The sequence below is a fragment of the Arvicola amphibius genome, chromosome 3 (assembly GCF_903992535.2).
Source record: "Arvicola amphibius chromosome 3, mArvAmp1.2, whole genome shotgun sequence".
In the NCBI taxonomy this organism is placed as follows: Eukaryota; Metazoa; Chordata; class Mammalia; order Rodentia; family Cricetidae; genus Arvicola; species Arvicola amphibius.
In genome coordinates, this window is record NC_052049.1 from 48,359,690 (window position 1) to 48,503,868 (window position 144,179).

A 144,179-nucleotide genomic window follows, 5' to 3' on the forward strand; every position below is an offset into this window, starting at 1 on the left:
AACCAGACCCGATTAAATGTCTTCATTTGTAATGTAAGCGTTTCCTTGGACATGGTATCTCTTCGCAGCTAAAGAATACTAACCAAGACAGCCATAGTATTATGACACAGAAATAAGAAAAGTAACTAATACAGAAAACTTATGTTAAGAAGTGGGGCTGGCGAGGCAGTGGTGACACACGCCTTTAATCCCAGCACTTGAGCAGCAGAGGCAGACGGATCTCTGTGAGTTCGAGGCCAGCCTGGTCTACAGAGCGAGTTCAGAAAAGAAAAAGTGGGACTATTGCTGCAACTACATGGTTCTCAGGCCTTTGGCACAAGTTTGGAGGAAGAATGAGAAACAGTTTGAGACTTCGGGTTAGAAAAGCCATCAGACGCTCTGAGCAGAGATTCACCATTCCTGTAGGAGTTAGGATTACAAGAATTCTTGGAGAAATGTGGAAACTGGAGGCCCAGTTCATGAAGTTTAAGAGGGTGTACGTGAAGATTCTATCCAGAACTGAGCTACAGGCTATTCCTTCCACATTCTGGGAAAACAAAACAATAATGCATTAGTATTCATTATCCTCCATCTAGGAGAGCTATGTGGATATGTGTATGGAGATGAATAAAAATATGAAAATCTTTGCATAACATGTTATACTCACCATGGAAGAAACATTCAATAACATGGCAGATAAAATGGCCTTGCCAGTGGGCATCAGCCTCTGCTGATAGCCACTATAGTGCTGGAACAAATAACACATTGTGTGAAGTAGCCACCGCAGCAGAGGTGTGTGTGGGGGGTGGTCTATAGGCGTGGCCATCTGAACTGCACTGACCAAGATCTAACCAGTTGCTCCCACTGAGCTTTCCATACGACCACACTGCTTAAGAAGAACAATCATTTGATGACAGATTTACCTTTTATCCCGCAGGGCCAGCAGGAACAGACACAGATTCCTTGTGTAAGTTGCTTTTTGCTGCATGTAAGAACTTAGCTTGTACTACTGTGCAAGTCAGCCATGGGATGTTGGTTCTACCAGCACAGAACCTTACACACCATCGCATCTGACCATGAACTTGGCTCTATAATAAAGCTGAGAAATGGGCCCACTGGCTGTACCACATACATGATCCTCAGGAGCGAATGTTCCTGGAGCGCTTCTCAGAGAAAACAGTCTGTGAAGACAGGGTCCCATCCTCCAGTATATTCATGGATCAAGGACTTTTAAGGGTGTTACTTTTAAGTAGGAAGGTTGAACGTGTCTAGGGACCAGGAGTGGAAACAAGAAAATCCCCACACTTTGGACCCTGATGCATTGCAGGTCTAAGGGCCGGAATTTGTTTCCACCTTCCTCTTTTAAGATTCCAACATGACGAAAAGCCTACCAGAACCTGCCAGAGAAGATCCATGAAGAAGCCTGGCGTGATGCCGAGGGGGCATCACTCGGAAACAGAGACAAGCCCCTTCCTCAGTTTCCCTTCAAGGAAAGGCATGCAGCTGCCTTGAGAGTGCAGCCTCCATGCCTCCGGCTGCTTACCCTGCTAGGATCAGTCAAATGCTGGGCTCTGCTCATCTCAGGGTAGCCACCTCTGCTGCTGAGTGCAGAGTGGGGCTGGCTGGAGAGCTGGGGGTAGGAAAGGCCTGCCTGCTAAGTCCTGCATCTCTGTCACTCCTATCTGTCTTAGCATCTGCTTCCAGGGGGCCAGCCCCGCACCGATATGTGCTTTGAGGCACATAAGAAAAACTTAGTAGTTAGGTGTTTGTGGGGCAAATTGTTTTGCTCCCCTAAATGTCCACTTCCTCCTTAGTAACATTAGTTTTAAAAGGGTAGTGTTTGCCTCCTGGGGTTGTTAGCCTGAGATGAAACCTCTTGTGTGAACCACCAGGCACAGCACCTGACGTGGAATAGCGTGCCGCACATTTACCTGTTCTTTTAAAGGGCAGCTCCTTGAAACAGATGCTAACCTGTGCTAATGTGGCTTTGTGGGTTCCCTGGAGAGGAGGAAGAAATGGCCTCTTGGTTTTCTGGCCGTGCTGTTGGCCATTATCGTGCATAATTCTTTCACAGCATAACCTGTGAGCCCAGGATGGTATAAGTCCTTCAACCCACACACTAGTAACCCAGGTAAGAAGGTGTAACTCCCAGTCCTGAGCTACAGATGAAGAAACTAACACACACTGAGGTTCATGGTTTTGTCTAGGTTGCAGAGGTTTGAAGCTGAAAGTCCAAACCAAGCAGCCTGGACGAGAACTAGAGGCCTGGTCTGAGTACTCTGATTCTAGAGTCTTCTGCCTCTTGTCTTGATTTTATTTTATAAAGCACTGGATTCAGATTGAGATAATCTCACCTCTTAACTCCATGAACCTGGAATGGGACAAAACAATGAAAGCAGTCATCTGTCTGCACATGGGCTGACGTTCACTCTTCTTTTCCAAAGGCTTGGGGCAAGAGACTCCCAAGCCCTTCCTCCAGACAGTAGGCATAATGACGGGAGTCAACTCATGACAGTAGCAGCTTCCTTCCCAATTTTCAAGTAGTTGCAAATAAGTAACACAGTTCTTTTCAACAGTTTTTTTATTTGCTTAAATTAACAAAATATAGGTTACATGCCGTTTCCAGGTAGACTGCCTGGAAACAGGAAGCAATATTCACAACTTGGGGCGCTAGACCCTTGGAGGCTTAGTTTTTAACTGGCAAGCCAAAATTCTGTATAAAAAGCAACATTTGGTGTAATGTCGTCCAAATAAATGAAGGATTTCAAATGTTAGCCTGGTTACATTTTGTTTCAGCAAAGTAGACAAAGGTCATAATTCAAAACACAATGTGAATATTTTATTGAATGTCTTTGGGACTCAATAAATACAGTATGCACATTGAGCTTTCTCCTGCAGCTACATATATCCAGATAGACCTGTTAACTCCTTTTGGCTTAGGAAAAGTTGATTCCAGTGTCAGGGCCAAAGGGATATCCAAGGTTTTTTTTTTTTTTTTAAAGAATGAAAGAGAAATACAAAAGCAATACAGAGGACCATCATAAACCTGAATAAAAAGGATAAGAGGCAAATATGCCACTTGTCTGGATTGCTAGTTGGTTCAAAGTGGCAATGGTCAAAAGCCTGGAAAGTATTCCGCTCTGATCCATTTCCAGAATTCTACAATGCGACAAAGAGCATGGCTTTGGAGTGCTGGTGACCTTGGATGATATTATTCTTTGGTTCTCTGAGGTGGGCCCCATGAGCTCTACTTCAGATTTCTATCTGATTAATTAGATCATGGATCAAGGTTGGCAATACCTCTTCCAAAGTCAGGAAACTGATCAAACATACTGGGGTGCATCTGAGAAGGGACCGAAGCTGGTGGCTACCTTGGGCTAACAGTTGTAAAGGGGGGCTACTACCTCTTCCACACACGAAACCTGGGGCTGGCTTCACTTTTGCGTCAGGGTTGTGTTGGTTAAAGCTCTCTCTCTCTCTCTCTCTCTCTCTCTCTCTCTCTCTCTCTCTCTCTCTCTCTCTCTTCCCTCCCTCACTCCCTCCCTCCCTTCCTCCCTCCTTCCCTCTCTGACACACTGATTCCTCAAACAGTTCCACAGGGTTTGTTTGGGATGGACTAGATTCTGCTCCTCCAGATTCTCCTGGCTCCTTCTGTTCCAACAGGACATCCCCAGAAAGCACTTGGAAGTATGTGGAATTGTGAGAAGGCACAGCACCTAGTAGGTCCTCAACTCTTGGTTCCTGAATGAAGCTTCCTTGGCACTTTTACCAAAGGCACCTAAAAGTTTCATTCATAGTACGGGGAAGGAATCTGGCCAATCTGAAGACCTGCAACAGCTCTGTGTCCAGAGTTGTGCTTGTGGCCATAGAAGCCCAGGCCATTCTCCCCATCTTCTGTCCTTTTGCAGGTGTTGTGACCTTGGCATATGCACAGGTGAGTAGGAAATGCATAAAGCTTTTGTGTTTCACAGCGGCAGCCATGACAGAGGGAGGAATTTTAGGATGTTGGCAGGCGACATGGGTGAGAGGTTCTCTGAGCACAGGGCTGAAAGGATGAGGGTCATGGAGAAGCAGCTTCTCTGATGGGGAAAGCGGCATCTGGTTGGAGCTGGGCTGGATCTTCTAAAGGGATGTGCTGGGCACTTTGGGAGGAGAGACAGCAATGCAGTCACTAGAACCTGGCTTTACCAAGAATGTTGACACTCTCAAGCAAGAGGCAGGCTTTACACGAGCACAGTCTGGTACCTACCGTGACTCAGAGACATGAATGCAATGTCCTGCCAGTGCTGCTTCCCACGGTGGCAGGGTCTAAGAAGGCCCAGCTGGTAGGCCAACACAGCCATCATACAGGTCCTGCAACAGCAGTTCAAGCCCCTGGGCAAGACCAAGAGTCAACATGTATCTTTCGCCATGCTGGGGGCCACAAACATCACAGGCCTTGTCTTCAGATGCACACACGCAAAGTGTATGTCCATAGTGTGTGCGTGTGCATGCGTGTGTCCTTGGGAGAACGACAGAATAAGAACAAAGGCAAAAGTCAGCATTGTGTTTACAGGTCTCCTATTCTCTTCAGAGAGTCTGAAGTCAAGATCAGAAATAGGTAAGGGCAGTGGGAAGGTGTCCCAGCAGACACAGAACTGGGCGATGTGAGAACTGTGTGCTTCTTTTTTAAGAGGCACCTAGAGGTGATCTGGAAACTCCCAGTGCTGGGGGGTGGCACTCCAGATGTGTTAAAGCTAGAACCTCACAGGGTAAGGCCCCACCATGGGTGGATTTGCTTCTTTCTTTTTTCTTTTCTTTTTTCTTTCTTTCTTTCTTTCCTTTCTTTCTTTCATTTCTCTTCTTTTCTTTTCTTTTTTTTTTTAAAGAGAAGGTTTTCCTTTGTAGCCTAGTCAGATTTCAAACATGAGGCAACCCTCCTGCCTCAGTCTCCCATGTTCTGGGATTACAGCTGTGAGCTACCATGCCTAGCTACATCAGTGTTTTCTAGAGGTTCTTGTGGATGAGTCTCACATGTAGCCAGCTCTGAGATCATAGCTCAGGTCCTGCTTATAGCATTAGTGGGTCCATAAATAAGTCGAGCTTGTTTTAGGGAGAAGTCCTGAACCCCATTTCATAGCCCAAGCCCCACCGCTCACTGTGGCAACTCGCCTTTCAGTTGCTTCTTGGAACATGAGGCCTCAGAACGAGGTGGCAATGGTCTCTGTGAGGAAGCTCTTCTTGAGAAAGGGATTTGGTCTGAAGATTTGGGACCACCACGCACTGTCCAGACATTTATGGGGGTGCTCCAAATCTCCCACTGACCAGTGAAGCTGAGGCAGAACAGAGTAACTAACCAGGCATCAAAGAGCTCAGTAGAAATGATTTACCTTCTCCTGAAGCCCTAGCTCACATCTGCAGGAACTCCTTGAGAACAGCCTTCCCTAAGGCCCATCTCTTGCATCATTGCCTGTGTTTCTACTATTTGATAGAGGCTATTATTATATACAACTGCTAATATTTTTGTCTCTGATATTGTAACCTTCAAATATGCGACTAAAGAGTTACTGCTAAGGTAGTAACATGAGCACCACAGTTTTGCAACTAGAAAGACATTTTACCCTATTGCATGTTAGAAGAAAACAGTTTCTAAAAGCACCTTGAGGTTCAGCTTGCAGTTAGGTATCTAGAGGAGAGCTCCGTTCATCATGTGGGTGATGTGTAAAATAACACTGAGGGGCCCCTGAACCTGTATGAAATTGCCAAGTGCCCAAGGAACGACCTGAGAAGCTTTTGTGTCACCCGCACGTTTAGTCTGAACCATTTGTAAAGACTGGCGCCACTCGCCTGTCCCCAGCAAATGACAATTCGTGCAGAAAGCTATATTTGAACTGCCTAGATCTCATTTTCCAAATGTAATTTCAAAGCCGTCCACTTAGACACCCAAAAGGACTGCTTGTTTTTCCATTTTCCTCTCCAGTAATTCTTTTAAACCCTCATCTCTGTGCTTGAAGTATAAGTAATCGGAAAAAGGGGGGCCCTGCCCACCGCTTTGCAACAGCCTGCTGCCCAGGGGCTCGTCTGTGATGGCGCAGTCTGTGTCCCTGCCTTCGTGGTCCTCGCCACTCTCCTCCCGCTGCTCTTCCAGAGCATCCTCGTCTCTGCATCCTTCCCCGGTGCCCCGGAAGGTCTGCTCCTGCTTGGTGGACAGATCCTCAGGCGCACAGGGTTGCTGGCTCTCCTGTGCCAGGCTGGGGCTGTAGGACTCTGCCTCATAGCTGTTGCTCTCGTCCCCATCCTCTTCCTCTTCCTCCTCCTGGCAGAGGCAGCTCCGTGTGCTGTCCACATCGGACTGGAACACTGGCCCCTTTGCGTTGCGCTTTTGGGAAAGGTCAAATGGCTCCTCCTGCTCCAGGTTCCTCAGGACAGCAGTGGACTGCGCCAGGACGAGTCGTCCCCTGCCCAGACCTGCAGGACCAAAGCAGAATTTACGTGCCTGAGTAAAGCAGTGCCCAAGGCTCTTTAAGCATCCTGGTTGTCCATTTTATAAACAGGGCAAGGCGGGGGGGGGGGGGGGGGGGGGGGGGAGCTTGATTCCTATTAAGCACATGGTAGAGGAAGATCATAATCCGTGCAACCCTTTAAGGCAAACCTAGCAACGTATGCCCTGACTTAGCAATGCCTCTACTACGAATTTAAAATATTAAAAAGTGAAGGGGAGGGCAGGAGCACCATGTATGTGTGGATTTTTTCATTATACTGAATATGTAAAAAATAAACTGAGTATCTAAATTTTGGTTAAGCACATAAACCATACAATGAGTTATGTCTGTGTGATACAGAAGTCTACTAAGGATCATACATGTATTCTCTAGATATTTTAAGTCTTGTGGCATTCTCTTCCCTTTTTTCCTTATCAAAAATGTCTAGAAGGATGTAGGCTCAGATCTCAAAACTGGATGAACTCTGAAGTGGTCACTGCATTTCCTCTTCACTCCTTACTCATTTCTCATTTTATTTTCATAGATAGCATTAAGTTGACAGCAAATAAACAAAGCAACAACAAAGAGACTTCATCCTCAAACAAAGACAAACAAACCCAAGCTCTTCCACATGGTACCAAAAAGGCTGCTCCAAGCCTGTGGTCCCTATGCACAGAATAGAGGTTCTCTGAGGAGCTCACAAAGTCCCTGTTTGGGATCACAGATGTCCCTTTACTGGGTAGGATGACGTCTGGGTACCTAGAAAGATGGGCTTCCTGATCAACAGAGGGCATAATGGCTCATGTCTTCTTAGACTGTGGTGACCCAAACCAGACTGTGAGACGCAGCAGGGACACTAAGGGTTTGAGAAATAGGAAGGGAGGTTTCTAGGATGCAGCAGGTGGCAGGCTGGGGTTGGAGTGAAGAAGGAGGAATAGGGACTTTGAGGGACAATGACGTCGGCTGTCTATAACTTTAATCTTGTCAGGGGACAAGAGGGATCTTTTCCAGCTTCCTAATGATTTCTTTTGACACACACACACACACACACACACGGAGAGAGAGACACAGACAGACAGACAGACAGGCAGACAGACAAATTTACCATTTATAGATGAAGCTGCAAAAATTGTTTAAAATCTGTTAGTTTTTTCAAAGCAATCACATAGTGTCCCACAAAGTGACAGAGCCACTAGGTTCCTGTTAAGATGTGACTTTCACTATGGGGCAAATTCATAGTGACCACATCAGATTTCTAGATAGCAGACTGGCTTCTTCCTGCTATGGTTATTTCTTCTACTTAGAAAAATCCAGGGCTGGAGAGATGGCACAGCGGGTAAGAGCACTGACTGCTCTTCTCAAGGACCCGGGTTCAATTCCCAGCACCCACATGGAAGCTCACAACTGTCTGAAAATCCAGTTCCAGGGGATCTGACACCTTCACACCAATACACATAAAATAAAGTTAAATAAACCATAAAAAAAAATTAAAAAAAAAGAAAAAAGAAAAATCCATACCTCACTTTAGAGTTGACTTGACCAACCAGAGATTCAGGAAATGATTAAAGAGGAAGGCCATCTCAATAAATAAAAATATTAAAAACAAACAAACAAAACAGCTCCTTTTAACCAGTACTTTTCAAAGTTTTTGCATAAACTCCAGCCCTTGTTTGTGATGACCACAGCTGCCTGAGTGTGTGTGTGTGTGGGGGGGGGGGTCACCATGAACTCAGGGGTGTTGTGAAAAAACCCAAGTTACGCTTATCTTGTTTTTTGTTGTGTGTTCAAGTATGCATCTTACACATGTGTGCACCTGTCCGCTTCACTTTGTAAGTACAAACAGGTCACCTGGCTCTGCGTGGCATGGTAAACAGATGCACGGTTGACCCAGAAAACCTAGAGCTAGGATCCCAGCTTTGCCTTCAAACTACACTGGGGAGACCTGGTCTCCTCCGACGCAAAATGGGGAGTGTCGTGGACTCTTTCACGGGCTTGGGAGAAGTGACTGAGGATGCTCCTGATGTCCTTATCCTGAGCTCTGTGTGACCATCTTCTCCACACACACACACACACACACACACACACACACCCCAGACACACCTAGAAGGCCTGGGTGGCCTCATTCCCTCTGCTCTGTCACTGCCCTGGCTGGGGTGCATTTGCTGTCTGTTTATTTTAAGATTGGTTGACTGGGTGACGAAGTGGCCCTGATGCACTCAAGGGACCGGGAACGTAAAGTCTTCATTGACAAGGGCCTGGGACCGAGGAGTTAAAATAAGCAAGAACTTTCCATTAGTTCAGTGAAGACTCAGCAGGAGAGACACAAGGCCCTGCTCATGTGGAGCTGGGGCAATAGAAAAACCGACCTTGAGTGGACAGAAGGGAAACATGGCCCACGGCAAATGTACCTCTGCGGGGGCAGAGTGTGAGGACCCATTGTTTTCATCCTTGTTTGTTTTTTAAAAAATGGAAGAAAAATCCTATGTCATTTAGCAGTATGAGGAGTAGATCTAATAGAGACTGAGTGGGAAAGGTCGAGGTTCAAATCCTGACTCTGGTTCTTTTTCCTTGAGCAACTTTGGAAGTCTCAGATTCCCAACGTGCAAAATGGAAATAACAGATGTCCTGCAGCTGGGAGTGACTCAGAGGATTTAAAGAGATAAAGCACTCCATGGAGTCTGCGAGACAAAGGGACCAATAACCGTACCTCTGGCATCATTACTGTGTTCCCGAGTTGTCTCTGTGACCCTTACTCACGCCGGCTCTGCTGTGGCCATTAAAACACATCCACTGTTTAGGGCAAGAATCATCCCAGTGCCCCCCCACCACCACCAAAGTGCCCCCATAAAAGCACATCCCTCTTCCATGTGGGCAGGGCTTCCAACCAGGGTGGAGGGAGTACCTTGGGCATGAAGGCCTCGCTCCATCACTCCATGCTTGACCTTCATGTGGCGCGTCAGGTTCCCCTTCAGAGTGAACTTGCTCGGGCAGTAGAGGCACTTGAAGGGCTTGCTGTCGGAGTGCAGGTGCATGTGGCCCATCAGGTTGTGCATGCGGTTGAATTCCTTCCCACACAGCTGTTGGGGACAGAGACCAGGACACAGTGATCTTTCCAGGGAGAGCCTGTGTTCTTGTTGGGGGTGGGGAGGGAGCCTGGAGAGCAGCGGCCACACCTGCTTGGTGCTGTAACTACTGCTAAAGGCAATGCCCCTTGGCCGTCAGGGAGGAGCCAGGTGCTGCCCAGGCTCCAAAGTGGAGCAGGTGGACTGGGTTTCTGAGACACAGGTGTCCAGTATCTCTAAACTCAAGGACCAGAGCTCAAAGCTCCTAAATTAAAGCTTGTTTTGTGAAGGTGTGTCATGTAGTCCAGGCTGACCCCAAACTCACTGTATGGCTAATTAAAAGAAACAGAAATCCAAGAAAGGAGTTATCTTTTCTCTGGGTAGAGATTTAAGAAAGTGAGGTGTTCTTTTTCCCCGAGATACTAAAAAAAGCAAGCATTAAAAATCATGTATCTGTGTGTATGCCTCAGTCTATGTAAATGTACCTGGTGCACCTATATCCAAAGAAGGTGACCAGGCAGCTGTGAGCTACCCAGCATGGGTCCATACATGATGGGTCTCAAGAGGTAATCTGACAGTCTCAGCAGAAAGAAGGGCACATCAGTGACTCTGGGGCACCTGATGTTCCTTTGCTTCAGAAGAACAATGTTTGGGAGTTCCAGCCCTTCCTTGGTTGTGCTATGCGGAAGACAAAGAAGGGTTCTGTGTCTGTGTTTAAACTGGTGTGTTGACTAACAGCAGAACAGTCCCCTCTGTCCTCAGCCTCTGACGGGCAGTGGAGTGATAACAGAAGTATGTGTTGAGAGACGCCACAAGGAAGATGTGCGGTCCGGCCACCCCTGGGGCTCACATAAGCTTTCTCTTCTCGTTGAGAGAGACCTTCAAGACTAATGTGGAAGATTCTAGACTGATTTTCCATGACCAACAACACTATTTTCTTTAGGGAAGGGCAGTGGAGCTAACCTTGGAAGAATGGGCAGAGCTGACGAGACTGACCTTGGGAGGCTAGGCAAAAGAATGCTGGGTATAAGAGGACCCAGCTTGGGGGTGCACAGCAGGCCCAAATAATCCACATACAGATTATAAGACCATTTCTCGCTCTTTTCTATCTTCCTCTCTGAGAGGCAGCTTCGCTTCTGCCTCTCTCCCCACTTCTCTGCTTACCCCCTTCTCTCCCCCCTCCCTTCCCCCTTCATAACCCCCTTGAATAAATATTCAACCTCAAAAAAAAAAAAAAAAGACCATTTCTCCCCTTTGATTCCTTGCCTGCAAGAATGAATTTGGTGTCCTAGGCAGACCTCTAAACTCAGAGGAACTGTAAACCACACACATTAGAAAACGGGGACCCCCAAAGTCTGGGACACAGCTTGGCGGTGCAGTGCTGGCATAGCATGTGGACCCCAGCATGGAGCGAGGGGGCGAGAACAAAAAGTGACACCCCAAGAAGAGGAAAGGATGGGAAAACAGATCTAACGCCAGCTTCCACTAGAGAAGCCATGTGAGGGGTCGATTCCTTCGTTATCCCTACTAGACCGAATCCATGAAGACACTGAGATGTAGTACTCAGCTTTGCATGTCTCAGTTTTTTTTTAATTTATACTTGTTCGCTTATTTAACCCACTTCTCTATATAGCCAAGGAATAAAACTTCATATCTAAAAACCCACGTTACATTTTAAGGAAAAGAAACACCTCTTATGTTTCATGGGACGATTCCTGAGTGCTTGGAGGTGTGTCGCTGGTGCAATTGCTGGGACCAGTACTTAGTCAATACTGAAAGTATGCTTCCCAGGGTTTTCAGAGGCTCTGCTGCCATTGCCTTGGGTGTGTTTGACACGCGACAGGTCCTCAGTTAGGAAGTGGGACATGTTGCAGGAGAAGAACTTAATAAGAAAAATCCTCTAGTGGGAGAGAGAAGCAGAAAGCTGGAAGATCAGCTCAAACACTGGGCAAGTCCAGACATAGACAGGTCAGATGCCCTGCTCAAAAGCAGACAGACATCATTGAGAGGATAGGATGAAGACCTTCCGAACTGGCTTCTGTGGTTGAAATATTCCTCTTCTGGTTATTATCTCTCTGCTCAGGTATTAGTTAGACTCTGGACTGGCCTGAAAATGCTTCATCAGAGAGATGGATCTGGGGCAACAGCTTAGCTGGTAAAGTGCTTGCTGTCCAAGCCTGAGAACCTGAGCCAAGCGCTGAGTGTGGGGCGGTAAGCCTCTGTAACACTAGTGTGGAGGAGGTAGAGATGGGCAGGTCCCTGGGGGCTCACTGGACAGCCAACCTAGGCTGACTAGTGATCCTCAGGTCCCAGATGGGAGAGAGAGAGAGAGAGAGAGACTGATGACTCCTGGAAATGACATTTGAGGTTGATCTATGGCCTACACATGGACACACACACACACACACACACGAGTAGTTTAGGCCTTTCTTGAAGGATGTGTGGTGAGTTCAGCCTTGGCACAAGTATCAGGCATCTTTGCGAATATTTGTAGACACTTCAGCCTACATTACAGCACGGGTGAAGGACCTGCTGCTGCTGGGGTGAGGACCAACTGCTTATGGCTGTCATACCCATCATACCTGGAACATGGGGCCAGAAAAGGCCCTGCAATCTGTCTGCCCCTAGGTCCCACCCGTCAATCCTCAAAGGACCCACTTATCAATTTCCCTTGCCACAAGTCTACCCTCAGAGGTGTGTGTTCATCATAATGGCCACCTCTGGGGGTTCTGCAGGTTCTTCTTTATGTCCACTTGGCACAAGCTAGAGTTATCTGAAAGGAGGGAGCCTCAGTTGAGAAAATGCCTCCATAAGATCTGACCGTAGGGCGATGTCATGATTAGTGGTTGATGGGGGGGGGGGGAACCAGCCCATTGTGGGTGGTGGTCCTGGATTCTATAAGAAAGCAGGATGAGCAAGCCAGGGGGAGAAAGCCAGTAAGCAGCTTTCCATGAGCTCGGCATCAGCTCCAGCCTCTAGGTTCCTGCCCTGATTTCCCTCTGTGATGGGCTGTTATTTAGAAGTATAAACTGAAAAAGAACCCCTTTTCCTCCAAGTTGCTTTGGTCATGGTGTTCTGTCACAGCAATAGTGACCCTAACTAAGACAGATAAGCTGCCCTTTGATCCTTTCTGGAAACCTAGTGAATTATTCTGCTGCAGACTTTCTGCCTCAGTTCATTTAATATGAAACTTCTTGGGACACTTGAGTGGAATATGGGGACATGATATTTATTTTTAAATTTATATTGGACTTTAAAATTATATTGTCAGAGCTCTGTGAGTTCAAGTCCAGCCTTGTCTACATAATGAGCTCCAGGACAGCCAGGACCACAAAGAGAGACCCTGTCTCAAAACACAAAACAAAACAAGACATTATATTATCCTCCAAAGTAATCCCAGTGGTCTAAAGGAAATTACACCATGGGGCATGACCAGTCAGCTCTATTCTGTCTGACTGGTAAAGGAAACTAGTTTTTGTCCTGTTGGCAAGCTTAATTTTTTATAATCAAGTTACCCCTGCATGACTTGATGGTAGCTATTGGGTGTCACAATAGAGATAAGTGGAAGCAAGTCAACTCTGAAGTCCCAAATGTGGCCCAGGCAGTTTTCAATTCAAAGGTCACTTCAATTTCCTTTGTAATCAAGCTCGTTATCAGGCACAGAGCTATAAACATAATACCCTTAATGAGTAGCTAAGCATTAGGCTGGGCGAATATATAAACAAGTCAGGAAATATCAGCACCCCATACGAAATCTTAAAATACAGCCACTACTGCTCCTCTTCATCTCCCCACGAGCCGACGCACACATTGGTTTGTAAACTGCAACCCTCAGCGTCAGACAGGTGGAATCGGGTCACGAAGGACCTGAATGAAGCACCTGGCCTCCATTCACAACTCACTAGGCTTCTTCCTCCACCTCTGACCCCCACCAAGCCCTGCGGTCCTCATCCGGAACACTTGCTCCTCCATTGTTCCCAGAAGAGTGTCCTCACATGACTATGCACAAGTGTAGAGAGCCACACCTCTCAGACAGTGAAGAGGGGGTAGAGAAAGAGCCCTGAGGTCTGCTACTGATGGAGTCCTGGGATGTCCTGGCTGCTGGGGAGGGGCATTAGATTGGAAGGAGGAAGAGTGCAGAGGGAACGGCAAAACTCATTTTGTTTTTCCCTCTGAGAAAAATCAGTAGCTGAAGTGAAGGCTTCCCTTAATCTTGAATTGAAAATAAAAGTGCCTTCCCAAGCTGGGGCTGGGTGAATGATCTAACAAGGTCTGCTCAAAGTGAGAGAGCCCTTGGTGCAGGTGCTGCTGGAGGGTTGGAGATTCAACTTCCATCTCTCCAGATGTGAGCCACCCAGCAAGGGTGCTGTCCTTTTCAAACATCAAAGGAACAGAAAGGGAATCTTCTGGCCAAATCCCTGCCAGGTGACCTGGGACTGAATAGAAGCTCAGCCCAGGATCCATGGGTGGAAAGCAAAGACTCACGATAGACCAGAGGCTTTTGGAGAGTCCACCAGATGGCTCTCTGATGTCCAGGATGCCCTTGAAACAGCTGTCACATGCCCTCTTTGCTTCAGCCTCCTTGCTCTGGCCTCCTGGTGCTCTTCCCATCTGCCCACCCCGCGGTACAGGACCTCGAGTTACTTGCTTCCCATGAGCCCCTGAGGCAGCAGCTGCCACCCAGGTCAGCTGTGGGCAGAGATGGAACAATGGCAGTAGTAGCCACTTGGCTGAGTCCAGAGGCCCAGAAGGCCAAGCAGCACTTGGACCTGGCTCCAGCTGCCTGAGGTGAGCTTCAGAGACAAGATGCCCCAGGAAGCTTTTTGCTATCCTGAGAGGAAAGGTCAAAGAGCTCCAGCCGATCCAAGAGAATGGCCTCGGCTCCGCTGCCCTTCCTGTACATTCTTCTCCCTCTCCCTCTTTAATGAGAAGGGTGTTCCTTTCCTCAAAGGGAGAGGGAGGGAGGGAGGGAGGGAGAGAGAGACTGTAAACTGTCCAAAAGGACCGTGAGAAAACAGGAAACTCCGAAAAGTACAAGAGAAAGCAAGATGAAATCTATTTGTAGACGGGCCTCTGGGGACATGCTAGGCATTGTTAAGAAGGCAGTTCATACAGCTATATCCTTCCTTCTGCCTAGGAGGAGGGCTGTGCTGCCAAAAGGCCGCTATCTGGTCACTGCCTTAACCCCCTCCATGCCAGCCTGAAAATCCTGACCCCATGGGCACTGAGTCCCTGCAAACTGCCCAGCCCGGTCTCTCTCCTTCCGGTGCATCGAACAGCCTGCAGTCTGTTTGGGAGAGGAAAAACAGAGACCCTTTCGGAGGCGACTTCATCCTTCTGCTCCACTCCCAGGCCTCTGGCCTTCAGGCCTCTGCTGTAGAAAAAGGCTGTAGACGACCCAGTGATTCATAACTTAGGCAGCTCCGGGCTTCACCCATCTCAAAAGAGAATTTGTCCCGGAAATTCTGGATGGAAGCTTTTCCTGGACAGGCTTCCCAAAGACGGCAGCTGGTTCTTTGCTATTATGGAGTGCAGCCACCACAAGGATAGTATCCAAATCAAGGCCTGTGTGCTTACGCAGAATGTGGGAAGCATATTCGTGAAACATAGCTTAAGTCTACGGGCTGGCTCTCTGGACTAACTCCAGCTGGCTCCCAGGAGCAAGGAGTCTAGAAGTCGAGCCAATAGCAAGAGTCCAGAAGGGCAGTCATAAATAAATAGATGACATATGTGTGTGTATGTGTGTGTGTGTGTGTGTGTGTGTGTGTGTCTATGTGTGTGAAAGAAACACAGAATGGAAAACTTCCCTTTCCACTAATTTTCCCTCCTGTTGTTAATGCTTAATTCTACAGCCAGCAAACATTTCTGCTCACGGGGGACAGCTGTTTCCAGTAAGAACGCGTCTGTGCTACAACAGGAGGAAGGATTTATGTTGAGGAGGGTGTTTTAATGGTGAAGATCCCAAGAAATTAGACTCTATTATTAAAAGGATCTTCCTCATTGTGAATTTGGGGGGAGCGGCAGTAGAGCCAGCTCCCTGCTGATGTGAAGCAAGCCTTCAGATCATTTTTTTTCCCCCAGCATGTCAATCATTGGAAGAGACTAACTATCCTCTGTTATGACTATCCTACTTGGGTGTAACTGCCTCGGCTCGTTCCCCATCATCGCTCTGTGGCTGGCCAGACATTTGTCTCAGCTCCTTGAGAAGTGCATAGCAACGAACAAGTGGCCTCCGTCTCGTATCTAACTCTTCCGGCCCCCTTCACAGCCTTCACCCAGGGCCAGATTTCCATCCCGCTCAAAGCAGATAGGAAGCAAAGTCCACAGGACATCTCAAGACCACCCTGCCCTTCCGAGATGTGAACCAACCGGGACCTTGGACTTTACAGATCTCTCTACCCTGTGGATTTCATGCACACGGAGGAACCTGCATGACATGTAACCCATACATGCCAGGAAAGTCTGTTGAAATAACAAAGAGTGGTGGTACCAAAGGCTAGCTCAAAGGATGCCACTGTAAGGAAGTGGGAACGAGAAGAAAAAGAACCTGGCAGCCTGTTTCTGGAGCTTCCAGGAAGAAAGGGCTTGGTCAAGGTGACCTACAGGGCTTGCTATTTCAGAAATGTCTAAGCATTGGAGCGGGGCCAGCTAAGTTTAATGAGAATGCCTTTTATCTTCCAAATTGTTTTGCCTAATAACAGACAACACTCTCTAGGTGAGGAGCTGTATTCCGGCCTTCTGAGAGAACCTAAACACCACGTAGAAGGGCCTGTTCTCCCTGTACTGGGTAAACTGTATCTCATGTCAAAGCTGGGAGTTCACTTTGCTACGGGATCTGGTGACGTGGGCCAGACATCAAGAGCCTAAGCAACCCGAAAGATGAGGTAAAAGGGAGTTCCTGAACTACACAGCTGACTATTCATGCTCTTGGGACCATGTATGATGTGTCATTGTTGGGGAGGAGAAGGGCGTAGTTGTCTGTGAACGGAGGCCCAGAACATGTAGCGAGGATGGCTCACTGCAGCACTAGGCCTGGAGGGCACTGCTCTGGGTACTTTCTGCACCCTGGTTCCACAGAGAACTTTCTAGATGCTCGTGTACTTCAGGTCCAAGAGATCTTGCAGATCTTCAAGAGTAGCAAAGCAGAACTGGCCCAGGAATGTCCCTAGATCCCACACAGCTTAGACTGGCTCTGCCCTGACTTCCACTCCAGGCTCTCCCCTAGACTGTATGTCTGCCACTGACTTACCCTTCCATCTCAGGGGCTACCACCCTCCCAGACAGATTTTCTCCGTGATCTATCTCTCCATCTCAGGGGCTTCCCCCAAGACTGTATCTCTGCTCTGACCTACTCCTCCATCTCGGGGGTTCCCCCAGACAATATCTGTGCCCCGACCTACACCTCTATCTCAAGGGCTTCCCCCAATTATATCTCTGTCCCAGTCTGTCCCTCCATCCCAGGAGGAATATCTCACTGAGGGATCAGAAGAGATACAGTATAGATGGGGGCATGGCCGAACTGAGTGGGTGTGTATTTCTTTAGGGAAGAAACAAAGAGGTAGCTCCCTTTATAAAATAACAATTGTACTCCAACCATCAGTAAGGATAATTAACGCAGTTCATGCTTGACGTCCAAGCAGAAGAGAACCTGCCTGCTCCTCCACTATAGGAGACAGAAAATGTCTGCAGGGAGAGCAACTGTCAAGGGTGAAGCCCTGAGGAGGTCGATGGAGTGGGAAGGAAAGTGGGGGAGTATCAGAGGTGAGAAGGAAGAGGTCCCTGTGGAGTTCCGTGACTAGGAGCTGCTCATGGGCTTTTTCGTCAGGAGGGTCCTCAGTGTGAGTTAATGCTTTACTTGCTCTTAAAATCACTCGTCCTCTGCAAAGAAGGCTTTCCTTCCATTCCCCACTGGGCCCTGAAAGCGATGCCCCCCCCATCCGACACTCTACTTTCTCCCCCTTTAGCTCACACGCTCAAGATGGACATAATGTGACTTTCGAACAACAAGAAAGCTTGGAGAAAAGAAGGGGAAACAGAAGCGGGTGGCAGGAAAGGGAGTGGGGGAGAAGGCCCCTCTCTAGACAATGTCCACAAGGCCTAGGGAAGCTCTGGTTCCTGACCCCTCACCCTGCCGAGAAGCTGCCAACACAGGAAAGAAGCCAGCTTCACAGGGGGTTCCTTCAAGTGGGGGCCACACTACCGAGGGATGAAAGCAGCCACCCCTCCTGGAAGGAGGGAATCCAATTGCAGGGATACGGGTTTGCAAAATGAGTCACCCACACTCCAGACAACACACAGTAACAGAAAAGGAAAGCTTAGATTTTACACAGACACACTCAACTGTCTGAAGGCAGGAGTCCTTCTTTCCCGCTGCTCTCTCTTCCTGAGTGGGAAGGTACCCACCCCTCAAGTCCCCCAACTACCTAGGCCTAAGAAATCCTCTTGAAACAGCCCTCGGAAGCCACGGTCTTGTAAGATCTCAAGCATCCTCTCAGCTGATATAATAAGAATGAACCAAAGTAGTCTGATACAGCTGTTCTACAAAGGAACTTAGACCCTGGGTCACGTGGTACTTAGGGACAAAGGAAAAATACTGCAGAGGCTGAGGTCACAGTCACTCCTCAGTCCACACAAGTATTTCTCGGGTCCTCTGAAGGACTAGCCTTGGATCCTTTTCTACTTTCTCAGAATAATTGAAATTGGCACATGGTAACTACACATAAAGGCTGGGTATAGTATGATATTTAGATTCATATGTCAAACATGTGGTGAGCAGATCAAGATCACCGGTCTTAATATTGGGGTTGCTCAAAATTTTTCTTTTGGAGAAACACTCAGTAAAGTCTTGATAGCTAATCACCTTGCTGTGCTGTGGAACAGCAGACCACACTCCTCCTGCTTTACTGTATTTCTGCACCCCTACTAACATCTGTGTCCTTCCCTTCCTTCCTGGCCTCCAGCAACCACTGTCTCAGCTCTGTTTCTACAATACCAACTTAGCTCTTACCTATGAGCAAGGACACACAATATTTGGCTCTCTGTGCCTGGCTTATTGCACTTCACACCGTGTCCTCCATTTCAGCCTCCATTCATGCTTGACACAGATCAGGGGTTTGTACCCCTTCTCTTCACCTCATCCTTCGATGTGCCCATAGGTTGGTTCCCCGTTTTAGCTGTTGCGGATAGTGCTATAGCTATCTTCAGAACTAGTAATGTAACCACTGAGTATATCCAGAGAGAAGAAAGTCAGCACTCCAGAGTCCTCTTTGGGATGTCTGCTTTCACATTATAAGGGTTTAGCCCAAGTGTAAAGACAAGAGAGGGGGGAGGCAAGAAAGGGATGGGATGGGGACGGGGTGGGGATGTTAGATTTTCAGATTTCTTTCTGTGCCTACTCATTGGCTTATAATGGAAACAGTGCCTGCCTGATTTTTCTACTCTAGACCAGTAGTGTCCCCCATCACCTTCCTCCTCTTCCAAGTCATTCTATAATGAGCTTTCTATACTCAGACTTTTCATGACTGTCTGCCTACTCCATCCCCAGCCCAAGCACTAATGCACAGTCACATAAACAGGGACCAGCTAGCAACGGCTGTGATCACATGTGGCAGAAACAGGGCCAACATGATAGATGAACTTAGACTTGGCCTCAGACCTGCTCTGAGCCTCAGTCACACCACTGAAGAAACGGAGCAGAAGGCTCGCCAGGGGCTCGCCAGGGGCTTGCCTGTCCGATATTTGCATAGCCCCGCCTCCGAGCCCCTCCCTTCTTCCCACCTTGCATTTGAAAGGCTTCACGTCGGAGTGGACTATCATGTGCGCCTTGAGCGTCTGCTTCTGCACGAAGCTCTTGTAGCAGAGGTGGCACTGGTAGGCGCGGATGTTGGTGTGGATCAGCACGTGTCTCTTCATGTTGGCCAGCAGGGTGAACTCGCGCCCACAGATCCCACATTTGTGCTCTTTCACGCCCTGTGGGGAGGCGAGATTCAGAACAGTGAGTGCTGAGTGCGTGCCAGGCTTTCATGAGTGCTATCGACTGTTCCTCTTCGACACATAGATCCACAGGAAACTTGGAGACAGACTTTAGCCATGTTAAGTTGTGATTTCCTGGGAAAGTGTTGATGATGTAATCTACCTTTTTTTTTTCCTGAACATCATAAATTAGTCAGCACTAGAAGAAAAGAAAGCTACTGTTGTTTTCACTGTTGATAGAGCCAATTCTACAGCATCAGGTTGGAGGATTAATGTGATTTTGGTAAGAGCACTGTAGAATGATATGTGAAATGAGTCTATAATCTGGCTTTCATGATGATGAAAAAAATCTAAACTGATATTATCATTTCCCAGAAGGAAGCCAGTGTCTCTCACCAGTTCTCAGTAATGGACTCAAAAATTCCCAAAGAGCCATTCATCCTTGCTTCAATCAATTACAACGAGATAATCGCCCTCTCCAGTGGGTCCCCTGGGTTCCCATAGGCCATGCTGACCCGTGGGGGCCGTAGCTCTGGAACCTCCTGTATGTAATCCAGCTGCTTCTGGTGGAGCATTTTTGGCATGAGACTACCTTCTAAATTAGAAAATGGAAAGAAGGTCGTCTGGTTTCCTCACTATCTATATAGAACAGTGTTTCAAGGCATGCGTGCTGATGCCATCCACTCAGAGCCTTCCCAGGGGCTCCCAGATAGAATGTTAGCTTTCTCGGCAACCTTCACTTCCCAGAAAGTCCAGGGCCAAAGGTGGCCATCCACAGTGCCTTAAAAACAATGTTAGATTTGTTTTATGTGTATGAATGCTTGCATGCATGCATGTATGTATGTATGCATGTATGTATACATGTATGTATTATGTATTCCGCCTGCATGCCTATTACTCGAGGAGGTCAGAATAGGGAATCAAATGTCCCCTGGAACTGGAGTTGCAGATGGTTATGAACCACCACGTGGGTGCTGAGAAGCATGCTCAAGTCTTCCACAAAAGCAACAAATGCTCTTAACTGAGCCATCTCTCCAGGCTCCATAGTGACTTTTTGATATAGGGCTTCACTATGCTGCTGAAACTAGTGTTGAACGGCTGGGTTCCTGTTCCAGGCTCCTGGGTAGCTGGGACTACAGGTGTGTGCTGTTGTTCCAGGCAAGAGACTTTTAAAAAAGAATAATCAAAGAACCTTGGCACTAAAATGAGGATTAGAACAAGTTACCAAATTAACAACTTAAAAATTCATACTGCCTGCTATCCATAAGTGGCCTAGGGAAGGAGATATTCTAAGGAAGCGCTGACCCTCACTATATTCTCACTTATTGAAAATGGAGTGTGGTAAGAGATTAACACTTTTTAGTTTTGGTGAGCCTGGAGCACTAAAGGGTGGGTTCATATCTGTCCAACCATTTAGTTACTATAAAACCTTGAAGTAAGTTCCATGGTCTTTCATGGTGAAGATATGTCTTCTTGGGATGAAGTGGTGGGGGCTGGGCCCATAACTCCATTGGGAAAGCACTTGCCTTGTATGCATGAAGCCCCGAGTTGGAGCCTCAGCTATGCATAGACCGGGTAGAGGGGTACACGATGTCCAAGCATTCACAGTGCTCACAGAAAAAGCCAAGCCTAGCAAGGCATGTCTGTAGTCCTAGCACTAGGAGACAGAGAACGGGGAAGCCCGGAGGCTCCCTGTTCAGACTCTAGTCAGTTGATGAACTCCAGCTCGGTGAGAGGACCTATTTCAAAAAGATAAAGTGGAGAGCCACAGTAGGCACCTGACATTGACCTCCGGCCTTTCCGTGGGCATTTGCAGACGATTGCACATAAAAACAAAATAAAAAAGTAAATGAATAAATAAAGACTTGTGTGCTGCTGCTGGGGTTCCTGAAAGACCTCATCACATCCCGGTGTGTTCACTTTTCAGTCGGAAGCAGACCCCAGTGTCCCTGAGAATCATCAGCACGAATAAGTTGAGAACCACTACGCAAGCATTCAGTAAACTTTACCGCTCACTGTTTGCGTATGTCGCTACTGAAAACACATTGTGTTTACTGATTCATAGGAAACACATGTCAGACAATAGGTTGTTTTTCCCATTTGAGCTTCATTTTCTGTTGCCTTGCAGAATTCATATAGTGAAAAATCAATAACCTTTGATTCCTTATCCACATACACAGGCACCCCTGAGCTAAGCCTACGGTGGCCAAATCGAAGTCCAGGCCCTCTGCCGACAGTTCATGCACTTGGCAGGCAGCTCCCCTCCGATGGTGTCTATAGGTGTCCTTTGTCCAGCAGGACATATATATCTCTGCAACAGAGCCGGGAAACACTGTGTGTTTTGCCCTAACCTAATGAATGAAACCCAGGAGACCAAAGTGGCAGCATTATCACCTCAGCTGAGCAGTCTGCTCATGACCTTTTGGAAATAAAGGATGGCTTAGAGAACCTGGCTTCCTAGAAGCTTTTCTTGCCAAGAAAACCACTGAGGTCAAAGGTGAGACTAGAGGTCAGTGGGGGCAAAAGTCACCTTTTGGCATCTCAAAATAGACCCAAGTCAGCCCAGCTGGAGTACGATTCCAAGACACAACTGGGACTTTGCCTATTTTGGCTTGACGACCTCCAAAGCAATGGTTCCAAATGAGAAACTGGATGCTTGGGTCTGTATTTCTCCATGAAGATCTGAGCACAGAGAAATTAAAAGCAGACAGAGAAGGAAGCTTTCAGCTGCTTCCTTACAAGAACACCATAAACTAGTAAACCCAAGCGACAGGGAGGATCTGGCCCTGAGTTTATAGCCACCTGAAGGAAGCAGAGCCAGCCAACAAACCAGAAGTAGCCCCTACTTCAGATGGAAAGAACTCTCGGGAATTCTCCAGAAGGTGGCAATTAGCATAACCCAGGCTGGTGGTGATCCCTAACCCTGGAAACAAAATGGCAGGGCTTCTTGGGGGCTAAGCAGAGATATCACAGCAGCCAGCCGCTTCCTTCATCCTTCCTCACTGTCCTCTCCCCATGGCTGTATTGGTAATTTCCAGTCCCACCTTAGATTCTAAGGCTATTCTGGGAAAGGGCTTAATTGATTGTTTACTGTCATGTCGCTCACTGTTGCCTATGCGAAGCCGAAGCCGGGATGGCTCCCAGCGCCCAAGTAAGGCGAGTATCTTATGCAGGGTCACACAGGTTCTCAGCATTTTAGGCAGGAGCAGCGAGTGTCTCCCCCACCCACAGGTCCCCAGCTCTGTTCCTTTCCTGGCTGGTGGCCCTAGCAGCCTAACCTCCATCCCCACTGGTGCTTCTCCCCCATACCTTGTGAGTGAGCGAGTGCTGCTTGAGGTGATGGGGCTGCACGAACTCCATGCCGCACTCGGAGCAGATGTAGGGACGGATGTCCTTGTGTTTCATCATGTGGTTCTGCAGCTGGCTCGGGTACTGGAAGGTCTTGTCGCACTCGGAGCAGTTGTACTGAATGGGGCCACGATGCGTGGTGAGATGCCTCTTCAGCTGAGCCAGGGTAGGGAAGTCGAGGCCGCACTCCACGCAAATGTTCTCACGCCCGCTGGCGTGCTTGGCCTCGTGGGCCTTGAGCTCGCTGGGGTAGGCAAAGCCCCGACTGCACACGCGACAGTTGTGCGGTTTCACCTCGCTGTGCTGCATCATGTGGCGCTTCAGGTGGCTGGTCTGGGTGAAGGCCTTGTGGCACACCTGGCATTTGTGGGGCCGCGTACCCTGGTGGGTCAGCATGTGGGTGTGCAGATGGCTGAGCTGCTTGAAGAGCTTCCCACAGCGGGTGCAGGCGTGCGGCTTGATCCCACTGTGGCCCAGGATGTGGGTCACCAGGTTGTACTTGGAGGTGTAGGACTTGTCACAGGTGGGGCACTGCCAGCGCTTCTGAGCCCCTCCCACGTCCACATAGTAGCTGTCATCGATCTGGACGTTCACATCCACTCTTTCCACCTTCTGCTTGGTCTCCTCGCTTTCCAGAGGCTCGACTTTCCGGGGTAACGCTGGCTCGGGGGGCTGCTTGGGCAGGAAGGCATGCCTGCTGAAAGGAAAGGGTGAGGACGAGGGCATGAAGAAGGGGAACATGAGTCCCGGGTGGACTTTGGGGTAGTAAGGGAAAGGCGGAGGCAGGAAGGCAGGAGGTGTCGGCTGGGGCCACACGGCGCTGGGCTTCACCGGCTCCTGCTTGACGGGTTTGCCCCCCAAGTGCTCCAGGGTGCGGTAGAACTGCAAGCCCACATTGCACAGGTCGATCATCTGAGAGTCGCACTTAGGGCGCTGTGGCTGCGGGAAAAGCAGAGGCAGGTTTGGAGGACCCAGGCTCTTGCTCTCCTCAGCAATGGCTGCTTCTTCCGCCGGATGGTTGTAAGGCATCTTTGTGGGCATGCTCTTCCGTTTCCGGGACCCTCCTCCCTCGAAGACCTCGGGGAATCCATCAAGGTCTCCTGGAGGAGGTTCATAGCGAAACTGCGAAAAGGGGCCCTGGAGAGCTTCAGGGAAGAGGTGTCTTTGGGGAACCTTCCCTCGGGGAGCCTCCAGCTGTAGGCAATGAGGAAAGGAGGGGACATTATTCGCAGCTGCGTTGAAGGGCCCATCCTCATCCTTGACAATCTTCATTGCCTTCTGCATCCCTGGCAGGGTCCCTTTAAAGAGAAAGAAACTGTTGTGTGGTTTTGCTTTACTTTGTTTTCAACCTTCTTGTCGGAATTAGGGTTTGGGTTACGGATCAATACTAACTTATAAAGAAGGGTTTATTTTGACCCTCTGAGTTCTTCTAAACTCGGCTGCTAATGTGGAAAGTACTGTCCAAGGAGAGTGAGATCCGAGGGCCTATTGTAAACTACAGAACCATAGACCTTCGGGACCATAGAGGCTGGGAGTGGATCTGTTCTGGAAGAAACCTGTCCCTTGTGTTGCCCCCTTCTCCTCCCTTCTATTTACGGTGAAGGTCCCAAGGCCGCTGGAGATGGAAGGATGTGTTTAAGCCACACATCTACTCGGAAAAGGAGGAGGAGGAGGAGGAGGAGGAGGAGGAGGAGGAGTCAGAACTGGACGCATTCTCTTGCAGCTGTCAATCTGAGTTGTGGCTGTATCTGTCCAAGATGTCGTTAATGTTCCTCATCCGTCAGTTTCCACCGCTTGTGCTAGGTTGAGTCTGTGTTGCACGGACTAGGCTGTCCAAAGACTGAAAGGGGCTAGACTGCCTGCCATGCTGAGCTCAGACATCCTGTGGATGAGCATCCACCCTGAGCAAGGGAAGCTGCTGAGTAGAGGAGACCGACATGAAGAGGAAAAGTATGAGCATTTCCACGTTCTGAAGTCATTCTGACAGCCGTACATTCTAAATCTTCAATCAGAAGTAATTTCAAGTGGGGGGATTCCAATGTTACAAATTTCTAAACCCACACGTGTTTTTCCCTTCATGCAAGTTAAGTCAAGGCAGCTTATGGAGCCTGCCATGTCTCCCACTAAGCCAGATACCACTCCATGTTGGCCCTCTTGGGCACTGCTGAAAGAACCAGTGGACCAAAGTCTGGACCAAGGACACATTTCTTTTCATGGACCTCCTTGCCATTTCCCTTCCTTTTCCGTAAGGACACTGGTAGAATAAACCAGTGGCTGCTTCTGTCTTTTCAGTGAGGCTTTTTGTTGCACAAACCCTCTGAGTTTTGGTGGCCATCCCTGCTTACTAGAGGCTCTCAAGGAGACAGTAGGCCTACATATAATGGCTGAACCAGAGCCGCTGAATAAGGGGCTGGAATCGGGACCTAAAGTGGCTGAGGCTGTGGCTCAGAGTGTAGGATGAGACGGCTGGAAACATCTGCTCACTTCCTAGAACCTTTGGTAAGACAATGAGTTTTTTACAGCTATACAGACATTCTCAAATTATGTGTGGGATGTTGTTGAGACATTTGAGAGGTATAGTGCAATTGAAATAAAAATGGGTTTTTAATATTTGATTACCAAGTCCCTATACAATCAATCAGTTGAGGGAGAAAATACTCTTATTATATAAATATTTAAACACTGTTTAAAGCTCTTCAGTGAATTGGCCCGAGAACTGAAATAATAATAACACTGGTGAAGATGATGGTGCTGCCTACTACACTTATTTTGCATATAGGAAGTAGGAGGATGGCCCTGTTTTGTTGTCCTTTCTTTGGGCTTGGGCCTTAGTAATTAAAAAAGAAAGCTTGTGTGTCCAACAAATGCGAGTCCTACTTCCTCGCAAAGTTCTTATTTACAAAGTGCAAGATCTCTAAGCACCCCCAGGCAACTGTAGGAAGTGATAGGGTTAGAGGAGGGGAGATGCTTTGCTTTGTGTCTCCAAGAACATGTAGGTGGGCATTAAAATGAAAGCTGGGCCGTGCTGCTGTCAAGTAACACAGACCAGAGGTGGGGACAGAAGGGACTCCTTGGTGTCTCCCCAAGGAGTAGGTAGGCTCTGACCTCTAGATTCACAGAGCTATAAGAGTGTGATCTAGACCAAGAGTTTTCTAGATTAGCCTTCAGGAAAGACTATAGCATCGGAAAACGCAATAGTGATTCTCTGGAGTTTCGTGTTAATCAGAGCTGCTTTCAGAGTCCTTTTAGGGAGAGATTCTCTTTGGCGAAGAGGCCAGTGAGACCGAACAGGAGTCTTGAGGAGGTAAGTGCCTGTCACTGTCTGAAGAGCCTACCCCAAAGCAAAGTGGTTTTCTGTTTTACTCCAATGTGGTTAAAATAAGCAGTTATTCCTAGTTTATACTAGGGAGCTTGGTTTGAGAATCTGTAGCTAATGGACAAGTTAGAACATAATGGCTTTTTTTGGTGTGCTTTGTTATGTTATTAAGAAAGTATTTGAAAAGTTGTGGCTGGGGATACGTGGCCCCTCTGTTTTTATCACGTGCTCCCTCTTCTATGGGGAATCTACTGGGAAAGGAAGGCCATCACTGATTTTGAAACCGAAGATGTTTAATTTATTCCCACTGTTATTGTCTTGTTTAATATTTAGTTTGACATTATGAATTGGTCAGCTCCTTTTTATATATCAACAGTGACACTCTTAACATAAAGCTAACCTCAGAAGCACACACTTGCACTTTTATGTTGCCTCCATTAACCTGGTAAGTCAAAGAAATACTTTGAGCAAAGATGCCACTATTATGAACAAAAATGCCACTGTTACGTTGCCAAAGGCAGAAATTTTATATATATTTATCCTGATATCATACTTGCTTTAATGCCTTAGAATGAATTGCCTCCAGCTTTGCCTCTCTAGTCTCTCATTCCTGAAAGAGTATTTTATGTGCCCTAGAATAAAGTCAGTGACCCCAGGAAGTTTTAAAAGGCAGGGGATCCACCCATGGATGTTTGTTCAAATCTTTAAAACAGCAGGCCCCTTCTGCCGAAGAATCTCAGGGAAGCCTGCCAATCCCTACAGAGGTCAAGGAGAATTAGCCCTGCTTCCCCCTTGGCCTTCTTGGAGTGCAATCAACTGCAGGCTGCTGCTAGGCTTCTAATGCCCCTGGCTTTGAGTACCAGGTGCTGGAAGAAGCCCTGGGGAGTAGGAGAACAACAGCACAGCTCAGGAGAGAAGGATGCTGGGAAGGGGCCGTGCTGATGGGCAAGCTCACCTCCAGAGACCATTCATCTTGAACTTAGTCAGGTTACAATTCTAGGTGTCCTCAGGAAAAAAAATTAATAGACCCTACAACACCTCAAATGCGTTCCACCCACATGCCCGCCTCTATTTCTAAAAAAAGATCCTCAGGCATCCAGGCAGCTGCAGGATTCCTGTTCAGGAGGCAAGGGAGACTTGAGATCAGGCCACCGACTGTGAGACCTGAGTCTGGGAACAGCAGAAATCCTCTACTTGGTGGCCATCGCAAGCTGCGTCCAGAACGCTGGAGAAAACCAGCAGGCCGTGAGGCAGTTTCCCACCTGTTTCGCATGTGTTGAAACAACACGCAGAAAGAAAGAACTGAAATTTTCAAGCGAACACTTGTGGGATCACGAAAGGAGCATCGGTTTGGAGCCTGAGGCGTCTGGGCTTGAATGCTGGGTTCATCAGTGGCTGTGGAAGATTGAGCAAGTTAGCTTTGAGGTCTGCTGTTCCCATCTGTCAAATGGGAGCTTGGATATCCCCATATGGTTACAGGCTTAAAATAGAGTGTGAGAAAGTCTATTAAACAGTATGCCCTTGAGAGGTAAGAGAGTAGACAGAATGGGAGAAGCAGGGTCCATGATCAGTGGATTGATATTGGCTGAAACTTCTGTTTTCCAGACACTGTCAGTCACCACCGGCTGGCATCTTAGCCTCTACTCTACAAGTTCAAAACCAAGGCTTCACTCTTTCTGCCCGTGATGGTCTCGTCACAGAGGTGAAGATGTACACACTCAAAGGTTCAAGGAGCTTGCTAATTGCATGTAGTGACAGCTTTAGAGTTTAGGATACTTTCCCATGTCTCTTTTCCTGTGCTAAAGATGCCCTCCTGCCTACATTAATACCAGACTGCGTAGGCAAGCAGAGTTAAACTGGAGGACTGGGAGCTACCTTAGCTTGTGTTAGAAAAGGAAGGATTGTCCTTATCCAACACTGGAGGTCACTTGTCTGGGAAGTCCAAAGCTACAGTTGCTAGGACAGTGCTGGATCAACCCTGACAGACCAGCTTACAGGGCCTTGTAGACTAGTGGTTCTCAACCTGTGGATCGCAACCCCTTTGGGGTTGAATAACCCTTTCACAGGGCTTACCTAAGACCATTGGAAAATGGCAGGTGTTTAAATCACATTCCTAACAATAGCAAAATTATAAAAAAAAAAGTAGCAACAGAAATAATTTTGTGGTTGGGGTCACCACAACATGAGGAACTGTATTAAAGGGTCACAGTGTCAGGAAGGTTGAAAATCACTGTTCTAGGCAGTAGGGAGTAGGGACCCTATCTGTTTTGTCTGATGCTATGTCTCTAGACTCCACCATGTGCCTGACTCAGAAGAGCTGCTCAGTAAGATGCTTTGAGAGAAGTTATTAGTTAGTGCTTGTATGTAAAGCCCCTACATGAAGCCTAAATGTGTGCAATTTTATATGACATGATTCAGGTTATGGTGTCTTGATACGTGATGAACATGACTGGCAGCACCCTCAGGAGTTCTAGGGTCAATCCAGCCCTCCTATGCTGCCTGTTCTCTTACACCCCAGAGGGCACACTGCAGTTACTGAAGGAGATACTGCACACAGTCTCTTGGTGAGCGGTTGGTCCCTGGCTAACTCTCAGATACAGCATTAGCTACATTGATGCTATTCTCCAAGTGCCACAAATTTCTGCAGCCTAGCCAGGGAACAGATTCCTGAAAAGCCCAGAGGTTATCAGCCATAGGATCCTGCATGGAGAACAGTCTGTGTGCCTTCTCTGTACTCCTTCACCCTTAGGAAGTTAGTCTGCTCTTCGTATCGACGGGAGAGATGACTGTAGAATGCCAGTGGCTCAGTTCGTTGAGCACAGTTTGCTCTTAATGCTGTGCACTCAGCCACCAGACTCAGTGGGCACTGAACCAGGGAGGGAGGGGTGGGGCTGACTTGTCCTAAAGCAGTTTGGAACTTACAGTGTCTTCTTTGAGAGGCTGTATTCATGGGAGTCAGTTATGAGGAAATAGGGAATGGGCAAATTAAATAATAATAATAATAAATTTTTTTCCATCATGTGGATCAATTAGAAGTGCAAAGCTTAAAATGAAACCATGTGGGATTTGGAGGGAAATGCTTCTAATAATGCCCTTTCATTAGGAATTCACCTACCTTACCAAAATATAAATATTCCCCCAAATAAAATTACTGGTATTTTGTGGTTCTCATCTGAACTGAAGGTCATTCTAGAAAGTTGTATTAGAGGAGTCACAGTGAGTCAGCATGCCAGGGACAGCCGTAGCCCCGCTCTTCCACACCGGCTTCTGTACATCCTGAAACAGACCAAAGAGTATTCACGCTCGCATGAAAGGGAGGAACTGCGCTCTTCATCCCGTGAAGCTTGCCAATGTTCTGTGGCAAGGGGCTGCATGTTAGCAAGCCCTGCGGTTTGCCTCTGTAGTTGATCTTTGAGCTCCGCTCTCAGCAGGGGTGAAGCAGAGAGGAGATGGGGAGCAGGCAAAGTGTGAGTATGAGAAGCAGTGCCAAGGGGGAGAAGGAGGGCGTGCGTGTAGAGCAACAGAGGACAGGGTGGGATAGCACATCCTGCCTGTCCTCTCCTGGCTCACACAAGGGACCTCCTTACAGATCCCTCTGGAAAGAAGCTCTAAGGGATTTCCCATTCTTTCTGAATCTAGCTGGAGACTTTGAGACTTAAGACTCAGTTTCTAATGAAGCGGGAGTTTGCTGAGTTTCTTGGTGCAGTTAATGGGAGGCAGTGTTTCAATCTCGTGTCCCGGGAGGGCAGGAAGTGAGGGGTCGCACGTACATCCTACTGGTAGAGCAGTCTGTCCACAGAGCAAAGGTTCTTCTGCCTTGTCATCCTCTATGTCTGTAGTAAGAAAGGTCCAGATGCCTAGTAGCCAGACCCCAGCAACCTTCCGGACGCCTTTCTAGCTCCCATTTGTCTTACAAAGCTCATTTCTCCTACTTGTCTAAAGGAAATGGTTTGTCCCTGAAGGTCACCAAAATACATTATTGGGTTGTAAAATTTGGTCACATATGAAACAGTTCATTGAATGTGCATCAGAATTCTTCAGTATGGGGCTGGCAAAATGATTCTGTGATTGAGACGACTGGCTGCTCTACCAGACGACCTGGGTTCAATTCCCAGCACCCACACAGAGGCTCACAACTGTCTGTAACTCCAGTTCCAAGGAGTCTCAGGCACCAGGCACACATGCATTCCCTTTCTGGCCTCTGTGGGCACCAGTCCAGGCATGCTCATGGTGCACAGATGTATACGCAGGTAAAACACTCAAGCACATAAAATAAAATAAAAATTTATTCAGGTGCTGTGGCACACTCCTTTAATCCCAGCCCTTGGGAAGTAGAGGCAGGCAGATCTCTGAATTTGAAGCCAGCCTGGTCTATAGAATGAGGATAGCCAGGGCTTTGTAGAGAGCTCTTGTCTGGAAGAAAAACAAAATCAAACTAAAACAATTCTTTAGTACAACCAAGAGACAATGCAAAGCCAACTGGAGTTTTGTGTTGTTTAAAATCTCCAGAACCCACATGGATCATGGATATATATATATATATATATATATATATATATATACTATTTTATAAATATCTAAGAAAGCCCTAAAAATGTTTTACATTAGTTATTGTGTGCGTGTGTTGTACAAGCACACACGTGCGTGTGTGCGTGTGCATGTGTGGATGTGTGTCACCTTGCACACATGGAGGGAAGAGTAGATATCTGTGGATTCGATTCTCTGCTTGTACCACGAGGGCTTCAGGGGTCCAATTTAGATTCTAGGCTGAGCAGCAGGTGCCTTTACCCTGGAAGCCATTATGCCAGGCCTCATTTCAAAGAACGCCATCATAAAATAAATCCTCACGGTGAATTCAGACACTAACTTGCACAGGCCAAAATGGATGTGGGTTTTATGTAGTGCTTTCTGAAAAGCAGGGTGACTCTGGTGACTATAGAGGCTTGGGTGCTTGGGCATGAGAGAGTTTGGGGTTATCTGGGAAGAAATGTCCTTAGAACAGCTGTCAACTTTTTGTTTTCCTCTCTGCTCATAGATGAAAGGCACCGAACGGCTTCACGGGCAGCTAAGCAAACCTGCGCATGCGTGTTAGGAAGCGTCACTGTGTCCATCTTCAGGTATGGCAGTGTGTTACAGAAAAGCTTGGAAAATGCGACCCTTAGAGCGGCATTCAACTGTTGTGGGCTCTGTGCAGAAGAAACTTATTTTGAAAATGTCATCCAAGGCAGTATTTCTCTGAGACAAGCAGACAATGCAATGTTTTACATTTTGATTGTGGAGTTATACAAGTCTGTTATTTGTCAAAGTTTGTATAGCTCATATAAGAAATTATCCTCATGTATTTAGGAATATATATGTATATATATAATAACAATTAAAGAATGAATTAATACAACAACTAATTAAAGTAAAAGAGCGCATTAATTTGAGAGGGAGCAAGGGGGTTGTATAAGATCGGTTGGCGGGAGGAAATATAAAGAAGGAAATGATGTAATTATAATTTCAAAAATAAAAAGAAATTATGCTGAATACAAATTTCAAATAAGTTTTAAAATGTAAAATAAATGCTATTTTGTGTATTATTATTAAATGAATAACTAGGGATATTTGTCAGATGTCCAAACAGTAACCATGATGACAAAGACCCCCTCTAATAAATTCTCAGTTATGAAATGTGCCCAATAATTTGCATATGGTTTGTAGAAATGAGCATGGACCGGGTCATAAGAATTCAATGATTCCTACTCTGCCCAAAAGGAGAACTTTAAATATGACATAGACTAGCAATGTGTATACTCGTGTGTGGTGTGTGTGTATCCAATTCAACAAGAATATTGCAAGGCAGAGATGGTGTACTTGGCTTGAAGGTCCTCTAATCTCATTGCATGCTCAGTAAGCAATCTTCTCCAATGGCGTCAGTGGTGTTTTAGATGTAAAGTAGTCTGCCATGAGCTGACAAGCTCACTTTGGTCGTTAGAAACATACTTGTGCCCCTTGTAAATCAATGGACTGATAACAATAGATGGCCACCAATCACCCTTCTTCGTTATTCTCTGAATCTGATCAATTGAGTTCTGTCATAGGAGTGGAACTCACTTATACATCTCCACACCCAGAGGCCACATGCTGAGTCCCACAGCCCTCACCAGGCCCTTCTCTCCCAGGCAGCTTATCTGAGCAGCCATCTGCCCTGGTGTCATAACACACGGCATGGGGTATATCTGGGTTTCTGCAACATTCGGGGGCGGTGGGGTGGGCGTAAGAGAGAAACTGCTGTGCTGGAAATTTCATGGGAACGTAGAGGAAAACCTTTCTTGCCACAATCCTGCTCATCTTTGAATTTTATCACTGGCAGTCCTTAATCTTTTTCATGTGTGTGGTGTGTGTGTGTGTGTGTGTGTGTGTGTGTGTGTGTGTGTGTGTGTGTAAAACGTAATTTACTCAGAAAGTCAAACTGGGTGGTCTATAAATGTGTGGAACCAGCAATTGCTTAGGAATTTACTCAGTAATGCCACATTCCAGCTCCCTTTTCTCCTTGATCCCAAGCAAATTCAGGCATTCTCTAAAGAAAGGATTAACTGTTCAATTTGTGCTCCTCCAGTCCATCCGCGCTAACCCATCCGAGCTAATCTCATCCAAATTCACTGCCAAGAACATCTCTAATGAGGATGAAATATTGACCAAAGTGTATCTGGGACTATGGTAGCTGTTCAGAAGCTCCCAAGAGCCTCTGCTTCATCTTGGCTTGAGTTTCTTGGTGAATGTGTGCCTTATTTTTTTGGCTTGAAAGAATATTCTGTCTTGTTAAGTTCTATAAATTGATGTGGATGGTGTCTGGAAATACTCAGGGTGTTGAGCCTCTAAGAGTGTGTGTCACCGCAGAGGTTCCCTGGAGGGCTGGCCATGGTACTTTGTCACCTGTGAGCAACAGCTACAGCTTCCTGTGGTATTGTGTAAGTGCCTGTCAGCTCTGTGAAATGGACACACAGACTTGAGACCCTGCTCTTTCCTTTCATTTACGTGGACTGAACCCCCCACTCTGTTGCTTTTTGGCGATGAGCCATTTGCATGCCTTTGCTCCCTCCACCAACTTTTTACTTCAGTATCTTCTCACTTCCTAGTGACTTCTTCCTAATGATTCTGCTCAACAAGCTCATTAAAGAAAATATATACACACAAAACATATATGCACATCTTCTCAGGTATATGTATACATGGCCTTTCCCCAGAAGCAAATACAAAAACTTGATGTCTCTGAAGAGGACTGAGTGGCTAGGAAGGGGTAGGCTTGGGAGCTAAGCAGCAGAGTTACTGATATTAGAAAGAGCTGTTCCTATCAGGGCCCATGGGAAGGTGGCTCTGCAGCTGGGCCCTTCTCCAACCAATACTTTCATACACCAGCCATGGCATAGCTGTTCAAACACATATGCATAAAATGCAAATCCATGTTGTACTGTCAAGGATCAAACATTGAGACACAGTAAGGTAGCATCCATCCCCTTAGTAGCTCGGGAGAATCACCTTAGAGGACTTTTTCAGGTGGTTTGATTTATCTCTGATTTTTTTCCCCGGTGTCTTTGGTTGGCATGATAGAGTCCATCATGGCTTATTTCTTGAGTTTATAGTATTGTGATTCAGGCTCAACCCATCAGAGAAATAAGTATAAATTACAGCTAATAACCTCTCCATAGACATCTGTTGAGCAAGCAACTCTGCGCCTGCCATAGGGTGGGTGCCAGGAACACAAGGCCCTATTGGCTAACCATGTTTGGAGAACTCCACGTCGGGGGGAAGAACAGTGACGACCAGATGTGGAGAAAAATGTAGGAGCTACCGTGGAGGAATCTTGACCTGGAAGCTTGATTTTTTGAATACAACAGAACCGGAAGCAGAACTCTGTCCCCTTGACTGGCTCAATGAACTGTGTCTTTCTAAGTGTTCCCTTCTTTAATCTTAAACTATTAGGACACCCGGCAGAGGATGAAGGATCTGTGCAGACGTGAGGGGAAAGAGGAAAAACCTCTTCTTCCCCAGCCAATGCCTCAGCCTCACTGCCTGTGTGCGCTGGGCAACAGAGGAAGACCTGAGAAGTAGGGTTCCCTCAGGAAGCCATGTTTGTATAAGGAAAAGGACGACCTGTGCTCAATCCCAAGCGTTCAGACAGATGAGCGCAGCGAGAAGATTCTGTCATGGCAGAACTGCACACTAACCCAGTTCCCCATCACTCTCCTCATCCTGGAGCTTCTCCTCACCAGACAGAACTCTGGGAGGCTACGGTGACACTCGGGTCTCTCACCATGCCGGGTCCTCTCCCGGGGTCCTAAGGCCCCCAAGATGCTTTGGAATGTCTTTCAGGCTAACATAAAATTCCCAACTGTTTGTGCTAACTGCTGAAACATTAAAGAATGAAGTTTGCTTCAGCCCTCAGCTGGGTTAGTTCCTCCTGTCAGCTTCCACAGTCTGTTCTCACTGGCCTGACTGAGCTTCTGCATCGGATACTGTGATATGCTGCCTCCTCATAACCCTGGGTCTCCCAAGGCCAGAAGCGCCTCTCAGCCTGTCTACCCTCTCTAGTGGTATGGTTGATACTTTTAAGGGACATATTTTTCCAGTCCAAAACTGTCTAGCCTTTGATTTGTATTCTGTTCTTTTATAATTAACAAGTAAATAAAACTAAAAAAAAAAAAAAAAAAAAAAAACAACAACAACAAAAACCCAGTCTGTGGGATCCCTGTGGGATCCCTTCCTTTTCCATCTTCCCTTTGCTCTGATTCCTGCAGGCAGACCTAGGGCTTTCTTTGTGGAGGGTTAGTCACAAAAAGGAATGTGGGCTGTTTTCAGGTCCGATTCTTAAGCACCTGTGTATTCTAGGGGTTTGGCCTGCTGTGTGATATGCAGATATCCCTGGAAAGAGAGCTCAGCCTCCAAGAGGGAGGATTCCTGTAGAATCCCTCCTTGGACCCCCTCATCCTTTTCCTGCCCCTCAGATGTTTTCTGTGTTAAAACACAGTAGCACCCCAGGGTTTGTTAATGTTGCAATCTTTCTGATTGCGACAGTTTTCTTTACTGACCTCTTCCTTCTAGTAAATCTTCTCCATCTATCTCCACATGTTAGCTTTGTGCAGAGCAAGAAAATAGCGAACCAGTAAGTCGGCTTATCAACACGTTCCATCTTGCCCACTGCGGGGCAGTTATCACACAATCGTGTGATTGTTCCTGGGGAATGGCCGATACCTTGCCTCTCTTTCCGTCATCGTACCCAGAACTCTAGTTCAAATGTCCACTTCACGCCCAACTCCCTCCCAACGACTTCCAACTGTCCTCCTGGGTATTTCTTCCCTTCCCTCCCATGTATGTCCATTTCATATAATGTCCAATCCACCCATAAATATGTTGTTAGTTTTTCTAAGACAATTCTACTCAGGAACCTAGGTAGTAGCATATAGCGGCAGCTAGACATACTGTGTGGAGATGCTAATTGCGCTCAGAATATCTGTTTTTCCCTTTCCTTAAGAAACAGGACCCCATTTTGCTTATGGTGATGATGCATCTGGGAGAAACACCAGCCTTCCCAATCAGCCAAGGTTGCCTGGTAGCCAGTCATGTAGAGGACTACACGCGAATGCTCTTGTGCCTCTCATGGAGGAGGCGTTCCCCTTTTCTGTTTTTCTCCTGTCTGGAATGTGGAGGAGATGAGGCTGGAGGCAGAACAGCCATGTTGCAATCATGAAGCAAAGGGCTGAAGAGCCCAGCTTCCTGACAGCTAAACTAAAGGAGGGGGGGAAAGAGTTCTCGCGGAGCTCCGTGCCCGTGTGATGCTCGCCATCCTGCTCTTTAAGCAATGAGTCCTCTGCTGTGTTGAGCAAAAGCATTCAGCAAGAGAACCTCTACATGAGCAAGTGCAAACTCCTCTTGCTGCTTCCCAAGGGAGGAGATCCCTGCTCTCTGAATTCCTTTCTGCTGCTCTCTGTCATTACCTTCGGCTGACCAAGCCAATCACCAATCTACCCCTTCCCCTTTGCATAAGCTGGATGGCCATTCAGAATTTTGTTTTTAATTGATTCACTACATTCTCTCAAGATGACCTGAAGCCTTTTCTATGCTCATGCCTAGTTACGGCTCCTCTCTTCCAAATCCTGTGCCCTGTGCCCTGTGACTGAGCCCAATATTAAATACAAGCTTCCCTCATAGTTTACTTGGATTATTTCATGGGTAATTCTGTTTTCCCAATGGTTGCCTAAGCTCCCAGCAGCCTGACATTCATGGATTGTGATCCCCGCCTACACCCTTCCTTGTGATGGTCACGGTACTGCTGCTTGACTCTGGTTGTCTCATTATGTGCTGTTCGTAAAGCAGTTCTCCTGTGGCTTTAAGAGCCTGTATGAATTGCAAGTTTTATCTCCATCTGATAAGTTAATATTTGCATTGATTGACAGTTCAGAGTCAGAATGAATTAATTGGCCATGTGGAGAAATTTGCGACAGCCAACATTATCGCTGTGTGTCAGTTCTTGCAGTGAGACGCATGTTTGGATTTGCATGTTGTTTATAGAGCAGATCTTGATGTTGACAATAAACCTCTAACTCCTTAAATCTGGGTGTTTAGCACAAAGAGGAAGTGAGATCAAGACTATGGCATTCTGACATTAAAACAAAAAAAACCCACAAAACCATTTTACAAATTCTCAGTTACCTGGCTCCTGGGTGGGCCTGCAGCAAGACCACATTGTTGAGCCATCGGTTTCAAGAGCTAGGTTTTGTCATCTGTGCAAAGGGGCGGAGAAGAGGAGAGGGGACAAGACTCGATGATTGAACCTGTCAGCTGAATCCCTCCGTAAGCTGATGGAAATCATCACAATCTTGACGTCTTAGAGAATGTTCTTTTGTCCTCGGGTTATCAGGTTATTGCAACTTCTTAGTTTTCTGCTTTGCTTTCTTTTCAATGAAATACCACCATAATCACACCCTCACTTTTTTCTTCTCTGTCTCAGATTTGTATGCACACTCGTGCGCACACACGCACAAACACATACAAGCCTTAGGAAAAAACACATTTTACACAACCTGCCACATTGTTTGTGTTAAACTAACAGATTTTTTTAATTCCCTTTGAAGAGCAAGAACCTTCCCTGAACTTCTTTATGTGTGGAATCCTCTGCCACCTTAAGTATAGAACATACTTAATTGAAATTCTCAATCTACCTTATTGAATAATGATTCCTAACCTGAAGATTACAATGACACTATTTTGTGTTTTAATCTCATCTTTAAAAAAGAAAAGAAAGCCGGGCGGTGGTGGCGCACGCCTTTAATCCCAGCACTCGGGAGGCAGAGGCAGGCGGATCTCTGAGTTCGAGGCCAGCCTGGTCTACAAGAGCTAGTTCCAGGACAGGCTCTAGAAACTACAGAGAAACCCTGTCTCGAAAAACCAAAAAAAAAAAAAATAAAAAAGAAAAGAAAAAAAAATGTTAGAGAAAGAAAGGTTGCAAGAAAGAATGTTTCTTTTGAAATTTTCTTTCCAGGGAACAAATGCCCACATGAGTCCTTTCTAAACACCTGTGAGGTGCTCTAGGACAAGGGTCCTCTGTGGAATCTCAATGTCTGCTGAGGGCTCCCCTGGGAATCTTGCCATCTTTGTTCCAACACAGAGGATCCTGTGAGGGACACCAGGGCCTAGGCAGAAAACCTTCCTGGGGCTTCAGGGACTCGAGAGCAACTATCAGAATTGGGTGACCTTTATCACCACAAGCAAGACTCCTGACGGGTAGGAGAGAAGGGCGTCTAGAGGAAGTGCGTGAGACAGGTGCCTTTCCTGGGGGCGTCCTTCTAGCTGGGGAGATTGACGAGAGACCAAAGGACCACAGGTTCTCTGAGTTGGAAGGAACCCGAAAGGTTTGAAAAGCTAAGCTGAGTCCCAAATTCCTGAGTGAGTTCAGTTTCCAAACTGACCAAAGCTGGCTCTTTACACCCATCTTAGTGGTGGCTGAGTTGAGTGAATTGTCACGCAATGTGCCCACACGTGATAAATAACCCTTTGACAGTTACAAGACAGAAAATTGTGTTCAATAAATGTTGTCAATAGGACATTTCTTCAGAGGGTCATCAAAGACCCTTGCATTAAGTGGAAGAAACAAGTGGTACTCACTTTTAAAAAAAAAGCAGACTAGTTCAAGATGTGTCCTATTGGATGAAAGATGTGGCCACTGGGCAGAAAGGTAAAGGGCAGAGGCATCCTTGAGCCAAGGTCTGCCTTGTAAAAGCGCTCTTGCTGCCATCCGTCAAGCTGCGAAACCTAGGCTCAGCGAAGGCAAGGAGGCTAGCCATGCTGGACTAGAAACATGACCTGGTAGCTGATCCTGAACTCTAAGAGAGCTTACCAAGCAAAGAAGCAAATTCTGAACCAAGGACAGTCCAAGTAAAATTACAAGATACCCTTACCCCAGCCTTATTCTTTTATAGCCTCGTGTATGTGTTGCACTATCAGAAAAGAGTATATTGACTATTCACACATTTATTATCTGACTTGCCCCACTAGATCAGACAGCTGGCCAGTGTTCTTGTATTTTTCCTCTAGAAGAGGGACCAGCACACAGTAGGGCTCGATGCATTAGAACCATTTGGAGAGTTTTAAAGATACATTACTCCTTTTCTCCATAGACTCCATGACCTGAGGGTCTTTGGGCAGAGGCTTAGGCATCCACGTCTTTAAAGAGCTCAGTAGGTGACCCTCGTTGTCACCCACGGCTGGGAACTGCGGAAGGGAAGCACTCACTGGATGGACATGACAGAGTTCAGGCAAACGGAAAGCAAGCGCGACAAGATGTGCCAGTGGGCAATGGGGGCAGAAGAAGCGTTCGGAGGGGAAAGCCCTGTACCAGCCCACAGCCCCTGTTTTCCCACTGCCAACCCAGAACACTGGAGACTGGGAGTGGGGAGAGGAGGTCATGGCTGTGTACCAAGTCCGAGTTAATGAAGTATATGCTTTGGCAATGGTCTCTGTGGACTGTATGATCCACAGATGGACCTGTCCTGGCCCAGCCTTGCTCTACCCCGGCGGTGGTAGAGGGTGCCACAAGTGTGTTGCTTCTGTGTGCGGGTGTCTTCCCCTAGAGACGGTTCCTCACCCACACATTGCTTTCCCTCCAGGTGTCCCTTCCTCGAGGTCTGGCCCTGCACATGCTAGGCAGCGAGCCTGCTTCAGGTTGGTCGGTTGTTTTTTTTTCCTGATCTGCAAAGGTTGACAATGAGGAAGGGCTACAGAAGCCTTCTCTCTGCATGACTGTGATACTTCTGAAAGGTTGGGCTGCGGGGTTTTGTTTTCTTTTCAGTTCTCTCTTGGAAATCACCCCCATCTGTGGCAGCAGTTCAGGATGGAGCATGTTTTCTACACGGAGCAAGCGTTTCCCACTGTGCAGAGGAGGCCAAGGGAGGCTGCTGGGTTTTTCGGCTTTCGGTACCATTTGTCGAGAGGTTGATTTTTCCTCTAAAAATTTTTTACTTTTTCCCCCCTAACAACAGCAAGTAAATTCAAAATATTCTCTGATACTTTGATTGATGGTTCACACTTTTTGGAATATTTAGCTCATGTTTGGAGAAGGAAGCAGCTGGCAGTCTTGACATTTAATTCTAGCAGAATGTCTCCCTCAATTCCCCTTCTTTCAGATAGGATGCACAGACTACTGGGGAATATTCAATGACACTCATCCAAATGTCTCCACGGCGTGTAGAGGAACGGGACAGTGTGCCGAGCTGATAGCGTTGAAACGGTTGATCTTAAGAAAGCACACTGGTGGCAGGGGAAGGAGACGAATTTAGCTGCAATGATATCTATGCACGCTGCGCTGGCTGGGGGTGGGGGGTGGTACTTGAAAACCTGCCCAGGGTATTTTACCCAAAAAGATTAGCTGACAATCAGTGGCACTACTAATAATTGTGATAGTAATTATCAGCTGAGGATTATCACATGCAAGACTCTTTCATGAACTATCGAGTTTAATAGTATACAGCTGCTATTATCCATTCCTTTATTTATTTATTGAGAAAAAATCTTGCCATGTAACTCAGTTTGGCCTCCAACTCAGTAAGAAGCCAAGGGTGGCTTGAATTTGTTCTGCCTCTTGAGAGCTTGGATTATAGGTGTGAGCTGCCACCTTAACCCATCCTTTTTGAATACATTGGGAATCTGAGGCACTGTGGGTATAAATAATTTGTGTAAGGTGGCATAGCCTGGAAATACATGGTCTTCACCACAGGCTGGCGAATAGTTGCCGCAGGAGGACAGATGGTAAATATTGCTGGCTTTATGAGACACACAATCTCCTGTTGCAGATAATCAACATTGCCATTGAAAAGAAAGCAGCGATCAGGTAACTCAATGGGCATGTCTGTGTTCTAATAAAACTTTATTTTAAAAAACAGGTAGTGGGCTGGATTTGTCCTGAGGGCTGTAACTTGCTGACTTCTTTCTGCTTTTAATCTTGACCTCAAGTTCTCTTTGGATACGTATTCCTAGAATCTTTCCTCTCAGCGGGGATCTTGTGCATCTACTTGTGGACTCTTGTGAGCAGTGACAGAGCTCAGGACACAGTGTCTCCTACTCCGGTAAATAACTCAGCTCTTTCAAGCATGTCTTATTTCCCAGTGGGTCAGGCCACAAGGTCTGAGTACAAAACTACACAAGCACCCATCCAAGGAAAGTTTCCAGGTACATCTTGGGAATTTCATGCAGCACCCACTGGGGGCCAGATTCCATCTCTATACGATTGATTCTCCCTAAGTTTCCAGACATCATTCAAAACTGCACAACCTCAAAATAAATGAACATAAGAATCAAGGGAAGTGAGATATTGCATAACTGAGGCCTCACATGAATCCTGCAAGAGAAGAGCCATTATTCCATTCTGTAAGAGAAAAGCACAGAGGGGAAGCTACCTGCCTGAGCCCAGAGTGTGTGTGGTTGAACTACGTGTTCGCTGTACGGCTTCACTTAGGTCACATAGGCCCTCTAGGACGGGTTGCACACTTTACCTTGCCTATTGACTCAACCACCGCCACGTGAGCTCAGAATGTCAGTTAAAGTTGAAAGTCTCTCTCTCTCTCTCTCTCTCTCTCTCTCTCTCTCTCTCTCTCTCCAAAGAACAGGAAGCCCAGAGGTTCCCTATTCCCTTCACGTGGTTGCTAGAACAATCAAAGTCTGCCATGAGAAGAATCTTTGTGGGGCGGGGAGGACTTGGTACACATCTTAAGTAGGGGATCTGCAGGGAATTGGCCACAGGACCCAGGCCAGCCTTTTGCTTCCTCATAACATTGCTGGCCCCAAAAAGGGCTTACCCACCCACCCCAAGAAATCCCATCACTGAATCATTCAGGTTATTTAAGTCTGGGGAGAAGTTGTCCCTCTAAACTCTGCCAAATACTCAGCAGCTTGGTAAAGGTTATAGGACAGTCATTCAGTTACGAGTCACATACCTGACTCTTATACGCACATAAATTCTTAGAGTCATCACCATTACTGCCTTCCCCCAGAGGCCACTTCCCACTTCCATTCTTTCTGTTTCAGGGGGCTTTTCCTCCTAATCCCTTCTCCGAGACCCGCTCCCTGCCCAGATGCTTTACCAATAGAAACCCACGATGGAACAGTATACCAGCTCTGCCCACAGAGAGAGGACTCTCTGATCACTGAGCGGCAGACCACTAGGGTCTTTGACTTAAAACTACAATCCCCGAAGACTTTCACTGAAGTAGGAACTCGAAAATTGGATAATAAGAAAAAAAATCACATATGCCCCAAATCACTTAAAGTTCATCAGAGATTAGCAGACATAAATATGTTGACATCATTTGACAAATGAAGTAGCTCACCACATACAGATGTTTAGGTCAGGAAAGACCTTCTGTTAGTTCTACACGAATATATTATCTGTTGATGTTATAGCCTCACAGACTTATGGAAGTACGCTCCGTGATGTATGCATGATGATGAAACTGACAATATCTTTTTCAGGAAATATTCCAATCGTTAATGGACATGTGACAGTAATATTCAACATCCAGGTTAACCTGGATTCAACAAAAAAAGAAAAACAAAAGGAGAGAGAGAGAAAGAAAGAAAGGAAGGAAGGAAGGAAGGAAGGAAGGAAGGAAGGAAGGAAGGAAGAAGACCATGCTGTTAATATCATGTAGTAGAGCATTTCAGACATCCCCTTTCAAGTTTTTATATTGATTTTTGCTGACTGAAGATGGAGAAACTGACCTAAGACAACTAATTCAAAGGATAAAGGCTATGGAGCATCTCATGTGGTCGAGGGAACTCACTTGAAGCTATTTGTTACTAATAAAATACTAAAGTCTGAGTTTTCATAGTTTGTTAAATGTCTGAAACTCCTGACATTTTTCAGAGTAAGTAGCTGTTTATCAACATGAAATTCAAGACGAATGTAGAAAGTTTCCATTTTAGAGCTTCTCAGGGAGGATTGTGCAAACTGAATTTTACAATGACTGTCTCGTGGAGGGTTCTGCCCTCGAAGAAATGGGCTATGAGCTAATTAATAGCATATGAGCCTCGTGTGCAGGAAAGGTGTGTAGGAAACAGAAGGGAAAGCCACACTTAGACACCCTACGATCAACAGAACTCAGTTCTTTGAATGTTGGAAAGCTGCCGGGGGTGGGGGGGGGGACAAGCTGCAGCATAAAGCCCTCGCCGAGTGATGGAAAAGGGGATTCCAGAAATGCAGATGAGATGCACCAGCAACTGGTTATGACATATTAACCCCCAGAATATTCTGGCACCAACATTTGATTATGGTAAAGAATTCCACATAATTTGCTTTTAATGACTTTTAAATAATATAAATCCATTAGCATTAAAAAATTTAATACTGAAGGAGAAAATTAAAATAATCAATAATCCCAAAAGTAGCTATGCTAATATTTTGGTTAGTTTCTTTTACTATGCATGGATGCTTCCTTTGACAGCACTATTAAATCTAAATCTCTTTGTAGTATACAAATAAATATACAAAATAAACAATATCATTCATAAATCTCTTTTGAGTATTATTTCCTGAAATTAGATTCTTTAGAACTAGAGTTATGGAGTAAAAAACTATGAGTTTCTGGGTGTTGGCACACAGTACTAAATTGTTTCAGATCAATCTAATTCATATTTATATCATTTGTCTCTTTAGATGTATCTTTTTATCCTTTTATGGCTACTTCCATGGTCCACATGAGATCAAGTAAGCTCCTAAATGCAACCCGATACTGAAGTCACGGTGCCATGGCAACACTGAGATCATTCGCAACATTTTCAGGAACTATTACAGCCACGATCAGGTTTGAGTCTCTCAAATCTCCCCAAGAATAGGCCTGCTCAGGGCATGGGAAAGGGTTCCTGATACCATCTTGTTCAGATTTAGCGAATGTTTCCATCCGACAGCGACATAAAGAAGATATGAAAGTTTTAATATTCTAGAACTCAGTTTTTAGAATCTCTGTTCATTCATCACCTTACACTAGAGCAGAGGTTTCTCTACCTGTGTGTCTCGACCCCTGTGTGTCGAGTATCAGACAGCCCACATATCAGATAGTTACACTGCGATCCATAATTACAATTATGAAGTAGCAACAAGATAATTTTATATTTGGGGTCACCACAGCATGAGGAAACTTATTAAAGGGTCGCAGCATTAGGAAGGTTGCGAACCACTGCCCTAGTTCGTGGCTCTAGCTTGGTCCCTGGGAAGTTCTTTGGTATTTGCAGTTCCCTCCTCTTCCCTCCTCCCCACACTGACTAACAAATTCACCAGGAAATACTGTGTGGCTCAGGATGAGTCTCAGCGGTAGAGCCAGCCCAGCAAGCGTGAGACTTCTCCCTCTCCCTCTGTGACGGGACTGAGAAAGAAACTGGAAATCTGGAATCAGAGTCACAGAGGTTGAGCATTCTCGAGATAAACGTTTTAGCATGGCGTGGACGATTTCCCAGGAAGATCCCCCAAGAACAGAGGACAGTAAGCCAGCAACAGCCAGGAGGGTCAGATCTGAACTCAGAGTGAACTTAGTCAAAAACAAACTGCTCAAGGGAAATTTTGGAAGAACACATGTAGTTTCAGGCCCGGCGTGCTTGACTGTCAGACGGCTGACCACAAGGACGGCCAAATGTTGGGTTTGTGAGACACAGAGGAAGTCCGCGCTTCTCGCTAATTTTCACCTGATCATCCAACTTATGTAACACAAGTGAGTTCTCTCAGGAGGCCGTGGAATGAATCGAAACTGTCGACGATCCTTCCAACCCAAAGTTCTGGGCCTTGGTTCTGTGCAGAGCTGGTGGTCTTCTTGTGAATAATTAATGATGGGATGAAAGCCTGTGGCTTAGAAGACCAAGCAGCACGCTGCTCATGCTGGACACTGCGCCAGGGATCCATCGTGAACTCCACTAAGCAGCTGCCTCATTTTGTCTTAAGAACCAAATTCCTTTTATTTAGAATACCTCAGTAGCATACCCATGGCTTTTTTTGTGTGTGTTTGGTTTTAAATTTGGAGAAATCGTTTCTGAAGACATCTGCCATTTAAGAAAATCTGGCGCCACCGTTGCTACCACTGGAGCCAAATGTCCCGTGTGTAGAAAGCAACGCAGTTCAGTGTGCCGATTTTCGCCAAATTATCCTTAACATTAACAGTTGTGCTATATGTTGGTACCCTAAACTCAATACTCCTTTGGCTGAATTGCAAAAGGAAAACATTCAGACTGAGTCCTGTTCCTTTTCTGTGTAGACACTGTTCTAAAGAGGTCAGCAACAGGACTCCTTCAGGAAAAGGAGGGTCAGCTCCTTCATTCTCGGTGAGATTTGCGGCACCGGAGTGTGCGGGTTACAGAAAATCCAGACTTGCCAGCCATGTTGCCTGAGATGCCTGGCCACGTTGCCCTCTGTTCCTAATTAACTGGCACAGTTCTTCAGCAGGTCTTGGGTCGTAACTTGGAGGCACAGGCTGGCCTCCTTACCCCCACCAAGGCGTGGGGAGAGAGCAAAACCAATAGGAGGGCAGAGTTCTTTCACCGAACTCAGCACGGCCTTACGCTAGACACTCAGACACTGTGCAGGCGATTAGGATAAGAGAGCTCTGAGCACACTCCGCTAGTCCGCAAAAACTGGTCCTCCAAGACTCTGAGCTCACAGTCCTTCTGAGTTCCTTGTTCAGTGGGTTCTACCCATCTCTGTAGCAGGTTGCTCCAAACTGCAAGCAGGAAGACACGGGTTGGTACCATCCGCCATACCAGTGCCATTCCGAGTGCAGCGGTCTTTGTCCAAGTCAGTCCAATAGTTTCTTGGGCACCTGTGTGGCTCTGGAGGTAACTGACTTGCCTTGAATCATGGGAGCATAGCCCCCCAACTTTAGATATTGGTCTGAAGCAGTACCAAAGGGAAGGACGATGAGTCATACTATTACTAAAATTAGCGATATGTAAACTATGATTGGAGTCTGTGCCTGGGGCTTTATTCTGTGCTCTAAGTAAGGATTGTGCATTCCTGGCGTCCCTGTGGCTGGTTTTTTTGTTTGTTTGTCTGTTTGTTTTGTTTTTGCTGTAACATGAGGTATATGCAACAGTAAAGGAGAATATTTAAAGCCCAACAAGGGATACAACCTAAAAAAAAAAACCCAAAAAAGTCTGATTTTTAAAGAACTGTTTTATTGTAGAAAAATTCAACCTATGAAAGTAGAGAGAGTAATAATATGGATATTCTATCCAATTTTCATCCAGGACCAATTTTCTTTCATTCCTATCTACCCACTCTGCTTCCCAAATAAATACATAATTTGAAAGTAGATCCATGACATCATATTAGTTCACCCAAAAATACAGCTGCCCCTAGGTATCCATAAGAGACTGGTGTGAAGACCTCCTCAGTTATCAAAGTTCCCTTATGTAAAATGGCATAGTCAGCTGGGAATGGTGGCCTATGTCTTTAAACCCAGCACCCCGTGAGGCTGAGACAGGCAGATCTCTACGAGTTCAAGGCCAGCCTGGTCTACAAACTGAGTTCCAGGTCACCCAAGGTTACATAGTGAGATCCTGTCTCAAAATAAAAATTGATTAATTCATTTAATTGGCATACTGTTCGCATATAACCTACACATATCCTCCTGTACCCACCATCTCTAGATTATTTAGCCCTGATACCGCGTAAGTGCTGTGGAAACTGTTGTATTATTTAAGAAATGATGGCGGGAAGGTCTGTTCGTGTTCAATACAGATGCAATTTGAAAACTTTCTTTTTAGTCCAAGGTTGGCTGATCTGTGGAGGCAGAACCTGAAGATGTGGAAAGCTGATTTTATATATATATATATATATATATATATATATATATATATATATATATATATATATATATTTGGTTTTTCGAGACAGGGTTTCTCTGTAGCTTTGAAGCCTATCCTGGAACTAGCTCTTGTAGAGCAGGCTGGTCTCGAACTCACAGAGATCCGCCTGCCTCTGCCTCCCGAGTGCTGGGATTAAAGGCGTGCGCCACCACCGCCCGGCAGCTGAGTATATTTTAATCTAAGCTTTTAGTCTGAAATTTTTTACCACAGTACTATAGATAAGAACAAAAACAAACAAACAAACAAACAAACCAATAGCTTCATTAATCATTTAAGTATCTAGCCAGAATTCAAATTTCCCTTAACGAAATCCTATTGTTGTTATTTTGTTGTTGATGGTATGGGAAATCTTCTAGGGGCTCTGTCACTTTTTTACAAAAACACAATTCCCCACTTTTCAGTTGTCATAGAAGAGTCTGGAAAGAAAGGTCAGGACCACCCGCATGCACGCTAAGAAGGGAAAGCCATTTGGACTTCCTTAGCCTAGAGTCGGTGATGAGAGCCTGCCTTATGGAAAACTGAGAACAGAGTCTTACACTGATGCCCACGAGTTCCACAGCTCGTGAATGACAAGCTGTTCAGTTTTCCATTGTAAGAGGCACTGCTGTTTATGGTATGACTTCTTCCTCGACTGCCAGGGAAGGGCCTGCACTTTGGTGCTTTGAGCATGGAGTCCAGAGGCTGTGGGTAGGGAGCTGTGCTGTCCAGTCCAGGCCCAGGCTACCTGTGCCTTTTGAACGCATCAAATGTGGCATTTCTTTACCGAGATGTGGTGTGGTGCTTGTGAAATACACCCCGGATTGCAAAGATTTCAGGGAAAGAAGTAAAATTCTCATTCACAATTACCCTATGGATGATGACACACTGAAATAATATTTGTAACCTATTGAGTTCAATGAAATAGATTATTTGAGTTACTTTCACCTGTTCCCCCCCCCCCCACCTCAACACACACACACACTGGGTTATATTGCTGCAGGAACATACAAGAGTAAATCATGGCTTCTCTGAGATAGTATTTCCAGTGGCCATCATCTGGAGTAGATGCTGTTGGAGGCAATATTCTTTGATAGCATCTAACATGTTGTGGGGTAGGAGAGAGTGGGAGCGGCTCAGCAACTTCATTCCTCTCTTTGTGTGAGGCTGAATAGCACACAACTGAAGACTCTGTTTTCCTCTTAAATAGTGATTATATGTGTGTGTATGTGTGTGTGTCATACACACACATACACACACATATGTTTTGGGGCTGGAGAGCTGGCTCAATGGTTAGAACACTGCTCTTCCGGAGGTCCTGAGTTCAATTCCCAGCACCCACGTGGTGACTCAACAACCATCTATAATGGCATCTGATGCCCTCTTCTGGTGTGCAGGGATACATGCAGGTGGAGCACTAATATATAGAGCAAACAAATATATATTCTAACATCCCTGTGGTTAGTCTAATACAAGAAGGTGAGTTGTGCATCCAAGGGAGCCACAGACACATTGTGCTCTGGAAATGATTCCTCAGTTTCCACACTGTCAAACCTCATGACCAGTCTGAATTTGAGTTCAATTCCTTGACTGTCTTTTAGACCTTGACATGGGTCCCTTATCATGATCTTATTCCTGACCATCTACCTGCACAGCCTCAATTGGTTCACGACCTATTCCCTCCTACTCCACAGCCTTAATTTGTCCTCTATACCCAGCTACTGTGAGCTTGCCCTAAACACGCATATCTCATGCAAGCATGACCCTGCCATTCCCTCTCTCCAGTAGTTTCTTGCTTATCTGGGGATACAGCTCAAAAATCCATCCAGGAATGGTGGCTCAAGCCTGGAGTTTCACCATTGGTAACTGAAGCAAGAGAATGATCATGGTTTAAATCCAAAAAACAAAACAAACTTTAGATATAACCTACAAGCCCCACCTGGTCTGACTGCCATACCATCTTATTCCCCAATCCCTGAGTCCACTTGGGGCATCAACAGTCTCGGTCCCCACCACACACACATATGCACATGTTCTGTTTCCACTCCTTCAGAACGATTGTAGCACTCTTCCCATGGTCTACAGTACCAATCTCTACCATCCCAGCTGCCTTTGGCTGGGATGACACACATGTGTTCAGATACTACTTCAAGCATACCTTCCTCCTGAACCCCCAACCAGGACAGACACACAAGTGCTGATGCTTACACAGCAGAGTGGAAACGTAACATTAATTTGGGGATTGCTTACTTAACATCTGGTTCTCTTGGTAGACGGGGCTACCATGGGGCTAGGGATCTTGTCAGTTCAGGGTCGTTTTCTGCCTGATGCATGACTGACTCTCAATTAACAGGAAGGGACAAAGGAAAGAAGAGACCGCTTCCCCACCTCCATAGCTAATGTACCCTCTTTCTTCGTTCCTTGAGTGAAGAGGGAACAGACAGCCTTCATGGGCGTTTATCCACAGATCATTAGCCTGAGATCCTTTGTATTCAGGTTAGCAGAGCCTACAGACTCTATTGTCACATCTTCCAATACCCTATGTCCTCACTCACTGATACTTTGCTAGAATGTAGGCTCCGTGAGCACGTGGAGATTGACTTCCTGACATGTCTCATCTTGGGTTCAACTTCCCATCCTAAACACGCAGAATGGGCCTATATCTTCAGGGGGACCCACTTCAGGAAACTTGGCAACTTCCTAAGCTCAGGTTGGTTTAGGAATCTCCCAGCACAGCAGTGTGCTAATTTCATTCCAGACAGAGTATAAAGGACTCCTCCCCACATCCTGTACAGCTCCTCTTCCTCTTCTAATTCCACACAAACACACCACACAACTCCCTTCTTCCCAAGGACACAGCTCGAGCCATTTCTAAAACTGAGATTCCGATCCAAACAGTAGCCAACGTGCCCGCAGTGCATCTCACTGCTCACAGGAAGACAGGAGGCCTCTGAGCAATTTCCTGGCCCTAGGTTTTTCCATTCCAGTAAATGAAGCCTTCTTCGGCTCAGGAACCTGTCTCTGAAAGCAGCCAATGCCTTATGGAGCGTGTCAATTGTTACGACCCGCCTGGCGTCTTTGTTCTTATATTTTTTCCATTTTTAGTGATCAACAACTGGATCCTCTGCCCTGGAACTTGAGAAACTGGCTCTTCTAAGTGTTGGTGACTCGTTAGGGCGACAGAATGTGACTGGAGAGTTTCCTTCCTAAGTAGACATTTTGTTAATAATACATGATTCCTAAATTGCGCTCTTCACCTTGAGAGATTTTCGTGCTTTTATGCTTCATTAGGTTGATCAGCCCCTGAGTTATGGCTTGGACACTGGCAAGGTTAAACCATTTGCCTCAACCCACAGCTTGCTTTGCTTCTAACAAAGTACTTTGTTTTTTTTATGCACAAAGAAAATATAATGAATAAAAACGTAGCGCTCTAGTAACTACATTAATCAATAAATTGGTTCCAAGCTATTTCCATAAGCTTTTCTCAGCCATGTGGTGGTGTTCTCCTTGTCTGTACTGACTCCTCTTTGTCTTCTGATGTCATTTCATGCTTTTCCTCTGGATCCTCCTCCTCCTGGTCCTCCTTCTGGTCTTCCTCCTGGCCCTCTTCTTCCTTCTGCTCCTTCTCCTCTTCCTCACTTCCTCCTCCTCTGCTTCCTAGGGTGTTTTAGCTGCTAAGGGGGTCCGCTCATAGACCACAAACCTGACAACAACCCTTGCCTTCCCCAAAGCCCCACTTTCAGTAGTAAGTATATTGTTGATGTTGGAGGAGGGATGGTGGGGAGCACAGAGCACCATCTTCTGTAGTGTTGATGAACTTAAAACGTTTTCACTGGGAATATAAGTATGTGGCCGAACAGAACAGGGGCACACGGACAGTTTAAAGTCTAATTCACCACTTACACGACTCGGGATTTCTTCTTAAGTTTTGCGCTTCCATTAGGGATGCTTGGACTGGAAAAGCCAGAAGCAAACTGACTTAACCGAGCACTCCCTGATGTAACTGTGCCCCAGGGAGACCGAATCTCTAAGAGCCGGTCTTGTTTTTGTTTTACTGTTCCTTTGAACAGGGGTCATTTCCCTCTAGAGGTCTTTTTTTTTTTTTTTTTGTCTCTGAAAGTAACTTAAGCCTTCTGGATCCCTTTCTTCTGAAGATCCACTGGGCAGAAGCCTTGCTGAACTGAGGAGAAAGTGGCTGTCTTCTTGCTACTTAGCAAATAAAAGCAGTAGGCAAAGAAACCTATGACACCCGAGATTTGAAAGAAAACCCTGCCACATTTTCAAACTAATGATTCTGTTATATACCATACTAGATGTGTTGAAACCCTCGAAAGGGACTCAGAATGGGAAAAAACATGGATAGTAGCAGAGCTTCAATGAGTTTTGAGCTAGCTTTAACCCAGACATTCTCAAGTGAATATGCATATACCTTTAAACCCCACGAGTTCCTATCTCAATGATAGCATATGGAGGTGGGGTAGGTACCATGTATACAGCGCTCTGTAGAAGGCACTCATCCCAGAGATGCCAAGAGCTCAGGAGACAACATCACAAAATATGGTTTTGGAAGCCTGTTCTGCACATACCAACCTTCCCGGGCATCAGTAAACAAGAATCATAATTCCCCAAAATACCCATCCCCTGGTGTTTAGGTTGGACTTCCTTATCCTCATTGAAGGTAGGCATGAACATGACACTTGATGCTATAAGCACAGGTGGCATGGGACATTTCTTTAGAATGTTTGAGAAGCAGTCTATGATTCCACATCATTTTCTTTCCCCCTACTGTAGCCACACAAAACCTTTTCAGTGACAGTTACTATATTTGTCTAGGGCCCAAAGTTAAGATGCCAAGGTCAGCCGGGCGGTGGTGGCGCACGCCTTTAATCCCAGCACTCGGGAGGCAGAGGCAGGCGGATCTCTGTGAGTTCGAGACCAGCCTGGTCTACAAGAGCTAGTTCCAGGACAGGCTCCAAAGCCACAGAGAAACCCTGTCTCGAAAAACCAAAAAAAAAATAAAAAAATAAAAAAATAAAAAAAAAATGATGCCAAGGTCAAAGCCACAGCTTATTCCTTTGATTGATAGATAGTGAAGCAAAAATAAATCTGTGTTTTCCTTTCTCTCTCCCAGCGGAGAACTGGGACTTTTTTTGTATTGAATCGTAGCCTTATCTATCCTGACAAATACCCTTTGGATCTGCAGGAAAATTAAAATGCAGTCACTATGCATGGCAGAAGGCAAGGGCTAAATAAGTGTTAGTGCTTTCTTCTGTTAACAATGTGGTCGCTGCTGGCCTGTGTCCACGAGTCAAAAGCTAGACTACTCTTCGATGTGTTTTCAGAAAGAATGAAAATGAACTCTAAGAATTGTTAAAGTGTTCCATAAAACCTTTTAACAAAATGAGAGAATCTTAATGGAAAAGGGTTGGGCATTCCCTCTCTGGGAAGAGAATTTTCTCTTTGAAGTTTGCCAAGGGGATAGGAGCTGTGGGTCTTCCCAAGAGGTTACTCAGAAGGTAAAAGTCAGATCAACGGATGCTGAAGGTATCACAGGCGCTCGCTCATTGTGAAGTGCCATGCTGTGTGGCACTGGGCTGAGATCAGGTGCAAGCACCTCAGGGGACAGAGTTCTGTCTCTTCCCTGTTGGTTCATCTGTCCTGGGGGAAGCTGGTGTCCTTGGCTGGCTCAGTATTTGTAAACCTGATATTCCAGAAACCACAGTGAAGACAGCCAGACCTCAGTCTGCATTCCCTGGGCTCCTCGGAGGGAGAACGAGCAGGGTCACTGTTGCTGCTTTGGGTACATCACTTACAATTATTGACTTATTCACTGACCAATACAGTCAATTAAGCGATTCACTTGATACCTTTTTAGAGCACTTAAATCTACTTTTGAGAGAAAACACCTGCCTAAAATTGCTCTAAAAAGCCGTGTCTTTGATCTGAGAAGGGTAGCCTCAGTCGATAAGTTTAGAAGACACAAGCTGGTGCGGGGGATCTCAAATTGGTGACACATTTGAGAATGGGGGAGAGAGGAACAGAGTGTGGTATGGCCGCTGAACAAGACATCTACTTACGAAAGTAACACCAGGCCTCAGAGGTGGAGCCTCTCTTCAGAGACAAGTGAAATGTAGGGAGGTGACAAAGGAGGATACTTAGTCAAGTGTTTGTTCCAAAGAACCATGAAGGAGCATTGTGTTCAGCATGGAGGGCATTGCCAAGCAGGCAATGATGGCCCTGATGTTCTCAAGGGGACTTGTTTTTTGTCATGCCAGCTTGTGGTGTTCATGGAAAACATCTGACACCACTGCCCACCGCCACCCACAACATGCGAGCTGTATGCCTTAGGCCTTATGACCCCCAAAAGCACACTTCTTACTCCGACATCTCTCCACGGGGTACTACATTGCTCTTAGATGAGAATCACAAGCATTAAGTACGAGAGTCGTTGGAGGCAAAATAGCAGAAAGCTCCCAACAGGTCATGAAGGACCCTACTGAGGAAGAAAGAGCCAAGGAAAAGTAGTTCACACTAAGATGACCTTCGCTGCTGTCTACGTCTTCCTGTGAACTTGGAGTTCAAGGAAACAGAGCCAGCATAAAGTGCTGTGGCGCTCAGAAGATGGGCTGTGGGATGGAAGAGAATGACCTGGAGAAAGGGGGAAGGGCAAGCAGAGGGGCTGTTTAGAATGAACACTCTGACCTGGCAGAGTTGCTGCAGGAACCTTGTAGGCTGTGCTACAGATCACAGAAGAGACTCGGGTGGGAAAAAGTATCCCTCTTCAACATTTATAACAACTGCCCACTTGGGGTTCTGCCATGCCCACTGGAAACTCTCTCCGTGTGTATTTGGTTGTTGTGATATTGGGGAGGAGAGAACAGAAGATGAAGGAAGAGAAAGTAGCATTTACAGAGTACCTGTATGGCCAGGAAGGGTTCTAAATATGCTCGTGTGTTCTATCACAGAGGTTGATAAATAAAGAAAAAAACATCCATTTGAAAGCCAGAGAACACAGCTCTGAATTTTGTCTTCTTGCCAACTATAACAGTTTGCTTAATCTCTGAGCCTCAGTTGCTTTTTTCATGCAGAAAAAAATGAGTATTATAAAAGCAATAACTGCAGGATTATTACAATATTATAAAGTATGAAAGATAAAGGCTAGCAAACAAGGGAGTAGCTAATGCTAGCATTTGCTCTTCCTAATAATGCTGGTCAGATATTTCCAGGGCTATGCAAATGACAAAAAGAGACTGGAGACAAGGTTAAGACTGGAGAAAATCTCTAATTTCCATTCATTCCAAGCGTCTTGTTTTCCCACTCCAGTGCACTTCACCTGGGCTTTTAAAAAGACAACCGCAGTCGCTCTCACCTTGAAAATGGGCCCAGGATGCTCTTTACTGGCTAAAACCATCGGGATGACAGGGGTGGGCAATGTCCTGCATCAGCCGTGATGGACAGGACAGAGAGCACACACATGAATGGAATCTGCTGGCCAGGAGACATAAAGGCAGACCTATGGGCAAGGCTGAGGTCACCTTATGTATAGAATCATGTTAGAAGCCTGGAAATGATTTGAAGAGATGAGACTTAGAAGGAATGAACAGCAGCGGGAGGAAACAAGGCTGGCAGACGCTTTCATCTGAATTCCTTTCCATATTGGTAATAATTTTTCTGGAAGGCTTGAACTTAATCTTTTTTATTTAAAGGTCCTAGCACCAACATAGAACCTCCTCCACATGGGGTGGCCAAGGACAGTAGCTGCCACATTGAGAATGATTATTCTCAGAGAAATGACTAATTCCCAGAAACAGGTTATTTCTTCATTGTCTGACTTGCCTGACAATTCTGTTTTTAAAAAACGATGTCAGCCTGCACCAAACTTGGGACCAAGTGGTCCATTTTAAACTCTGCCTTCAGGTTCCTTTCTCTTATATTCAAAAACCTCAACTCACGTGACAATTTTTATGTAACAGCTAAATAGATTTAATTAATAATTTAATCCCCCTTGCAAATACTATAACTCCCAAGTCAACGTTTCTGTTAAGCCAGAAGGTTGCTCTTAATTATAAAGTTAAATATCCATCCATGCGATGATCTAGAAGTGAAATTATCAGCTGGCTAAATACTGAGTCTGCTGTGAGAGTTCCCTCGAACTTCCCTTTGGCCCTCTGATAACTGTGACCCTCAGCATTTTGGTTTGTGGCAATAGAGCACACTCGGCTTATCTTCTCTAGTGCAGAGGGGCTCGTGGGTGTTTTTCCTTTCACAGCCATTGGTGATGGAGAGGAGTGTGCTTCACCCAAACTCTAGGCCCAAGCTCATTCTACTGTCCCCTTAGGTGTGGGTTTTGATGCATCGAATATATTATGGATATGAACCTGAAGCTGAAGATGCAGGACCATGTCCATCCTCTAGCCTGAGCTCCCTCAGGTGAGCAGCCCCCAGATGAAGCATCTGCATGACGCTCATCTTTACTACCCGACTGGGACCATGGCAACGTGGGTGAGAAACTGCCCATGTCCAGCTGCTCCGCTTCCTCCTCGGCAGTTTCTCTGTCAGCTCAGCCTCAATAGAGTGTCAACAGCAGTGACAAGTGGTGCCTAAGCAATCTTTGCTGAGTGTTTTCGGGGTGACAAGACCATGTTAAAGACATCACATGTGCTCGTTCATATGACTGTCACAGCATCGCGGGCAGAAACATTCTTTCCTTCATTTTTTTTTCAGTGAAGGAACTAAAACACAAATAGGATAGGAAGGTTGCCCAAGGTCAAACGGACGATAGAAGAAGGAACTGTGACTCTGGAGATGGTTGAAAGATAAAGGAAGAAACAGGGCAATAATAAAGAATACTAACCGGGTGGTAGTGGCGCACACCTTTAATCCAGCACTCAGGAGGTAGAGGCAGGTGGATCTCTGAGTTTGAGACCATCCTGGTCTCTGATCTACAAAATGAGTTCCAGGACAGCCAGGAATATACCAGACACCTTGTCTCAGAAAACAGAAACAAAAGAGAGGGAGGGAGGGAGGGAAAGAGGAAGGGAAGAAGGGAGAGAGAGAGAGAGAGAGAGAGAGAGAACAAATACTTCTAAAGTATTTACTTTATCAAAAACACTAAGATGGAAGTGCCCACTGTCATAAGACAGAATCCTGCCCCAAATGCTTCTCTACAGGTTTGGTTCCAGAAGAGGATCCCAGACTTCTCAGCATGGGAACGCTTGACAAAGTTGAAAAAGAAACCCATTTTATGAATCCCCAATGAGCCTGAAAAAAAACAAAATAAATAAAAGCTATTTTGAATTTAGTAACATCTTTACATCGATTTCTAGATAATAATTAATTGCCACGAGGGCACCAGATTTGAATAATACAACTGCTTCTCCAGCCGGTTTGCAGACACTGAGAACCTGACCTCTGTGTGGGAACTCTACATTCTGAGACCCCCTGTGCTGACGTCTGACACGGTGCTTGTCTCTGAGCTTCAGTTTCCCCATCTCTAAAGTAGGGATGATATGAGATGTTTTAATACTCTCACAGAATTAGTGTAAAAACATCAGGAACTCAGCAGGCTTCTGTCTGACAATAGAAAAATGGTTTGCCATGCAGTCCCTGGCCTGTCTAGTTCTCATGTGGTTATGGGGGCGGGGGGGGGGGACAGCAAACACCCTTAGAAGATGAATTCATGGAGCAGAGCACTAAATGTGCTCCCTAAATTCTAGTTCAAGAATAGGACAGAGTGTGTGCCAAAGGGGTTCACTAGCCTCACAGGTACACAGGGACAGTCATCTTTAAGTCATCAAAGACATTTCTACAGCAAGGTGTGTGTCAGGGCGGGGTGGGCATTGCTATGTATGGCCAAAATGCTTGATGTCACAGGGGTTCTCGAGAGCTGTCTGGGTTTAGATGGTTTCCTCTCTGTGAACTAAAACTGCAGTCGAAGCGGGAGATATATCCCTCACGGTGAGAGGAGATTTTTGGCTTGATTCCATTTGATTTGAAGACATGTCAGATTTTTCAGGTGACACTCTGGAGAGGAGGTTCCCTGACATTAATGTTTGACAGCATGTCATGCTGATCTAATCTGAGACACATTCAGCTTGCAAACTGAAATTCATAGTAATGTAACGGCCTCAACCCCCACACAAAGCTATACTCTCATAACTTCCAACCACGTCTACCTGAGTTTCAGGTCATCATTGATGCCAGCTCCTAGAAGATGCTTACCTCGGTGACATTAGCTTAAGGGGAGCAGAACATATTGCAGCCTCTCCCATTGGGTTGTCAGAATGCAAAAGGAGGAGGAGGGGGGAGGGGAGGGGGGAGGGGAGGGGGAGAGGGAGAAGGAGAAGAAGAAGAGGAGAAGGAGGAGGAAGAGGAGAGGTAGGAGAGCTTCTGCGCTCCTCAGCAAAGGCCGAAGAAGAAGAAGACTCCCCAATCATCAGACCCTCCTCCGCCGATCCTCCCTCCCTTTCTTTTCTTTTCGGACCCTAGCAAAGAAAAGACAACAAGAAACAGATAGACAAAGAAAGAAAGAAGGAAAGAAAGAGAAAGAAAGAAAGAAAGAAAGAAAGAAAGAAAGAAAGAAAGAAAGAAAGCCAAACGGAACTCGAGGCTTCTCTTTCCTCTATCCTAGGAAAGCGCCCATCTTATAAACAAGGACAGCTCCACTTCATAATCAAAGGATTCCTGCATAGCACTCAGGTGTGAGGTCCTAACTGCACTAAGTGATCACAAGAATCGGTCCTCTCAGTTGGCACCGAAAGACAGCTGTACCATCCAATCCCTGCCATACAAGAGACTCCAGAGAGACGAACAACGTGTGGTCCCAGCGCTGGCAAGCAAGATGGCAGCGATTCATCCCAAACAACATTAGCATGTGATTGGGACTGCTCCTGCGTCCTGTCTTACCACTGTGCCCCGATACCTTCTTAGGCTGCCAGCTCACCCAGATTTTACATGTTGCCAATAGGATAAGAACCAATAAACAAGGAGGCTTTGCCTGCCTCTAGATGTGGCATTTTGTGACAAGTTGGCAATGGACTTATAAGAGGAAAAGAAAACCTTGAGGTCATTCTGAAAGAACAACAGGACTTAAAACCACATGCATCCTTAGACGTTATTGGTCTAGTCTACTTGGTCTAGTCTACTTCTTTTTCGGCCGAGGGACCAGCAGCTCTGTCACATGGTTAAGGTTCTATTGTGGGTGGCCCGGCATGCCTGCCTTGGGGCTCGAGAGTCCTGTCTTTCTTTCTTTCTTTGTTTCTTTCTTTGTTTCTTTCTTTGTTTCTTTCTTTCTTTCTTTCTTTCTTTCTTTCTTTCTTTCTTTCTTTCTGTCTTTCTTTCTTTCTCTCCAAAGCCAAATTTCATTAGCAAGTCTACCATATCTTCCTAAAGATATTCTATGCAAATTGAAACTAGACTCTGGTTTTCTGTTTGCTTACAAAACTGATTTATTCTACACCATCAAGGCACCATGGCCTTTTCCCTGAACCATACAGGTTGGATATTATTCCTTTAGGGGAACATATAGATTTGCATCATCCTTCCCCACTGGCTAGTTAATCAGCTTTCTGAGTTATGATTTACATAGTATAAAAGTAAGTCTTTTAAAATATTCAGTGTGATGTATTAACTCTGGCCATCACTAAAATCCGACTTTAGAATAACTTCATCAATCGCAAGCATTTTCATAGTTAATAACTGTCCTTCTATAACTCCTACCCCAGCTCCAGACAACCACAAATCTGCTTTCTGTCTCTGTCATTTTGTGCTTCTAGAACTTCTAGAACAGAAGCTCTCAGCATCTCTTGTGTGTCAGTCTCCCTCAGTAATGCTGTGCCTGACTCCTCTAATGAGGAGGATGATTCGAAGATTCACCCACAGTGGTGTGTATATCAGAAGTCCCTTCCCATGCCTGGACACATTCCATTCCGTAAACAAGCCAGAGGCTATCTAAGTCTGTCTGCTAACCAAACGATGGCCCTTTGCATTATTTTTAGTTTGTAATTATTGCAAACAATTCTACTGTGAATGTCAAGTTTTCACGTAAACATATTCTTTTTGGAGGCAAGTTGAACTGTATGGTGAGTACACATCTGTACTGGTTTTCAAAGTATCAGTAACACCCCTTTAGATCCATTCCATTAGTGTGTAGTGAGAGTCCAGCCTGCTATCCTGGTCTGCACTTTCCTTCTTCCTGGCTTGGAACATGTAACTGGGTTCACGCAAGCATCTCTGCACAATTCAAGTCTGCATCCTCATACTGTAGAGAGTGCTTTTCCATTTTTGCATTTCCTCTTTACTTACACATTCAGAAAATCTCCCCATTTTTAGTTGAGCTAGTGTATCATTATGAAATTCAAACAGTTCTTTATATAGCCTGGAAATAAAGTCTTCACCAGATAAATGTTTTGAAAATATTTTCTTCTAGTTTTTGATATTTCATTTTTCTAGTAGTATCTTTTTTCAAGAATAAATGCTTTTAGTTTTGATAAATCCCATTTATCCATTTTTTCCTTCTTGCTGTTGTGTGTGTGTTTGTGTGTATGATAGTAAGATATCTTTTTTCCAACCAAAGATCTTTTAATTTTAGGTATCTAACACTTCTTTTTTTGAGACAGGGTTTTGCTGTAGCTTTGGAGCCTGCCCTGGAACTCGCTCTGTAGACCATGCTGGCCTCGAACTCACAGAGATTTGCCTTTCTCTGCCTCCCAAGTGCTGGGATTAAAGGTGTGTGCCACCACTGCCTGGCATATCTGACACTTTTAAGTCACACCAGAGCCAAGACACAGTGCTAGTGCCCCACGTATTTATCTGGGTCTGTCAGGTGGGTGAAAACTGACGTCTGGGTTGAGTTTGTATTTCCCGATTATAAAGTGGGAAGAGTACTGTTCATTTTTTACAAGCTTACATATCTGCTCCATTTTTAAAAGACACCATGTTAATGTAATCTTAGAGTCATAGTATGCTTTCATTTTTAACATTTGATGTTCCTGGTCTATTCGAGATTTATGTTGTCAGTTTATTATACAGGGGCCCAATTCCCATGACTCCTGCTCTCCTCAACTGCACACAGTAGGCAGATGAAACACTTTATGAGTTGTTCACAGGAGCTCTTAGCTCGTCTTTCACCTTTTCACTGGTGCCTCCTGCTAATGAAATTCAAATGCTAGAGAACACCACCAAGAGAAACACATGAAGATGGGAAGGCTTGGGCATGCAGCGTGAAGAATTGGCTCACCTTCGAAACGATGTCCTCAAGTCAAATAAATAATTGATGGCCAATCTTTGGGCTCTTAGTCTTCTATGAAGGCCAGTGGTTTTGGATAGGCTGTGTATTCACACAGCTGTGTGTAAAACGCTGTGGCAGACCCAATAAGTGGTAGCATTTTATTAAGTAACCAGTTCTCCCTTCCAAAATAGCCAAAGCAATTGAAGACCAAATACACTTAGTACTTTATATCCAGAAGACAAAATGGGATTGGCTCTGCATGAACCATCCTTTCCAAGGAATGCAGTAAAATGTGAGACTACCTCTCTCTCAGGAGAGCTGGAGGCATGTAAATTGCCATACTGCCCAGTTGCAGGGAAAGCTTTTGAAGAAACGTGGAACGGTTTCACCTTCTTCCAAATAATGCGGTGTTGGCCAGGGCCTTCTGTACTAAAACATAGGTTTCAACCTCCGTGCTCAAACCTAGGGCCTGAGCTGCAGCCAAGATGCTCTGGGAGAATTATCTGCTTCTCAAGTTCTTTACCTTGTGACCAGACACAAGAGATTGTGTGAGAAACAGCTGATGCACCATGAGGGCTATGGGCCACACGGGAGGAGATGCCTGCGTGCTTTACCAGGGCCTAAAAGGTGATCCACAGAGATGATACATACTGCCTTGTAAACCCTACCAATGAAGCCTCAGCACGTTTTGCATGCTTCTGACCCCACAGAATCCAGTTCTGGTATTTCAGGACTCTTCTCAAGAGACTGAACACAGGACTCCCGAGTATTCAAAATGGGTCAAAATAGACTTTTATTTTTAATCTTCATACTAGAAAATCCTGCTCTGTGCCCTGCCCCCAAAACTTTGGGGGTAAAGGGAGAATGCCAGAGCTAGGAGAACAGTCAGCAAGAAACAGTGGCGGGCCCTGCTGCAGTAGCTTCCCCAGGAGACGGCTGAAACCCAAAGTTCCTCTGCTCCCTGCACTGCTATGGAAGGGGGCCAGTGAAGGAGAGAAGCCACCGGGTCCTTCCAGGCCCTCTTGGGTCCCAGCTGCAGCAAGCGCAGGCACTTCCTGTCCTCTCCCTCGCTCTTTCCGCTGTTTCCTTTCCCCACCCCTCCAACAATAGCCCCTTCTTGATTTCTGTTCTGAGAGGGAACGGTGAGTCCCCAGCAGAAAGGAAACTCTGAGGATTCTTTCCGCGGACTTTTCTAGATGAGGGGAGTGAGGTGTGTGTCCTGGCCGCTCCCCTTTGGCTCCAGTGCTGGACACAGAATCCCCGGAGACACTGGCTGACAGCGGGATTTCATGAGTCATTGCGGGAACTTTCTAGAGAAGAAGCTGGGATTCTCTCTCTCTCTCTCTCTCTCTCTCTCTCTCTCTCTCTCTCTCTCTCTCTCTCTCTCTCTCTCTCTCTCTCTCTCTCCCTCCCTCCCTCCCTCCCTCTCTCTTTCTCCCTCTCTCCCTCCCTTGTTCCTTTCCTCTTTCTGTACCTTTCTCTCACCCTCCGTCCCCGCCCCCCTCTCATTTTAAATTTCTTTTTTTTTTTTTCTGTGCTGGAAATTAAACCCAGCAGTATTGTTTGATTGGTTCTCAGATTGCTGGAAAGACAGAACTTTTTGTTAGAGTATTGTGTCCCCAAATCATCACCCCCACTGCCTGACCTTTGGGTTTCTTCATCCTGAGCTGCTGACCTGGGTAAGCAGCCTCACTTTGGCTCCTCGCCCCAGATTCCTGCCATCTTCCAGAACAAGGGATCTGCCCTGACTGACTTTGATTTTTTGCACCAAAACCACACTGGAAATGCAATACCCTGCAGGATAGGGATCTTTGGGGTGGAGTTTGTTTGCTGGGTGATACCGTAATAGACATGTCAAATGCTCCTCTGAGCTGAGCAGAGCAGGCTAGTCTGCTAATGCCACTGCTAAAGGACAGTCCGTTGTCGAAGAGTCACAGGTGGCAGATGGCTTTGTAATGCCTTGAAACAGGGACCTACATCGTCCTATGTCCCGCAGGCCAAATTCTCATTGGTGTTGCTTGGATTGGAATAGGTGGCGGAATTGTGTGGAACTGTGATTTGGGGTTCCATGACAGAAGGAAGGACGTGTCTCATCCAGTAAGTCTGGGATGGGCTCTGAGGTTCCCCACTCCTAACATTTGTGGGGTCCTACCTGGAGGGATGTGCCACTTTCAAATGTGTATCAGCTTCAACTGTCCTCCCTTTCTTAGTGAGGAAACAGAATACAAGCAACTTCAGTTTGCGGGAGCATGTCACTTTCTCCTCAGTTTGGGGGAGCATGCCACTTCCTCTGGCTTGTCTGCCTTTCTGCAAGTCAGAGATGGGAGAGCACACGCTGCGGCCTCCAGCAGGAGACACTGATGCATTCAGGCCCTGGGAGGGCCCCAGACCTGGTAAGGGCTCTGACCCAAACGCCATCTCTGGTTACATCATCATGCCCTGACTTGGTAGACACAAAGAATGAGGTCAACGTGGGGCCACAATTCATAGAAGGAAGCAGAGGGGTGGACCAGAACAGCCTTGTGTGGGGGCCGTTTTCTAGGGAACAGGCTTCATCAATACGGAGGACAGGCAGAGCTTTTTCAGGCTCTAGTGCAATAACAGAAAGCCCGGACGCTACTGTCAAATGTAATGACCATCAACTTTCTGTTAGGCATTTATACTTTCCCCACTAAATTTGCCAAATAAATGGAAGACTGGTGCAAGCCGATTTTGGCTCTCTTCATAGATTTTAATTAAGTGAAATGCACTTGAGCGGCTTCCCGTGTCCCTCCCTGAACTCAGCCCACGTGTTCTGGGCTCCCACCAGACTTGGCACTCCTTTCATTTGCATGCACAGCCTTGCCTACAATCAACTCAAGAGTGCAGCCATCATTCTCCCAAGGCCGAATCCTGGCCCATGGCTCTTCAGCCAAGAGAAAACAAAAAGTCATTCTTGCTCTCTTGCCAAAAACAATTTGCTAGCCCATCATCTGCCCAGAAAACAAAAGGAAAATAAAACGCAACCAACGGTCTTGCAGTGTATCTCTCTGACAAATGTTTATCTTCTGTGAACAAGTAGGCGGGTTGCCTGCCAGCATGACACCTGTCATACATGTGTAGCAGCCCCATGCGTACCAGTAGAACGAGCCCATAGAATTCCAGTCAATACCAGTGTGGAATTGCCAAGCCCGCAGTGTGGGATCAGCTCGACCCTCCTTTTGCCCAAAGCTTGATCTGTTCCCCCCACCCCACTTAACTAATTAATTGCTTCATTTGGCATTATATAAAGACAGCACATTTCACTGAACAGCCCATTTATTCATAATTCACCTATCCAACGGATATTTATTATGCATCTATTTTATGTCATGTGCTGTTCTAGCCCTGGGCATTTGACAATTGACGGAAGCAAGTCCCTCTCCTGCGGTTCTTCTCACTTACCCTCATCCTCTCATCCCCGGTTTTATCCAGCCCTGTCATCTCCAAACAGAAAATGGAGGGCCCCCCCCCTACACACAAACAAACAAAACCACCTGCCAAGCATTGTTCTGGGAGCGGCAGAAGTTGGGTCTGTGTTCTGGCTCCTGATCTGGCCTGTTTCTCCAACACCAAGCCACACTGAAAGGCACCTTTAGCACAGTGTCATGGGGTCCCCAGGCTCCATTGTATGAGAGCCTGTGTTCTGGTGAAAGAATCCCAAGAGCTTGGGCTCTGGGTGGTAGAGAATGGATTGCTTTTGCTGTTGCACGTTTTGTTTTCGGAAAGTGGAAGGAAGTTTGGGAGCTAAATAAAAGTATCATTTTTACTTGATGAGCTAACAGACATGCTGGTTACAAAGTTTAGAGTGAGAAACAATAGTTGGTACAGGCATGCCTCCTCCCCCACCCAGTACACACAGCGGGTGCTGGCTGATACCTTCCTACTAAGGAACCCACCACCATGTGAGGGTGAGGGCTTGCTTGGAAAGCTTAGGGAGAGGGAACTCCACTTCATGTCCCTTCTACTGTTTTGCCTTTTGCCTAAGTCGTGACACAACCACCATCGTGTTCAGAATGAGTGAGCGTCTGTACTCCTCCACAGCCAGGGAAAAGGTCACCCGCAGTGAAAAGCCTGAACATGGGGAAGTGGGTGAAAGGAAGTACAGACGTTGGGAGCATCATTCAGTGCCCTTCCCACATGTGGCTAAGTGGAGAAGTTTGGTCCCAAAGGAAGCCTATCCCAGCAGAGAACGCTGGAGTGCCAGTGTCACTCTGTCAGCTAAGATTCAAATTTTTGTCAAGAGAGATAGACAGCCAGTCGGCTGGTGGCGGTGCACATCTTTAATCCCGGCATTTGGGACTCAGGGGCAAGAGGATCTTTGTGAGTTTGAGGCCAGCCTGGTCTGCAGAGTGAGATCCAGAATAGTCAAGGCCTCACAGAAAACCTTGTCTTGAAAAATTGGAGAGAAAGAGAGAGAGACAGAGAGAGAGAGAGAGACAGAGAGAGAGAGAGAGAGAGAGAGAGAGAGAGAGAGAGAGGTTGGTTCGGGATAGGTGTGCTTGGTGTGTGCCCAACTTGAAAATTATAAGGAATAATCTCTTTTGCTAAATCACTGGTATAGTATCAAGGAAGAATAATTTCCCAAAAGATGGGAATTTTAGTCTATTCTCTCAATTTTCCAAACACGGGCTACCTACGTATGAATATATAACTCTGAAAAAAAAAATCATGGCTGGCAGTGATTGCCACCTGTGACTTTCCGAGCACTGCGCTACCTGCTGCTCATCCGTAACTCTACTTAATTCTCAGAATTTATTGTATTAATGCAGTTTTACATTTCGGGACACAGACTTAGGACCTGATGTGACCTGAACCCCACAATCAGTAAGTGACAAGACTGAAATTCAAGCTCAGTCTGCATCTCTGGAGCCTGTGCTATTGGTGTTCTGCCTGCTCGCATCTGAGTCACCCATGAACACACAGCTCTGGGGTACACATAGCATGACGAGATCCAAACTATATTTAATTGAGGGTGGGGCATGACCAATGGAAGAACAAGTGCCTAGCACGCACCGTAAGTTCAATTCCTAACACCGCCCCAAATATAAATGATATATTAGTAAGTTAGTTATTGGTACAGTTTTGGCAGGAATTAATTGATGAAGTCTTGTATGAGTTCTGGATCGTTCCAAATTGGAATTTCCCTAATGATACTAAAAAGGAGCCTATGATGTCCCTAAAGGAGAGTCACTCTGGAAATTTCCACAAATGCCAACACGCTCTTTGGAGTTGAATAAAAAATAAATTGAGTAGCAGTGGCCTAGGCTAAAGTCCCTGGAGGGTTTTTTTTTTCCCCCTGAGCCTCTGCCCACCCCCATAGTATCCAGAAGCTATCCTGGCAATGACTTCACTACCCCAGCTCCTTAGTCTTGGCCTCCATGAAGGGACACAGTGAACATGGTCTCCCCACTTTTGCCTGACTCGTCTTTAAACAGAGTGACCCTGAAGTCATTTGTCTGCCATCACATCACATCTGAGACTCGTTCTCCATAAGCAAAGTCCCCCGTGCTATTCTTTTACTTGGGCACGACATTAATAATATCAGGAGAAATGAAACCGAAAGGAGCCGAACAGGGTCCTGCGCAGTCCTGCATTTCTTCTGGGGTCACACTTGCCGAGAACTCATGCGAAACGCCCAAGAGGACCAGGCTTAGCGCCTGCTGCCCTAAGATGGGTAAGCATGGGGTGGCTGGGGTAGGTGGTAGGAGAGCTGGGCCCCACTGGCCACTGCTGTCACACACACACACACACTCATTCAATTCTTTAGTGGGCAACTGCTACTCATGCCTCTTTCGTGTAGCGCGTTTTATAGGAATCCTAAGGAAAGCATTTTCTTTTCGAAACAAAGGAAAATAAGCCTGTTAGTGGGACAAACCCTACATTAACCGTCCAGTTCTATTAGATTTTTCTCATCTTTATTAAGAAGATGGCTCAGTTTCAAATAAAGATTAATTACCTGGTCGTGGTTAAACCATAATCTGGCCAAATTAATCTTAAAACGACTAGCTGGCTGTGTCGTGCTCTTCCCACCCTGAGGATTTCAGCCCGTACCCACCATCGAAATGAGTAGTTTGAGAAGCGTGCACGGCCACTGCCCTCTCCCCATCCAGCACCTCACTGGATGAAATTATTAATAAATTATTAATATCAGCAGCCATGTCCCCGTCTTGGCCCGACCTTGGTGACCTGTTTTTGACAACATGATCCTGGCTCCCTCATGGCTTGCCATAATAAGTTCTGGGTAACATTATCCTCTGTGACAAATGCAAAGGAGGCAACTTGGTCGTTTAAACACCGGGGGCACCGGTATCTACGCCCGGCTACTTTGTGCTGTTCTCTTTGGTGCCTAGGAGAGCAGGCACCGAGAGACTATTTTTCAATTGCATCGGTGTCTTAGCTTTTCATCCTCCCTGACACAAGCAATCAATCTAAACCCTCCCATTCCAGTCACACGCGGATTTTCAAAACCAAAGCTATACGCCCTCGAATCTTTGCCTTCTTTTGTGTAGCGCATGACACCCCCTCATTGACAGTGGACAGTACGTTTACATTTACCCCCACATGGGGCGCCTCTCCCAGAAGCCCCCCCCCCACATGCAGCACTATTGCAGAGCAAGGTTCCCCTCCTTCTCCTCCCTCTCCAGTGACAGAGCGAGTCACACATGAATAGTTCTCGGTGAGGACGGTGGAGTACAGAGTGGAAAAAGGCGAAAGCAGAAAGGGACCTCAAGACAGACAATTTAACAAAACCCCCGAGCAAACAGCAGCTCTCAACAGACACCCCAAGAGGGTTCCCAGGATGCAGCCCCGAGGAGCAGTGATCCCACCAGTGGGACATCACCACATGTCCCAGTGGCTCCTAGTTAACCCAACCAAGTCGTCTGTGCCAAAAAATAATTCAGATTTAACACAGCGTCCTCCTCAGCCCCGATGCAATTCCATTTCCAGTTCTGCCAGCCTCAGCTCTGCTAAGCATTCATATTCTCTTCTGCAAAGAGGCATGAGTTCACATTCTGGGCCATCCATCCGTCACACCTTTTGATTAAGGAGCAGCCCAGTGGTTTCTGTGCAAGATGCTGGGTCAGCCTCCATCGGAAGGACATTGAAATGAAGGTAGAAAGGATTGTGTGGTCACTTACCAGCTCCTGAGGGCTGAGAGGCTGCGGCCCCACCGCTTTACCTGGTCTCTGGCTGTCTCTGTCTTTCCCTCTCTCTCTCTCCCTCTTTCTCTTGTGTACAGACTGCAGGGGAACTTAAAGAACTCGCAGGGACAGTGTTTCAAATGACTTAAGAAGGAGAACAGGAACAATACTTCGTTCTCTTTTTCTCAGATGAGTACCTTCGGGAAGAAGGAAGGAAGGGAGGGGAGAGGGAGGAAGTCAACAACCCTTCGCTTTCCTGAAAAAAAATAAGGAAACAGAAGATAGACATCTCATTTTCTCTTAAACAAAAATGTTGGAGGGGGGGTGGGAAGAAAGGAAGAAAATCTTTACGAAAAAAGAATTCCTCAAATATGCTCCCTGCCCCGAGAGCCTGAGTGAGATGGAAACTCCTGAGTGGCCCTATCCTGTCCAAACAAATGCAGGCTCTCCTGAGTCGCAGACTCTGGTATCTGGCTTGCAGAACTGACACAGCCCAAAAGGAACAAATCATGTCATGTCGACTCTCAGCCAGGGAACGTTTGGGCTGCTGTGCTCACCAAAGGAAACCTGCAGCCTTTAACAAAGGGCATGGTTGCTGGTCACCCAGGCCTTTTGGCTTCTCCTAGCTGCTTCGAGAAACCTCTTTTTGCTACAGTTCCCTGACTCACTCCAGGTTTCTTCGAGTTCCTCACGACTGAACAGCAGATTTATGCATTGTTCACCAAGCTCTGTGCAGTGGGCCAAGTCCGGCTCCATCTTTGCTGATGGACGAAAAAGGAAAAGAAGCTACTGAGCACAGTGCTGCCAGCCAGGCCATGGCTAGCTCCAACTGTTGTTCACACCGTCCTGTCTTTCTTGGATGTAGTCACCTCTGGAACTCTAGAAGAAGGGTGTTAATTTGTTTTGGAAATACTGTGAAACAGCTGAGGTCTTCGATAAATCAATCTCTGTTTCTGAAGGAGGGTGGGAAGGCTGAGTAGGAGCAGAAAAATAGGAGTGAGCATCCTTTATCGAAGATGGAGCTGGCGCTCAGTCGGCATGCCTGGGATCGCTGAAGCTTGCCTGCATTTACTGAGGGAGCTGGGGCTCTGTGGGCAGGCCTGGGCTCACTGAAGCTTGCCTGCACTTACTGAGGGAGCTGGGGTTTGGTGGGCAGGCCTGGGCTCTCTGAGGAATGTTTGGACTTCATGGGAGGGAGCAGGGTCTCAGTGGGCAGGCCTGGACTCCATGAAGCTTGCCTGCACTTACTGAGGCTTGGTGGGCAGGCCTGGGCTCTCCGAGGAATGTTTGGACTTCAAGGGAGGGAGCTGGGTCTCAGTGGGCAGGCCTGGGCTCTCTGAGGAATGTTTGGACTTCAAGGGAGGGAGCTGGGTCTCAGTGGGCAGGCCTGGGCTCTCTGAGGAATGTTTGAACTTCAGGGAAGGGAGCTGGGGCTCAGTGGGCAGGCCTGGGCTTCCTGAAGCCTGCCTACTCTTACAGAAGGAGCTGGAGTCAAATCCTGCAGTTAGCACTGTGAGTCTCGTGCCCTCTGTTCATTCAGTTAAGACCATTGCCACCACAAACAGGAACCAGCAGCTGTGGTCCTTTTTGGTGGCACAAGATATATTGTTTATAAGTTGCTTCCTCGATTCACTTGATAGTGGAAAAAAAGGGGGTGGGGTGGGGAGTATACCTGATGGACGGCCATGGGAGAGGTGACTTCACAGAAAGCAAAGTTTGGGTTCAGAGTTCATATGACAATTTCCCCTGGGTACTATGGTCCAAGGCATTGAGTGCTTATCCCACGTTTTCATTTTACATCTGTGTCTCTGTCTATCTACCTGTCTGTCCAAACGTGTGCAAGGTCAGAGAGGGCCTAAGAATGGGTGGTCTGGCTGTTTATAAGAATCAGGGTGACCCCATTCTTTGCGGTTGTGATGCATCCAACTCTCCAGCAGAGACTCCAGCCTGTGAGCCTGTCCCCACAGGTGAGAGCACCAACAGCTAGCAAAACTCCAAAGGCACACAAAGCAGTAGGGAGCAAGCACTCATCTGCCTCCTGAGTCCTCTCCAGAGCCCTTGCCCTCTGCTGGCCTTCCTCTGCATCCTGCCTCTGTGAGGAGGGGAGGGGAGGAAAATGGAGAGCCAGGAAGGCAAGAGAAACACAGCAGAGAAGGAAGCTGGCAAGAGGAGAAGCAGAGGCTTCAGAGGGGAGGCACCAGTGGGCACACCTGGGAGGAATCCTGCAGCTTTGGAGCACAGAGGTTTAGCATACCACGTGGGTCATGAGAGGGAGGCTGGTGGGAGCCACAGGGAGAAGGTGGGCATTGATCATCACAGCAACGGGTGTGTATGTATGTGGGGGGGAGCAGACAAGAGTCCCTGCAGCTAAGAAACCTTCACCTGAGCAGCCAGTCACACCCCATGGCCCTTCCTACTTGTTATTCTTCTTGCAGCCTCAGGCCAGGCCAGGCTGAGCCCCAGGAGTCCAGACCCAATCCAAAGGATTTCCCTTTCAAGTCTTTAGAATGTGGGGACTGTCACGTTGAACCCTGTTGTTTTCTCAAGGCTAGCTGACCCACCCAAGAGAGCCTGGACAGGGACATGTCCACTCATTGTGCTGGGCTTGGCTTCCAGGCATGGACCTCTAGTGGGCTCTTGGGATGCACACAGGGCTCCCTGAAGTTGCTCCATGCAGACACCTGGCTGTAACCTGCCTGCTGGAGCTACAGTGAGGCCTCTTCCTCTTTCCTGCAGTGCCAGTCATATGGAAAGTCACCTAGGAGCCTTGTCCCCTTATCACTGAGTGTCAGAAGCTGAAACTTCCTCAGTCCTGAAGAAACCAGGCCTCCTGAGAGAGATCTGGGTGAGTCTCTAAGGTCTAGTGAGCTCCTGGAGGCTGCTCTGGATCCCACTGAGGGAGAAGGGAATGGGCACTTGTGCTGAGCCACTGTGAGGACGCGTGTGTGACATGAATGTAACCTGGGTGTAGATCCCCACCTCCATAATCTCCACATAATGCAACTCATTACAGAGATCATTTGAGTTGGCCAGACAGGGCTGTAGACCCATGGGACTCGGAGAAAAACAATGATGGGAGCAAAACAGTAATCTAACAACTCAACATCAGCACCAGCTTCCTCTCTCCCCATGTGAACTCAGCTCATCACAGCTTCCCACTTTTCAGCCATCCCAACTCACAGACACCCTGGGCTATGGTGACAAGAACTCAGGGGCCTTCTGTTCATCCTGGGAGCAATTTCGTCCCAGATCCTGGAGGTGGGAAGCCAGGGTGGAGGTAGGATGGAAGCATAATGTACATTCTGAAAAGTGAACCAGGAGTTTCCTGCACCGCTCAGTGAAAGTCCAGAAATACATGGGTCTGAGTGACCAGCGTCCACAGCCAGGAGGGATTTCATGCTCCTTCTGCCACACCTGTCCTCAGGGGACATTATCTTTTTTTTTTTTTTTTTTTTTTTTTTTTTTTTTTTTTTTTTTTGGTTTTTCGAGACAGGGTTTCCCTGTAGTTTCTAGAGCCTGTCCTGGAACTAGCTCTTGTAGACCAGGCTGGCCTCGAACTCAGAGATCCGCCTGCCTCTGCCTCCCGAGTGCTGGGATTAAAGGCGTGCACCCCACCACCGCCCGGCCAGGGGACATTATCTTAATGTTTAACAACATGCTATTAAAGTTGCATATGGTATGAAGCTGGCTTTTGTTTATCTGCTTGGGGTTTCTTGGCCTTGCCATTCGCAAGATTCCTCCCCAGTGTTGGGAGTGTTAGCAGGTCATTCCATCTCTTAGCTGCCTGGTGCTTCAAGTTTGAACTAAACCACAATTTACATGTCTGCCGCTCTGAGTCACTTCTAATATACAGCATCACATTTGTCCCTACCAGATGTCTTCTTAAAGGTCAGAGGCAAGTCTCATTTCTCTCTGGGAAGAGAGGTCTCTCCAGTGACTCACTATTTTTTTTTTTTTTGGTTGGTTGGTTGGCTGGCTGGTTGGTTGGTTGGTTGGTTGGTTGGTTTGACTTTTTTTGGCATCCAGTTCCTTGCACCTGGGATACACAGCATCACGGTTTCTTTTCTAATCATATGGATTTGATTTGAGGATCTGGTGATAACCAGAAACGCTGGCAAAGTGCCTTTGGAGCTTGAATGGGCCATCAGGGTGCTGCTCTCATTTCCTGCAGAGACCTGGAATCGATGGCTCCTGATCTCCAGCCTCAGTGGTGGACTTCATGTCTTGGGGCTCTGTGGACTACAAGTCTCTATTGCCCTCTGGGTTCCACAAGGACAAGCAGAGTTCTATCATCCTATGGCATCAATGGGTTGGCTGAATCTCCAGCCTGAAACTGCTTTGAAATATCCATTTCTCTTTTATTTATTCTCTCTCTCTCTCTCTCTCTCTCTCTCTCTCTCTCTCTCTCTCTCTCTCTCTCTCTCTCTCTCTCTCTCTCCCTCTCTTTCTCCCAGCCCTGAGGTTTTTCAAAATGCAACTCTTAAACTCTCGGCAATATTCATTTCTTTCTTCCTCTTTAGTTTTAGTTTGTTTTGTTTGTCTGGAAAATGGTATGAAGGATGCATTTGAACAGGCTGCTGGGGAAGGAAGCCTATCATAGTCATCACATGGGGCGGCATCTGTCTGTTCTGAAAGTCATGATCTACCTAAGGACACAACGGCTCTGTGAAGGAGGTGCTGCCACCGGCCACCCATCCCTGTGGCTGAGAATGTGTAGTCACAGCATGGCCACACCATTTCCGCATCACGCCACCAGTGAGATTACAAACCCCTCAATTCTCGGAACCCTAATTTTAAGCCATGGAAACAACTGACTTTGCCTTCTACATAAGCAATCCCTATCAAGAAGTAAAAACACAATGAATAGTACCTAAAATGGGAGAAAACTGTGCTTTATACTGTAGAAGCAAAAATGGATGGCCAAGAAGCTCACTAAGCGATCATTTAGTGAGCAAGTCTGTACACCTTAAGGCTCCATGCTGTGAACAGTCAATGTTCTTCTGGATTTTGTTTGCCTGATAGAGGCAAGAGCTATATTAAGCAAATTAAACAAATCATGCCTGAATGCCTAAACAATCTTCACTGCTTAGATAAAGAGTCTTTTCCAGGGAAAACTGTGTCAACTGAGGCCCAAAGAACGAACATGAGCCAAGCAAAGATGGTGAGGAGAAACTTAGGTAAGGGCAGCAGCGTGGTGGGTCTGAGTTCAGACTCTTTACTTGGTCACAAGAAGGATGGAAAACCACTACAGTTTTCACACGAGAGACAGGATTTCCATGTAGCTTGGTCCCTGTGCAAAGGTGGATTGTGGAGAGGCAAGAGTAAACGCGGACAGGCAGTTCTAAAGCATGGGCTGTGTTGATGGTCCTGGCGAGGACTATCAGAAATCCAGCCAGGCATGCTGACGACTAGAGTTGAGAATACATGTTAGCTGTTCTGTGTTAGAGCCAAGCTTGACATTGTCTAAGCCAAGTCTGCCACACATGGTGAATTGGTAGTGTTAGAACTGGGCACACATAGCTGTACAGTGTACCTGAGACTAAGAAGAAAATACAAACCCAGCTTCTCTGGCCACACAGGGCACACACTACCCTTGCAAGCACACACACTTCCCTATACACCAAGCAAGCAAACATCTCTGCATCGGATATTAGTGTCCTCTAACTCAGTTCTGTTCCGACACTGTCTACAGAGAGAACCCATTTGGCCAGAAGCTGTGAGCTCGGTCTCATGATCCTGCTCACCATTCCGGGCACCAATTACAAAGAGATGGGTTGTTTCACCTGTGTTTGTAACCAGCTACCTATGAGCTGGGCTTTTAGAACTCTTTCCTTGGCTTCAATAATTTGACAGAGCAACTTTCAGAACTCAGGGAAGCACCAAGCTGCTCACTACTTTGTCCCATAGGATGCTGCAAAGGATGCCTATGAACACCAGGTGGAGATGAGCAGAAAAGCTCCCCCCCCCCCGCCTCCTCTTCCCCCTCCCCCCTCGGCATGCCATTGTCTGGGAGCCTCCACGGTAGGCTATCTACAAGCTCCCAAACTCTTGGGAGCTTATTTTATGTAACCATGGCTAAATTATTGGCCACTGGTGAACTGGATCTTCAGGAAGAATTTTAGGATTTACATTCAGGAAACTAAAGGAGCTGTGTGTGTGTGTGTGTGTGTGTGTGTGTGTGTGTGTGATTATATACATATAATCTGTATATAAAGCTGTTGTATATAAAGCTGTCCCCGTCTGCATTCTACTCCGGAGGTTAACACTCAAGTCCTCCAGTATTCACAAGTAATTCAGAAGAGCCACCCTCAGTGTCCTCTGCCAAGGTGATCGCAAAGCCTGTCTTCTCCTCACAGGCGCTCCAAGAGCATCCAGGAGCCTGTGCAAAACAACAACAACAAAAAAGACTTCTTACATAGACATTAAATCAGCTGACGGCTCTGTGTCAGTATGTTCACGGGTCCCACACTCTTCAGTTAGCCGTTCCAGACAGAGGACACAAAGCTCTGAACCCTGGCCTGCTCTGGGTCACAAGAGCAGGCTGGCTTGTTGGTGGCTCCATGCCTCCATTGTCAAGACTTGTCACGGGGACGTGCATCCAGAATGTCAGAGAGCTATGAACTAGCCCCAGAACCCTTTCCCCAGAGAAGAGTACAAGGTCACCGCTGTTCTAATAAAACTCGACTCCCAGTTGAGTTTCTTTCCTCCACCTTCTGAGCCTCGGCTCACACGAGGGTCAGGGCCTCTCTTCTTCAAGCCTGTCATCTGGCCTCCCTACCGCTGCACTGCATTTGGACGCAAATGCAAATGCATGAAGGAGCCTCGCAGCTAATGCAAACTTGTAAAATAACGTTCGTGTGTAGTATAAGAGGGCATGAGGGGAAGCAGGGTTAACTGATCGGTCATAAACCACCAAAGGTCTGTAACTATGTGAGAACACAGAGCTGGTGGGATGAGACCTTATTACATCAAAACCTTTTAAAAAGACAGAGCTGGGCATGGTGGCACACACCCGAGGCCAGCCTGGTCTACAGAGTGAGATCCAGGTCAGTCAGAGCTACACAGGGAAACCCTGCCTCAAACCCCACCCATCCCCACTGCTGCCAAAACAACAAAAGACCAAAATTAGAACTTCTATGTACAATCCTGTTTTTAAATGTCAGAATCACGGATTACTTCTTTAACTACTAATTTTGTCTAGTCAGCACTAATTTTGCTGACTAGAGTAACGAGAGGGTGGTTTTGCTTTAAAGATATGCAGAAACGTATCAGCAGATAAAACAATATTTCAGTGCTGGAGGGATGGCTCAGCAGTTCAGGGCACTTGTTCTTGCAGACGACCTGAATTCAGTTCCCAGCACACATAGAGCCATTCACTACCATCCACGACTCCAGTTCCGGGGGTTAGGACACCCTCTTCTGACTTCTGCATGTACCAGGCATGCATGTAGTATACATACCACTTCTGTATGTACCAGGCATGCATGTAGTATACATATCACTTCTGTATGTACCGGGCATGCACGTGGTATACATACATGCATGAAAACGAAACACCATACACATTAAATAAATACTTTTAAATTAAAATTAAAAATGCCCCTGCACCGGTAATGTGCTATAGAATTCTCTAAGAAAAATAAACTCTTTATGTAAATGGAACCTAGGAATATAATCTTACAATATGCCCACAAACGCTTTGATATTACTTTATTTGCTCAAAAACACCTGATTCGCTATCCTTTCCCTGTGGCAGGAATTGGTGGCTTAGTCCTAAAGGAAAAATAAATTAGGCAAAAGTGGCAATGGCAATGAGGGACTTGGGCACAAGGTCATCAAAGGCACCAAAGCCTCTCATGCCCACACTCTTGTACTATTGCTTGCTCTGGGGAATGAGCTGCTTGTCACGACACCCAAGCCGTCTATGGAAAGGACCACGTGGAAGAGAGCCGAGGCTGTCTGGTATCTGTACTGGTCATGTCACCTGTGTGCCTTCAGGTGACAGCAGCCCTGCCAGTCCTTGCCATTCCCACTGTACCCTCATGAGAGATTCCGAGACAAAACGCCCACGCACTCTGAATTGCTGAGCCACAGAATCTGCAAGACAATAATTTTTTTTGTCTCCATTGATCTGTATATATAAAAGAACGTTCATTTAGCTCAGGGGTCTAGCGGTTGTTAGTCCAAGTTTGGGCAAAGTTAGCTGGTGAGGACCTTTCTGTCTCTTTCTGTGTGACGGAGAACTGCAAGAACAAGCAGGCACTTCTGGAGGAGACAAAACATGGGGGAGGTCTCCATTCATCATGGCCCACTCTTGTGATGGCCGATGAGAACACCACTAATCCATCCATGAAGGCCCCATGACCTCATCACTCCTAAAGGTCCCACCACCTCATATTATTGCCACACCAGGACGAACTTTCTAATGCATGATTTCTGGGGATACGCTCAGACCACAGTACTGATATTTTGTTTTTGTTTTCTTGTTGCTGGTTTTAGCACTAAGTTTTCATGCAATTTGCTATGCAGCGACAGATAGCTAATGGAGTTAGCATCCAGGAGGCTTCTAGTTTACAGCTTTTGGCTTGAACTTTTCCAACCAAATATCCCAGCTGAGACTCTTCACAGGTTTTTCTAAAAGTCTGACTCTGACACTAAGTAGAACTGCTAACCATTGCATCCTGAACACCAACCAAGGGAGGGTGAGTTCAGTCTTCTCATAGTGTTCAAATACCTGACCAGTGAGACAGCAGGCAGATGCAGTGGGGACCCTTGGGAGATGGCAGACTGACACCCACACCATCTTCCCGCTGCTTTGTTTTCTCCCCTGCATCTGCGGGGCTGGAGAGGGTGGAGATGACTTCCAGGCAAATCCTTTAAAAGTGCCTTTCCTTGGTAGGTTTGAAGTTGTGACAGATTTATTAATTTGTTTCGTACAGTACAAACTATATGCCCATTTTATGCATGGCAATTAATGCTCAGAAAGTTAGACATTAGAAATGTCTACTTATGAAAAACAAATCCACAGAGCCCTTTGTCCAAAGGCTTACATGACTTAAAAGGGAATGTAAGTTTCACGGGAACTGAACAGGATCCCCTGTGCAGGGTCAGGAAGTCACCTCCGGGCACCAGCTGCTCCATAACCATTTGTTGAATGGCTGAATGAATAAAAAGTAAAAATGACCACCAGAAAGAAGAGGCTTGGTGGTGCTCCGTCCGCCACTCACTCTCCTGACTCCCCTGCAAGCCCTGTTTCTGAGATGTCACTGGTGCTGAGCCTCCTGGAGAAACAGTTTTAAGTCCAAAGAGCCGGAATTACTAGACTAGATGCGTTCCAATCTGCCTTTTGCCCCTATCTTTCCTGTACCAGCCACCAGGGCCTGGCAGGGGCTGCCACTGTTCTTTGGTTCTTATTTCTTCTTCCAGCCTTAATCTCGCAGGTTTTGTAACTCTGGCCCAGGCTTCCTCTTCTTTGAATACCCACTCTGAAGGAGGCGAGTTACCACTTGTGCAGGGCTTTGAAGCTAACAAACAGGGAGCCCTCAGAGGGATGTGACCAGAGGAGCACAGCTTGGCAGGTGACCCGCTCTGACTGATGTTCAAAGCAGCTGTCAGTGAATGGAAGGTAGCCCGCACAAAGGAGCCAGCCAAAAATAACGAGAGGTGAAGAGAGAAAGAACAAGAAGAAAGAGTCACAGCAGGGCAGCCGCTGGGGTCATTGTGTCTCCTCTGGTCTAGCCTCCTCCCTCCCTTCCTCCACCTAGTCCTCAAACGACCCCCTTTCCTCCTCCAAAAGAAAAGTTAAAAGCTTTCTTTTGGGAACAGAGAGGACTGCCCAGACTTCTGCTGTTTACCTTTGGTAGGATGGCCATTGGTGGCGAGTTCAAACACAGGAAAAGACCTCAAGTTGCAGGAAGAGCTGCAGACGGACTGGGAGGCTGGCCTTGCTTCTGCTGGGCCCGGTGTCTCCGAGGTGGTGTTCAAGTCTGGGAGCTGACAGCAGGCCCTTGTCTTGATTGACATCAGGCACTCAGCCTACAGCTATTCTTTGGATTATTTCCTTCCCGTAGGAATACTACTAAAATACAGTGCTGGTGAGAACTGGAGAGGCGGGGTTGGGGTACGGGTAAAGAGCCTTATATTACACACAAAAACGTCGCTACCTTTTCCAGTCGTGTGTGTGTGTGTGTGTGTACGCATGTGAATGTGCGTGTGAGTGCATATGTGTGAGTATGTGTGTGAGCACATGTGTGAGTCGCTGTGTGTGAATGTGTGTGAGTGCATGTGTGTGAGTGTTGTGTATGTGTATGGGCACATGCGAGTCTGTGTGTGTACATGTGTGAGTACATATGTGTGTGTGTATAATACATGTGTGGTGTTGAGGTCACAACTCACGCTGTGTAGCAAATGCTCTCACTCCTGAGCCATCTCTCTAGCCTCTTTCCCAGTCTTCTATTGAAAATAACATCACAAAAGAGAGCAAATTCAGGAGTTATATTTGATAGTATACAGGATGTTTTCAGTCACTAAAATGGGGCTCTGTTTACAAAAGGGCCTACAATCATTAAAACGGGGTACAACCTAGGGAAACTGACTTCTCTGAAACAACCCCAACCTCCACCCCACCCCACCCCCGCCCCAGCTATGATTTGTTGGGAGAAGGGCAGGGAGCTCCTGTGCAGGAAGGCTCCCCAGATGAGGAGGGTGCGCTAACTGTGGACGGGAAGGGAGCCCACTGAGACACAAATGCCATGAGGCCATCAGAACTTCTGGGCTTTCCCCATCCCACCCCAATTTCTTTCCTCTGATTCCATTTCAAAAATCCCCCTGGCTTCAAGAAGCACAAGACTTTCTGGACAGGTCATTCTTAAGCCGATCACGGGGATCTCACTTCTCTTTCCTCGTTTTCCTTTTTCTCTTTCTCTTTCCTTCTCTCTCTCTTTTTCTTCCCTTTCTTTCTTTTGTAAAGACAAGCTTTCTTTATGTGACCCAGGCTAGCCTCCAGCTCATGCTCCTCCTGCCTCAGCTTCATTTCTGCTTCTGAATCTAAACATTTGTTCCAGCAATCACTGCTCTGTCTTCCGACAAGCTCCCAGCTGCCTGTCACCACTGGAAGACAGTTCGCCATCAGAACTGAAGTGAGGAGCTGTGACTCCTCCCCAACCATGCTTACCTGGCCCATCTGGTCCTGCAGGCCTGGGGGTCTAGGGAACAGCGATTTCGCTTCCACTGATGCACTCCGGAGCTCGTCGTGCAGTATTGTGTTTGGCACAGGATGAATCCACAATGAGAACTTCTGTGTTCCTTTAGACTCTGGGCCTTAAACTCGGTCCTTAGCAGTTTACCCCAGATATCAACTCCTTCTCCTGTTTTGCTTGGGGTTTTCTCTCCTTTGGGAAAAAAAAGTTCTTTTGAGATTTCACTTAATGTACATGAGTGTTTTGTCTTCATGTATGTCTGTGCACTGTGTGTGCAGTGTCCTTGGAGGTCAGAAGAGGGCATCAGATTCCTTGGAACTGGAGTTACAGACAGTTGTGAGCTGCCATGTGGGTGCAGGGAATTAAACCTCGGTCCTCTGAAAGAGCAGTCAGTGCTCTTAACCACTGAGCCATCTCTCTAGTCCTCTCTTGTTATGTTGGTTTTGATATCTTTCTTTACATGTGGATCTTTTTCATTTTGAGACATAAATGTTTCAGAATTTCAGATGCGTAAGCATGGATGCTACAAGACCACCCCAGATCTCCCCGGAAACACACACAATGTCGTTTCCACTGTGCCATAGCTTGGACATGGTGTCCCCGCATGGTCAGCACACACAATGTCGTTTCTATCATGTGATAGTTTGGACATGGTGTCCCCGCGTGGTCAGCACACACAATGTCATTTCCACCTTGAGATAGTTTGAATATGTTGTCCCCGCATGGTCGGCACTTCATGCTATTTTGGAAGCTGTAGAACCTTTTGGGAAATGGAACTCAATGAAGGAACTGGGTTACTGATGTCTTGGGATTTATGGCCCAGCCCCCCTTTCTCATCCACTGTCTGCTTCCTGCTCTACAGAGACACGACAAGGTGAGTAGTCACTACTGTCTGCTTCCTGCTCTACAGAGACATGACAAGGTGAGTAGTCACTACTGGGAGCTACTCCCTCCTCCATGCCTTCTCCACCATGTTAAATGCATTCTCGGTTCAAGAGCCAAAGAAAATCTCCCCACCTTGAGTTGGTTCTGGTAATCCTTCGTATCTGAACCATGTCCAGTAGGGACTGACAAGTTCACAATCATGAAGTGGAAACAAAGAACCGTGAAGCCTTTTCTTTAAGATTATCTATGGGAGTAGAAACATCTGTTTGCAGTAATTGAAGACTAGGAAATCTGAAGTTTTAACAACTTAAAGTGGCAAAGTATTAACCGGATAGTGAGAGTTTACAAAATGAAAAGCGAGCCGTGGAAAACCCAGAGAACAAGACTAACATTCAAACACGATTTCATCCTCAGGGCATTCGCCAGTCCTTAAAAAACCAGCTTGTAATTCGGTTGCGTCGTTGGTGGATGTTGGTGTGAGGGAGTGTAAGCCAAGAATCTGCTGTCCCCCAGATGGGAGGACTCTACTCGGCCAACCTATTTAAAGCTGGGATTTCCAAATGGCTGCCGCTTCAGACAGCATGAATTGTAGGTAAATGAATTCCTAGAAAGAATTCCTGTCTTGATTTACATCACAGAGGGAGCCACTAACCTCAGACTTTGATTTGAATTTGAAATGCTTCAAGTATCTGTTAGAAGAAAATGAAAATTCTCTTTGGAAAAAGATGCTACCATCCTCACAAATATCTTAAAACACACGTGACAAGAGAAATCACTCATACACAGGTACAAAACACATTTAAAAAAGTAAAACAAGGGCCGGGCGGTGGTTTTTCGAGACAGGGTTTCTCTGCAGCTTTTTTAGAGCCTGTCCTGGAACTAGCTTTTGTAGACCAGGCTGGCCTCGAACTCACAGAGATCGTCTGCCCCTGCCTCCCGAGTGCTGGGATTAAAGGCGTGTGCCACCACCGCCCGGCTAATAAACATTTTTTTAAAAAAGTAAAACAGGACAGCAGGAAACACAAACAGATCCAGCGCTGGGAACGGCAGCTGCTGGGCTCTTAGTCTCCAACCAGAAGGCAATTTAAAAACTGATGAAAGACATAAATCCATAGATTCAGGAAGATTAACACGTTGACACATGGCACTTCCAGAAGCATCAGAGTGGAGCCGCCGGAAACTGAGGGAGTGTGTACGCGGAGGGGTAGAGAACACATGACCTTCAAAGGACTCAAAAAGCTGGCTTTTCAAAGTCAAAAGGCAGTAACACTGTATTATCATCCCAGAGAAAGAAAACAGATGCCCACTTAGAATCCTAAAATCATATTATCAGAAATTCTATTATCGTTTGTTTAAATGAGTTTTGGAAATCCCAGAATGTATACTGGAAGGAGAAATGAAAAGATTCAGATGGAACGGCCAAGATGAAAAAAGAAATAAAGACAAAAAAGTATCTTGTGGGGTTTAAAAACTGTACAGAATTAGAAACTACTCAATAACAAATTAGTGAGATGAGAGTTAATGGGGTTTAAATTTTTAATGCTTCCAAATTACATAGGATAATGGTAAAGATCGATATTCATATTACATTTGGATAAGTTAATGCAAGGTTAAGATAAAATAACAAATAACAACAATAATTTTAGGCTGTCTACCAAAAATAGATAATCCCAAAATACCAAAATTTCTAAGCAAAGACTAATATCTAAAATAATGCTTAAGTTTAGTCAATTCAGAAGAAGTCAAGAAAAGAGAGAGAATGATAAATTAGGTAAGACATTTCAGAATCATCAAATTATATGATAGCCTAAGCCTCCAAAACATGAGTAATTACATTAAATGTAAATGGGCTAAGCTTACTCTTGCTTAGTAAATGCACAGAGGGCTGTGGGCGAGCATGAGAAGATGCACTGAGTAGATGATAGGAAGCCTAAACTCTAGTTCTTAGCTAGGCACCATCAGAACATGGAATTCTGAGCAATGGTGACACAGGAAATGAGGCCATTAGGTTGGATAATGAGTGTGCTTTAGCTCGTCCTTACAGATTTTGAAACTGTTCTTTCGTTTAGAAGGCCCCATAGCTTAGGCCTTCCTCTTCTGCGACTAAGAGCTGGTTCTGTTCCCAGAAGGAAAGGACGCCCTCTGCTGGGGTGAAATGGAGTTGTTTTAAGACTCGGGCAAGAAAACCCGAGGAGGCACATGGAAATGGGGGATGGAAGAGGTGGCTGGGAGGAGCTTTGCAAAGAAGCCGTTGCTGTTAATGAGGGAGATAAGGAAAGGCAATCTGTATAGTTCTGTTTCCCCTGGGCTTTGACTGGATGTGACCCTTAGAATGTCGCAATCCCCTGATTTTGTGTTGTGCCAGATGAGGGCAGAGTGGGGGACATGACAAGCATGTGTCAGGACCCATTGAGCTGCTGGGTCAACACCCCGCGTGTTCAAACCTTGTGAACATCACAGCTTTGTTCTTTATACTACACTGAATGCGGATTGTGTGCTATGGCCCGGAACCCTGCTACCTGATGCTACCTGCTTCCAAGTGACCAACAGTCAGAGGGTCATCAACCTAATGCTGTTGGATACAAATAAACATCGGTGATATCTATATTATATCTATCTCTATCTCTATCTCTATCTATCTATATCTATCTATATATGTTTGTTTTAGTGACCGCACTAGAAAGAAATTAATTTCAATTGTGTATTTTATTCAATATTGTATGTGTTAAATATTATTATTTAGACATACAATCAGCGCAAATACTGTAGAGATACTTTGCAATCATCTTTACATTAAGACTTCAAAATCAGATGGATATTTTACCCTTAGCACATGTCTCTGTTCAGGCTAGCCAGGTATCAGGGGCTTAAAAATCGTATGTGGCTAGTGGCTGCCCATCTAGACGATTCTCCGCAGGCCCAGGTGGTACTGCAGCTGCCTCTGATGCTGCTGCAGGGTTAGCAATGAATGAGCAACGCCTGCATTCAGGGTGGAATTTGCCTAGTCAGCCGCGGCATGCCTCAGAGGCCAGGGTATGCTTCAGCCTCCTCCTCGGGAGCGTCTCACAGAAAACACTGAGGCTGACTCCGAGGCTGGAGTGTGCCCCGGCCACTGGCCGGCCTCTTCCCTGACTGTGGGTTTTTCTAGGGCGAGACATGTCCTGCCCACCTACTGCAGTCCTGACTATTCATGAAATTACAAGGAGAAATGATCTTGCCTCTCTTTGAAAACTTCTGTTATGGTTAATTTCCCCTGTCAATTAGAGAGATTTGAAAGTCACCTAGAAGACAAACCTCGTAGAGCGTGTCTGAGCGTGTCGCCAGGGCATTTCCAGGGACGATCAACAGAGTAAGAGATGCGGCGGCACTGTCCTGTGGGCTGGGATCTTAGACTGAACACAGGGCACAGGTGGGAGAGCAAGCTAAGCACCGACATTCATCTCTGCTTCCCGAGGGCAGAGGCCGAGTAGCCAGCTGCCTTCACCCTTCCGTCACATGCCTTCCCATCATAGTGGGCCAAATCCTTTCTTTTATACATATACACACCCTTTATTAAGTAGACTTTAATTAAAAATTATTCATTCTTTCACAATTTCATAAGTATATATTTGGTTACTCCTCCACCAGTTTACTCTCTTTTATCCCATTCCCCTCCTACTAAATCCTTTCTTCCAACAAGAACCCCCCTCACTTTCATGTCTTTCTTTGCGGCCCACTACATTTAATTAAGACTGCATGGGTGGGAGGTTATTTATCTGAACAAAGATAACTTATCCCACTGGGGACTATTCCACTGAGGAATGTGACGCTGCCTCCTTCAGCACTCATTAGCTGCCTATAGCTCCTCGGGTAAGGACAGAGCTTCTCCCATTCATAACGGAATGTTATTGTAGCCTATTTAACACAAGTCTATAACAACCCTGTAAGATCCACAAAATAGTATTTCAAAACACTATTTCCCATCCTCTGGTCCTTACATTCTTTTCACCCCTCTCCCACAACGATCTCTGGGTCTTTTAGGCGGCAATACAGATGTCTTATGCTGCGGAACAATCGTTTTGTACACTAAATATGTACTACTCTCATTGGTTGGTGAAGAGCTGATTGACCAATGGCTAGGCAGGATTTTCGGGGCAGCGAGAACACTGGGAAGAAGAAGGGTGGAGTCTCAGGAATCGCCAGTGAGAGGCAGAGGAAGCAAGAGGCGAACATGCCATACTAAGATAAGGAACCGAGCTACAGGGTAGAACATAAATAAAAATATGGCTTCATTTAAGTTGTAAGAGCTAGTTAGTAATAAGCCTAAGCTACTGTCTGAGCATTTGTAATTAATATTAGGTCTCTGTGTGGTTATTTGGGAGCAGCTGGCAGGACAGAGTTGACCAGCAGTCCTGATGGAAAAACTCTGATTACAGTCCTATTTAACGTGAAACAGTCAGTGGTCACTTATTCTCATCAATTAACTGTCACCCACTGCAAACACAAGCTTCTCTCACCAAGGCTGGAAGCCGCACTAACATAGCTATGAACATAAACATTTAGAAGGAAATTTTATACAATTTTAGGGATGCAACAGTAGGATATGCCCACCTAGGACCTATGAATTCCCCCTGGGTTTTTGACCAGGTTTAAAGTACCAGGCATAAATCCCCCCCCCCTCCCCCGTGAAGTGGGCTTCAGATCTAATCAGGAATCGGTTCCCCCACAACAATCATCCACTGCTGCACCAGGGGTTCATCTTTCCTGGCAGGTTGATATCGTAGTTTTGGGGGGTTCACATCTGGGTGAACTGTGGATGACTTTACTCCCTCTATAGCTTACATAGTATCTCCTAGCACTACAGAAGCTAGCACAGCAGGGAGGAAGCTTCCAGCTCAGCTGCAGCTTGATTTCTCTATGTCCTGCCATCAAAATGTGTGATGTCTTCAGCAACAGACTATTATCATCTAGGTCTAGTGTTTAATCAAGGACAATAGCGACAGCCTGTGTGGTTTGGGGGGTCTCTGGAAGGACCCACACAGAGCATTGGGATTTCCATTTAATAACATGACTTTGGGAACAGCATTGTCTGCTTATGCAAGGTATACCTCCCTTCAAGCTCTCTTCCTCTTCCTCCTCCTCTCCTTCTTTTTCTAATATATTTTTAAATAGCGCATCAAGTGAGGTTCCAAATATCTTTATTTTTGATTGGCTTTCCTGCTCCACCTCCTCGTCTCTCCCATCCTTTGCTTCATCCCCATTTAAATTTTTGCAACTCCAATGCCACTCTGCTCTCCCTTCTCATCGTGTATGTTCTATCCCCTTTCCCTGAAGGACTCCCTCCTTCTCCCGTGGCTCCTTTCTGGCTTCCTCACCTCTACAGCTACTCCAAGTTAAACATATAAATCTAAAAGTTCAAAGGCAGGCTCTACATTCGAGAAAGAACATGCAGCATTTGTCTTTCCGGGCTCAGCTATCTGATCCAGTAACACTATTTCCCATCCCCCTCCGTTTCCCGCAGATTTAATGACTTTATTTTCCTTTGCAGAGGAGTAAGATTCCATTGTGCATGTGTCGCACATTTCCATTCTCTGTTGGTGGATATCTAGGTTGATTCTACTCCCCAGCGCTAGTGAGGAGAAGAGCAGTGAGCTTGGACGTGCAGGTACCCTGGGGCAAAGTGGGTCTCAACCCTCCTAACCGCCACCCTTTAATACAGCTCCTCATGGGGTGCTGACCCCAACCATAAAATTATTTCATTGCTACTTCATAACTGTAATTTTGCTACTTTTATGAATCATAATATTAATATCTGATATGCAGGATCCAAAGGGACCGTGACCCACAGGTTGAGAACTATGGCTGTAGCAGATTAGAGAGTCTTTTGGGTATCTTGCCAAGAAAGGTAGAGCTGTGTTATGTGCTAGTTGTTTTTGTTGTGGTGGTGGTGGCTGTGTTGTCATTGTTATTGTTGTTGGTGCTATGTGGAGGTGTGTGCATGCCATAGTGTATATGTGGAGGCGTGTGCATGCCATAGTGCGTATGTGGAGGCGTGTGCATGCCATAGTGTATATGTGGAGGCGTGTGCATGCCATAATGTATATGTGGAGGCGTGTGCATGCCATAGTGTATATGTGGAGGCGTGTGCATGCCATAGTGTATATGTGGAGGCATGTCCATGCCATAGTGTATATGTGGAGGCGTGTGCATGCCATAGTGTGTATGTGGAGGCGTGTGCATGCCATAGTGTATATGTGGAGGGTGTGTGCATGCCATAGTGTATTTTGTGGAGGCGTGTGCATGCCATAGTGTATATGTGGCAGGCAGTAGACAACTTTCGTGAGTCCGTTCTCTCCTTCCATCTTGCTAAGGCAGTCTCTGGTGGAGATTCTGTCATGCCGTGTCATCTAAACTAGCTGATCCACAAGCTTCAAGGATATTCCGTCTCTACCCTGCATCTGGTTGTAGGAGGGCTGAGATTACAGAACTATACTACGGAATCTGAATATTTTTTAATTTTGAGATTTAACGTTCATTTCTACTTTTTATTGTATTATTTTCTTGATTTGTTTTTTGTTTGATTAGTTCTTCTGATATTCTAGTTATTGTCCCTCTGACAGGGATAATACAGTGACTGTTTTCCCCCATGCTCTAAGCTGGCTCTTCACTCACTTGCCTGCTTCCTTTGCTGTATGAAAGGTTTTTAGTTCGACGAGGACCCAGTTGTTCCATTGTTCATTAGGAGAAGCTGGAGGTGAAATGAGGACATTTACAACAGCTGGACCATGAGGGAAGAAATTCTTGTGAGAAACGTCAGAGAGGAAGAGTCTCAAAATCTGCTTATAAAACTCAGTTGCAGAGTCTGTCTGCCTCCCAGCTCACTCGCATGCACAGACGAGAAGCAATCTGATTAAGGCTGAAGCTTAATGCTTTGCTTCTACGTGCTTAAAAAAAAGTTGATATCCTTTGGAGAAATACAGCAGAATCAAGTATCCTAGTGGTGTGTTTCTCATAGTATTGAGTATTTGGTAAAGATTATTGGATCTATAAAGAAAGAAGAAATTAGAATATGAATCAAGAGAAAAATAAGCTAGGGAAGCCAAACTAGGGTAACCCAGATGAAACTTAAAGACAAAGGCTTTGAAACCACCATTAAACTTAAGGAAAATATGCTCACACAAGGAAAGGCAACCAACTTTTGGCAATCCTGTATTGTGAACATGTATAGACTAGGGAAATTTTGAAGATGTTCAAAATATTTGAGGTTATAGTAAACCTAAAATTTCCTATTGTAGAATCCCACTTTGCTAATATTAACCAACCTTTTACCCATCTTCAAAAATCTTTTTGTTGTTGTTGTTTGAGACAGACTTTCTGAGTATAACAGCCCTGGCTGTCCTGGAACTCACTCTGTAGACCAGGCTGGCTTTCAACTCACAAAGATCCTCCTGCCTCTACCTCCTGAGAACTAGAATTAAAGGTTTGTACCACCATCACCATCTGGCAAAAAAAAAATCTTAATCAGACTGATATTTTGATCAGCTGTTTGGATTGATATATTGGGGACAATATGATTTGGGTATAAAATGCTCAAACACAGGCTTGTGCATTTGAACACTTGGTTCTCAAGTGGTGGTTGTGATTGGGGGTGTGGTGTAGAATCTTTTGGGAGTCAGGCCTCCCAAATGGGAGGTGGGTCATTAGAAGCCCAGTGTTAGTATTCAGAAATCTGTACTGGCCCTCCCTTGGGATCCTGACAGGGTATGTTCTCAGCTGTAGCCACTAAGAGCAGCTCCTGTGCACATTCACTACGTTCCCTTTTAAAAGGGCCCCGCCCACCTCCCATCTCTTCTCTCTCTCTTCCTCTCCCTTTCCCTCTCCCTCTTCTTCTCTCTTCCCTCTCTCCTTCTCTCTCTTCCTTCTCTTTTTCTGCTGCTCCTGTCTCCAGAAGTCAGTCTCCTCCCTCCTACCCCCTTTTTATTTCCCTTTCCTCTAATAAAAACCCTCCACGTGAGCTCTGTCACATGGCGTCTTTCTCTCTCAAACTGCTTTTAAAATTACAACAGCAAGCCTGAAGGCTACTAATCAGACACATTTCTTCATGTGCCCAAATGTGAGCGAGCAGCTTCATGCTCCTGAGACCTTTCCTGGTCGCCATGCCTTTACCCGGGGTGATGGACTTTTCCCTTCCCAAACACAAGTCCAAGCACACACTGCCTCCTTCAAGTTGCTTCTTGTCACTATCTGGGTGACAGCGACTGAGGACGAAAGTAACAGAGGGAAACAGCAAAACAGACAGTGGTTGGACTGGGGTCAGTGTGCCAGGATTTGCCTCTGAGGATCGAGTGTGTGCAATAGACAGCTCATCTTCGCTATTGTCTCTACTTCATCCCTATGAAGGAAAAAGAAGAAGAAAGGTCGAGGATGGAAGATTAAAAAAAAGATGCAAAATGGAGAAAAGCTGAAAATAGCAGCAATGGCAAGGGCAGTGTTCAATCTCTGTGTCACTCAGATCTTCAGTCCTGCGACAAAGTAACTGAGAAGAAAGAACAACTTCCAGGTTCGTTGTGGTTCGTAGCTCAGAGGTGTCAGCCAATAGCTGCTGGGGTCCCCTGTTCCCAGGCTTATCCCTTATGCCCAGAATATCGTGGCAGAAAATGCTCAACTCTTGATGGACAGAAAGGGAAAGCAGAGGGAGAGAGGGGGTAAGAGAGAGGTGGAGAAACCAGGAGTAGGGGAAGGGAAGGGAGAGAGTAAGGGCTGAAGGGGCAAGGACAAGAAGTACATTTCAAGACCCCTTCCTAATCGCCCATCCAGGGTCATGAGCTCGTCAGTGGATTGACCCACTGAGAAGAGGCTTAGCCTCCTCATGATTTTATCAATCTCAACCTTATCCACTTTTCTCCAGACCCTGCTCAAGGAGCCCATCCTTCAGTGCCTGAGTCTGCGGTGGACTTTTATACCTTCTTTTAACTGGCTGTTATACTCACCAATGATAAACATTAGAAGGCATATATTGATCTGGGCAGCCTGTGCTTGCTGCCAGGCCCATGCTGCTGCCAAGGCCATGTGTGGGCCCATGGTCCTTCTGTGACCGGGGGTCTGTGTTGACATCCATAGCCCAGGTTATCATGGGAGTCATAGGATCCAAGCATGTTGAAATCTGACGGCTGTGCTGAGCTGGTCCTGCCCCTCACTGGCCCTGAGATAGCTGGCTCTGCCCCTGGGTCTAGGAGAAAAAAAAGATTATTAACACCAAGCCCTATGAACAGGGCCAGTCATGGTAAGAATGAAGAATGTCAGAAAGACATAGAGATGGTCCCTGGTTGTACAAAAGAGACAAGGGTGAATGAGCCAGACACGAGAGCAGCTATGCCCTTCATTGGGACATTCTGGAAAACTCGAGCATGGAGGGTCCCAGTTGCTAGACAGGACCATTTTTTCCTGGGTAGGTGCCTGCTTGAGCCTGCCAGAGGTGGTACCAGCACACTGTCTGTTTGGACAGTCTGTCCCATCAAATCAGGGGATGATATGTTCCAGAAGTACCTGAGCTGTTTTCCCTGGAAGTGGAGGAGTAACCCCATCCATCCGGTAAAGATGTCAACAGAGTTAGGAGATAGCAGAGCTATTTGTGGGGTGAACGTGTGGGTAAACAACCTGCGGGTCCTCGCCTGGTTGGTGTCCTCGGAAATGGTACAGGGACTGCCATAGCTGGAGGGTCCCCTGCGGGTTGGCTTTGGCACACATCTAGCAGGAGAAGCGACCTGTAAAATACAGACTCGAAGATTGTGTGGGAGCAAAGAGGGGCTCTAGAGCCTGGTATTAGCTTCCACCAGGCCAGATTCCTTGACACAGTGGCAGAACTCTTTCCCAGGAACATGCAGGTGTCTAAACAGCTGGAACAGATTTGCAGCCTCATGTCATAGCAAAGGCTATGGCTTTGGGTAAAAGGCACGGACATTTCCCTGTAGCCTGGGTTTAGCCCTGTTTAAGTCTATACTTAGAAGACAACCAGAGGAAATTTACTGAACAAAAGAGGTTGAGCGAGGAAAGAAGCAGGAGGGAAAGGGGCTGGGGAGCGAGGAAGGAGGAACAGAGCTGAACAAGCAACGAAGGCTTCAATGTTTAACCTGTTTTGGGGCAGGGGCGGGGAGTCAGCAAGAATGAGCAGCGTGGCTTGTTAATACTGTTACCAGCTCCGTGCTTTTCAGCAACACTTCAGCAGAGTTTGCCACATGCGGCTGGAGACAATACAGTAATGCTGAAAAAGCCTCAGGGCAGTCCTGTTAGTATTGTGAAGAACCTAAACATGGGGGCCAGTTAAAAACCCACAGAAATTTAAGAACTCTGAAAACTGTAGTCAGTGCTCTACCAGTTTATCAGAACTCCACTATAACACTAAACCTCTGAAGCCTGTTTACCTTTACTATGAAGCCTGTGGACAAGGCCAACCTGTCTGTATTTTAACAAGAAACTTAACTGAAGACCTAATGAGCTACCAAGGTGGTTGTAGTCTTGGGGGCTGGGTCAGAGGTGTTAGACAGGTAAAGCTCTCAGTACCCTGGTCATCAAACACCATCAGGTCTTAGAGAAGGGTAATTGTTACCTAAGTGAGAAGTGAAACAGCTTCCAAATCTATCAAAAGTGACAGGAGCTTACCAGCTACCTAGGCAGCTACCCCAGGTTCATCTGACTGGAGACAGAGGTCCCAGGGCAGTTTCAGTCTTTAGCCACCAACACCAGAAGATGTGACAGACTTTCCTGTGAATTAGGAATTTGGAGAGACCAGCCTACCTTGTCTTGGCAAAGCAAGTAATCAATTCCCCAGTGTTTCTGCTTGTTTGGACCAGGGTCTTATGCAGCAGATAAGGTGGAGGCAGTTTTCTCCACTCCATGGTTGGCTTTGCTACTTTAAGACAAGCTCAGGTGGGAGTTCTTTTTAGCCATCCGTCTTCCATGGAGGAGACAGGGTGCCACCAGGAGAAGGCATGTCTCTAACATGAAAAGCTTTTTATTTTATAAAATGCTATATTCTTGGCATCTTTGAAGTGTTTTGAGATCAGAGGATCATTATCTGTTAACAATTTCTGAAAGCAAGTAAGTTAGACATATATTCCTAATCATTCTCTGTTAGCCAGAAATAGACCTTAAGTAAGGAGGGACCTCTGTCAGGCCTGCTTAGGACACTGTCTTGCTGTATTGTGAGATGGGGCTACCTCAGTCTCTGTCTTTCAGCTGTGGTTCTAAATTTTTATTTCAAGGATAAATATCATAGCGCACAACCATAATTTGTAGAAGCCAAAGTTCCAACAGTGTATCCATCTCTTAAAGGGCAAACTGAATTACAACAGTGTAGATACTTAGCATTTTAAAATCAATGCAGAGAATTACTCTTTTTTAAAATATTTATTTATGTATTATGTATACAATATTCTGTCTGTGTGTATGCCTGCAGGCCAGAAGAGGGTCACCAGACCCCATTACAGATGGTTGTGAGCCACCACGGGGTTGCTGGGAATCGAACTCAGGACCTTTGGAAGAGCCGGCAATGCTCTTAAACCTCTGAGCCATCTCTCCAGCCCCAAGAGGAATTACTCTTACGTTGTAGAATCTGGCTGCCATCAAGATCCATCCCTGTACACGAATGCAAGCTAGGTGCAAGCTCTAATATCTCAGGAAACCAGCACATGCTTTAAAATCCAGTTTTTAGGATTTGTTTTCAGACAGGATAAGAATTCAGAAATCCATCCTACTCCAAAATATCTTGGAGACTTATTATCTCCTTGGGGGCCTTTATTCAAGATGCAGGTGAAGTCATGTGACTTCCCTCTTCTCCATCCTTAATCAAATGGTGGCCTGCCCCTGTGGCTGTACTTAAGATGGGGGCAAACCATGTGCTGTTTTTCAGAGCAGTTCCAATTTGGAGTTACAAGTTTTAAGTTAACTTTTTGTTAAAGATTTTTTTAACTATACGAAATTCCTTAGCTGCTTTCAAAATAAGGTAGTACAGCATAAAATAACTTTAATATTTATCTATACCCCGATGACATATGAATCTGTGTCATTGCATCAGATTCAGTGGCCAGAAATCCCAGAGGCAAATTCTGAGCCCAAGCAGCTAGTTGTAAGAGTAACAGTTGAGCTAATATCAAGACACACAGAACATTTAAACTCAGGCGTCCAAGACCAGTCAGAAACACACATGCAGTGGCCACATACATTTACACATCCAACTGAGCCTGATGTAATTTCATGTGGCTCCTGAGTCCACAAGAAAGCATACAGGCACAGATATATACATACACATATACAAAATAGACAGGGTTTTTCTACCAGTGAGACAAACAAAACTTTCTGCAGGGAAACAGACTTTGTTACAAATTATATAGCTCTTAAACCATTCAGGATGAGCAACTTACAACTGAAATAAAAACTTAGGGTGTAGAACAGAATGTAAGAAACTATAGGGATAGATTTTTATTTTTTATTTTTTAGGAGTGATGAAGTAGAGCCTTAGGGACTTTGGAATGTGGGTCTATAGGCCAAAGGAGCTAGAACCATATGGAGAACACAGGCTAAGGCTCTCCCAGGCTGCTGGAGAGGGGCGCGAGTAGGCATATGCTGGGCACGCAGCAGCCAGTTTCTCCGGCTCTGACTCGCACATTGTTTACGCAGTTTAGAGTAGGGGAGCAGACAGGAACAAACAAGGAGAATGGATTTGTTACAGGTGGAGCAGACGGGTAGAAATCCAACACGGTACGGCGGGAGAACAGGCAGAAACAGAAAGAACGGATCTGTTTCCAGAAGAAACCCAGCATGGCCAGACTAGACGCCAAGAAAGCCTGGTGAATGAAGGCAAAATGGGCATCCTTTGGTGGGCACTGCCAAGGTATGTCATAGCAGAGTTAGTGAAAGAGGTTTATAAGGAAATGGGGAATGGTGGGGGCAAGAGTATAGGGTCCCAAAACCCAGGATGAGGGAGTTCAAACCATCATATGGTGTGCGACAGCCCCAATTTGAATAAATTTTGTAACAGACACGCCAGGGGTGATTGAGGATTGGGCTTTGACTCTCAGTACCCATCTATAAGCCTTTTGCCAGAGACCGAAGGCTACAGCAATGCGTTCAACAGTACAGCTTAGGGCCGAGAGCGTTGTGGGGACTGCCTCTGTGCAGAATATCTCCTGCACCAAGGGCCCCATGAAGGAGGGCCAGTCCCTGCTCCGGAAATGGGCCGGGGTCGGGTGGCACTGCAGCGGTGTGGCAGGTGCCCCAGAAGTCTTTGACCTGGAATGGGTCAAGTGGGTCAAAGATTCGGAAGAGGTACCAGAGTCCATGAGCTGAGTGATCTGTTGGAGGGTCAGGTAAAAGAGAGGCTTCTCACGTGGTGGGGAATGCTCAACTCTACCTGGGCTTGGCACCAAGATGATAGGTTTTTGTGCCCCGATAATAGGCTTCAAGCACACTCAGGTGACTTTCCAGACCCCAGAGGTGAGGCGGCGGCGGCAAGGAGGAGGAGGGGAGAGGGCGGGGAGGGGGGCGGGGAGGAGAAATCACACTGCCAATCTAGAGGACAGAGACTGTCAGTGAGCTCTTGAGCTTTGGGGAAGGAGCCTGGACTTTTGGCGGTCTTTCTGAGGGGGGCAGGGTCTGGAAAGGGAACAACTGGAGACTCCAGTCGAACACTGCTTTGTTTGGTTTGGTTTGGTTGGTTTTTCTTTGGGGTGGGAGGTTGCAAGAGCGGAGGACAGATTCAGGGAGGATGGAGAGATGAATGGGATCGGGTTGTATGATAAGAAATCCACAAAGAATCAATACAAGTTTTTTGTTGTTGTTTTTGTCTTTTTTTTTTTTTTAAAGAAGGAAAGAAACACATTCTTGAAAAAGAAAAAAAATATTAGAAGGCTTACCCAAAAGTTCAGGGACAGACTTGGAGAAACAAATGGAGTAAGGTCTATTGTATACACTGTCTGAATTCTTTTAACCTGAAAGCTTACCTATTTTATTTAGGCTAAGTTAGTATGTTGTGTGCTTGTCAGTCCAGAGGAAACTAGGACTAATGGCTGTCTGTGATGCCTGTTAGCACAACAACGCACACACTGGCCTCCAGGCTGTCTCAGATGGCAAATACCTCCGGAGTCCAAGCTGGTGTCCTGGCTCTTCTCACTCCCCCCACCACCCCAAAGTCTCCAGCTCACTGGCTTCCGTTTCCCCAGCTTCTCATTCCCATACAGCCCTGTCATTTCGGCCGTGTGCTCTCTTGGCCCCCTCTCCCTTGGCCCTCCTCTCTCACTCCCCCACTACCTGCCCCCTCCCCATAGCCTGGTTCAGTTGTGCTGGTCATGTTTAGTCCACTACTTTCTCTCCCTACTCTGGACTCTTCCAGAAGCCTCTGGTTGTCCTCTCCCTCATATCTACAATAAAACCCTTCCTTTAAACCATACCTTAGAGGGGTCACGTCCTCACTTTTTATACAGTTTGTGCACCTAGAATAAAATCTTATTAAATCCACTTACAAGAAGTACAATGCTGGTCCTTCTTTATAAAACTGTATAGCATTCATAAAAGATTCAGGCGTGGGACTAACAAATGAGTCCTACCTTCTCGAGCATCCCACAAGGACAATTGGAATGCTCCATGATTTGATGGCAGATTCAACAGCAGTTTTTGCAGGTGGGCTCATGAGAATGTATTTTTTCAGTCTATTGTAATGACAATTGTCCAAGTCAGTCTGCTCAACCAGAGTTGGATCTGCCTACAAATTTGCCTTGTATTTCTCAAATAAGGATGCTTAAAAAACACTAATGGTAAGAAAACGAGTTGCAAATCAAGAGTTCAACGATCGAAGTCCCAGTGTGAGAGTTATTTTGAGGATGTTGTGGGAAAAACTTTCATTCAGCTGACTCCTAGGCCAAGGAAATAGGTAAAAACAATTAAATATATAATTACAGCGGTGGCTGGGCAGGGGGCGGGGATGCTACAAAGAAAAAAGGAAACAGTATAATGAAGCAGGGGCAAGCAGTGCCCTTCTAGGATGTGACCCAAGGTGAACAAGAAAGCCAGAGCTTCTGCAGGGGAGAGGAAGCAGTGGCAAGGATGCTGAGAGACAGGAAATGGCTTTGTGTGCTGAAGCTCCCCGGGAGGGTACCAGGTGGCCAGAGCAGGAGAGGTCGTCTGTAGGATGGACCGTGTTCAAAGGAAGAAGTGAGCACAGCAGACACAAATAAAGGCTGGCTCTACTGACTTGCCAGTTTTCCACTAGTGGCAATGTGAAATTCCCCAACTGCGGTGAGGAAATAGTTCACCGGTTTCCTACAAAAATGAGCGTTCATCTGTGATTGACAGGAGCCAGCTGTTTCACCCGCTGGGATTTGCCAAAGCTCTCGTCTGCACAAGCAATGTCAAGAAATGCTCGTGGTGGCTTTATAGCTCAAAACACACAGTAACCCAATTTTTCTTATCAAACACTGTTACACCCAGAAACCAACAAGGAGTCCGAGTCACGTATGTAAAAGCAAAGAGCCTTTGTTTTATACAAGTTTGCAAACTCGGTCTCTCCATGTGTATTGGAATGATGGGAGAGCCCTGAGCTCAGTTAGAGTTGGGTTTTTATAGTAGTAAAGGTCGGGGTGAGGGGTTTCTAAGGTTCAGGACCCCTGATTGGCTGACATTTGTCTAGGGGTGTCCTGGTGAATGTGTGCTGGCAGGTGATCCTATCTACAATGGCTGGAACGTTAGGAATTTCCTTTGGATGGTCTGTTCTTGGGTGGTATCTGGGTAATCTCAGTTTGTGGTTCTTCCTGCAACCAGGTATTGTTTCAGAGTAAACTACTGAGACTCAGGCCTCCCTTAAGCTTATCATGGTTGGGTCCTACACTGGCAGGTGATAACGGCTAGAAGTTAAGAACTTCCTTTAGGTGGTCTGCTGCTATTAAGCTTATCATGGTTGGCTGAGTCCTACACTAAAAAATATTTTTAAAGAAAGAGCTTTTAAAGAAGGAATATTTTAGAGAGGCACATTAGTAGGATGGAATAATACTGAGCAATAAAAGGTACAAACTAATGCACACATACAAAAAAGATATTTATAGTGAATACTTATGCATATAGGAAATAGAAAAATGCTAAAAATCCTATAAATTCATGTGTATTTAGTAAGGCCACATGCTTTAAAAACAAAAATCATGTTTATTTTAAAAAGTAAAAGAAAATAGCATAGTAAATTTTTTTTTGTTTTTTTTTCGAGACAGGGTTTCCCTGTAGTTTCTAGAGTCTGTCCTGGAACTAGCTCTTGTAGACAAGGCTGGCCTCGAACTCAGAGATCCGCCTGCCTCTGCCTCCCAAGTGCTGGGATTAAAGGCGTGCGCCACCACTGCCCGGCCATAGTAAATTTTTTAAAAGTGATTCTGAAATATTATCATTCTGACTCATAATTGCATTAGAAATAATAATTATTTAATTTATAGTGAATCTCTAAATCAATGAAATACTTTTTGATCAGCTTAACACAGCATATATGATACCTATATACACAAAATCTAAGACAGACTGTGAAGAAAATTAAGGCAAATTTAAATAATGCATATTATGCATACCCCAAACTGGATGTGAGGTGAATTCTCCTCAACTGATATATAAACTCAGAGAAATTCCAAACTTTACTTCTGGAGAGGGGTGGGGGAAGGGGCTAAAAAACTGAGCAGTTTGTCGCTATTTACTGGAAATGCAAAGAACCTATAGAAATCAAAGCCATTAGGGAAGTGCACAGTCAAAGGACCCGCGCTAATTAATTATTCTCTGTGTATGGAAGAGCTACAGAAACCAGGAAACAGCAGATGTACAAACCTAATGGAGAGTTCAGAAATCGGCCTCATTCTAAATCAAGGATAAGTGGATTTTTTTTAAGTGTCATAGTTCAATGTGGGGAAAGTTAATCTATTTAGCAAATGATTTTTAAAACAGTCGAGTTCAGTAGACAAAATGAATCTTGACCGTTATCTCAAAAAATTACCTCAGAATAGTTCATAAACTTAATAGCCGTGGTGACTGGAAGTGGTTTATTCCCTAAGTGTCTGTGTTGATGGCCTGAACCTTAGTACAGTTGAGTTGTGTGTGCTGAGGACCTTTAAGGAGTAAAACCTTGTGAGAGGTCCCTAGGTGCACTGGAGGTGTGCATGTAGGAGGGATTGTGGGGGCTGCTCTCTTTTTCTTTCTTTCTCTCTCTCTCTCCTCTCCTCTCTCTCTCCTCTCGTCTCTCATCTCTCTCTCTCCTCTCTCTCTCTCCTCTCGTCTCTCTCTCTCTCTCTCTCTCCTTTCCTGTCTGAAGATAGCATTCTCCCTCTTATTGATGCTTTGTCCTTATCGTTAGGTGTCCATCATGAGTCCTCTCCAGAGCCTGTGGTGTGCTGTTGGCCACGGGTGCTTACAGTGCCACCTCGAAGGGCTTCTGAAAGTCTTGCCATGGAATCCGATGGCCAACATACTACATGTACACCAAACATTCTCAGAGCCCATCTCCCATTACATACACTGCACTGCAGAGACGGAGCTGTTTATGGACGAGCTCGAACTCTTGACCTAACTCCAACACACATTAGCCTCAAGCTTCTTGCCCTTGCTTTCCTCAGCTGTGCATGTGGCATCCAGTTTCCACTCTCTACCTCAAGTGTCAGCTGCCAGCATCGATGCTCAAGCAGTCTGTCCAGAGTGTTCTGTTACAGGACTGTAAACCCTGAATGGTGCAGAGTCACTTAAAGTAGCCAAGAAGCCTTGGTGGAGGCATCATTCTCCGTGTGCTTCCTTTGTTCGAGTCTCAGTTAAGTTGTAAAGAACTGGCTGGTACCAAGTGAGCCTGCTGTGGTAGAGGGACAAGAGCAGCAACTGCCTGCCGTTGGTTCTTACTATGTGTCCAGTGCTGCTTTGTGGCTATCACAAGCAGATGCTTCAGTTCTTGCCTTCGGGAGCTTACAGTGTAGTCAAGATTAAACATCACGTGGAGCAGCTATCAGCCAATCAATCGCTGTGCATAAACCATTTTTGCATAAACCAGGAAGATCTAGTGGGATAAGTATCTTGGCAATAGTGAGATGTATAAGCTGTTTCCAGGAACGTTTTAATGACATATCAAAGAAAAGAGAACTCGAAGTATTGGAAAGCTGAAAGATGAGTTAGAAAATCTAATATAAAGACAATATGCCTATGTCACAATCCACGAAGAACTCCATGAAGAGTCAGTGTCATCTGTGTCGGTCTCCATGTAGAATTGGTCCTGCTGTATAACAAGATCCACCATTGCTCAATCCCTTACATGAAGCTGATGAGTACAGAGTTCATTAGAATAGTAACTCTTCTGTATATTCTATGTTTCTCCACCATTAAAAAACAATACAAAGTGTTAGTATTTTCTTAAGTGAGCCTCTCTGCTGACGTAAATAATCCAATCAGATAGAATCAGACTGAATTAAAGACTGTCACCATGTTTAATAGATGGCCTACTCCAGGGTGCCTGGGGGAAACATGGAGAGGGGAAGACCATGGGTAACCCTGAGGACCATGTGTTCATTCTCTGGGGGGCAATTTAAAGAGCTCTGTGGGAGTGGTCCTGGACCTTCCCTGGGAGGGGTCACCATTTGGTGGGCTTTCTGAGGGTGGAGTTTGGACTGAGGCAACTCCCAGGGGAGGAGCTTATGCCAGGAGCTGGGGTGACGCCCCCAAAACATTCCAGACTTTTTGGATAAAAGGGGTGCCAGCAAGCTGAGGTGAAATCCCCTCAACCAACATTTTAGACTCCTTGGTAAAGAGGTGCTGGCTGGCTCAGGTGTGGCTTGCTTCCTGTGGGCCTGGGATGATGTGGGAGAGGGGAGAGCTGGGAGTTGGTGGGCTCATGCTCAGCCAGTGAGAGGGGATGATGTGGGAGAGGGGAGAGCTGGGAGTTGGTGGGCTCATGCTCAGCCAGTGAGAGGTGTGGCTGCAGCAGCACCTGGTTTGCTGTCATCCTGGAGACCTCAGGCAGCTGTTTCTTGAGGGAGATGAGAAGGCAAATGGCTAGGATAAAAATATATTGTTATTATTGGCCCTATGAATGGGGCTAGTCATGGGAAGAGTCATTAACTGCCAGAAAGAATGGGACAGAGACGTGCCCTGGTTGTAGAGGTGAGGCTCAGGTGTATAATTGGGAATAAAACCAGATTTTAGTTGGTAGGTATCTTTGAGCCAGGAGGGTTGGTACCAATGGTGAAGACCCAGGAGCTGGTGCAGGTGTTGGCATTGTCTGAAGGGCCCTTTGTAAGTCAGTCTTGGCTCAGACAGCAGAAGTGACCTGTAAAATATGCTTGAAAGTGGGTGAGGCTAAAATAGGCTCTGGAGACTGCTAGTTTTACCAGACATGATTTTTGATACAGCAGCAGGAACTTTTTCCCATGAACCTGTAGGTATCTGTAAGACAACTGGAACAGATTTACATCTTGGTGTCATAGCAAAAGGCTATTTCTTTTGGTTAGAAGGTATGAACATTTTAGAAGACAATTAAAGGGAATTGGAAACTCTAAACCTCTGAAGATACACCTGAAACCTGTTAGTCCTGGACTACGGAGCCTGTTAAAGAGGCACACCTGCTTATATTTTAGCAAGAAACTTAACAAATGAAGTAATGAGCTACCAGTACCTTAAGTCATCAAATGCCATTAGCAGATCTGAGAGGGATAAATGAGCAGAAACGAGACAGCTTTTTTAGCTACACAGGAAATCCCAAGTCTCTCCTTAGTCCTTGGAGAACACCAGCCTAAAACAGTGCTTGCCTTTAGCTGCTAAGTACAAGAGGCCCAAAGATTTTCCTGGGTGGAGTGGGGGGGGGGGGGAGATTTAGTCTACCTGTCTTGGCAGGATGAAGAGATCGATTTCGCGGGTAGCATCTAGGAAGCTGAAGAGGTGGAAGGCTGCTTTTTGCTGTGCAGGTGGCTTTGCCAAACCCAAAGGCAAGCCTTGAGGCAGAAGGTCTTTTGCAACCATATATCTTCTTGGAGGAGCTATAGGGTGCTGTAGGAGCTGGCATGTCTCTGTGTTAGAAGCTCTTTTGTTAAATGCCATGCTCTCAGATCTGTAAAGACACTTGACAATTGGGTACCATTACTTGTTATATTTAAACTAGACATACAAGCTAAATTTAGACATGTATTCTACCCAATTAGTTACAGCTTACCAATGCTAGCACATGTAAGATGATTAAAAGGAATATTTTAATAAGTCAAAGAATACTAGCATATGTGGGTACTCTTACCCAAGATGGTGGTGGAGTCAAAATGGAGGTTACCCACGTGTTTTATTTTTCCAGAGCTGTTGTAATCTGGAATTAAAATTTTTACAGATCTTAAAACATACACATACACACAGGCAAATAAAACAAGCATATGCGGCCATGTTATTCTAACAGACAGACAAAACACTTTTAGGAACCTGCGTCAGCTGACCAACTTAAAAATCCCAGTGTAGGTAGGCGGCAGAAGCCAGGGAAGCACAGATGTGGTCCCATTAAGGACCAGATTAGCAGATGCTCCAAGAGGGAACAAAGACAAAGGTGAAAGGATGGGAAGATGGATCGGATCCATTGTAGAGAACAAACAGCTAGAGAAGTAGTGAGGGGAATGGGGAATGGGAGTGGGGGCAGGAGAAATGAGCGGCAGACATTCCTGTCCCCTCAGTCTCACCTCAGCGGGGCCCGGCTTGCCACTTGAATCAGGCATTCGGCATGATTGTGACTCCCACAGAAAAGTCCGCAAATTGGTTTCTGGACCCTAGAGGCATGTACTCAAAAAGAAGAACTTACCTAGATGAAGCTGATCTTAGCCTGGCGGAGAGCATGTGCGAGAAGGGTGGCCCTGGTCCCACGGGGAAAACATCCCCCCCCCCTCCGCCCCGGTGGAACTTCTAAATGTTAAGTATTTTCTTAAGACAAGCCTCTCTGCTAACATAAACAATCCCAATCAGACTAAATCAGACCGAATTAAAGATGCCCATGTTTAATAGATGGCCTTACTCCAGGGTGGCCCGGGGAAACATGGAGAAAGGAAGACCATGGGCAACCCAGAGACCACATGTTCATTCTCTGGGGGGCAGTTTAAATACCCTGTGGGAGTGGTCCCAACCTTCCCTGGGGAGGGGTTTCCATTTGGCCGGCTTTCTTGACCCTCCCTGGGGAGGGGTCACCTTTTGGGGGGCTTTCTTGAAAGTGAAGTTTGGACTTAGGCAGCTCCCAGGGGAGGGAGCTTAGGCCAGGAGCTGGGGTGAAGCCCCCAGGCAAACACAAAGAACTTCCAATGGCATAAGATACAAGGTCTCACTCTGTAGACCAGGATGGCCTTGAACAAACAAACAAATCCTCCTGCCTCATCCCACAAACACTGGCATTGCAATGAGCCCTATGATGCCTGGCCTGTTATTTCTAATAAATATAATACAGTGCTGTGTTATTTCCTTATATGCTACACAATCTCCCTGTATGCTTTCAAGCATCTCTGTACTGACTGATAAAATGCTAAGTAGTTAGTTATTAAACCACATTGTTTAGGAAGTAAATTCAAGGCAAAAATCTGTTTATGTTCAATATAGACACGTGTGCTTTTCTAATACTTTTGACTCATCATTGGTTGAACCATTATCTGTGGAACCTGCAGACATGGAAGGCTGATGATACTTAAAAGTATCATCAACAGAAGAACTTCGTGGTAGAAAAGAATCTTCCATATACCTGGGAACAGATCTGAACTGGAACCAGGGGCTGCCCGGTCTCCAGTTCCCACACTCAGTCTTCTTGAAGTATGGACATGCAGGCTTCTATACACATGGCCACATCCTTAGCAAAGACAGTCCCTTTCCAAGACTACTCACAGCAAGGAGGATTTTCAGCTCAGGGCAATCAAAAAGATAGATTTAAACACCATTTGCTTGTAGTTGTATTTGCTTTTCTCCCTCTCTCTCTCCCTCTCCCCCTCCCCCCCCCCCCCCCCCTCCCTCCCTCCCTCCCTCTCTCTCTCGCTCTCTCTCTCTCTCTCTCTCTCTCTCTTTCTCCCCCCCAAACATCCAGAAGGAAATGAAATGGAAATCCCTAATAATCTTCCTAAATCCAGGAACGATGCAAGGAACCACAGTTGACAGGCATTTATTTCAGGCTGGTTTAACAGCGTTGGGCAAAGAGAACCCTCTTGAACATAAAGGAGTTGGCAGCAAAAAGCTAGGCAGTTGGGTCCCGGCCTTTTAACTCATGACTTCACTGTTTTATTTGGCCCTGAAATTTTACAGGTTTCTGATTATTTTCATAAACAAATGAAAATACTAAGATACCTTTTAAAGTTAACTTGAAAATTTTTAATTACTTTAAAATGTAAAGTATTACACCTATGTATCCAACACTAGTATGATCATAACAAAAGATGCCACACAGAGGAAATGTATTCTTACATAGATTAGGAAGCAAGGATTGGAAGGAAATATCCTGGTGACACTCTAGCTCTCCCAGAAGATGGTGTCTGGCGTACTTAGACTCCTGTCAATCATCCGCAGAAATCCCAGATGGGCCCAGAAGAAAGACAAGGTAATTCAGGGTTCAAAGGATGACGCTGACAGCTCCCCATAAAAGGAGAGGCTGGTTTCTGGGGATCACCCCGGCCTCTACAGAAAAGGAAAATAAAGATCATGATAATGACAGAGAGACTTAAAATGATAGTTTCTTAGCAAATTCAGAAAAGAAGTTAAGATCAGTTTGATGCCAATGAAAATGGAAGTGATTGCGGCAAAGCCGGCCAGGGCAGGTGGATGGATTTCTCACCCCTGGCCAGCTGACCCAGGCTCTTTCTTCACCTTAACTGCTGTGTCTTCAGCGCAGCCTGCCACTTTCCCTGGATTCTTACCCTCTGGTCCAGGATACATTCCTAAGTGGATGGCATCTGACATCTCCACGTTCTCAGTTGGAGTCTATTTCCTGAGTAGCCCAAACACTTCGCCTACAAAAGACTCCCTGATAGTTTCACATCTCTGAAACAGCAAGCTCCTCCAGGAGGGAGCAATTACTGGTTTTGCAATAACCAGGCCACTGGCATCATTAGGAACCAAGGAGCCAAAAGCTGTTTTTTTTTTGGGGGGGGGGGGGAAGGAAGGCAGGGGTGTGGCTTGATGCATCCCCAGGGAATGGTGGTTTCAGGGAATTGTGGTTTCAGAGTGTGGGTCACGATCCTGGCTGGGGATCTGTAGCTTCTGTATAGTCTCTTCAGGGCTCCACATCTTTAAAGAGGAAATAAAAATGTCCCTTCAGGAATTTAGAGTCAAAATCAACTAGATTAATAAACATCAAGTACCCCACGCAGGAATTAAGACTTACATAGTTTCTTCTCTTTCCTGCTAGAGATTGATACATTTCATCTTAAGGCAGTAAGTGGGGTTGCAGTGCGGCCTGGAGTCCAGAATTAATCTGATATTCCCTGTGCCTTGGGTTTTGAGTATTCACACGAACATCTCCATTTATATTCACTCCTTTCTCCAAAACAAAAATCCCATCTCTATGTAAATCATTCCGAGAGAGACATATTTATTCTCACTCACCCTCGGTGTTTGGAGGTAATCAGAGCATGCTCACATGTCATCTTCTAAAACATAAGAAGAATCGATGTTTGGCCAAGCAGAAGGAAAATGGCCATTTGGGCATAGAGTGTAGAGGCATTTACAAGGTACAAAGTGGGAAGGTAGGTGAGGGTGAACCTGAAAATTTCCCAGTTCCTCCCAATGTTCTTTGCTGGAACATTCCCGGCTGTCCCTCCCTCCCTCCCCTGCTTGACTCCTGTCTGGTTCATTTCATACAAAGTCTCTGCTGTCCCGGCTGACCTTGGACTAACATTTCTCGTGCCTCAGCCTCCAAGCACTGGGATGGTGGCGTGCCCCATGATGCCTGGCCCTGAACTTCTATTTCTCTTCCCGCCAGACACGACTCCAGAAATCTCTTGATTTGCTTTGACTTACTCTCCCTGGGCGTCGTTGTCACATGCTTGGCCTGCCTTCACCACTGCTTGGGGACCAAGAATGAAGCGGGCCTCCCGTGAGCAGCAAGAGAAAACCAGCCTGGGGTTGTTCTTTGTTTCAGCGATTTCAGCACAGCAAGTGGGCTGTGGGTTATGCCCTACAACAAGGAGCTGCAGAAGGAATCAATGCAAGGATGGGCTCTGACTCACCACTAGCAGCATGCCAAACAGACGGAGATACAGGGGACACAGAAACAGAGGCCACACCGGAGTCTACTTTGTAGGACAGAGTTCTGTTCTGTGCATTCCCCCACGGTTTACAAGGCAGAGGTTTGGAAAACTCCCCAACAAGGGCCCAGGTGTTAAAGGCTTGAGTTTGTAGAACTTTAGAAGGTCAGGCTTAATGAGCAGGGGCGGTGGGGGGGGGGGGGGGGACGGGGGAAGTGTTAGGTGACTGCGCATGCGCCTGAGTTGGATGGTGGGGCCCTTTGGCTTTCTGGCTGGTAAGTTAATAAGCAATTTTGCTCTTCCCCTTATGGCACTATAATTCATGACCTCATCATCAGCACAAAGCAATCAGAGGCTAATTATGGAGAGGATTCTTCCAAACTATGAGCCATCTAAACCTTTCGCCTGTTAAGTTAATAGTCTTGGGCATTCCAACACAGTAACAGAAAGCCAACGGATACACGCTTTGGCACAATCCAGGGGTTCCCTCCATGAGTGAGCCTATCCTCACAGATGAAAGTACCAACAGCCAACAAAACTCCTCCGCCCTTCAACCAAAGGCACACAAAGCAGTGGGGAGCAAGCACTCATCTGCCTCCTGAGTCCTCTCCAGAGCCCTTGCCCTCTGCTGGCCTTCCTCTGAATCCTGCCTCTGTGGGGAGGGAAGGAGAGGAAAATGGAGAGCCAGGAAGGCAAGAGAAACACAGCAGAGAAGGAAGCTGGCAAGAGGAGAAGCAGAGGCTTCAAAGGGGAGGCACCAGTGGGCACACCTGGGAGGAATCCTGCAGCTTTGGAGCACAGAGGTTTAGCATACCACGTGGGTCATGAGAGGGAGGCTGGTGGGAGCCACAGGGAGAAGGTGGGCATTGGTAATCACAGCAACGGGTGTGTGTGGGGGGGAGCAGACAAGAGTCTCTGCAGCTAAGAAACCTTCACCTGAGCAGCCAGTCACACCCCATGGCCCTTCCTACTTGTTATTCTTCTTGCAGCCTCAGGCCAGGCCAGGCTGAGCTCCAGGAGTCCAGACCCAATCCAAAGGATTTCCCTTTCAAGTCTTTAGAGTGTGGGGACTGTCACGTTGAACCCTGTTGTTTTCTCAAGGCTAGCTGACCCACCCAAGAGAGCCTGGACAGGGACATGTCCACTCATTGTGCTGGGCTTGGCTTCCAGGCATGGACCTCTAGTGGGCTCTTGGGATGCACACAGGGCTCCCTGAAGTTGCTCCATGCAGACACCTGGCTGTAACCTGCCTGCTGGAGCTACAGTGAGGCCTCTTCCTCTTTCCTGCAGTGCCAGTCATATGGAAAGTCACCTAGGAGCCTTGTCCCCTTACCACTGAGTGTCAGAAAACTTCCTCCCTCCCTCTCTTCCTCCCTCCCTCCGTCTCTCCCTCCCTCCCTCCCACTAGGCCTCCTGAGAGAGATCTGGGTGAGTCTCTAAGGTCTAGTGAGCTCCTGGAGGCTGCTCTGGATCCCACTGAGGGAGAAGGGAATGGGCTCTTGTGCTGAGCCACTGTGAGATGCTGAGATGTATGTGTGCAGGCGTGGGGGTGGCCCTGCTTCTGACCTCCTAGGTGAACTCTTAATTATGTTCCATTTCATAGCTTAGCCAAACAACCAGAGGTCTGGATCCTGAGTTGTAGCAAGGAGATGAATGCATTTGTTGCGAAAGACCATGCAGAAGCAGTAAGAGCGGAACTCTGAACAGACAGCACAAAGTCCTCAACGGTATTCAAAATGGCTTCCCATTTGCTAGACATCTGTAATTCTACATCTTGTTTAGCTATCCAGACCAGCTGGGAGATCCTTTCAAGCCTTGACTGACAGACCACCAGCCCACTATGGGTTGGTTGTTGCTGTTGCTTTAAGGTGTGTGTGTGCGCGTGCTCACACACACATGCTGTGATGTTATGTGTTTGTGAGTCTCTGAAGACACCTGGAAGAGGGTGTTCTATCTCCTGGAGTTACGGATGCTCGTGAATCACAGAAGCAGCTGCTGAGAAGCCAGCTCCAGTCCTCTGCAGGAGCAGCGAGTGCTTTCAACTGCTGAGCCCTCTCTTTAGCCCCATGGGGTTTCTTTGTAGCTGCTATTAAAATGCACACAGATCACAGGCACACTATTATTAATTTTCACCAAGTGAGCACACATCTCTAAATGGCCTCCAGATTCAGAGATAGACATTGCAGCATGTTTTTAGCCACTGCCTCCTCAGGAGCAAGGACCTGACTGACTTCTGACCATGGCAGCCTGTTTTGTCCGGTTTGGGCCTTAAACACTTAAGTCACAGTTCATGCACATTTATGGTTTCTGTCCGTCAGCACTGTGTGAGGCTCAACTGCAGTGATCGTCATTGTAGCTTGCTGGCTTGCAGTATGTCATGAATCCTTTGTGTGACGAATTAGTTTGAGACGCTCTACACTTATGAACAGACATTTTAAGCTGGTGTCATTGTGCCTTTTTCTCCAGTTTAAAGAAATACAATTAGTGAGCATTCTTACTTTGCTGTACATCAACGCTTTCAATAGTTCTAAAACTTTGGAACAGTGAGGAATTTGGCCGATATAGTTATTAGACACAATCTACCATGTTATATCATTTAAAAAACTGTTCTCAAGTAGCAAAATCAGACTCACCTTCATTCATAAATGCCTTTTAGGGGCTGAAGAGATGACTTAGCAGTTAAGAGCACTGACTGCTCTTCCAGAGGACTTGGGTTCGATTTCCAGCACCCACATAGCAGCTCACAACTGCCTATAACTCCTGTTCCAAGGGATCTGACAGCTTTACACAGGCATACATATAGGCAGAACAATGATGAGCATAAAACACAAATAAATTATTCTAAAAAATAAATGCCTTTTTGTTATTGTAAAAATCATCTTGAACAAATATATTAACATATATCCCTTGGCAAACATAACTCATAAAAAGTATGAACTTTATAGATGGATGAGAGGATAATGGGTGGATGGATGGAGGGTAGGTGGGTATCTGGGCAGGTAGGTGGATGGGTGGGTAGGTGGGTGGAAGGGTAGAAGATGGCTGAATAGGTCAACAGATAGATGGGTGAGTGGGTGAATGAGTGGAAGGGTAGATGGACGGATGGGTGAATGGATGGGTGGGTGAGTGGGTGGGTGGAAGGGTAGATGGGAGGATGGGTGAATGGATGATGGGTGAGTTGGGTCAATGAGTAGAAGGGTAGATGGGTGGGTGGGTGGAGACATACAAATTCACCAAATCATTTTCACCCAAATGAAGCAAAATGTTGTGCCTTCAATATTGCCTCTCTACTTTCCCTTCTCTTATGTGACTCTCTAGATGGGATGCCTCCCCAATTCCTTTGTTTTGGTTGCTGTCCAGAAGTCTCTAACTGAAGGGCAACAAAATTCCACAGTAAAACCTGGAGTGAGAGAAGAATGTCTTTTCCTCTACTCTAAGGTCAGGATGGACTGAAGAAAGGTTGGTGAGAAGCCATGCTCTGCACCAACTTGCTCTATGCTTTTCTAATCTTTTTAAAAGGTGCAAAAGCGAAAGTGATTGGCATTTTGAAAATACTGGTCACTTTGTTTTCTCATGCTTCCAGGCCAACTCCTGACCCTCAGTTCCAGCGTGTCAGCTGTGAATGACACATAGCATACAGAAGCAGGACAGGGGACCAAGCGCCCAGTTCCTCAAGAAAATGACCGGTATGGGGTTTCCTTACCACTCTTGTTTCCCTGTCTAATTTGGAAGTTTAAAATGCGCCGTCAGAATTATTTTTCCTTTTTTGTTTGTACTGTGTTCAGGTGTTCTCCAACAGTGTTAGAATCAGTGCTATTACTGTTTTATAATTATCTCACGATTTTTATTTTGTTCATTACTTGAGGTCAGTTTTTAAATTGGGTTGACTTTTCTGGAAATTTAGCACAATAAACATCTTGACTCATTTGCCCCCCGCCGCTCAACCGGTTTGAGCTTATGGAATGAAAACTAATTTTGAAATAAGCAAGGGACTTCGAAAGGCAAGCTTTTGCTGGCAAAGGAGGAAGGTGGGGTGTGTGGAGAAAGGAGAAAAAAGAAAGAGCACAGCATTAATAGCCTACTGGTATTCCTCAGACATCTGGTGTGCTCTGTTCTTCAGAAAAACTGCAAACTGAAGAACCCCCCAAAGGCCTTTGGGAGTGAGCGCGGTGCACTCTGGGAAGACGCAAACCTTGAAGGTTACAGAAGACGACAAGTGTCAAGTGGCTCGTCCCCCCAGGACAGCAGCACACTGGCAAAGCAAGGTCTCCAGAGGCCGCAGAGGACAGCGAGCATGGTGAACACCATGAGTAACAGTGGGGGAGAGGAGAAGTGGGGAAAGGGATGAAGAACGAGATGAGAGCGGCAATAAAAGAGAAACCAGAGCAAGACATAGACATTCTGATGATTCTGAAATAAATATAAGTTCTGAAATAAATATGAGTAAGGAGAGGCTTAGGGGAATCAAATTTGGCTATGGACGAGTCACACCCAACCCAAGGCGGGCGCAGCTGATAGGAGATAGCAGCTGCTCGACTCCCAGAGGCCTCTGTGTGTAGCGTAGTGTCAGAGCCTTCCTTCTGCTCTGTCTGTCCATACCTCAGCCTCCCGCCAGCCGGCACCAAGCCTGCTTCACTGCAGAGGCTGCGTACCCTCACAGTTCTTCTCGCTGACATACCATCATGGACTCTTCAGCCCCAACTTTCATGTCTCTAGGGTTTTACTTCGATGTCTACCACAGATTCCTACCTCTTCCCATGTTTGCTTTGATCACGGAGCCCCAATTTGTACGGATGAACTTTTGAAGGCACACTGTGGGCCCCCAGTCACTGACCCGCTTGTAGATTGGCTAATGTCGGAAGAGGTTTCCATTTTTAACCAATCGCTTGTAACCAGGTTGGGCAAATCATGATTCAAAACACGTCCACCCCAGGCTGCCATTGGCAGAGGCCGAATTGAGGAAGCATTGTAAAATATCTCTAGTGAGATCATGAACCTCTTAGAAATGCTAATTTGGTTTAATGCACACTGTCTAAATGTAAAAATAGCAATATAATCCGATGAAGATTAAAGTTAAAGAAATAACCTCAAATGATGTAAAAGTTGGCTTCTTCCAAGGACCATGTGCCTGAGACAGTGGTAGCTACGCCTTTCCGGGGATTCCGAAGACACCAGCTATCCCTTCCCGGGGATTCCGAAGACACCAGCTATCCCTTCCCGGAGATTCAGAAGACACCAGCTATCCCTTCCCAGGGATCCAGAAGGTACCAGCAGTTTTTCTTTCACCGGTAAGTTGAGATAAAGTAGCTGCTGTGGCGTAATGCTCACTTCTTTTCTGTTTGATGCTCCTCCCCTCTCTAGATGACAGCTGGAGACCTTCCTGCCAACATTCCTAAGTCCGTGTTGTCTGCAGCTCGTCACAGTTACAAGAAACATGGCCCACACCTTGATTGGCACCTTCCATAGGATAGAGTGGGGGCTGACCCTTAAAGTTTTTATACTATGGCAAGTTAGCATTTCCATCAATACCTGAGCATTCTAATTTGCTTGCTGTCACTGTGGCCAAAAGCAACTTAGAAGAGGGATGAGTTGATTTCAGCTTGCACTTCCAGGTTACAGTCCAACCCCGAGGGAAGTAAGAAAAGAAAGTCAAGGGTCCAGAGGCAGAGACTGAAGGAACAATGCTGCTAACTGGCTGGTTCCCTCTAGCTCGTTCAGCTTGATTTCTTTCTTATACAGCTCGGGAGGCCCTGCCTAGGGATGACGCTGCTCACAGTGGGCTGGGACCTCCCACAGCAATCATCACTTTCTCAGTTGCTTCCTCCTTCATCAAATTGACAATAAAAATCAACCAGTATAGGACCAATATGGTTGTCAGGGACCATTGTCCTAAAGGATAGCAGAGGTCATTGCCCTAAGGATGTTTACGGAGAACCCGCCCCACATCCCAACTATCTTGAACTATCTGTTAACGGAACCCGCCCCTTATTCCAACTATCTTGAAAAATGTTAATGGATCACATGTTTCGGCTTACACCAGGTGCTGACTGATGACCTTCTGTTACCCCAGCAAAGTTCCTTCTCCTACCCCCACCCCATGTCAAGTTCCTCTTTCAAGGGCTATATAAGCTGTAACTTTCACCCCAATAAACGAGACTTTGACAATAGAATCTTGCTTGGTCTCGTTCCTCTCTTCAGCCCATGTCTTCCAGGTAGCGCCCCTTCAGAGGACCCTGAATAGCTGACCCGCCAAGCCGGGTTACATATGGTAACACATTTCTCATCATCCTTTAAAAAAAAGGGGGGATGTTCTTACTAAAAACATGAGCATAATTTAAAGGCCAATGAGAATGAAGCTGATATAACACATTAACATTCCCCTGCCTCCTTCCTGTCCCTCTTGCCAAGCCACAGCTTCCAAGGCCAGCCAAGTGTAGTTGGCCTGTAAAAGTCCTAGGATGGTAATGGTTGAAATAAAAAGCACAAAAGGGAAAGATGTTAAGGAGAAGTTGGTGGCAAGGAGAGGTTCCCAAAGTCAACAGTAAAGAATGATTCTAGGGAGCGTCTTAGTCACTATTCTATTGAAGAGACACCATGACCAAGGCCACTCTTAGAGAAGAAAGCACTTTTACAAAAGGGGCTTACTCACAGTTTCGGAGGCCCGGGCCATTATCATCGTGGTAGGGAACTTGATGGCACACATGGTGATGGAGAGGTAGCTGAGAATTACGTCCTGACCCATAAGGAGGGAGAGAGAGAGAGAGAGAGAGAGAGAGAGAGAGAGAGAGAGAGAGAGTGGGCCTGGCGTGGGCTTTCAAAACCTCAAAACCAGCTTCCAGTGTCACACTTTCTCCAACAATGCCACACTTCCTAATAGTGTCACTCTATACATGAGCCTATGAAGGCCATTCTTATCCAAACCACCACAAGGAGCTAGGCGGTCAACATCAGGAGGGATCTCAGTGGGCAGCTGGGAATGCCCTCAAGAACAGCTGTAACGGCAGTACCAATCTTCAAAGTTCTACAAGAGAAGGAAGGGGAACCTGAGAACCAGGCTACTTAAGCAAGTTTGTCAAGGACATCAAGTGAAGGGATGCAGATCCTGGTCTGGAATACAAAGTCAAAGCCAGAACAACAGAGATGGGGATAGGATGCTGGGCCTGCTAATGACCAAAGCCAAGGATGAACAGACACAGGCCACGGAGTCTGAAGTACAGTGGGCAGAAGCAATGCAATGGGCTGCTGTGGAATAATCCTTCTGGACACTGTGGATATGTATTACTCACATTAACTAATAAAAAACTGACAGGCTGCTAGCCAGACAGAAAGTCTAGGTGGTTCAGCCAGACACAGAGGACTCTGGAAGGGGGAAGGGCAGAGTCAGGAGACAACAGACAGCCACCGAACAAGCAGGAAGTATAAAAAAATGAAGTAAGAAGCCATGAGCCACATGGCGAAGGATAGATAAGAAATATGGGTTAACTTGAGTATAAGAGTTAGCAAGTAACAAGCCTGAGCTATCAGTCAAGAATTTATAAGTAATATTAAGCCTCTGTGTTGGTTATTTGGAAGTGGCTCCCAGGACAGGGAAATTCCACCGATAATGGGTTATTTGGAAGTTTGGAAGTTTGGCCAATAGCTTATGCATATTTCTAGCTAGCTCTTATACCTTATAATAACAAATTTCTATTAATCTGTGTATTACCATGTGGTTGTGGCCCCCCAGTAAGGTTGCATCTAGGTCCTGCATCAGTCTCCTGTTGTGGCTACATGGCTTCTCTCTGACTCCACCCACTTTTCCAGCCTGGCTATGTTCTGTTAAGCCATTGGCCAAAAGCAACTTCTTTATTAACCAATGGCAATAAAACATATTTATAGCATACAGAGGGGAATTCCACATCACCTCCCCTTTTCTGTCTAATTAAAAAGGAAGGTTTTAACTTTAACATAGTAAAATTATATATAACAAAAAAGGTATCAAACAAGAATTACAGTTACAATATTTACATCTATTTATCTTTTTAATAACTAAGGAAAGCCATAACTATAACTATCTATTCTTCAACTCCATCCAAGTCCCCAGAAGGATATAATATTCCTAAGTTAACAGGAAGTGCATTGTAAGCAACTTCTAAAACTCTAGAATTGACAGAGACATCTCACTGCCTGGACAGTCACCCAAAGTTCTTCTGTATCACTGCAACATCCAACTTCAGCCTACAGGCCCATAGTATCTGGCAGACTTTTCCATGAAGCAGTTGTGCTTTTATTGTAACAATTGTGAGGCTAATTAACTCAGAGCTTTGATAGGAAAAAAATAATAGTTTCTATGAAAACCAATTTGAGTGCTTTGAAAAGACTCATTAAGTTGAATTGAACACATATACAAAAGCTTCGCTATAAATTAGGTGTGGGAAAGACAGCTCTTAAAATATTGAAGGGAATATATAAAGTATATCACACACACATACTCTGTACTCAGATTACTTGAAAACCGTTTTTGAGTTATTGATTCACTTGAGAACAATACAAAGCAAATCATTGAATCACTTGTTGCCAATAGGATTTATTATAGAGCTCCAATCTGCTGCTCTAGAATTAAAGCAAAAATTTCAGCCTTCACGAAACAGCAGGAAGTGGATTACATTATATGCATTTTTACATGAATTTTTGTATTTGCACTTTCTACAAATTGGTACAAATTAATCTTGTACAAATTAATTTGAATGCATATTGCTATAATTTGGATGTGAAATGTCCCCCATAGACTCATGTGATTGAACACTTGGTTCTCAGCTGCTGGTGTTGTCTGGGAGCTCATGGAACCTAGGACTGTGGCCCATCTAGCAAAAGTGAATTGCTAGGAATGGGCCTTAAAGGCCATACCTGCTCCTGGCTCTCATTGTAGAGCTTCTGGTCCACCAGGATGTGAGGCACTGTGTCTCAAGCTTCCACTGCAGAAGACAAGCTACTCCAGCCAGCATCCCTTCTGCACCATGATGGACTGTCCCCTCCGAAACTGTGAGCCAAAAATGAACCTTTCCTGTCTGGAGCTGCTTTTGTCAAGTATTTGGTCACAACAATGAGAAAAGTAACTAATTTATCTAGATACAGCTCAGTGTTTTGTTACCATTCACTTCAATAGCATCACCACAGAGCATCACTGCCGTCAGGTTCACTAGGCAGACTTCTACCGACACTTTAATCTTAGTGCTAATATCTAACAGTCACCAATGAATCCTTGTTCTTTGACAACCTCAAAACAAGTGCACAAGCCAAACCATGAGCAGCAACACTTCAGTCATTTTCACAGCCCAGTGGTCCTCAAGAACTGAGGCGGCTGCCAATTGCAGTCAACTGTCACATGGGGGTGGGGTGGGATGGGATGGGGTGGTAGGTGCCTCTTGCTTTGGATGCCTTGTTAGAAACACCCACCCTAGCCAGGCGGTGGGTGGTGGCACATGCCTTTAGTCTGAGCACTCGGGAGGCACAGACAGGTGGTCCACAGAGTGAGTCCCTAGGCAGTTGGTGTGATATAGTGAGAATCTATCTCGAGGAATAAAAAGGGAGGGAGGGAGGGAGGGAGGGAGGGAGGGAAGGAAGGAAGGAAGGAAGGAAGGAAGGAAGGAAGGAAGGAAGGAAGGAAGGAAGGAAGGAAGGGATGCTTACCCCTTACCTTTGCCAGGAGAGGAAGAGCACCACCTGCAAAACTGAAGCTGTCTCCAGGCCTTTTTCATCTGTAAGGCAGGCTTCGGGGATTTTGAGCTGGGCCAGCAGCCAGTCAACCAAGGACCAAGTGGTCTCTCTGCTTCTCTCCCTGTGGTCATCTAGTGGCCCCAAGGTCCACCCCAACCCTTCATTCTGAGAGCCTTTCTGCCTCTGAAGGTCAGCCTGAGTCCTCCAAGACTTCCAGAGGACTCAGTTTCTCTCCATTCTTGGAATAAGTCTCCTGGTTAAACCGTAAAACACAGGTAGAGCCACCATGAGCTCATTTCGCCTGAAGCTTACTTTTCTGTGGTCTCTAGTTTACAGCCTGTTGAGCTCAGAGCAGTGGCCCTGCTCAGTCGCTCCTTGGGTGACCTCGAGAAAATCCTGGCCAGATAGTTTTCTCATAGACAAATGAGGCTGCTTAAAGTCCTGCAAGGCTTTGAAGTTAGGGGATGTTCCAAGGAGAACTAGCTTTGGTTTATTGTACAGGGCCACTCTGGTGACAGCATAATGGTGTGGTTTCAGGGGTCCTTGGAAGGTGAAATCCATGGGGAGTCACTAGGAAAAGGGGATCATCAGTCTTGATCCCTAGGTTCCTCTGTCTGGGAAACAGACTCACTATCTGTACCTGTCCTTCATATACACATGGCATCCTAATGCTGGCTGAGGTGGAGGAAGAAAATGGCCCTTTCTGTATGTTTAACTTTGAAAATAAGTTTTTAATGTATGGGGCACCAAAGAACTGATGTGCTCTGATGGGGGAGGGTCATCTGTCTATGTGTTCCTTTCATTGGTTAATAAAGAAACTGCCTTTCTACATACAGTGCTCCCTCAGAACATGCCTTTTTATAGATGACTCCAATAAAACACAGGAATTGGCTAGCAAATTTTAGGCAATCTTGGATCCATGTCATTTCCCTGAGCTGGCTTATGAAGGGCCAAGCACAAGATACCCCAATATACATGACTAAGACCCACGCCAGAAATAACACGGCCTCAGAACCATTTACGAGTGAACCTGACTCCACTTCTGTCATTCTGTGTCTGGCTGACCTTGGAAAAGTCTTGTAACACCGCCGATTCTCTGCATTTTCTGTTAAATAGGAATAATGTCTCTTAGCCCATGTAGCTCAGTTGGGACAGTGCTCGCCTTGCCAGCTTGGAGCCCTGGGTTCAATCTGCCAGTGAACCAGGCATAGCAGTGACTGCCTGTAACTCAGCACTCCCAAGGGAAAGGCTGGAGGACCAGCAGTTCAAGGTCATCTACAGCTATACTGTGAACTTGAAGCCAGCCTGGCTTACACAAAACTCTCATGAACACTATAAAAGCGGGGCGGGGGGGGGGGGGGGGGGGGTAAAGAAAGAAAGGATGGAGAGAATGCAGGTCCTTCAGAATTGCTAAGGGCAAATAATTTACCTCTGTTGGTTTACCAGAACAGCAGTCTACTGAGGGATGCTGAGGAAATACAACCCTCGGAGGACTGGGGAATCCAGCCTGGAGGCTTCCCAAGTTACAGCTGCCATTGGGGCTGGCAGGGGCCAGTTTGTGCTACCTGTCCCAGACCTGTGACACGCTGGCTCTTGCTGCTGCTGCTGCTACTGCCGCCGCTGTCTAGGCCTTGGATTCGTCTTAGGTTCCCCCAGATCAAACTGGCACGCCTATTGGCGCCTTCGTTCCTGCAGCTCTCTCACTGGCTCTGGGAGAGCTCGCCTCCTCCGACCTATTTTTCTCCATTGCTGTCTGCTTCATTCAGGACAGTCGCCTGTTTTCAAGGCTCCTCCTACCCCTGGGTGAAACTCGGCATTTCAGCTCCTGTCTGGGAGCAGAATGGTGTGGCTTGGGCAGAGGCACGTGCTTTCTTTGGAACCCCTCTATGTCATCCTTCCAGCCCTTGCCTCCCCTGCTCTAGACTTAGGGTCGACCTCTGGACCACCGGCTGAACTCCCACTTGTTTAAGTCAGGTTCCTTTACCAGCTGAGTCACCATCTGCCTGGGGTTTTGGTTTTTTTTTTTTTGCTCAATACCCAAAGGTGTCTGAGGCCCAGACCCATGGTCCCAGCACTCGCTGCAAATTTAAAGGGTAGAATGTAATCGAATTGGTCTTGAGCGAGTCCACATGCCAGCATTTTTAACAGCTCCTCAATTTATTTTAGCATGAAAACTGTCTCCCAAAATTCCATCAAAGTTTTTTTTTTTTTTTTGCCTCTTACACCAAAGGCTTTAAGCAAAGAGTAAAAATTAAAAATGTAATATCAAACAAGAGTGGAAGAGGGTAATATATTCCCAACCTTGCATAACTATCCTCAAATATTAACTTCTGAATTGACAATTTTGCAAATAGGCGCTGCAAATAAGCTTTTTCAGGCTTTTCACCTTCTGGATGTGAAAGTCATTTGAATTCTCTCAAGGTCATTGTTATCTATTAAGATTAAATTTAAATGGAAATGTGGATGGGGGGGGTACTTGCTGCTCTTCCAGTGGACCAAAGTTTTGTTCCCAGCTCTCACACTGGGTGACTTTAACTGTCTGTAACTAAGACTCCAGGGACCCCTTTTCTGACTTTTTTCAGATACCCACACATATGTGTCACACACACACACACACACATACACACACACACACACACACACACCTTAAAAAGGAAAGGGGAGATGAAGGGAGCATGGGCCCTTAAAGGATGTGACGTCTTGTTTGGTTATTCAGTCTTTCTGAGACAAGGAAGGAATCACAATTCTTAAATTCTGCCTATTTCAGACATTGATTCACTCATTAGCAGAACTATCCGGTGACAAATCTCTGGCAGCTGGGAAGCCCCTGTACTTCCCTTTCTCAGCCCCATGCACCCCATCCATTTACTTAGATATTTATCCTTCGGAAATATCAGCCCTTGTGAAAGAAAAAGAGCAGAAGGAGGGATCAATAGGTCCTTACCTAGGGGTTACTTGAAATGCAACAGAACAATCGAAAAGTCCAGGAAGGATATTTGAACATGGCTCTGTTTATGTACAATAACAGATCTCCCAAGTTATGAGGTGGTAACCATGGAAACCATGGATCGGCTATGCTGCTGCAGTTGCTGCTACTGCTGCTTTTGAAACCCGTGAGAGCGCTTTACTTCAAACTGCCACCTGGAATATGACCTGGAAGAATACAGATGCTAAGAAGCAAAAGTGTCCCCAAGAGGTGGACGCTTGTCACTGTACCTTGAAGTGGAACCTGAAGGAGCAGTTCATACTTGTGTATACATTTGTTAGCCAGCAAATTATAACGCCATCACGTGACTGCACTTTCCATTCTTTGATCTCTTGATGGAAGAATAACAACAGCAGTAAAGAGAGGAGGGTTTGTTTGCTTGTTTTTTTTTTAATCCCCCAATTTTCAAGTAAGTGTTTTGACTAGTGTTTACCCCTCCAAGAGATAATGCACCAAGTCGACCTCTGCCAGGGCCTGTGGAAAAGGTTAGGCCCGCTGAGCCCTGACAAGGCTCACCTGTGAGAGAGAGCCTTGTCAGGTGAACTCGGGACGGTTGAGAGCTCAGCTAAGTTTTCCAGGTGAAATCCCATGTCTTCATTTCGGTGGGTAGAGAACCAGCATCCGACTCGACAACCACTCTCAGGACTAGCAGTTCCCATAACCGCTCTGCCTCGGGCCTTTCCACCTGCCTGCAACCGAGTCTCCAGACTCAATATAACCTCAGCCTTTAGCAAAGCCCCCTCTCCCTTTCTGGGCACCCAGACAGCAGTACCTGCGCACTACCTCTGTCCCTGGTCTGTTTCACAGGCCTTATCACCACGTACAACTGTTTCATTTATTTCTTCTCGGCCGTCTCCCCCGACAACGTGTGCGGATGCCTAAGTCCCAATTGTCGCTCTTGCCCCTAGGTCCTCAGCATCTTTCTCAGCTCTGCTCCTCAACAAGCATAAGCAAATGCTGAATTAGCTTACCATCCCGGCTCTAAAATAGCGGGTCTTTTTCTTTTCTTTCCTTTTTCTATCGGCAAGAAAAGGGACGAGGGTAGAACTGAATAGTAGTAGAAAACGGACAAACACGTCCGTCACGGCCTCTGCGATTTCCTGCCCTATGCCCATTAGCAAGGCCCCACGGTGCTTTCAAGACTGCTGAATGAAACTTTTCCACCTTAAATGTGGCCGCCAGCAGTTACAGAGAGACCGCTGAAGTGCAGAGGTCAGCGCCAAGAGCTGGGGGTCAAACACGGCGAGATTTTCCTATCCTCAGAGAAAGGGGAGGGAAACTTTCTGAACAGATCTAAAAGGCTCTTGATCTCTTTGAGGGGAGAGAGGCTGGGTCTTTTCTTCTCTGCCATTTTATCATTTTTATTTCAAACTTGAATTGTTCCCTCGGCCTCCAATTAAACCACTGTCTGTGCCCCGCGTGCCCCTCCCCCTCCCACCTCGTCAGCAGCTCTTAGGGCAAAACGATTTTGAAAAGAATCTTGTCAATCAGTCTTTTTTGTTCAAGAGGATAAAGAAAGCCCGGCTATGCTTAGATTGGGTCTTGGGTCTCAGACAGACTCTAGGTCTCTAGACTCCCATTTATTCCTCTATGGTCCATTCAACTCCCATTGACACTGCCCCTCCTGAACAGGGCCTCGTATACATCCCAGCCCCAACACAATAGCTCAGGAGGCAGCTGGCCCTTGCCCCGTCTGCTCTGAAAACCAGGACAGCCCCCCCAGATGTCAGCCAAGAGTGCCCTTTTTCTGGCAGCACTAAACGAGCCTGCCTTTCTCCAGTCTGCAATTAGCATCGTCCCATCCAGGAAACCCGCCCACGCTTGAACACACTTCTCTCTCTCCTCCACCAGACTGGTTATCTGGTGGCTTTTGGAAGTGTGACACACAATGGGAACAGGTGGAGGTTCAGGAAAGCCCCATGGTTTACACCCTAGCCAGAAAGCCTTGCTTTGATTTGCCCAGATTGCCAGAGCCGGGTCATTCCCTACCCCAGAAAGAAGGCAGAAGAAACAGGCCCCCACAAAGGCTTTGGTAATGAGCGTTTATGTAGAGGGGAAGAGAAAAGGCCACGTTCCCCCTTCGTGGCCACCCTAAAGCGCTGCTGCCGACTCGCCCTCAAGTGTGACAGGCGGAGCTGAGGCCCTGCTTTGTCCTCCTTTGTCTTTGTTCCTAGAGCATGAACTGAGCCAAGAAGCTCACATCTCTTCCTTTCTAGAACTCTGCTTATTTCCAATAATGTTCAAGGGCAATTCAGAGATTTTGTTCGTTTCACATCGATTCTTATAATATCTAGTCCCACTATCATCTTGAAGTTTTGTTAGTTGGTTTGGCATTTTCTGAGAGGGGGTGGGCAAGCAGGAATTGACCGTTTAAGACAAAGTTTCTTGATGCAGTTATCTAACTAATCTTTATCAATAAAAACTTGAGAGTCAGATATCAGGGTAAGAACCTGAAGGATCAGAGAAGCGGCAGAAAAGTGCAGAGAAGCGACCAGCGACCTCCTATCGCTTTCGTTCGTTCCTCCATTCAAAAGGGCTGAGCCCCTTTCTAAGCCCCGCCCTACTACTTCCTGCCTCCCTATCAGTCCTCCATAACCTCTATGGTTATTTTTGGTTGGCTAGTAGCTAGCTTTGCCCTCTGATTCAAAACGAATTATTATTCATTTATTGTCAGTCTGTGCAGCATCAAGATGCAATCAAAATATCACACAACATTTCTCACCCTCCTCTCAAAATGTCTGAACTCACGTTTGTTTCGCTACTCTGGCTTGTGAAGTACTTGGAGGGTTTCACTTGCTTTAATGTTCTCTTGTTCATGGGTCTCCTGTTCTGTTTCCTTTTTGATGGACAATTATTGATTTTTAGATAAGTGTACCTATAGCTCACCCTCCAGAGCTGTCCGTGTCAGGATAAATGTAGATTTGGCTCAAATCTAAGCCTTCTGGGGTCAACGCATCACGGTAGTCAATCAGATGATGAGCCCAAACAAGTGTGCTAGTTCAAGTCTCTTCATCTTTTTATAAAAACACTAATGCTACTCTCATTTGTCATCCAGCCACAGTTACCTCCCCGAGACCATCCCTCCAAATAACACCATAAACAGATACACTTCTGATTAAGTTTCCAGCAGTTAACTTTGGAGAGGCACCTTCTAAATTACATGTCCTTCAAGGCTCTGAGCCTCTGTGGGGTCCACGTTTTCATATCTTCTTGGTCTGCAAGTTGGGTCATCGTCCACCTTCCACCCCCCTCTCTTCTCCTTGCTCATTCACTCTTTTTATAAGGCTCTCAGCAGAACTTCATTTTAGAAACTTCCAGCAGCTCCGTATGAGTCACAGATTTGAGGCAGTGTCGGCATGAATTCCAGTCAGGATGTTGTTGTGAGCTCACAAGTTGAGGTTTTGTTTTGCTCCGAAAGCGCTGTGGTAACAGGGAAAAAAAAAAAAAAAAAAAAAAAAAAAAAGAAAAACAGAGAAAATGAAAACTCAAAATTCACTACCACGTTTAAACAAGAAGCACATTCCAGCTAGTATACCCAAAAGAAAAACAAACAGTGTCTGTGTTCTACTTCCTGGGCTGGGGTAGGATTGGAAGCAAAAGTAGGATAGAAGCATAGAATCCTGGGTTCTTCTGTAGGGATAATTCTGGGAAGCTATATTTTGGACACGCCACCTTACTCTCTCCAAAACTATCAAGTGAACCAAGAGTGGGCTCTTTCCCCATCAGGTCCAGAGGAGGCACCAGTTCCCCAAACTCCAGAGGCAGTCTGTATATTCAGAAATGAGCTCAAGCTGGACCATAGGATTTCTGATGGCTAGAGAAGAGCCAGCATTCCTCAGGGACTTGTGAAACCAGTTCTCTCTGCCAAGAGGAGTCACTCCTGTGACTGTAATTTCAGTCCCTACTTTTGAAGAGACACAGTGAAATGCATGGCAGGATCATAAAGAATTTTCCAGACTTCTTCTAAAGACTGGTAGTGTTTCTACAACATCAAGCTCAAAAGAGTGCCTTCCTCAATGTGTTTGGACCACTCACGGTCACTCACTGTGGGTCACCTACCATGCCACTGCTCCAAAGACCAAAGTGAGGCCAGGGGATTTCATTCCTGAGGGTTGTTCCTGGCAGCATATCCCTAACCCCTGTTCCAACGCTGCTCCTATCTTTCTAGCTCTGGACTTACTACTGAAGAAGATTCTCCATGATGAGAATGGGCACCGTTGGGGCAGATTGGAATCTCAAGTAGCTCAACAAGCATGAAAGCATACAGTCTTTTCCCAGCCCTGGGTTCCTAGTTTCCCCTGGCCCTCAGTCTCGGCCCTTGGAGACCTGTTCTTTTAAGGCAATCTAGCCTGACTCTGGATTTTTGTACCTTCTCCCACTCTCCCTCTCTCCTTCCTCCTCCCCTCCCTTCTTGCTTCCTTCTTCCCTCTCTGCAACATTCTCAAATTCCTACCTAACCTCCAAAGCCAGATGGTTCCTTCTGTGGCATATATTAATATTATATGTTGAGCTGGCTATGGTGGCTTATACCTGTAATCCTAGTGCTCTGGGGGCTGAGGAAGGAAGACTAGTTTGAGTTCAAGGCAGTTCCTGGCCACAGAGTAAGAGCCTGTCTCAAAACTCCAAAATAGATAAATATATGCAATTAGTGTCTCCCTTTCTCACACACGTGCACACACACACACACACACACACGTGTGCACACACACATACACTCCTCTACTGGTCATCTAATCGATGTCCGTGTCAACCCTGAAAGCCATAATCTGCTCAGTACTTCACTGTGGTCTAACTTATTACACCATGCTGAACTCACAGAAGTCTAAAAAAGGGGGAATATCATATTTTTAAAAATAGAAGTTCAGTCAAAGAGAGCAGAAAGCTCGTATCATCTTCTCTGAAAACCAAAGAAGAAAAAAAATGTATCAAAGAAAGAGGTATCAGCTTTATAGTCTTTTTAGTCTTCAAATAAACTGCTTCCCTGACGGCAAATGCCCCGCACCTGCTCTGGGCCTGGTAAGCACTACATTTGGTCCATTTGTGGGTAAGACTGATAGTGCCAACATTCAGTTAGCAAGCATGTGATTGGGAATATGTTCGATTCTTCGGGTTCCCAGCATGCATTGCCTCACCATCCTGGAGAATGACAGTCTACACCTCAGACCACAGTTGAACTATCTTTATGAAACATGTAAAAATAGCCCAGTCTTGTTGCAAAAACTGGGTGTTATCTTCAGCATCTCCTTCCCAATCCCTCTAGCAACCACCTCCTACATCCCATCTGCCTTCTCATCTTGTGGGATTTACTTTCCTCCCAAAGCTTGAGTGGTTTCTCCCTTCTTTCCTTTTTTCTCTCTAAGGAAATTTTGGTGTTAACAAAGACTAAAATGGATGGCCATATGTCACAGAGGATGAAGTCTCTGCCTACTCTGTCTCCTGAGCTCAATGAGAAAGCAGCCTTCCACTCAGAGTAGACTTGCATGAGGAAGGAAGGCCCTCAACCCAGTCCTGTCCCACCCCCACAAGAGCTCCCCAGGCCCTGCAACCCTCAGTCTTGGGAAGATTCTCTTCAGCCTCCTGCCTGAGTCTTTGATCATATGTCCATTTAGAACTGAAAGACCTGGATCAATCCAGACCCCCCTAGCAGGAAAAAATAGAGCCAAAAATCTAAACAGGGAGGGAAGAATCAGAAATCTAGGATTAGTCGGTTCAGTGACTCTGTTTCAGGAACTAGCTGAAGATAAAGTTAGATTGTAATCTTGAGAATAATCTTGAGGAACAGGGAGTTGCCCCCTTGTGACCATCACTGGTATTTTCGGAATTTTCTATGACGCCCTCCCTACCCCCTTCGGATTACTGGGCTGTGGTTTCTTCCCTTAAAAACCCCTTCTCCCAGTTACTCTGGGTCGAACTCCTCCCCTGCATGGGTTATGAGTCTTGGCCCCAGTGCACTGGTTCCTGTCCTGTCAAATAAACCTCGTGTGATTGCAGCAAGGATGGTCTCTCGTGAGTTACTGGGTGGGGGGGGGATGGGGGATGGGGTTGTGTTATCCTGAGACTTGAGTGAGAGTCTCCCCTCACTGGGGGTCTTTCAGAACCACTGTCTTTCCTTGATACCAGTTGTCACAGATCATAAATGCACACACGTCTATGTCCACTGCAGGAGTCCACTAGATCCACAAGCGCGTATATCCCTAACTACATTTATGACAGTGGAGTGATGGGGGGAGATGCTCTTGAAAGAATTGGGAAACATTGTGTTAAACCTGCCTAAGCAAATTTTGTTATTGGTGGAGTCCACAAATTTCAAATGCTGTAATATTATACTATTCAGGAAACTTGTAATAACTAAAAGTATTATCACTTATATTGAATAATTATAGATCTATGATTATAATTATAGATTTATGATTCTAGCTTCAGTTTTAACGGAGAAGTATAGAAGTACATTATTTCAAGTGACTCCCTCCAAACTGCTGTGGAAAGGGACTAGAAGACGGTGAGTCAATTTAGAAATAATTATTTTAAGTTGAGTGGGTAACAATGTTGTGGCATTTATGAGTTTAGTAGGCAAAATATTATCTCCAGGAGAGTATCTAGTGCGGCGGTTCTCAGTCTTCCTAATGCTGGGACCCTTTGATATAGTTCCTCTTGCTGTGCTGACCACCAACCATAAAATTATTTTCGTTGTTATTTTATAACTGTAATTTTGTTATTATTATGAATCATAATGTAAATGTCTGATATGCAGGATATCTGATATGCAACCCCCATATGCAGAGGGGTGACCTGCAGGTTGAGAACCACTGTTCTAGCAGGTAGTATTTCCACCAGTGTCTGTCCAGCTTCACGATTCAGCACACGATCCCATGTGTATAAGGGAGCAGAGAGCAGAGAACTTGTTCGGTTTTGCATTTTACTCACTCAATTCAGATGGTTGTTTCTGTTGTCAGGACTCAAAAGAGCAAAAGGGTAGACTTTCCTATTTCATATAAAAAGACTGTAGGAGTCATTTGTGGGAATCCGAAGGCTCGGGGCCACTTTGAACCTGCTGCTGGAGATACTTATGGACAATGTGAACACAGGTATGTGGCATCACAGTCGGAAGATGAAGGAGTTTTGGAAAATGTTAGACCCTGTGGATTGGGCTTAACTGGCTATCTCTGTGGCCCACCCTGCACTGTGTCTTCTTCGATCCTTCTTGAACTATAAATGGAAACAACCCTTTAAAGTGATTCTTGACACTTGGTTGCAGAGGATGTTGGGAAAAGATTTGGTTTAAGCCTCTGTGTTCATGACTTGAGGCTATTTCTTTGAGGACTGAACTGAAAAGAAAAGCCTACATTCTAAGTTAAAAGTTAGAGCGTGTCCATTCATCTGGATCCTGACATAAAGTGTCTCGAAGGAAGGAGGGGTAACTTGATCTGATGACTGAGCAGATATCCAGTCTGCTTCCTCATGCTTCTGCCTCTCTCCCATCCTCCCAGGCTCAGGGAATTCTGTCAGTCCTACTCTCTGGGCACCACCCTTGCCACAGTGATGGAAGACCCCACCTTTCCCCCCCCCCCTTGACTTCCAGAGGTACTACCCAGTCTGAACTCCCTGGAGCGTTGAAAGCATGGATACTTCCCCTGCCAGGCATATGTAAACAGTTAAGCAAATACAGCATACATGTATACAGGGCGTGTACATGTGATCATATGTGTCATGAAGGCATCTGTATATGTATTAGCAGCAGACAGTGTATGTGCCCTTGAACATATGTGGGCATGAATATGTGTGCGTGCATGTGCACTCGGTTCTTTGGTGCACACCTTTACAAAGAGAACCATGGCACTGGAAGCGGAGAGACATCGCCACCACTTTGCATCCCTGTTAGAGGAGGAATAGGCGCTCATTGTGTGTTTGTTCCCTGGTCTCTAAATAGACTTCACCATCCACTTAGCTGGGCTCCAGGAACAAGCAACAGTCTGCCTCAGCCTCCTGCCTGGCACCTCCATCTTTTGAACATTTCCAGTTTTCTCTACACATTCATTCATCAGACCTGCTTGCTCCCAAGCTTTGGAAACACACCTCTGGATGTAGGCACAGTCTTCCTACAGACACAGTGCCGGAAGGGTCATCCAAAGAGCCATAGCTGTGATGAGACATTCTAGTCCCTTTCAACAGAAGCAGCCCAAATCCCTTCCAGAACAAGGTCTCCAGGATAAGAAGTGTCTAGGTCATGTCTGCAGGAAAAGGGTCACCCCAACTCCTCCTTCATTCATTGACCTCCTCATCATCAATAATTTGATGTCAAGCCCCATGGTCATGTCTGAAGCATCCTGGGTGTTTCTTATGCTTTCCAACCCTCTGGAGGCAGCCCCCTTTTGGAGCAAATCAATCTTGCCTCTTCCTTTTATGTTCAGCCTGTGTATTCAACACAAAAGAGGAAGTGAGGATTGCCATGTCTGGCATTTGTATTTAGCCAGCAATTCTACCTCCCACTTTCTCATCCAAGTCAGTTGTGGTCAAATCGTCCCATGGTCTCAAAAGTTCCTTTCAGATCATCTTAGACCTTTACGTTTGAGATGCCCACTGAGGAACATGTCACCACGAGGGGTCCCTTCAGTTCAGCTAGCTGAGAACATCACTGGTTTCTCGGCCAAGCCTCTGTGGAGACTAGAGACAGGAAGCCAGGCCTTGAATGCCACAGTCTGTTTTCCAGTTTCCTAGCCTTTATTCAGTACCAAGCTGAGAAATATTTATTTGTTTGTCTTTGTTATGCATGGGTTTCAAGTCAGCAAGTTAAGTATTTTTATACCTATATTTTATGCAAAAAGAGTATTATTGATTTCTATGACTATACAAGAATGTGTATTCTTTTTTTTTTTTTTTTTTTTTTTTTTTTTTTTTTTTTTTTTGGTTTTTCGAGACAGAGTTTCTCTGTGGCTTTGGAGCCTGTCCTGGAACTAGCTCTTGTAGCCCAGGCTGGCCTCGAACTCACAGAGATCCATCTGCCTCTGCCTCCCGAGTGCTGGGATTAAAGGCATGCGCCACCACTGCCCAGCAAGAATGTGTATTCTTTTGTCTTAGCTTAGTAAAACGAGTAAAATAAAAACCAATGAAAATTTGTCATGGCCTCTTAGGTGCCGAAGGTCAATAGATAAATGTGTGAGAAGAACAATGCTATATAAAGTTCCGGCCTTTCCCCTCCAGAGCTTTATATAACATAGTGGAACTATGGGCACAATGAGGCAGATCAGCAGGCCCCTTCCACCAGATGAAACCATTGTCGGCATGCTTCAAGGGAAGCCAGAACATTCTCCCAAGCCCTTGCTCAGACTGTCATTTCCTTCCTCAAAACTCCAACTCTGGGGCATTTTGAAAGTCACCTTGGGAATCAAACTCCTGGGGCATCAGGACTCCAGCCTCAGCCTGGAGCTGTTGGTTCTATTCATTTTCTAAGCAGTGTGGCTTCACCATCCCCAAGAAGAGACATGGAGACCTCACAGTTGAGGGAAAGTGACTTCCTCCTTCTATTCTGTCCCCAAAGGGCCTTACTGTGCACTCCAGGAGAAGAGACAGGGAGCTATCTCACTTTCCAGGGAACCCTAATCCTCCGACTATCTTAATAAGTTTTCCAACATTTCAATTCATTTCATTTATCTCCTTCAGATAAGATGGGGAAAGTTTTGAAAATGACCTCAGGGCCTTTTGCACCGGCTAGATAAATGGTCAAGTCTTCGAGAGGTTAATACCAGATAGAGTTATCTCTCCCTAGCATCCCGTAGGGGCAGTTGTGACCTGTCTCATATCAATGGGATGGCTACCCTGCTTTGCCAGGAGCTATCACCTAATTTCAGAACAGAGATTAAAAAACAAAAAAAAATTCTCTGAAATATGCAAAGGCTCCTTACTAATTAAATATTTTACTGAACAAATTTTGTTAAAATTGAGTTTCCCTTTTTAGAACAAGGGCTAGCTAAGTCCCTCATGGAGATGGGACGGTGGGTGATAAATGAGTTTAGGCGACCATATTCGATAACGTTCTGCTCACAGATGGTATGGAAGCCACCTGGAGAGTTATTAAAATAGGACTTTAATTACGTTTTGGCCACGTTTCCACTCCAAAAACCCTTTACAGAGAATGGGTGCTGGCTGGGCCTGTAGCGTGGGGAACTCCGAGGCTTCCCCTCTGTTAGCTCTGTCCTCACCGTTCTTCCTAAGGGCACAAACTGCATTTAGGAAGACCCCAGCCTTCTGCTCTCGTCTCCCTACAGAGTGCCTGCAACAGAGCCAGAGTGAGTCGTGCTATAGTGTGTCAGTCCCATAAAGGCATAGGACTTTCGTGTATCTATCTAGCACATTAAACACCAAATTCAATGTTTAAAAAGTGAAGCAGATAGTAGAATCACTCCAATAAAATATCTCTAATAATCCTCTATCTTACCCAGATCAAACGCCATGGCCTAAAGACGTCCAGGGCCTTCCTACTCTACTCTCTCTCTCTGTCTCTCTCTTTCTTTCTCTCTCTCTCTCTGTCTCTCCCTTTCTCTCTCTCTGTCTCTGTCTCTCTCCCTGTCTCTGTGTGTGTGTGTGTTTCTGTCTCTGTCTCTCTCTCGCTCTCTGTCTCTCTCCCTGTCTCTGTGTGTGTGTATGTTTCTGTCTCTGTCTCTCTGTCTCTCTCAGATCTGACGTCATTCCTTCCACTCTCCCTGCCTTCTTCTTTGTTTTCACAGGTTTTCCTCTTAGAGGTCATTTCATCCTTAAGACACGGCTCCCTCTCCCTGCCACACCGCACACTTTGTTTAACAGAGCACCCCTCTGGTGCCCTCTAACTCACCTCTTGCTTTGTTTTCTCCACAGCCCTTTAACACAACTCCTAGCTTGCATATTTGACCCTACCTCCTGCATACCCTGCCCGCCCCCCAGTCTTCCACAAGGACATAAGTTCTACAGAGGCAAAAGTTTTGTTGTGAACACACGACGCGTGGGGGCAGGGGTGCCTGTACTTATGCAGTGGCCAGAAGTCAATGCTTAGTATCTTCCTCAATCACTCTCCATTCTATTTTTTTTTTTTTTTTAAGAGACAGAGCCTCGCCGGGCGGTGGTGGCACACGCCTTTAATCCCAGCACTCGGGAGGCAGAGGCAGGCGGATCTCTGTGAGTTCGAGACCAGCCTGGTCTACAAGAGCTAGTTCCAGGACAGGCTCCAAAGCTACAGAGAAACCCTGTCTCGAAAAACAAAAAAACAAAAAAACAAAAAAAAAAAAAAGAGACAGAGCCTCTTACTGAAGTTGGACTCATTGATTCAGCTAAACTGCCTGGCCTTTAAGCCCTAGGGAGTTTTGTCTCTGCCTCCCCAGAATTATGGGTCCCTGCTGACACGCCTGGCTTGTGTTCATAGATGCTAGGGATCGAACTCAGGTCTTCATGCCTCAACAACAAGCATTGTATTCCTGAGCCATCTCCCCAGCCTTTTGCTGGAGTTCTCAGTCATTTATCCACAAGGCTTTATCTGCACTACTTGACATACAGTGGGCATTCATTAAATGTCTTTTGAATGACTCAGCCTCTTGGGGCGTGAACCGGTTACCTGCAGGTTTTGCAAGAAGAGTAAGCAGAAGGTAGCTGTGACGGTTAATATTGACTGCAAATTTGCATTCTGCGGCCTGGGGGCCTGGACTGAATCAACAAGGGGAAAGTGAGGCAAGCAGTAGCATTCATTACTCCCTGCTTCCCAGCTGGAGCTGCTCTGGAACCAGCCACCTCAAGCTCCTGCAGCCGGGCCTTTACACCATGGTGGATTGCATCCCTCAACTGGAAGCAGATAACTTCGTCCCCCCTTTAACTGCTTCTTGTCAGGAGTCTGGTGGCAGAGGACAAATGTAGCCAAGCAAAGAGAAACTGTGAATGAAGCTCAGAGAGATAGAGCCTTGATTCTCAACTTTCCAGTTCCTTATTCTGATTCTCAATAGGCCCCTGGCGTGGAACCCCTTTCCTGTCTTTGAACTGGCCTGTCTGCCCATAATATTATCACTTCAACACTCAATCTTTCAACACTCCTTAGCTTGAACTAGCTTGAGCAGGAGAACAGAAAGAGATGCTAGAAAAGGAACAGACAAGCAGATCATAGAGGGCCAGGCAGCCACTGTAAATCCTGTGGCTTCTGGTCTGTCTGAAATTCGAGGTCATCCAAGCGGGTTGCCATCAGACAAGCAACATGCTGGTTTTCTCTTTCAGAAGCTCTATGGAGAAAGAGATGCTCATCAAAGACCCAGAGGATAAAACTACTATGGAGGGAAACACACACAGAGAGAGATTTAAGAATTATCTCACTCAGTTGTGGAAGCCAATGATGTAAAATGCATAAAGTGAGGCCGCAAGCTAGATTCACTCACGCAGAGTTGATGGTATGAGTCCCAGGGCTAGACTTCCTGCTTCAGACTGGAGTCCCAGTTCCTTCCTCTTCAGGAAGGTCTAGTCTTTGGTCTTAATCTGGGTGGCTATCACCCACATTTTGTGTGGAAATCTGTTTTACTCAGAGGCTACTACTAATTTAAATGTCAATTATACATACTCTTTAATGCCTGAACAATGACACCTATACTAACATTTAACCACAACAGTTGGGTAGAACAGCCTAGCCAAGCTGCCAAGTTGAAACAAATGCTCTTTGGCCGTGATGAGGGGAGGGTAAACCCAAGAAGGCAGCTAGGATAATCCAGATGTGCAACAGCTGCTGCTCTGACCACAGAGACAAGCAGCAGAGGAGACACAGTTAGACTATTTTGCTGGTCAAGCTGACAGGATCCACTAGTGAGGTGTGTGTGTGTGTGTGTGTGTGTGTGTGTGTGTGTGTGTGTGTGTGTGTTAGAGAGCGGGGTCGGTCTGTGTGTGTGAGGGGTGTGTGTGCATGTGTGTGGTATATGTTCATGGATGTATGGTGGGTGTGTGGTATGGTGGAAGTGTGAGTGGGTGTTTGTGGTATGTTTGTGTGGTGTGAAGTGTGTGTGGTGTGTGTGCATGTGTGGTGGGTATGTATATGTGTGGTGTGTTTGTACGGTGTGATGTGTGTGTATGTACATGAGTGATGTGTGTGGTGTGGTATGTGTGTATGTGTATGGTGTGGTGTGCCTGGTATGTGTGTGTGGTGTGTTTGTGTATATGTTTGTGTATATGTATTGTGAAATTTTGTTTGTGATCTAACAAATAAAGCTTGCCTGAAGATCAGAAGCAGAGCTAAGACACTAGTTAAGACAGGCCAAGCAGTAGTGGCACACACCTTTAATCCCAGGACTCAGGAGACAGAGACAGATGGATCTCTGTGAGTTCAAGGTCACCTTGAGCTACACAAGATTGAACCTGTCTAAAAGACAAGCAGAGCTCACACAAAGGTGATCCCAGAATTGGGATCTTACACCTTTAACCCCAGCACTAGGGAGGTGGAGACAGGAGCGATATGGCTGGGCAGAGATAGGAATATAAGGTGGGAGAACACAGGAGCTCAGATTCAGTCTGAGGTTTCTTAGAGCATTCAGTCAGAGGATTCATAGGAACAGGATCACCCCTTTTGGACTGAGCATTGGTAGAGGTAAGAACTCTAGTGGCTGCCACTCTGCTTCTCTGATCCTTCAGCTTTCACCCCTGATAACTAACTCTGGGTTTTTATTATTAAGACCAATTAGAATTTGCGCTACATATATGTGTTTGTGGTATATTTATGTCATGTGATAAGTGTGTATGTGTGCATGTAGTATGTACGTGTGTGTCATGTGATCTATGTGTGTATGTGTGTGTGGTGTGATGTGTGTATATGTATTGGTGTGTGGTAGGTATGTGTGTGTGTAAAAGAGCAAGACTAAATGCGTGAGCAACAGGAAACAATTTCCATCAGATATGGGGAGAACATCTGAGGAGCAACTTGTGGGGAGGAAAAAAATACAGGCATCTGAAAGCAGCGTTGCATCAAACATCCAGGTGGCAGGCTGGACGGTTAGACAGACGGTCCTCAGTTCAGAGAGGTTTGAACTGACTAGAGAGAACTGGGATCTATGGGACATGGCTGCAGTATTGAGCCATAAGACCTGAGACTTCCACAGCAGCTGGTTGGGGCCAGAGATGGACTCAAGAGCTTGCCTGTGGAGACCCAGAGATAAGAAGAGAGGAATGGTAACGAGAATCTCAGTCTCAAAGTATTTCAGAATAAACAAATTTTAAATGTTCACCAATATGAGGAAGGCACTAGGCCCCGTTCGACAAAATGGAATGTTTTAAAGAAAGAGAGCAGCAGATCTGAAGCCCCGAAGAGAGAACTTAACCATGAAAAGAGCTGGGGTTTGTTGTTTTGTTTTTATAGTGGAAAGAGAATCCTCCTTACAGTAAGGGAAGCAGTGGCCAGAAAGGGCTAAACTGTGGATTCCCGATGGCCTTAGTGGGTTGTGAATGTTTTCAACGCAGGGTTTTTCCTAATTCCTGAGTCCCAGATAGGTTTTCTTGACAGCCTTCCTTCCTATGGGGTAACTGGCCATCCTCAACTGTTGGCAGCTTCCCCAGCGCGCATCGCTTGCAGGTATCAGGATTGTCTCCTGTTATATTTAGACTCAGTCGTGCTTATTTTAAGGCCCCACTCAAGCCTCATTTCTCCCTGTTTCCCCGGCTCTTCGGGTAAACAAAGTCTGCTCTTCACAGTTTGGTCTTTCTCCTGTCTTCAACATTTTTCTCCTCTGTCTTTCAGGTTTTGTCCCAGCCCGGTGGCCTCCAGAGGCAGGTGTTTTACAGATCTTATGGAAAGTTTCCCGAGCGGCGATCAACCCCCTCCTCGCTGAACTCCCTTCTCAAAGGGCATCTCTTCAGGCTCATGGAAGGCACACACACACGTTTCTTCTGCCAAGTTATCCATTCTACCTAAAATCCAGAAAGGAACTGGCTGGGTGTGGGTCCATCCACAGAAAGGGTAGAAAGGATTGAACCATGGAGCGTCCAGGCCAATAGCATCAGGACTAAGGTCTAGGGAGTAAACCAGACAAAAACACTGTCTAGATAATGACTGGCAATCTGGTCACAGGGACGTGAGAAATGACCATCTTCCCACTAACCCAGTGCACCTAGGAGAGGGGGCATTCAGAGCCAGCTTTTCAAGAGAGAACATCCAAACTCAGGGGTGTGACTCGCCAATGCATAGCTGCGAAGAGACACAGCTAAGACTCTAACCCGGATCACCAACGAGCACTCTGGTCTCCTCCAGCCTGGCTGCCTTCTCCTCTGATTCTTCTGCGTCCCTCTTAGCCTTTATTTCAGAGGAGATGTGGGGGAAGGGCAGAAAGGAACACATAGTGATAATGAACGGAAATGATATATGTAAAAACACGTTGAAAACCGTAGAGCCATATAGATGCTGCCAACTATTGCTATTAAATGTGGAAATGGTTTATTGAATTATCCTTTTCCTACAGTGCTGAATTACTTTCATTTTCTTGTTGTGTAATATTTTTGCTCTTACTCTTTGGGCTCTTTTGTTTTTTGGACTTTTGTGGGGGCCCCCACTCAGCTCCCAAATAAATCACACAGTGAGTGAGGCTTATTATTAGTTATGAGTTTCCTGGACTTAGCTTGGCGTTTTTCTTACCAACTTTTCTTAAATTATTCCATCTATCTTTAGCCTTGGGCTTTTATCTTTCTCTATTCCTGTATACCTTTTCTTTCCTTGTTACTCGGTATCTGGCTGTGTAGCTGGGTGGTCAGCCCCTGATGTCCTCCTACTTCCTCTCTCCCAGATCCTTAGATCCTCTGCTGCCAGATCACTCCTCTTGTTTATTCTCCCTGCCTGCCAGCCCCACCTCTTCCTCTCTCCTGCCTCGCTATTGGCCGCTCCGCTCTTTATTAGGCCATTAGGTGTTTTAGACAGGCATGGAAACACAGCTTCCCGGAGTTAAACAAAGGCAACATGAACAAAAGTAACACACCTTAAAATAATATTCCCCAACATTTTCTATCTTCTCTGAGACTGACAATCGAGAGAGAAGAAATGGGGGCTTAGGCTGAAGGGGAATGCTCAGACTGGAGCGTGGTAAAACAAGACTGCAAAGAAATCAGAACTCTCTCAGAAGCACTCCACTGCAAAAGAAGTGTTCATCATTCAATGAGAAGCCCGTTTCCACCAAGGCAGCTCTGTTTGTTTTGTCGGTTGTTTTTTGGAAGTGATCTGATTTGGGACGGGTCCACCTAGCAAAGAAGTACAGGTAGAGAAAATCCAGGGATCATTGAGATGAATTATTTGCCTCTAAATTGAAGATCTAATCAGGGGTGGGGGTGGGGGAGATCATGTGTGAAAGGAAGAAAATAGCATTAGCCCAAAGGAAAAGCTATGAGTCAGAAAAACCTGGCTTCCTGCCCCACCCCCATCCTCAGGGAGTCAACAGGGAAATAGCACAACACTCTTTTAAAGACCTTCAGATGAGAAAGCAGGTCACCCATCCTCTCTCTGCTGACGGCTTCTCTTGAGGAAACAGGCATGTTTGTCTGGCAGATGTGCTTATGAGTAGTTATCTGAATGTGACCCCTAGTGTCCAACCCGCATGGCACTCACAGAGAAAATCTCCATGAAAGGAGGGCTGGGAACAGGAGCCGGAGAGCCTTGTAATAATGCTGGAGCTGGGCGGGACTTCATCTAGTTTCCTATTGTGCAAACAAGCAATAAGCTGGGGAGTGATGACTTGCCAAAGGACACATAGATTGTGACAAAGCTGGAATGGAGCCTGGATCTTTTAAGGCCCAGTCTAGTTCATCTTCTTGAGAATGTTTGCCACAGAGCATGATTGGCACTGGGAAGTTTGTGATAAGACCCGGCTACGGAAGAACATGAGAATTAATGATTCATTACATGGGCTGGAGTATAAAGTGGGCATGGACATCATCTGTGATCCATGCTTGTCAGTAACTAAGTTTTAAATTGCTCATCTTAGGGTTTATTTCATCCATGTGTGTGTGTGTGTGTGTGGTGGGGGGTGAGACCATGGTCATGTGGTTGCGGTGTGTGCAGAAGTCAACCTTGGTGGCCATTCCTCTGGTGCTGTGTACTTTATTTCTTAATATCGTTAAAGTTTGGTTTTTGTTCGGTGTGTTTATTTTACATATATGAGTATGTTTGTGCATACCACATGTGTTTGGTGCCCACAGAGGTTAAAAAAAAAAAACAAAAAACGAAAAACAAAACCCAGCATCAGATCCCCTGGAACTGGAGTTACCAATGGCTGTGAGCCACCACGTGGGTGCTGGGAACTGAACCTGGTCCTCTGGAAGAGCAATAAGTACTCTTAACCACCAACCCACCTCTCCACCCTTTATCCTGTAAATTTTTTTTAGGACAATCTCTCTCTCTCTCCCTCTCTCTCTCTCTCTCTCTCTCTCTCTCCTCTCTCCTCTCTCTCTCTCTCTCTCTCTCTCTGCCCTGGTGCTCACTGATTAGGGTGGACTGGGTGGCCAGCAAGTTCCAGGTACCCCCCTGTCTCCACCCTCCCAGTGCTAGGATTACAAATGCTTGCAACCACACCTGGCTTTTTTATGTGAGTTCTGAGGGTTGAATTCAAGTCCTTGAGCTGGATCGACTGAGCCATCTCCCCATCCTTGGGGAAGGAACTGTTAAAAATTTAGATCCTTTCCATATTATTCCCATTAAACACCACACATTTCAGTGACAAATTATGCCATTTCTTCTTGGCCCGAGGTTCATAATGATCTTCAAAGGAAAGAAACGATATCCTATAACTGGAACATTCAGTCAGAATGGAAATCAGACGGACGGAGTCTCTTGAGATCTCCAGCTACAGACGTTTGTATCCGCAGCTGTTACATTCCATCCATTTCCTGTCCTTCTGCTCCCGGCCTGCTGAGCGATGCCAAAGGACACCATGTCCCCAGGCATGCTGCCGCTCCTACACACCCAGACGATCTAACTCAACTCTGAACATCCAGAGAGGTATTTGGGTCACTCCCTGTCAGCGTCCTGCCAAAAAGCCCTTCCACATTCCCTTGTCCTCTAAGCTCTCAGCCCCTTCTCAGTCCCCGTCCATAAAATGATCTCCCCTGGAGTTCACAGAAAGAAATAATCAAGGTCATTCAATGTGACTTAACAATGTTTCCTTACCCGTCTGTCTCAGATCTCTTTTCAAAGGCGGAAGTGCTCCTTTCTTTCCGAATTCTTTAAAATACCCCTCCATCAGCCATCAACACTCTTCCCTCTAGCCCTGTTTCCTTTTCTCTTCCCAGCCTCTCTTGCCTAAAAATAAAGCAAAACAAAAAACAAAAAAAGAAAAAAATCTCACTTTTTCTTAAACTTAGAAAAGAATATTTAGCTAGTTCCTCAAGTTCAACCCCTCTCTGCCTTTTGTTTCATTTGAAGTTTGCTTGGTGAGCTTTGCTCTCCAAGTCTTTAATCTGTGCTTCTCTCTATTTTATTCCAATGGTCTCCCGATAACACATAGAAAATTCAAATAATCCAAATTTGATCCCACATTGTCAGAGGGGCTGCCTCTTGCACTGGTGGCAATCAATGCAGAGAGGTGTGACTGGTCCCTGTGGTGAGAAAGACTGAGTGCTCAGCCCTACTTGAGACATTTGTACCAACCTTACCCTTGTCCCTCCATGACTCAGGGGACACGGTGGAAGAGGAGGTGGAAAGAGAGTAGGAAGTAGAGGCTAGGCAGGAGTGCAGCACAAATAATAAAAATCCAGAGACAGATATTGGGGTTCAGGCTGAAGATCAGAAAAGCAAAGCAGCCACTTACCTCTACCAAGGCTGGGCGATCATGTCCTCTGCGTGATGGCAGACTGAGACTCTGACCTCCTGTCCCCTCCTGTGTTATATTCCTCTCTAGTGCTGGGATTAAAGGCGTGCATCACCACTGCCCAGCCTCTGTGGCTAGCTAGTGTGGCTACTAGGATTAAAAGTGTGTGCCACCATTGCCTGGCCAGTATGGCTGACATGTGTGGCTAGTTTTGCACTCTGATCTTCAGACAAGCTTTATTTATTAAACACAAATAAGATATCACTACAAAGGAGTGCCGTGAAGTGTTGTCATTGCGTAGGATGAGGCTGTTGTACTCCTGGTCACAGCAGACATGACTCCTGAACAAGATCATGCCAGCTAGAATTCAGGCACAGATTCGGGGTTTGGGGTGGGGTTCTCCAGGCCCCAACCCCTACTGAGGAGCTACTAACAACTGATAGTCACTGGGAGAGAAAGAATTGTTTTTTTTTTTTTTGAGGGTGTGGTCATTGGCAGGTTTTCTATCCCCAGTGGATGGCCCCACACGCATGGACATAGAGACAGTACTAATTGGAGTTAGTGGGGAAGGAGGAGGAGAGAGAATGAAGTTAGGAGAGGAAGTGTTGGGAGGATTTGGGGAATGTAGAAGGATAAGGAGGTGGGCGTGATCAGGTCTCATTGTATGCTCACTTGAAAGTCTCAAGGCTAGAGCTGAGTATCTAAGTGAACTTGAGAAACAACTCTCAGTTACACTGGATGACCTACTACTGTTTTAGTCTTTGCTGACCTTGCCATAGACTTTTGCCTCTTAAGAAATAATCGTTAAACATCTGCTTTGGCAAAGTTCTGGACTGAGCCCCGGAGGGAATGAAGGTGAGTGACGTATAGCTGGGGATGAGTTCTTGCTGTCCCAGCGATTTGGCTATGTGATTTAGCGATATTCCTCATATTCTTTACATACGTGTCTAATCACCCAAGTTAGACTGAGTTTCTTCAGGGTAGCGATCTCGGCTTCTGCTCCCTGCTGTGCCCAAGTGGCCTTTGTAAACTTTTGTGGTCATCAGCCTCTGAGGTGGCCCCATGATTCACCACCTAAGGGTCATGACCGTGTGTCACCCTTCCCATACTGAATGGAGCTGGCCTATGCAACTGGTAGGATATTAAAAAAATGATTGCTAGCCTGGTCTACAAGAGCTAGTTCCTGGACAGGCTCCAAAGCTATAGAGAAACCCTGTCTCAAAAAAACCAAAGGAAAAAGAAAAAGAAAGAAAGAAAGAAAAGAAAAGAAAAGAAAAGAAAAGAAAAGGATTGCTACGACCTTTGAGGCAAGGTTACAAAAGACATTACAATTTGGTCTTGCTGTCTCTTGGATCCCTCTAGGGGAAGCTGACTTTAAGGAGAACCCTATCACACAAGCTTCCTAGAAGTGCCCATGGAAGCCATCTTGGCACTGGGCACTCTATCCCCTTCAAGTCTTCTGATGACTGCCACCTTAGCTGGTACCTTGGCTGCAATAAAATAAAAAAAAATGAGTGAGAAGCTCCCAGCTTCTCAAATGCTTAACCCACAGAAATGAGTGAGATGCCAGCTTCTTGTCTTCAAATGCTAGGATTTTAGTGCTTTCTCATATAGCAGTAGGTCACTCACCCAGGTTTTGGTAACTATCCTGCAACAACGCTGCCCTAACCAGATCCTAAGACATTGGGATGGTTTTGGAACTGGGACACAGACAGAAGTTTTAGAAGAAAACTGTCAGACAAGTCCTGGAGGTCCAATAGGAGAAGCTTGGTGGTCTTTAGGGAGCAGCAGGGGAAAGTTTATGAAAGTTGACTGGAAGCGCAGGGACACAAATCCTTCCCAGGAAGTGGCAGTAAATTCTGCTTACTGTGTTTTGCAAAGTAGAAGATGCAGGGGTGAACTTGCTCATCGCCTAACACATGTGAAGGTCAGAGGACACAGTCTGTGGTAATAGGTTCTCTCCTCCCACTGTGTGGGTCCCGAGGATCAAATTCAGGCTGTCTAGCTTGGTGGCAAGCACCTTTACCCACCTAGTAGTCATCTCATCCCCTCCCCCCTCAACACTGATGTCTTGACTCCAGCCGAATTTTAGCTGAAGTCCTTCTGAGTTCCTGACCCTCATATCATGTGGGACAATGGATGTTTATTTTAGGTCATGAAGTTTGGGGTCAATCTTTTAACACAATAATACATAACTAATATAGTACTTAATAAATATTTGTTAATGAAGTAAAGAAATAAAATCTCATAAAGACAGCAAGACCTCAATGAGCTCAATAATTAAGGCCCCTGAAGTCTCTTCAAGTATACATTCCTAGGTCCTTGGCAGAGAAAAAATAAGTTGCCTCTTAAAGCAATCATATTTCCTGTGTAACAATCCTTTTCTATACTATGAATATGCATTACTCTTATTGGTTAATAAAAGGCTGGCAGGCGGGTAGCTAGCTGGGCAGGATGTTAAGTGGGAAAGCCAAACTAAGAATGATGGGAAAAAGGAGGGTGGAGTTGGAGACACCAGCTAGCTGCTGGGTAAGCAGGACGTGTAGAAAATGAGATAACAAGCCATGAGCCATGTGGCAAAACATAAACAGAAATATGGGTTAATTTAAGTGTAAGAGTTAGCTGGTAATAAGCCTGAGCTATTGGCTGAACATTTATAATTCCTATTCAGCCTCTGAGTCGGTTATTTGGGATTGGTTGGTCAGGACAGGAAACATTTGTTTACATTGTATCATATAAGGAGAAAGCAAGCAAAACTGTTGGGATTCCCTGTCCTGTTGACCAGTGTGGACGTACATACAATCTGTGCATGGGATGGCCATGGAAGACAAGTGTAGTATAATCAGGAGATGGGATCCTGTAAGAGTTAAGATATCACTGGCCCGTCCTACCTCCTTCCTGCTCTCTTAGGCCTGACTTGATCTGTACTATCATGGCTTCACTTCCCAAAATTTCAAGAGAGCAGGCTAAGAGCAAGCGCTGTGACTGGCAAAGCCCGTCTGGTTTTCATTCATTTGGATGTGTTCTCCGGAGGAGGAGGGGGTTTAATGTGAAATCCCTAGACAGGGCCGTCAAGGCAAGCAAACCTTGTTTATCAGGCTAGACCATTGGGAGAGCAGGAGGTGGTCCCCAACAAAGAAAACTGTCTGATTGACAGGCTGGAGAGCCAATGAGTCCTGTGTTTACCTCAGTCGGAACTCACACATCCTGCTGTGTGCTCTCCAGAGAAGCCCATGTGTGAAAGTTGAGAATGAAAACTGGTGCCCACGAAGGTGCAAGAGCATGATTTCCCTACTGCACTCAACAGCCTTACTCGGGAACCCCCCTCTAAGATTAAAAGTCCTGAAATTAGGCTGGTATTTGAGTGCAAGCTACACACATTGCTGAAAATGTTTTCTAAAGACAGAGCTTCTCTCAGGTGCCGGGGCAGTGGGAGGTGGAACCAGGCCTGCCTGGCTTCCTGTGCGACCAGCCGTCAAGCACGGCTACCCAGTCTCCACAAGAGTGTCTTGCTCGTTCATGTTCAAAGCAAGGAGAAAGAGGAAGGGGAGAGACAAAGGCCGACATGCATGTGGAAGCTCTTCCCAGCCGCTCTCACTCACATCCTATTGGTCAGAACTGGTCCCAGGATGATTTCCTACCTGTAAAGAAATCTGCAGAGCAAAATGAAGAGAAAGAAGGTGTGAATCACTGGGGTGGTCACTTCCTGCCTCATCTGCACCCACAGCCACAAGAGGTCTTGTGTAACTCTGAATCTGGCTATGGTGGTTTGGTTAAAAATGCCCCCATAGGCTCATGTATTGAATGCCTGGTCTCTAGATGGAAGAACTGTTTAGGGAAAGATTAGAAGTTATGGTCTTGCTGGGGCAGGTGTGACTCTGAGCTTTCAAAAGCCCACCCCAGATGCAGATTCCCTCTGCCTCCAACTCTCTGATAGGAGATGAGCTCTCAGCTACTGCTCCGGCGCCAATCTTGCCTGCTACCGTGCTCCCAGCCATGATGGCCATGGATCATCCTCTGGAACTGTAAGCCACCCCCACTTACATGCTTTCTCTTTATAAGATGCCTTGGTCGTGCTGTCTCTTCACAGCCGTAGCACATAAGGAAGACAATTAAGAAATCAACCAAGATTTCTCTTCATACATGACTTCACTACTGCGTGGAGTTGGGATCTAAAATCCCTACCCCTTCATAGAAGAACAAAACAGTCGATTTGCATTTCAGAAGACAGATGTCTGGGGATTTACTTCACTTGGGGCCAAAGCTGGGCTCCCAACAGCAAAGGTGATTATTTTTCTTAATTACTATTGCTTTGCATCTTGCCGTGTGAGCCGTCGGCGTCCTGATTTAGCTGACGACTCCCAACAATCACTTTAGATTTATTTAGTGCCTAATTTACTTAACATAGCTTTGGCTTGCAAACATTAATCAGAGGTCCAAAAACTGATAATAAGCTCAATATTTTACACAGAGTGCTGCCCTGAGAGATGCTTTATGAAAACGACGAGAAAGCACAGAGCCTGCAGCTTTCGGAATCAATAGGTTACCGACTAATGAACTGAGAAGGCTCAAACTTGTAGCAGATGCACAGCGCTGGCACCGCTGGTTTTCCCTGCAAATTTCCCATGAGTCTAGGAGCCATGGGTGGGGAATCGCTATCATCTTATAAATAATGAGTAAAGAACAGAGACCATTCAGTGGGAAAAATGAAATTGGCAATAATAATGTGCTTTGTGGGCTAGCTCTTTGCATTCACCAGTTAGAGATGAAAATAATCCAAATGCAAATATCAGTCCCCGACCTGGTATAATTACGTATGCATTTGCCTTTCACCCGCATTTCTCAGTACCAAAAAAGTGCCCTTTGAAAAGGAGGCCAAGGAACGTTTGTTGAATGAATAAATGACGTCAGCAGTGGCGTAGAGGATGGGCATCAGTTGGTCAGTTGCGTTCATCACTCTTCCCTGAAACTTGCCAGAAACAACTTCAAAGGGGAAAGGTTTATTTTGTCTCATGGTTTCAGAGACATCTCAGCCAATCATTACAGGGAAAGCATGGGCCTGGGAATGGCTCTAGACATTTGTCGCTTGCTATTTCTATGGCACAGAAAGAAGGCAGAAGGCCCCGGCTGGAACCAGGAGCAGGGATGGTATAACCTTTAATGGCTCATCCTTAGTGACCCACCGCCAGGCCCCACACCCTACAGGCCCCACAGCCTGCGAGCCTGCTGGCTTTTGAATAGTACCACAAGCTGTAAATCACTATTGAAAACGTGAGCCAGTGGCAGCCTCAGGTTCAAACTCTAACAGCAGTGGGCATACACCTAGGAAGCCTGGGATCTTCTGTTTCTCCCGGGTAGAGAAAGAATTATGAAAATGCTGGAGCGAAAATAACAATAAAGAGACTCTATCTCTAGGGGTGGGAGGACGGACACCAGGCCACGCTTGTAGGCTCTAGTCCGAATGGTACGGAGAATCTAGGCGTTCAATTACTGGCACTGGACCAAGAGGAGAAATGGGAGAAGCAGAGCATCTGGGCAGAGTCACGGAAGCAAGAGACGCCTGGATTCAGGAGCTCCGCCCTCATCCCAGAAGTAAGAACAGGGCCATGCTTTGCGCTCCTCCTTTGGAAGAGCTCGTGAAGACTCAGTGAAATGGTGCGTCAGAAAGTCTTCCAACCCTCCAAGGCATTCTGTTCCTACAGAGAGTCCCAGTGAAACTAATTTCAGCCATGGAATAAGTGAGCGTGTGGCCCACCCCTAGTGACGCACTTCCTCCAACAAGGCCACACCTCCTCCAACAAAGCCACCCATCCCATCCCTGGTAAGTAGTGCCACTCCCTAATAACCAAGTATTGAAATATATGAGCCTATGGGGGACATTCCTCTTCACACCACCACCCAAGACTTACCGGACACACCCAGTTCCTTAGCTGCAGAGTCTCTGGCCCTGTGGTGTCTAGTCTAAAGCCACCAGTTATTCCAGGGAGCCCATCAGCATGAATTAAACCCACTAACGTTTTGTTTCAGGTCCATACAAGTTGAAGGGTAAGAGCTAGATCCCATTCTATCCTCACCTGAGAGATGTTTGTATCTCTGCACTCCCTCTAATTTGGTTTCCAGTCAAGAACAAGCCATCCTCACCTGCCCTATGGGGAGAACTATGAGCGCCTGTGACCTCCCTGCGGCGTGCCGCATGGTGGCAGTGCCGAGAAGAAAGGCTCCTCGTGAGTCAGCCTGCACACATGTTTTGGGGAAAGAGCTGGGCCCGTACTCACCTGCAGGGCTCCCTCTGCTTTCTAGGTTAGCTACATTGAGGTGGATACTGTTCTTCATCTGGAAGCTGAGAAATACATTGATTTAAGGAGTCCTGGTGGGTTTCCCCTGGGCTTTGTCCGTTTGACCTGATACTGACTCTCTCTGTTTTATAGCCCTCTACAGGGTGTGAGCAATGGCCCATTTTTTTTTTGTTTCAATTATGTAAAATAAGTTTCCTTCTGACTGAAAAGAGAATGGGATGAACATGTAATTAAATAAGTGGTTTTATGAAACAAAGTGATAAAGACATATTGTCAGAGAGGTGACCTCCTTTCCCCCTTCATAATGTAAATACCTGTTACCAGGGCAACTTTGTATTGTAAGCTTTGTACCAGGGACTTCCACATACATAATTTATGATTGTGTATATATCTGTAGACTTTTATGAGCCTTAAAAAAACCTACCAACCTGGAAATAGACTTCATATTGCTTTTATAGTCCATACCACACAATTAGGCATTTAATTATGCAATAATTCTTTTCATACACTAGCTTTGAAAGTCCTTAGAAGGAAAAGGTCAAACACAAAACTTCTTTTATGCTCTCCACAAGACCTAGCACAGTCTTCAGCACCGTAGATATTCAAAATATTATTTCTAATTGAAAGTGATGACTGAAAGATTAAAAATACTTTTTAATATTTAAATATACTGTCACACTTTGATTTAGTGTGACAAAAATAAAGTAAAAATGTTTATATGCAGCTCTTACAAATACTTTTGCTTCTATATTTTCTCTGGTTTTTATTAACTATAATATTTTATTTATTCTTTGATAATTGTGTACAAGTTATACAATATCTTTTGATCCTTTTCACCTCCCCTCCACTCCTAGAGTATATTCCCCACACATACATTTTCCCCTTCTGACTTCAAAAAGTGATTTTCACCGGCTGATTTCAACAGATAAAGTCTTAAGCCATGGGTATTAATAAAGGCTGGAGCAGCAAGGAGGGCTGGGTTGACGAAGAGCTGTCAATGCAACGTCAGAGAAGGTGAAGCCACCTGCTATTTCAGAAAAAGATTGATGATAGAGCATGCAATGGGGTTGAGGGGGAAAGGGATGAAGATAGAGTGGTCCAGAAATTTTTGTTTGTTTGTTTTTAGAAGGTCCGGGTGGGGAAATGTCTGACTCACAGCCTTGGTCGGGGATGCAGAACCGTCCACAAATGCATGAGAGGTAACGGCGTGGTCACACTGCGGTAGGGAGGAAGTGACTCTGCAATTACTTCCGGGTTTCGGGTTCAGACACTTGTGTCCTTAACAAAATTGGAAACCACAGCCTGATGAAGAGGTCGGAAAAACAGAATTCTGTGCCGAGCATTTTGAGTTTGGGGCTAGTAAGAAATCTAGATGAAATGCCTAGCACCAAGTTAGAGATTTGTGGGCCCACCTCAGAGAAGGCCAGAAGCTTGGGGGAATCAGACTCCAGCTAGGGAGGACATGGGTGGTAGAGAAAAATGTGTGCGTCAGTGAGGCCACCGGGAACAGGATGGGGATTGTGGGAAGAGTCGGAAGGACGATGTCAGGCAGGCTGGGGACAGAATCTGACAAGCAGCAGGCGCGGGGGGGGGGGGGGGGGGGGGGGCAAAGTGACACCCGAAGGGCTCCTGGAGGTAAGAGCTTAAGATGGCAGCTGAAGGCCCAAGGTCTCCAAGAGACCACAGGGAAGGTGGACCACGAACCAGAATTCCACAGAGGTGGAGGAAGGTGGCTCTGGGACTTGCAGAATTTGAGCTGTGGTAACTTGGCTGTGCCAGACCTTCAGGCTTTCTCCTCTTTATTCAATTTTCCCTTTAAATTCCAAGTTCCCTCTCTGACAACCTCACTACTCAACCATATAGTCTAATTCACTCCCGTACACAGCTCTTGCTTCCTGATAGAGATTCTGTTACTTGGTTTGAAATTGCACTAGTGGGTTTCTCAGACAACAGAAGCTGTAGAGTGCGGTCTTGTTTTCCAGCTGTTTGGCAAACATTCAAATGTGATTTAAAATTGCCTATGATAACTGATAGTTGAAAGGACCAAGGTGATTTTATACCAAGGTACAGAGGACTGAGGTGCCAGTCCCACTGCATTTGCACAGGGCTATTCTGTATTGCTCAGAGAATGACATGACCCGTGATAGGCATACATTCAGGTTTGAATGAGTGAGTTTATTAAGTATATAGCAAGTCAAAGCAAAAAGATAACAAGAAATAGATTGTAAATTATAGACATAATGTATTAACAGTGATAGATGATAGACAGACAGACAGACAGACAGACAGACAGACAGATAGATGATAGGAAAACATCACCAAATCGAGTTCTCAGACTATCCATAAGAATCCATTGAGGAAGTCCCAGTAATAAAGCAGTAGGCTAGAGGTCCCCATAAGAGAGAGTCCTGGGTGGAGCAATATCCTCTATTTCCCCATGAGATTTTCAAGTAAAATATTAAATAACAGCAGATAGGAATGATGTCATCAAATGGGGGTGGAGGAGGCTCACAATAGTCTACCAGAGACTTAGTGGGGGAAGTCTAGACAGTCAATTGGAATTCAGTTCATGGATGAGCTTCCCTTGGCTGAAATTCTGGCTTATCTTTTCCACTGTAGACACTTTTCTATCATGGGGTAAACAATAGTAACATCTGCTAGAAGTTGTTTACCTTCTAGCTGGTCTCAAGGACACACTGTTTTTACTCTTGGGTCCTTTTGCCCTCACTGTATCACGGTTACGGAGGTCACCCCGTGCCCAGACAAGGAGCCTTGGAGGATGCTTTGAGACAAACACTTGGGTCTGAAATGGGGGTAGGGGCAGGGGAAACTCCACTTCTAGGGCCAGCTTCTCAGTGAACTGGCACAACACATGACAATTTACCAATCTAATATAGATTACAAGGGAGAGACGGACAGACAGACAGACAGACAGACAGACAGACATCTGGATAGGCATGGAAGCTTGGTAATATGGCAATGTGGCAATGGAAAATGTATGTTTAGTCTGGAGAATGAGTAACATGAACAAATAGTTAACAAATCCAATAATATTGCCACAGTTTTTAAAACTGTTTTTGAAAACTATTTCAGGCAATGCCCTCTACCTAATTGTTTTGTGTTATCTCTTACAGTGCCTATACCACTACTAACAGATAAAGTAACTGACACCTATATATCACTTAAAAGCGCTTCACCACAGCCCCACAAGTTAAATATCTTTATCATATGCATAGAAAAGTGAGGCGCCAAGACCTT

General features: G+C 46.0%; 1 protein-coding gene across 1 annotated transcript; it reads right to left on the reverse strand.

Annotated features, from left to right (window-relative positions):
• Positions 1–3,543: 3,543 nt before the first annotated feature.
• Positions 3,544–66,989, reverse strand: Znf366 (zinc finger protein 366). The gene is made up of 5 exons (XM_038322892.1): positions 66,882–66,989; positions 22,784–24,120; positions 19,280–19,471; positions 9,343–9,517; positions 3,544–6,426 (listed from the first exon to the last, which is right to left on the reverse strand). Exons 2-5 carry the CDS (start codon positions 24,104–24,106, stop codon positions 5,894–5,896), a joined length of 2,223 nt encoding a protein of 740 aa, XP_038178820.1. The 5' UTR covers positions 24,107–24,120; positions 66,882–66,989; the 3' UTR covers positions 3,544–5,893.
• Positions 66,990–144,179: the final 77,190 nt, after the last annotated feature.

Bases quoted from the DNA above. Each gene is read 5' to 3' on its own strand.
- Znf366 (XM_038322892.1), bottom strand. From the start codon at position 24,106: ATGCAGAAGGCAATGAAGATTGTCAAGGATGAGGATGGGCCCTTCAAC. The intron at 19,472-22,783 runs GTATGGGGGAGA...GCCTCCCCACAG, and splicing joins AGCACTCGCTCACTCACAAG to GGCGTGAAAGAGCACAAATG. The intron at 6,427-9,342 runs GTACTCCCTCCA...TTGGTCCTGCAG, and splicing joins GCGAGGCCTTCATGCCCAAG to GTCTGGGCAGGGGACGACTC.